General features: G+C 35.7%; 1 protein-coding gene across 1 annotated transcript; it reads left to right on the top strand.

Moving 5' to 3' along the window:
- Nucleotides 1-18237: 18237 nt before the first annotated feature.
- LOC130215008 (teneurin-2-like) lies at nt 18238-117082 on the top strand. Its single transcript, XM_056446893.1, has 4 exons — nt 18238-18470; nt 57810-58085; nt 103474-103676; nt 116888-117082. Exons 1-4 carry the CDS (start codon nt 18248-18250, stop codon nt 117080-117082), a joined length of 897 nt encoding a protein of 298 aa, XP_056302868.1. The 5' UTR covers nt 18238-18247.
- Nucleotides 117083-127470: the final 10388 nt, after the last annotated feature.

A 127470-nucleotide genomic window follows, 5' to 3' on the forward strand; every position in this document is an offset into this window, starting at 1 on the left:
TATATATGTACAAAGGCCTAAATACATTCAAATATTTTGCTGGTCTCCAACTATTGACAGCGGATCCCTCAATGAGAGAGAGGGAGATGTGCACTCGCGATATCTTTACTGCTCGATTCATTTAACTGAAGAAATGTAATGCTTAGAACATTGCTGTGCCTCTCGCGATCTGTTGTCTTGCTCATTTACTCTAGTAGCCATGATTTCAGAGTATTTTAACTCATTTTGGGGAATCACTGGGCCGCCAATAAACTAAACAGAGGTCGTATCGCATCTGTATATATTTTAGCTACTGTGACACGAGCGCATTACGCTCCCACACATCATTTACCTGTGTTTTGGCTGCTGTAGGCTATGCATAATATATGGAAGCGCATGTGCGTCTTCGGCGCACTCACTCTCATTTCCATACAGCTGAGCGTGGCTTTGTAGAACTCCACCATGTGCGATTCAGAGAGCAAAAATTTGTAATTGCTCGACCATGTAGAGCAGGGGTGTCCAAACATTTTGGGCCGAGTGCCCAAAAACGTTGTCCCGGGCCAAATTTTACACACACACACACACACGCACACGCACACACACACACACACACACACACACACACACACACACACACACACACACACACACACACACACACACACACAGACAGACAGACAGTGTGTAGGCCTATTATTATGGAATTATTTTAATTCGTCGTCCAACTGTGTTTCTAGAAAGACTTACATTTTTTAAATCTTGAATCTTATTTGGGCATATTACAGTTGCAACACTCATCAGACACTACTATATAAATTCTCCTTCAGTGAAGGGTTTCCTGTGCTGAGCGATTAGCTGAGCTAACTCATAACTAGCCAGCGTAGAATTTTCTTGTACTTTATTAGCATGAAAAAACTGCTGTTGTTGAGCTGATAGCGCAGCTGCTAATTGTTTTACTTTTTGATCTCGTTCGGCACCAGTGTAAGAGCTGAAGGCCTGATGTTTCGTTTCATAATGTCTTTTAATATTATATTCCTTTATTACTGCAAATGATTCCTGGCAAATTAAACAGACGCATCGCTGACCTCTGTGAAGAAATATTCTTTGCCGCAACGTGACTGAAATTTTCAGCACTCACTATTGATTTTCCTTTTTTTTTGGTTGTGCCATGGCTCACCAAAACGTAATTATCAATAGGGTATATTCATCCATACTGATAATCTTCTGGTGACCCGTTATTGTGAGTTTTTTCCATTTTATACGGTTCCTTTTACAACATCGATGTTGTAATGTAATTCAAATACAATCCATTAAACAGACTTTGGCATTTATTTAGTTGCTCAAGCGTAAAACGAGACAAAAAGCCGTTTGCTCGCACGCACCCGTCAGAATCTGCAGGCTAGCGCAGTAAATGTAACTTAATGCAGTGCTTCTTGTACAATCTGAGACCCACTTTATATCGGATATCACTCAGCCAGTGGAGATCGCTGATTTTTAAAGAAAACAGACCTTAAACGCGTCAAGTTTGCATTAGCATACACTTCACCGGAAACGATTAACCCATGTTACTGCCAAATTAAAAGTCCTATTAGCATGCTTCGGCATATACCCCATTATGTTTCCTTCAGTTTGTTTGTTCGTTTTACTTCATAACAAGAACTGCTGCCTTATTTAAGGCTTGTGATAGTAACACCCGGTGGTTATTTATTGAATTACGTTCATTTTTGTATAGCGGGCCAGATTCTATTGATATTTATAAAAAGCCTTGCAGGCCGCCACAAAACTGACCGTAGTTTGGACACCCCTGATGTAGAGGCAGAAATCACATGCCGCTGTGTAAATAAGATATTACATACGGCTATTTAGCTTGTTTATTAAAAGAAGTTGTGATCTGGTGCTATATATAAAATACAATTAACTTGACTTCAAGGGGGGGTGGGGAAAGCCATTGGGAAGGCGGGCCGCCCCCTTATGTAATGGTAGGGGAAACACTGCAAATATAAGAAATATATGAGCATTGTCACACGAGTAGCAGTGTGATATGGCTGTATATCAGCATTGGTGGGAGGAGTGCCTTAGTGTCCCTCCGGTGCTGATATACAGCCATATCGCATTGCTAAGAGTGTAATATTTCATTTAAACAACAGTTCAATGGCACAATCATGTATATAAAAAAGAAAACGAAAAACAAAGAGTCTAAGAACCCTTTTGTATTAGAAACTACTTTCTTCCGCTATTCATTCACATCTGCAGCTGACGTCAGAATGGCAGAAGCCATTACTAATTCACCAAGGTCCCTTTAGAGCTAGTGTTTGAATGATTCTCTCGCGTAATGTCTAAAGTGATGCCAAACAGGTGATTTTGCTGAAATTTTAAGATTATAAGGCTGAACGTGACATGAAATGCCATCTGTCTACAGAGATATCTCCTTACAGCATTACAGTCTATTACAGTGTACAGTATTTCTCTGTTGCAATCGGGATATCACAATAATTAACCCAGAAAAAGCAGTGCAATCACTACCATGTTGTGCTTGCAATAAGGAAAAACGCTAAACACATGCAGGCATTCCTTCTTTCTTTCTGCCAACACAACACACATTCCTGATATGCGAGTCCAATATCACACTCAATACACTACAATTATATGGTATAAATACAGCACTACAACATACAAGAGAGAGAGATCGACTTAGAATATCACTTACCAGTTTAATAATGATTTGATCAGCAGTAGTTAGAAATTATGCTGTTTTAACCTTCCAAGGGCTTATTATGCGGTCCTGTCGCCATCTTGTCGATAGACATGGTCAACCGTCTTTGGGCTGCTTTAAAATTATACATATTTTCAATTAGACACTATCCTTATAAAAAAATTGCATAGTTGCAATCTAAACAACTACATTCTAGACTAAAAAGCCTAAAAAGTACAGTATGTTGTCCAACAGCAGGAATATTTGTCAAAATGTAGAGTGTCCTCTGATTGTTGCTGTGTGTGGGCGGAGTAATACACAAGGGTGAAGGTGAAGAGGCTTTATGAGTGCTGTTACTGGCAGAATAGCGCAGGGCTATCAGCCAATCAGATTCAAGAACCAGACAGAACTGTTGTATAAAAAGAAAAATGAGAAAACCTATACAGAAATATATATTATATTTATTTATTCATTTATTTATTTATTTTTTATTTTTTTCCAATTTATTATCAAACTCAATTTGCAAAGATTAATTTGGCTTTTTACTGCATGTTCATCTTCTAGTTATTCGCCTCTAGGAACTAACAAATTATGAAAAGTAAGCTTACTTCCATGTTGAAAAATAGGTTGTAAAAAAAAAAAGTATCCACGATTTCAACTGTAAAAACGAATAATTCTACAGTAAAAATCCTTAACCTAGTTAACACCCGAAGGAAACCCATGCAAATTGACAGCGCTACATACTGAGCCACCCTGATCAATAATATTTATTGCATTATTTTAATTGTATGTGTGTTATGGTGTTTTGTAGTGTGTAATTGACACTGAGCAGCTTCTGTATTCTTCTCTTGTTGTGGAAAAAAATTGTTTGTGAGAACAGTTGGTTCATAATATGACTTTCATATTCACAAATGCTTTTGGTTGTGTTTTTGTCTGTGTTACATAGTTATGTTGTTTAGATGTTAGTAATTCATAACATTAGTTTATGACCAAAAAAATGTAAAATAAATATGGTAATTTACCGTAAAAATTTTAAAATATTTTACGTTCCTACCCTTTTTATGATTAAATTGTGGCAACCACAGCTGCCCTTTTTCTACCTTAAATTTCACACATTTTTATTTACAGTGTCTAGTTAATTATAAAAAAATGTAAATGTTTGACTGGCAAGGTGAACAGTCCCTTCAAATTGAACCATCAGGCACGTTTGTTCCTCATCACGCCAGCAACCTTCTCACACCATTATAAATCTCTCCACCAGCCTCTCCCCACTCATTTCCTGCTATAATTATCATTCCCCTCCCTGCTGCCTTGATCTAAGCATTTCTAATTGAACGGTCACAGTTAACAGTTGGTCACCCCGTGCCAAGAGAGAGCACCAGTCAGTCTCAGTGTGGCGTTTGCTGTGGCCTTTTGTTTCAAGACTGATTAAGAGGCTGCTCTGCCCAGGATGGATTTTGGCAGATTAACTTTAATAGAGTAGCCCGATTTGACCTGTCTTACCATGCCATAAAGATTCTCCAATAGATAGGGAGGTTGTATCAATTATTGACATTCAGCAGAGTTTTGCATGCGTCGCTTTTGAGCTGTGGACACATTTATTGAATGGATTTGTTTATGTGTAAAAGATAAAATGTGACTTTGCCTAAGCAGATGATGTGATTGGATAACTGGAAGCATGCCATCTCATATGTCATTGTGGGACATGTTTGCATGACAATGATGTTTTAATAATGGGGAAACAATCATTTGATTTTTGATCATCAACAACAAAGTGGTAAAAACAATTCCTCTTTTAGGAGGATCATACTAAAAATTCATGCCAGGCCAGTGGGTGGCAGTGTGACTTTAAATCATTTTAGTCATTTGGGAAATGCTAAAATCTATCATCAAAATGAACCTGCTATAACTGTTTTTGTCTTTTCAAGAATCAGATATTAACCTGTGAATAAAAGATAACATGACGTTTATTGTATCGTCTACATACTCAGAGGTAAAGGCTTTTTATTATGTAGCTACAGTGGTTTCCCTGGTTGCAGCCATTTCTATTCTTATGGTTGATAACCAATACTTTCCAGAAAGTGATGATTTTGTTTTCTTGAAAATGTGAAATGGAATCTGTGATTTACTCTCTAATTATTTATGTGATATTCTAATTTTCTGTTAAAGTTAGCTGAATTCCCAGCTCATTATTTGGCCTTTAGCCTTCAAGTCATAGTATGGCTAATGAGTGTTAATTGTGAATGTGTGTATATGTGGTCTCTTTCAGCTGCATGCATAAAACTGTGAAACAGTAAACTGCTTACTTCCAATAGATTTTTATATTTGGATTTTGTTTGCTTGTTTATGGTTGATCTTTAAAATCATGAATAATTAAAAGAGCTACTTTACCCAAAAATGAAATTTCTTTCAGGATTTATTCTCCTTCTACATTTTTCAAACCTATGAGGTTGTTTCCTCTGTTGATATTTCAGTAAAATAAACATGCATACAGGTTTAGAACAACTTGAAGATGCATAAATGTAAGCAAAAATATACATTTCCGCAACTTTTGAAATGACATTTTACAAACATTTAGGGCCCTATCATACAGCCGGCGCCATAAGATGCAAGATGTGTTTGCCGCGATTTTTTGCTATTTTTAGGCCAACACAACCCTAATTTCCATGTTTTGCACCACGTGGTTTAAATAGAAAATCCATTTGTGGCACTTTGTGGATTAATGGGTGTGCTGGTCTAAAAAGGAGGTGTGTTAAGGCGAATTGTTGGTGCGTTGCTATTTTGAGAAACTAAAATAGACTGTGCTACTGATCAACTAAAAGTTGGTCTAAAGTACAGCGCAGAGCATTTTAGTTATGCACCTATGCAGGTCCAAAAGGTGAACACGTTGCTTAATACACATAAAATGTAAAGCAATACACAAATATCTTTACATATGAAAAAAAATTAAAGGATTAAAATGTTACAAAATTATTATTTTCTCCATAAATATATAAAAAAAAAAAAAAACACTGCCTCCATGCCTTCTTCATCTTGGGGGACTTTTTTCAGTTTAGTCATGACAATTTGCATTGTATAATGTTAATATAATTAGCAGTATTCTTTATTATATGCATATTTATATTTGTTTCAATAAAAACAAGTTTAGATTTGTTTTGGAGACGTATCTCCATACAAGGCATAAGAATATGTGTGTTTAGATATAACTAACTTTGTGACCACACTTCGTTATTATTGTTCACTTATTCATTTGCTGGAAATTAGACCTGAATTTATAAATAGTTTTGAAACAAATCTTTGCGCTTAACAAATGGAATTAAATATGTAGGCTATGGATGTCTTCAGTGGAGTACGTACAACACCGTTTCCCTATCCACAAACGTAAAGGAGTAAAATAAAGAGTAAAAGTAAAGAGAAAGTAAAGAGGCCAAATGGAGAAGGCTCATTCTTTATCTTCACGCTGCAGATGGTCTGTTTAACTGTTTTCTTGCTAGTAAAGAATTCTGTTTTTCCACTTACAAAGTCCCCCATGTAAGGATCAAATGCGCCATGGCGTGACGCAACTGACCTTTAAAAGGAATGGGAGATGAGACTCTGATTGGTTTAATGTACGTTATGCTTTAAACACACCCATAACTCATTAAGAGAATAAGCACAGCCCTGTTACACCATGCACCAGGGAGCAGAGCGTGTTTTTCCATCCTGAAAATAGCTAAAGTGGATTCGGACACCCTTAATGCTTTTACGCCATGCGCTATAGACTTTGCTCCTAGATCGTTAAAATAGAGCCCTATGTACTCAATCGAATTCTTCAGACATATACAATGTTGTAGTGCTTAAAATCATTAGTAACATTACAAACAATTGTTTTTCCTAACAAAAACTACAGGCATGCTGCTTTAAAACTGCTCTACATGACCCAATTTGGCTACCCTTGTTCTAAACCAGTAAGTTGTTTTGGTGGTTTGTGGAGTTAATAATATTCATAGCTTATTTGAACACTTGAATTGGACAGCAAGGCCAGGCTATTTGTCAACTCACTGCTTCATGAGAACTTAGATTTATGTTTACTTTTAAAGCTTATTTCACTAAATTCCACTGACATTTCAGTTTCAAAGATTTTGGCAATGTCTAATTATAATCGTTCTTTTTAAAATGTCAGTTTTGACACTTCAATGTTTGAATATTACATTAAAGGCCACATCTCTGAATCAACAGATCACACGTCCCATTGATTTATCAAAAAATCAAAAGATCCCATAAAATAATTAGTGGGTAATTAATATTAACGATTTAAGCCTTTATCTTTCTGTGACATCACTACCAGTATGTTTGTAATGCAAATGATTGTGTCAAATGCTGTCGTTTGGCTAGCTCTCAGCTTTCCTGTTTGAACACACTTTATCAAAGGCCAGATCAATGGGAAGGGTGACCTCAAACATATATTTATCGAAAACTGTAAATTATGAACGTGTAATATATATTTGTCATTATTACTGCTGCACACAACAAACGATTTGCATTGCCGGCTTGTCCCGTCTGCCAATGAAACATTTATTAATGTAAATACCAGTTGGCAATCAATAAACCTAACTAGAGTGCCTCCCCGTATGTAAACACGCTCTTCATTGAACAAATTGACAGCGCAGTGCCGTGTCCAACCTGAACAATTACAGAGCTGCTTCCTGCTGCCTTTCTCTGAAATTGATTCCCCTTTGAAGTTTCCAGTTTGCGTTTTAGCACTGTTGATTTAATGTTCAACTCAACAACCTATTCATTAAAAGCTTTTTGTGCCTTTTTAGGAGAGATTGTTCAGTAATATGCACATGACGAGGGTAACAAAATGCATGTCTGGGTAAAACCTTTGATATAGCCCCTTTCATACAGTGAAATGAGTAAGTTGGCGCACTGTTTCTTAAAGACGCTTTTGATGGAAAGAAAAAAACCTTAGAGTAGCCAATGATGTGCTAAAAGCAAAAAAGAATGGAATGAATGAAAGCTGTTGGAATATGAGTTGTTGGAAAGTGTGGATAAGGTGTCATTTATAAGTTCTGTGTTAAATCTTATAATACTGCAACACCAATTAAATCATTTCAAACTAAAAAATGATTAATTATAAGGAAATATTTAAATTTAAAATTTCTAAGTTAGATCCACTGTTGGACGTTGTTGCCATATGGCAACATATCATAAAGTACCTTAAAAAATATTTTTTTTCAATATTTTTTTTACAGCACTTCAAGTTATGTCATTTTAAGAAAAAAAAACAGTCAAATATTTTTTTAATAGATTTATCATAATGCGTGCGGTAGAGAGTTAAACTCACAGCGGTTTATCATAAGCATTTTATCGATACATTTTTCCACAGCTGGCACTAAGGAACATACTGTAGAAGCTTTGTCTGATTAACAAGCAGCTGCTAAATGTGTATGGACGAAGGATTCAAAGGCTTTTATTTATGTAAACAGCAGGTAGTCAATGCGTCAGTGGCACCGGAATGTTCTGATTGTCCTGGAGTATACTTCTAATGTCAGTGTATTCTGAAATTGTTTGTGCTTATACAATACATGCAATTTAGCTGAATATTGGCAATTTACTTGTAATGTTACTCGTAAACCTCTCATTCTGGAAAATTTCTTTTAAAAAAAAGGACATTTTAATAATGGCACATTCAAACATGATCGCTTTACAGTAATTTGCTAGTAATTTTCCAGAAAGTTTGTATGTGTGAAAGCTAGTACACTGTTTGGATATAGTACACTGTAAAAAACGGCTGGATTCCACACAATCAATTTGGTTGGGACAACATTATAGAATTAACTTATCTGTTACAGTCACCAGCAATCTAGCTACTGCGGATCGCTGGAGAACTACACACACAAACACACACACACACACACACACACACACACACACACACACACACATACACACACACACACACACACCACATATACGAACTAAAACTCCCAGCATGCACCTCGCACACACCAGTTCCTGTTTGACACTGATTACACACACAGATGGTAACTCAGCAATGACTAATATCATGGACGGTTTATACACCACACTTGTGCACACACACAGTGCTGAGCCTTGTTAATCTGTACACACTATACCTTGTTTTTCCTTGCCGTGTTTCCAGACCCTCGCCTAGTTTATTGATTTTTGATGTTAGTTGCCTGAACTCATCTCTTACCTGCTTCTGACTACTCCTTTGGGCTGATGATACTGTTTACTCCTTTGTTTGACCATATCCTGCCTAACTATTCTTTGTTTAATAAAGGCGCTGCAATTGGATCCTCAACCCTGTTGTCCAGAACCGTATGTGACAGAATTAGTTTTTACAAATTTAAGTAGACTGAACATAAAACAATTGTGTTGTTCTACAAAAATCCTCAAGACTTGTGTTGTTTGAGCTCAATTTCAATAAAAAGTACAAACAGCAAATGTCATTTTTTGAGTGTATACTGTATGTGCTCATATAGTATCTGTCTGCAAATACACTAATAAACCAAAACATGTCACAAATAAAGTGAATAATGTTGATCATCTATTAACAAAGCCACTTATTTAGGTCTAGGTTGAACATTAGTAATCATTAGTAAACAGTTTTCCTCACCAGTGTTCAGGATCCAGGAGAAATGAACAAGTATAAAGAGCTGAGCAACTTTAACAAAGTCCAAATTGTTATTGCAAGGTGACAAGTTTAGAGTATCTCTGAAACATTAAGTATTGAAATATGTTCATATGGTGAAATCTATTTTTAACAGACAGAAAACAACTCTGTGACATTGTGTTTGTTGCCCATGGTTCATCAATTCACATGAACAAGGAAGGTCTGATCTTATAGAGCGTCTGGTTTGGCACAACGCTGTGGCACCAAAAAGTAATGGTGGTTATCGAAGGATTACAAAGAATCCCTCACACTCTTTTATTGATAATGGAGACCACATCAGGAACCATATCTTTATGACTATTAGTACTCCTTGATGGAGTGGCCTCTTTTAGTTGATTACATTTTGTACAATTTACCCTGCTATACTGCATACAGTGTTCAGGATTGTTTGAAGAACATTGATAGAGAGTTCAGATCCACCAGATCTTTAGTTGAGCATCTGAGCTAAACTGGACCAACAAATTCAATCCTTAGTGGATCCTCCTTATAGCCTATGGGACTTAAAGGATTGTGTGCTATAGTCTTGGTGCCAGATACCAGAGGATATTTTCAGGAGTCTCATACAGCCTATGCCTTGGAAGGTCGGTGCAATTTTGGTAGCATAAGGAGGACTAATTGCATTCGACAAGTGGTCGTAAGTAGGGATGTACCGATATGGAATTATGGCTGATACGATTACTCATTATATTCGAACATCAATAATTGATATATAGACAGAACATTTTTAAATTATCAGAAGTTTTATGCAAAATATATGCAAATAGATACACAATGGATTATATTTGAACCGTAATTTCAATAAACCGCAGAGAATCATCTAGACTTATTTAAAATGTAAAATTATTTACAAATCACTGCCCTTTTTCACTCTATTTTCCATTTCTGCTCCATTATTCGTCTTTAGTTCTGCATAAACGTGTCTAATTAGTTCCTGCTGCCTGTAACATGTCACCATCAAAACATTTAAATAATCTTTTTTTTGTAATAATCCAAAATGCATTAGTGGCGTCTCTTATTGGCGTCTCCACCGTCATCAAAGCAGATGACCTGCTTCATTCCGGATGTCTTTCAGGGATGTAATTGTAGACCTACCTAGGCTACTGTGTAAATAACATAATAATATTGTGTAGTATAATGTGACGAAGCCGCTGACAATATAAGATTATGAAATTGCTTTGAATACATGTGCGGCTGTGCACTTTTACCACGCTCATGACCATGTGCACTATGTTTACACTATAAATACAGCTGCAGGATGCACATTTGTTATTATCCTCTGCAAGTCATCTGTCTTTATATCTTCAATAATTCAGTTCTAGAGCCACCTCAAATTTAATACCTGAAAGTGTCACAAGTTTAGATGATATTACAAATTTATAAAAATATATTTTAGAATGAATTAAAACTATTAAAAACAGGGACTAAGCCGAAGGAAAGGGAAAGGGAAAGTGATTAACTCTTATTAACGATGTATGTTGTTTCATTTTAGGGTAGAATGTTAAAGTACTGTATATTAGGCTACTCAGTTCCACTGAACTTAATATTTTTACAATTCAAATTGTTGATTGACTAGTAGTTTATTTATCACATTCGAATAAAGAGTTGCCTAAATTACAGGGAAAGTTATATTCTGTGGACACAAGAGAACTAACCGAGTTAGTGGCGCCATCTAGCAGCAGTGTGTGAATCTGTCCTGTCTTCCTCCTGGCTATAGATCGTATATGGCTGCGGCCGGAGGTTAACAAGAATTAAATATATTATTTATTAAACTTCCCAATAATTGAATTTTATTAACTTCTACCCCTACCCCAACCCTAAACCCAACAGTCACAGTAATGTAAAAACAGATCTGGATCTGAAGTTTTCTCTATTAGTATAGCTGATTAATCATGTGGATAGGTGATAACAGCCTACTGAGCCTACCAGTAGGTGCAGAAGGGCCATACTGGCCCGTATCTAGCTGATAACCACTGATAATGCTCATTAAATTGAGTGATAACATTCGAAGCGGGTGACTGGGCTGAAAACAATAATCTGAAAAAAAAAAGAAAATCCACAACCAATGTTGGTGCCGCAATATATCATATAGCATCACTAGTCATAATAATTTGGGTGATCTGTTCAAATATTTAAAATCAGTGATAATATTTCAAACTATTTTTCCAATCGGGATCTATAAGGTTTTTCAACAAACCTGAAAATACTTAATGTGATTGCAGTCAGATATATTTAAATGAATTTAAATAGAATCTAAAAACACTCCAACCCATATTCCCCTACATTTACATTTAACGCTTCACTGTTTGTCAAACATAAACATTTCCCCCTCCAATAAAACAAATTCACCACTTCATTTACATACTCAGTATTTAAGTAATTGATTCAAACGGCAGTAGCTTCCTGCCAACTGCCACTTTAACATCGTAAATGAAACCAAGCGGTAATTTTCAGTAAGTGGATGGGATTGCACGGGACGATGCTTTATAAAACTGTTGGGGGAAATTGAGGTATAAAAGCAACATCTCCCTGAGCTGGCGCTTTATAGATTAAAGTGAAAATGTTGGCCTTGGCTGTGTGGTTTTTGTGTCCTAAAAGACCTGACGGTAATTTACGACAGATCTTTTTCATTACCTCTATTTTTCCTATATGCAACATTTAAACTGCTATCTTTCATGGCTAAATGATGTAAAAGTCCTAAACAACAGGGTTTCTGCCAAAGACTGAGTGTTTTGATTGGATCCTCCGGTGGTTCTCATGCATGGCTAACTCAGCACACCGCCGCAGATGTAGAGTAGGAGGGTGTGATCGAGCCACTCTGTCTCTACCTGATAATAAGACATCACAAGGATACGTCTGTCTCCAGCTCAAGATAGCACGTTCTGTTGGGGAGGCTTGATAAATTGTTGTGATGTTTAGGATATGTATTTCTCCTGCAATATGACATCCAGCGTTGCTCTGCTTGCAGAGTTTTCGCAGGTGGTTATCAGCTTGATCTGCCGCTGATTGTGAGCCATTGAGCTTGGGAATTTGCTAATAGAGAAGCAACTGTTGGTTTTAATAGGTACAAATAGACATGTTTTTCTGTTTATCGGGTCTGTGTTTGTGCATCGCTCATATGGAAGATTTTACAAAAGAGGTATTTGAGGAGATAGTACTAGAATTACTGTCTTAAAACGTTTTTTAACGGATAACTGCACTTGGGATGTGTAGTTTTAGTCAACTGTTTTATTTTATTTTTGGAAATGTAATGGTTTATGGAAAAATTCTCTCAATATTCTTTAAAGTGGCAATGTAGAGGATGAAGGGTGTCGCTAGCGGGTGGGGGGTGGTGGAAATTAATTCAATTCAATTCACCTTTATTTGTATAGCGCTTATACAATGTAGATTGTGTCAAAGCAGCTTCACATAAAAGGTAACAGTAAATAGGAACAGTGTAGTTCAGTCAGGGTTAGGGTTAGGGTTAGGTTAGGGTTAGGATGACTCTTAGGGCCCTGTTTGAGGGACTAGAGTTACTTTTAGGGGGCCGAACTCCTCCCCCCTGCTCTTAATTTTCGTCCATGATATCATCACTTTTGACACCTCCTTCACTTTTGTCCGTATCACCTTTTGTCATAGGGCTTGTACCGGCCAGTGGCGCCCCTGCAGAGGATATATAGTATTGCCATGTAATGCAATATGTACTATAAAGCAAAGTCTTGATGTATTGTAACAAATGTAAACATGTATTGTAAAAAATGTTTGAATTTATTCATCATGGTTGGTCAATGTCATTCAACTGCAGTCAATAACAATGTTAAATAACCGACAATCTCTGTGCTTCTCTGTTATATTCATCAGTTGTATTTCAAATTAAAATATTAGTACTGTTATTATAAAATTGTTCATTGTATTGATCTTTCGCAGGTGGTTATCAGCTTGATCTGTGGCTGATTGTGAGCCATTGAGCTTGGAAATTTGCTAATAAAGAAACAACTGTTGGTTTTAATAGGTACGAATAGTTTGCTTTTCTGTTTATCGGGCCTTTATTTGTGCATCGCTCCTTTGAAAGGTTTTACAAAAGATGTATTTGAAAAGGTAGTACAAGAATTACTGTGTTAGAACCATTTTTACTTGGGATGTGCAGTATGGGTCAACTGTTTGTAATAGTTTATGGGACAATTCTCTCAATATTCTTTAGTGGCAATGCAGAGGATGTATAGTATACTTGTGTAATGTCAAAGATATTTACATTAGATGTCGTCTACACTATTGTTGTCTATTGGAAGGATTGCATTAATAGAACTGCCATTTTAGTACAGGGTAGCATTCCTTTGAAATGAATGTGGGACCAAGGTGCAGTGGAGGACTGGCCATCCGGAGCCATAAATATGCAAACATTTATACATATATCTATGATTGGGAGTTTTCCTGGTGATCAGTATGCAAATTTTTTTTTTAGATTACAAAAAGTATAATTTTACATCACATTTCTACATCGATGGATAAGTGACCGCATGGGCATTGCCGAGAAAGAGCATGCGTTTGTGTGCATGGAAATGTATTACACATTATACCCTGTTAAATTTGATCTAATTCATGTCCTGAAACACACCCCCTCTCCTGCTTTTACTTCTCACTCTAGTGGAGGGAGCAATTCATTTGTGAATGAATCTCCGTTATGAACGACTCATTCACTTAGCCAAAAATAATACAAGTTTCTAGCACTGCAGCATCTTGTTGGCATATTTAATTTACACCGTTTGCTTATTTTATTCAACAAAACTAGCATAAGCCTATAGAATTGAGTGCGAGTTGGTGCTACTTTGCCTTATTGTATTATCATCAATACTTCGTAGTACTTCGCACAAAGGTTCGTAACATAAAAAGCATTTAAAAAAATCTTACTTATGAAATGTTCTGCCTTTGTGCTTTGTTTTCTTAGCTCATTACTACACAAATACACAGTACTAAAGTCCAGCATCTTCACATTGGCTTTGCGGTTGACTAGTGCATTTGAATGACATTTGTTCTGGGAGCACTGTACAAATATGGCGGCGCTATTGATGCATACTTAGGGTCCGTATGCGATATCTGGTGTATATATCTATGGTGTAATGTAATATGTACTGTAAAGCAAGTCTTGATGTATTGTAACAAAAAACTCTTTGGAATATTTCATCATGATTGGTCAATGCCATTCAAATGCGGTCAATAGCAATTTTAAATAACACACAGTCTCTTTGCTTCTTTTTTATATTCATCAGTTGCATTACAAATTAATTTAATAGCTAACTGTATGGATTATAAGACGATAAACAAGATTTAAAAAGGGTTTAATGTCTAATATGTCTTTCTTGCCTCATAATTAGTATGTTATGTAAAAATTGGTAGGTGAAATGTTCCTTCGTCTTGTCTGAAAGCTGCCTAGCAACTGTATGCTCTCTCAAACTTTGAATTCAGTGAGCTAATAAAATATTTACACTTTAGAATCAATATCCCGTGTCCAGTTATTTACTTATGTAGGGAGTAGACCTTTAAAAAGCAAGAAATTATACAGCCAATTGTTATCACAAAATAAAACCCTTAGAAGGTGATACAGTACAAGTGCCCTTCGTTTTTTGGAGTCCTGATCATCCTATCAGAGTTTGTACATGATGTATGTTTTATAACATTTACACACGGAATTATTCACATAGATTATATTGTGTTAATCTGTTTTATTTAGCTAAAAATGACTACACTGTAAAAAAATTATTTGATTACTTAGTCATGACAACTTATGTTTTTAGTTAATTGTAACTAATTAAACTTATTTAAGTTAACCATGTTCTAACTCAAGTTTATAAGCTACGCAAGCTGTCTTTCATATAGTGTAAGTTCATATGAAAATTTAAGGCAACCAGTATTGTGTTACAGTGTATGAAGATATTTAAGTAAACAAGGCATGACGATATCTGGATATTAAAAACCCTAACATCATGATATTCTCTAAGTCTGCTTTGAAAATGTAATAACAAGTTACTGTAGTTAACTAAAAACACTGATGGTGCAGTTAAACCTGATTGGTTTGGTTTTGACTATAATCAAAAATTTGATCTAAGTAAGTGTAAAGGCTGCCTCCTGAACCTGCTGTACAGCAAACAAGCAGACAAATACCACTGAAAACCTGTGAGCACCCGGTAACAAAATATATATCTTTTTTCATCTCTTAAATTAATTTATAGGCCGTTTGTATTACTAATGGGAGCATGGATGCTAAGTGAACCATGTATCTCTTTTTATTTATGTCGGGATAAACTGAACAAAGAGAATTGATCTCCAAGTGGGAACACACCCATAAATAAATTAAAGGAATAGCTTATCCAAAAAATGAAAAATTCCCCATAATATACTCACCCTCAAGCTATCCACGGTGTATACAACTTTCCAATTTCAGACGAACCCTGTTGGATTACTTTTAAACTTTATACTATATAATGGTGTTGGGTAGTGTCCCTTTTATGAAGCTTCCAAAAACATGTCTTATGAAGCATATCAATACTTTCGAAACAACATGATAAAATAAACATCTTCTTGACTGACCTTTTACTTGTCGAATGACACATAACGATGATAACAATGATGATGATAATGTATACCAATTGAAACAAATACTGCTGTGCATTCTCTGACATTTTAACTTCTTATTTACCACTTTCAATTAACTATTGGCATTTAGTTATCCTCGTTTGTCTACTCTTATCATGGTTTCCACTACGAATGGTCTTAAATTATGCGTCATATTGTATGTTGAGTCAGAGATCAGACAAGAAGTTGTTGAGAACACAAATTTAGCTGTCAGGAGTCATAAGTTTACGAACAGTAGAAACCAATTCTACGATTTTGATCCGGTTAAGACAATACTCTGAATAAGAGTCTACCATGTAAACAGCAATTTTTGATTACCTTAATCCGATTAAAGCCATAATCAAACTAAACATAAATCGAATTAAGACATGTGGATTATTCCTATTTTAGTCACATTATTGAAATGCGTTACAATATAAACACCTCAATCAAACTATCACCATTTTATAGTACTTTTCACTACATTTTGCGACAGAACACTAACACGGCACTATTGAGTGTTTGGTGTGAGCTGAAACCAATGACTCTGCAGAAAATTCATCCACCAGTCCTAACCTAGTACTCTCATCCAGTACCTCTGAGTTTGTCGTGATGGCATGAATGAAAAGTTAGTGAATAAAATGTCAGAGGTGGTTTGTTGCTTGAGAATTTGTATCTATCGTCATCTGTTTGCACACATAGTGTGAGAAAATAACTGCAGTTTAACTTAATAAACGAAACGCCCAAAAATTGCATATGGTGCCATGACGAACACAAACTGCTCTTGCATGAAACGCTGGAGGAAAATAGCATTGAACGGTGATGTAATTAACATCAATTTAACTAATGTACTATAACATGCAAAACAGGAACATGAAAGGGACATTCAAAGCGCAACCCATGTAAATACATATCATATAATTGTCTAATTCAGATTAAGGCAAATAATTGGATTACTGATGTCCATGTAAACGTAGTCCGTGATTTGAGCTTAAAATGTAAAAAAGTTATATTTTTGTTACAAAAACACCTTGATCTGCTTCATAACCATGTGTTAAATCCCTAATGATGTATGGGTTCATTTTAAGATGGATTTATGCACATTTGGAAGCTTCAAATACACTTCAACACCATTATTAAACATGGAAGAGCCAGGATAAATTGTAAAAGTACTCTGGCTGTCTGTGTCTGAAAGAAGAAAGTCATATATAAAAAGAATGGGTGGAGGGTGAGTAAATTACTTTTAGTTTTTTGGGGGTCACCTGACCTTTTTTAAAAAAAAAAAAAAAACTTTTTAAAGTTCAAATTAATACTATTAATTTAAGTTCAAATTAATGCTTCACAAAGCACATACAGTATGTTAGTAACTCATTGATTCTGCTTCAGATTGTTGGCAGAGTGTTTTTTTTTCCAAGTATAAGAAGTCGGGTCCTTAAAATTATAACAGAAAGAATATATAAAAATAAACCCTCAGATGCACATACAGTATATTGGGGTGTTCACAGTTCTAAAATCTGAAGATGATTTTAGGGGTTTATAACAGTGACTTTTTTTTTTATTACCTTTTTTTTATTTGTACATTGCGGTACCAAGTAGGTTTAAGATTCTGATATTTTTATCCATATTATAACAGAATCATGATATTGTGATTACTGCTCTAAATATGTCCTTTTAAAATGTCTGGGTAAAAAAACAACATATTTTTTTGCAGATTGAACACAATGGACTGTATTTTATCTTAAGAAACATTTAAATTGTTTTGGAATGGTAAACATGTCAGGCTAAATAATTAAAATAAAATCCTTGACTTCGGTTGTCTTCATTAGTTTCAAAAACACAGATTTCTTTACAACTTGAAAAACGCATCTTTGAATTTATTTATTTTCTTTGGATATAATGTAAACAACTGCACTGTTCAGGTCCAGCGTGCTGAGATGTTGGTTTATAAGCTGTTTTATTTGATTTATGACCAAATATAATACTTGTTATGAAAGAAGACTTGCATATAGAGTTGAAGTCAGAATTATTAGCCCCCTTTGATTTTTTTCTTTTTTAAATGATTTCCAAATGTTGTTTAACAGAGCAAGGAAATTTTCACAGTATGTCCGATAATATTTTTTTCTTCTGGAGAAAGTCTTATTTGTTTTATTTCAGCTAGAATAAAAGCAGTTTTTAGTTTGTTAAAAAAACATTTTTAGGTCAACATTATTAGCCCCTTTAAGCTATATTGCTTTTTTACCGATCTGCACACACATCTCCTCTATGTCTCCCTTTACAGGTAATTGGCATAACTGTCTGTTATCTCAGCAGCGATGGATCTGAAGGACAGACGGCGCTCTTTAACACGGGGTACAAGTGGAAAGGAGATGCACTACGCCACATCCTCTTTGGACAGCGAAAACTGCCACATTGTGTCTCAGAAGTCATATAGTTCCAGCAAGACTCTGAAGGCCTACCAGCAGGACGGACGCTTGCGTTATGGAGCATGTGTGGCAGAGCTAGTGCACCAGGAGACGGAGGAGTATGTCAGACAAGGTGAGATTCATACGAGAATGGAGGAAATTGTCATGTATTTGGCAGCTATACTGCAAATGCTCTTGGTCACAGGAGTAAGATTATGTTCATTCAAAAACACAGAAGTCACTTCCAGAGCTCCAGACTGATATATGAGAGCAACATCAGGATTTGGGGGAGGGTCACATTTGCATGATTTGGTTGTGCTAGGTTTTAATCATAATTTTATGGTAAAAAATATGTATGTTATTGATAATAGTATTATTACTAATATGTGTTTGTGTTTTGTTGTATTATTAAATTATCATCGTTTACGTTTAAATGCAGTTTTCAATTCACAATTTATTTATTTGTTTTTATATATTTTTAAATCTAAAAATTTTTTTTTTTTTACTTAGCACTTTTGACAGTAAAGCGCTGAACTTGTGTTGAGATACAGATCAAAATAGTTTTATATTAACACAGTATTGCATAAAAACATAGCCTTTGCTATGTGAAAACTATTTTAAAATATATTCCGAGTAGACTACTCTAACCATTGTTCTTTAATGGTGTTAGATGGAACTGACCAATCTAACAGTTTAATTGATTAGGAATTTAAAGTATTTTTGTAGCATGTTTTCAATACTTTACTATATTGTATAAACAAATGATATTAGTGGGTGGAAATGGCTTGAAGGTCACTAAGTGCTTTTCCATTATAACCCCTATATACAGGTTTAGCTGTAATTTAATGGCTTTTTCATTTTTAAATAAAAGTGCTTGTTTGCGGGGTATTTTTACTTCATCTTGAAACGTTTCCTGTTAAAAATCTTTAGGACAAATAGAGGTTTGGTCATGGGGGATTGCATCATGATGCCTCCCCCTTTAATTTTCTTCATTAATAAAATTTTGATTTGTCAGATGGTTTGTTTGTGGCATCTTTCGTTGGTAGGTGACCATCAACAGTTTTCTCAGAGGATGGCAGACGAACAAACCATTGCTGCAGCTCTGATATAAGTTTTATTTATGCAGTGTTTGGGTGCTCTGTGTTTGTCTGAGGTAATATTCAACCATTATTACTGAAACGTGTATGTATTACAAGCAAAGTATGAAGCTGGTTGGTTATTCTAGTCACATGACTCGTAGTGCGCTTGTGGCATTCTGAAAAGTAGAGATGTTTTTAACCTGAAGCACCTGGAAAACGCATCCATGTCACTCCTTGTTTGTGCGTGCAAGCTGCACACCATTGGAAATGATGAACTTGTGTGTGAATAGCACCTTAAATGTGTACGCACACAAAATAGACATATATTTATATAATATGTGATCTTTTTTAATGCATAATAGGGGCTCTTTTTCTGGGGGGGGTTCACCTTTAATATAGAAGATAGAACAGTAGAGAATATCGACATGAAAGCGTGGGGAGCAGAGTAAGGGGAAGGATCGGCAAAGGACCTCTAGGCAGGAGTCAGACTCAGGTCGCCGTGAGCACCAGAGTGCATGTGTTGACATATCAACCACTACGCCATACGCTTATTTCACGCAGCCACCATTTTTAAGAATGAAATTGAGGCTGCAGTGGGAAGAAACCCGGAAGTATAGCATCAGTCCTGTAAACATTGCAACAACATGCTGTGAACTTCAAACCTCCAGCTGTTGGCGCAATTTTAAAGTACAGATGTGGTGTAAACATCACTTTCGGTTAAGCTTAATTTAATCAATTAAAAGCATATTAGGCATCAAACAGAATCGTAAGAGTAATACGCTTAAGTGTCCTTCTAGGCTTCAGTTCATGGCACAAGGTAAACACTGTGGGGACACTTCTCTGCTTTAGCCTATGTAACCTGGTGAGCAATAAAACAATGCAGACCTTTGTAGCACACCCTCGTGTTGTCTGTAATAGTGTTGTCACGATACTGAAGTTTTAAAAACATCCATTTCCCGCTAACATTTAAGTGCTGCTGAGAGCGTTCTTAAACATCTCTGATTTGCCATAGTATTCACCAGTGCTGAAATGTGTTAACTGAAATGACTGTGATTGACCATGAAGGTCATCAGTTCACCACTCTTTACATGGACACTGGAGCAGTTTTAAATCTGTGAAGATCAGTTGATTCATCAAGCGGATCACTCCTCTGTGTTTGCACTCGGTAAACATCGTGAAGTGCGGTGGGTGACCTGATGACCTTTACGGCCGATCACAGTCATTTCTGTTGAGCACGTGAACACAATGGCAAATCAGCACTGTTTAAGAACGCCATCAACAGTGCCTTAAATGTTAATGGGAAATGGGTTTTCTTTCACCAATATAGTGAAAGAATCAGTTCATTAACTTGAGTTTGATAAATGGCATCTAAAATGTGTGTTTGGGAAAGAAAACGTTAGCTAACTAGTGCCATTTCCCTTAACTTAGCTGAAAATGAGGTCAAATATCCCTTTTATTTTCACCATTCATTCAGAACAGACCTTCGGGTAACTCGGAAGGCGTTGAAATGTTAAATTTGCGTCACTTTCCCTTCGCTGATAAGATATACAGCCAGGTACGCAACATTCCTATGTGACTCCAAGCGATAGTTCCAGGTTTCTTCCAACTGCAGCCTCAATTTTGCTGTTTAAAATGGTGGCCGTGTGAAATCAGTCTACTGACGTCGATATAATAGGGGCTCTTTAAACATATATAGATTTTTTACATTAGCTGCGTTAAATAAGCTGCTTTTACCAAGTCGCGTCACATTTAAAAGAATTCATTATTAATTAAAATAAATTATTACTTGCTATTCTAAACATTTAAATATAAATATTCTAGCTCTTCCCAGATATGAAATCGCAGTAAATGGCACCTGAGCTTTGAAGCTCCAAAAACACATCCAAATTACAATTTTAAAACGTAAATAAAAATAAATTCAGACTCAGTAAGTAATAGATATTATTTTGCTGTATGGATGACTTTTATTTTAATTGAATATACTAATTTTATTTTATTTTAATTATTAACTTCGTTTCACATTTGTATTTTCACTATTATCCAATATAACATATTTTTAAGCAAATAATCGACTGTCTCACGAATGTACAGTTTTTCAAGTGCATGTTGGATACATCAGTCTTTAGGTCAGAGTTTTCTCATTAGTTGGAGCTTTAAGACAAATGCCATCATGGATGAGTGTTAACCCACATAATCCTCATGTAATAAAAACAGAGGTGATGATGTATATTGTAAGTTTTCATTTGCAGCTGTTGTAACTTTTGATCTGCACTGAGACAAAGTTTTATTACAAATATTTGTTAAATGTTATTGTTCATCTCATCCAACACTGACACAGTAAACACAAACCAGATTTGTGCTAAAAAATTATGATTCCTATGATAGCTTAACACAATTTACTGATTAAATTGATTTTATATTAACTGAAAGAATCAGAATTTTGGTCCTCACGCAGAAGCATCTGCATTTGTGTATGATTTAATTGTTTTTAATAAGTTATAAGACAATCCATTTTGACTCTTTGCAAGGCTGTTTAAATAAGAATTTGATTACGGTTTATATCAGGAGTCATGTCAATATCATTAAACGCTTTAAGTCTGTTTTGTTGCCTTCATTTTGAAAACAAAAGGTTTTACTGACAATTACGTTTGACAGTAGCTGTATAAAGGCATTCCTTTATTTGCAGATTAATTTAAAAAATCTGATTAATTACTTTAGTTTATTAGTTTGATTATTTATTTCTGTTTATTTTTTTTGCTCAAGGATAAAGACACTCCCTTCACCAGTCAAGCACGCTTTGGTTTGCCAGAATATATCTTGCTATGAAGTGTTAACCAGTTCTAATTACTGTTCAACCTACTGACCTTCCTCAATCGCTGTGCAAAAAATCGATGGTAAAAATGAAAGGCTTTGAAAACTTTGTGCCATGTTGAAAGCTGTCCTTACAAACACACCTTAAGCCAGGTTTGTCAATATATCAGATAAAGAGATAATAGAGGTGAACTGCAGTATTGAAGAAAACCTTCAGCCTTTCAATATCTGCTCTCACTGTCCTATTTCTCACATTTTAAGTTTCATCTAGTTGAAATAGTGTGAATGGGTCATTGATTTTTCTTTTCTTTTCCTTTTTTTTTACATTTCAAGCAGCTGCAAAACCTTAGATGCATCCTTTTTGCAATCAACATTACAAGAGGCATCTCACAAAAGTTTCAGCAAGGACACATTAAATTGACCAGAAGGGACAGCAAAGGCATTTATAATGTCTCAATAATTGCCTCTTTTAAACTCTCTATTACAGAGAATTCTGAAAATGCATGAAAATGAATGAAACTGTGTAGATGTTTTCAACATTGACAGCAATTAGAAATGTTTCTAGAGCCTGAAAACAGCATATTAAGATGGTTTCTAAATATTGTGACGCTAAAGACTGGAGTAATGATGCTGAAAATTCAGATTTGGCAAAACAGTAATATATACAGATGAAGACAAAATTATTAACCCTCTTGTAAATTTCTTTTTCAAATTTTTCCCAAATGATGTTTAATAGAGTAAGGACTTTTTTCACAAAATTTCCTTTTACATTATTTAATCCGAAGAAAGTCTTAATAAAAGAAATTTTTAACTCTTTAAAAAACAAATTTAAGATCAATATTATTAGCCCTCTTAAGCATTTGTTTTTCAATTTTCTACAGAACAAACCATCATTATACAATGGCATAATTATCCTAATTAACCTAATTAACCTAGTTAAGCCTTTAAATTGCACTTTAAGCTAAATACTAGTATCTTTAAAAAAATATCTAGTAAAAAATATTTTGTGTAACTTTAGGATGCCGACAACGGAGTAGAGGATCCACATGCAGTACTTCATTTAACAGAGAATGATCAGGCAGGCAATGGTCAACACAGGAGAAAAGCAGGACCATGCAGGCTATTCAAAAGAGTTGTAAGGGTCACATGCAAAGAAATCAGTTTAGGTGGCAAACAACATAAAACAATTAACAAAGCGAGGGTCATGAAACAAGGCAAGGCAAGACAATGGAACGCTTCAAAATGTTACAGGGTGTAAACCAAACAAGACTCAGCAATGTCTGTGAGTGTGTGTGCCGTTTATATAGTCCATTTAATCAGTCTTGAGTAGCTTCCAGCTGTGTGTGTGTGTAATCAATGGAGAAACAGGACAGGTGTGTACATGTGGTGCCTGAAGGGAGTTGTAGTTCATATGGTGGCAGAATTGTTAGCTGAGTGGAAGTGAATGTTCTCCAGAGATCTATGAGTGTTAGATTGCTGGTGATCATCACAATTATGTACTGTCATCATGACAAAGATAAAAGAAAGCAGCTATTAGGATTTTGAAATGTGTTGAAAAAAAATATTATTTCCGTTAAAAAGAAATTGGTGAAAAAAATATACAGGAGCCTAATAACTTAAACTGTATATTCCTGTATATATATATAACTTAAATACAATTTAAAACATTTCTTTAAAAATTGCAAATTTCAACCTTTTGAATGGTCAAGAGCATAATATTTTTTTAAAGGTATAAATAAAAATTCTTAAAATAAATTGGTTGCAGTTGCAAGATTTACAGTCGCTGATTTGCAAAGCAGTTTCTTGCCATTTATTCTAAACATTTCTAACTTAAAATCATTGTTGATTAAAACAAACTCATGGGCATGTTATTCCTCAGCTACACTTCATTATTATAGAATCTGATTATACTGGGGATTTTCCACTCTCAGCTCTCAGACCGGATTGCATCCAGAATCAACATACGGATATTTTGTCTGAAATCCACCAGCACAATATTTCAGTGGAGACTCAGCCAAACTCACAATACAGCCTGAAGCGATTCTTGTCAGGTTTTGATTCGGGAATGTCCAGGAGAGGAATGCTGCCTGTCATTCTGCATTTTTTTTTCTACAGGCTTCTGTTCTTTTCAGTAGATGCTGGCTCAGGTGTACATCAAATGCGGCAAGAAAAACCAAGAATCTTTTAATAGCCGAAGATGAGATGTGCCCCACTAGCAGTGCCCACATCTCATTACAGCAAAGTTTCATCTACCTAAAGCAAGAAGTGACCTTGTTGTCACTTTTCTCCTTCGCCGCGTGCTATAAAAATAGCCACGGAGTCCAAGCTGCCTCGTCTTCAGAGCGGATCAGACAGACTGAGAGAAAATGATAGACACCAAACCTGGACTAGCGGTCTCTGGCTTTCAGTAATCTGAGCTTTCCAGCGATGCGTCCAATTCACATACTATCTGTCCTAAATAGTATTTGAAAAAAAAATGGAGTGTCCCAAATCATAGAATGTTTAAATGAGCATTCCAAAAATACACAGATGGTCTACTATTTACAGTGGAATCTTGTTGCACAGATCTGTGCTCACTTTACTAGATAATACTTTCTATAGCAAGTTGAGTGTTGGATGTGAAATTGATTGTAACCAAAAACAATGGATAAACGGTTTAAAAATCTACAAACATAAGGATAAGATAAGACTACATTCAATCACAATTTGCGAAGTTTATTTTGCTAGCGCACATTATTAATCTTAAGCTAAACCAGTAATCTTTGCAAGTTAACCTACTAAAAAAAAGAACTATTTGCTTCTGCTCTGGAATGGCAGTCCATCTCTGATAACGTCAATTGGGCGTCAGTTTGATCGTGCTTAGCCATGCCCCTCCAATCGTTCATTTACATAGAGTGAAGTCCAGCTCACACTGTACAATTTTTAATAATCCTACACGATTGAAGCATGTCAGACTGCACGGACATAACTCCCATGTTACCTCATGGCATACGTAAACAAACCGTAACGGTAATTTTGCTCAAAGTGTGCCTTTATGATAAAATCAGAAAAAAGCAGTTTTGCCATTTCCGTGCACTGATTCGAAGTTCTTTAGCTGATTGCATCATCAGATTCAACCATTCAACTATTGGCTCTTGGATTGATGCTTGTCGCAGCTAAAGTCACACTGCAGGAAAGGGTCTGAAATCTTGTACCTGCCAGAACTTCATCGGATGGAAAATTTAATCGTAATGAGCAATAACCAGCATCACGGTGGCGCAGTGAGTAACATGATCGCCTCACAGCAACACAGGCCTCGGTTGGGTCAGTTGGCCTTTCTGTGTGGAGTTTGCATGTTCGTTAAACATGTGCTGAATAAGTTGGCAGTTTATTCCGCTGTGGTGAACCCAGATTGATAAAGGGACTACGCTGAAAAGAAAATGAGTGAATGAATGACCAATAATCGGCTGTTGGTGAACATGTCAAACCAACGATCAAAACTTTAGACTAGATTTTAGACTAGGATTACAAGAATCTTTTTAGGATTACTACCAAGTGGTAGATAAAATCACACAGTGTGAGCAAGACTTAAAAGATGAGAGGAGGAGCACACAAAAAAAGCCACAATTCCATATTCAATATTTAATTTCAGTTGGAAATACATTATCATAAAGTCTACGGCAATCTCTGGTTCTTGACTGTAGGTGGAGATACCCAACTTGATGAAAAATATGTATTTTCTATATGTCTCTGTATATGCCACATATTTCCTGAAATATGATCAAAATAGTATTTACTGCATTTACTTGCCTCTACCGCAAAAAACAACCAACCAAACAAACAAACAAACAAACAAACAAACAAACAAACAAAAAACACACAATCCAGTGTGCTTTAAAATGTGGTTAAATGTGTACCTTGATCAGTTTTGGGAATTTGAAATAGGAAAAATTGTGTAAGGTAACTTCTATTAAATGCATAACTGCATTTAAATGATTCTGTGTTTTGATTGTTTAAACTGGTGATATGTAATTTCATGATGACACATGCTAAACGAAACTGTCATTATTTTTACATCTACTTAATTTCAGTTTATTCATGACAATTTGCATTTGTATAATGTTATTATTAGTAGCAGTATTATTTATTATGTGCATATTTATATTTGTTTTAATAAAAACAAGTTTAGATTTGTCCACCTGTCGGGTTTTGGAGACATCTGCGTCACTATATGGGGCATAAGAATAGGATGTGTGTTTGGATATAACTTTTTTTTTTTTTTTTTTTGACCACACTTCATTATTATTTTTTTATTTATTTGTTTGCTGGAAATTAGAACTGAATTTAGAAATAGTTTTAAAACAAATCTTTGCGCTTAACAAACGAAAATAAATATGTTGGCTAATGGATGTCTTCAGTGGAGTGCTTACAACACCGTTTCCTTACTCCTCGAAAGTAAATGCATAAAGAAAAGAGTCAAAGTAAAGAGAAAGTAAAAAGGCCAAATAGAGAAGGCTGGTTTATCCTCACACAGATGGACTGTTTTCTCACTAATAAAGCGAGAAGACTCTGATTAGTTTAATGCATGTTATGCTCAACACACATCCATAACTCATTAAGAGAATAAGCACAACCCTGTTAGACCATGCACCAGGGAGCAGAGTGTATTTTTCCATTCTTAAAATAGCAAAAGTGGATTCAGACATGCCCTTAATGTTGTTGCGCCATGCAATTTAGACTTTGCGCCTAGATCATTTAAATAGTGCCCTCTGTCTTTATTTCATATTATCCACATTATGTATTTCATTTGACGCAACATTGTGAATTTTTAAGACACTTTTTATGATGAACTTTTAAATAAAAACCCATTTTAAGCTTCTGCTTGGAAAACAAAACACATGAAAGACCCACAAATGGAATATTTACATACTACTTCATCTCCAATACGGTCAGATTTTAATCATAAACGAAAAGTGGAGGATGTGATGAGATGATTGACAGGGCATATAACTAAGCAATAGAATGGTCTGTTAGTGACAAAGTAGTACATCCCAAAGCTTGTTTACTCTTCTCTATCAAAAAGAGTATAAGAAGAGTTCAGATGCAAAAACCTCTAAACACCATCTACAATATATTTTTTTTATATACACATTTTTCTCAGGCTCTTGTGGTCAGCGGGGTCAGCAGTTTTGCCTATTTGTTGATGAATAGGTACTGTTCATTGCCTTTAAAGTGGAATAACTAAACATAAACATAGGAGGTTAAAAATAATGCTCCTTTTAAAAGAGAATTTCACATGGCATTTTGAGGCATTTGCATCTAAACTCCTCATATATGCTTTTAGACCATATTATAAGTAGGTGAACTTATATGCAGGGCTTTTCTTTTTACCTGCCTGCCAGAACATTACATCTGAACGCACCAGTCATGGATATGCTCATATGGTCGAGGGAGGAGTTTTTGGTTGTCGGACGCTCCAAGCTGGTGGTCCATGGCTGTAGTGGGTGTTCAGGGCTCCGCAGGCAGCTTTGCCTCAGTAAAGGCCATATGGCGAGGGAGCTCCGGAAATACGGGCGCACTCGTTATGGACATTTGCGAGAGGAGCGCTGTGCCTCTCAGGCAGCCCAGAAACCTCTTAGAGTCCCTCTAGTGCACTTTTTTCCAGCACAACATCTGGTAGCATGTGCTTATCGTCCTCCATCTGAGCCCTTACTAAGCAGTGCTGCTCCAAACATAGCAGAACATTGAGATTATAGTGTGGGTAATGTGGGATCATGATGGAGGAGAGTGATTTAGGAGGAAAGCAGCAACTATATCCGTCTTTGTGGACACCTGGGATTAACATTCAGCTCGGATGATCCAATCAGAAGTGATGGGATGAGAAGGATTGCTGTTTATATTTGGTAGTGACGTGCTGCGTGTCAGATGCATCACTGCTGACCACTTGCGATTGGATTTCATCATGTCGGAGTCTCTGATTTCAGAACTGTGCATATTAGATCAGCCCTGTGTGTGATGATATGGTCTTCGCAGTGGACACATTCATTGACGATGCATAAAAGCTATGACTTCTTTTGTTAGACAATAGATCATTTAAGGTTGTTAAAATGGGATGGGAAATGCACTAATTATAAAAAAAAAATTATAGGTGGGCATAGATTAATTTAGGATTAATTAATTAATCTCAGAATTAATCTAGACTAACCTAGATTAAAATGGCGAATTTAAGCCGAATCCAGCACGGAACTGAAAGAGATTCTGGAAGTTGTCCTTTGTCAAATGCTAGCTATATAGTTTTTATAATTCTCTGGAACATAATTAAAATTAAACTGTAAGCACTTCTCTCTTTGTGTCATGTCATTTGGAAACCCAAATACAGAAACAGAAGAAGCTCTGTGGAAATAGCAGCGTTTGGACGGCATTTTAACTTTCTCTGCTATAACATTACAGCACCTCTAGCCACACCCCTATGCCACACGGGTTGTCTGCGCGAGGTGTATGCGTGTAACCTGAAGTGTTTGGGATCTCACTAACCCGGATGTATTTTTTTGTAGTCCCCAAACTTGGTTTGCTGTAGGCTTTGCTAAGCTAACTCTGTAAAAGCCAATGTCTCCCTGTGCATTGAACTTTGAGTGTATTACATTTAGAGATGTTGTTTATGTTCACAGCTACATTACATATCAACTAATGTTTAAAATACAGTATCATAGTGGACCACCCCTTTAACATTGTGCGGGTTTTGAATTTCATGCAACTAATAAAGCTAACCCTAATAATACAGTGCAAAATAGTGTAGTTTCGAAAAAAATGCTTAAGAATTCCAAGTACATTTTACAGTTAAAAAGTAGTACAATTTTGTTACACAAAATTGTAAATGTAAAAAATATTCCAATAAATTTTTATTGGCAACAAAAATATAATTTGTATTACATTGTAACCAGGGGCGTCACTAGACCCAATTTACTTCATATGATGCAATCCATATGATTCACTTCATAATATGCAAGTATATTTATTAAGAGTGGTAATTCCGAAATAAAGACATTATTCTCTATGTGCAACCAAACACTGGTGCACAGAAATCCATACCTGCACGCCGAAAAGTAGATCTACTTGCCGCTCATGCGTTGTGAAACCTGTGCCTTTTTTGCGGAGGTGACGGCACGAAGTGAGTTTTGCAAGTCTGCGCCACCGCGTCGCCCCAAATATAATTAATATTTATGCAAAAAATTTCTTTCATGATTTGATCACTCCAGTTGTGTCAAAACATAGATTTCCAGTTACATTTAGGATTAATTTCTGTTATTTAAAATAATAGTTTAATAACAATAGTACTTATTTATAAATTTAATACTTATTTATAAGATTTTTTTGTATTTATTAAAAAATAATATATATAGGGGGTGTGTGCCCCAGTAGAGCTTTATGTCTAGCAACACCCCTGATCTGATTGTCATAACAGCACAATATAAAAATATAATTTTATTTACAGCTTTGTTTAAGCGTTTCAACAAATAAAAATAATAATTACATCAAACAAGCAAAAGAAAAAAAAAACATGTTCAATTGTCAAATTACAAACAATCGTCATATTATATAGTATAAGTAAATCAAAATTTGTGAAAAAATAAAATAAGAATAATAATCATGTGGTATATTATATATAATAAAAATGCTAAAAATAAATAAGTTTTGGAGCATTTTATTATTAATTTTTTGGAATTGTATCATTCTAAATTGGTAATAATGACTAGTACAAATACTGTAGCTTTATTATTTATTCATGGATTTGTTTCAATTGTTTTGTTTCCTTTTTTGACGCAATAATTATGCATTATGTGTGGACTGTAGGTGCTTTCCGAAGAAACAAATGCAGTGAGGCCAAACTTATTAACTTATTATTAACCTAAAAATAACCCTATAATCTTTTCCCCCGCATTGTTTTTCAATGAAACAAAAAATAACAGCATATAGACTAAAACAAGACTGAATAAACAGTAGCACTTTTCATTTTTTGATAATCTACTCCAGCTTTAATATCAGCTATAAACAGGACCTTCAGTGCATTATTTGCATTCCATAAAACTCACTATACTGAAAGCAATAACAACAGAAAATCTATTCTTTTCCTTTTTGAAGTTTGCTCTTCCACACGATGGCTAATTTTAGATCTGCATCGTATGGACTTGTCGCTCAAGATCAATACCAATGTGACTGCATCGCTTTCAGACTTCGATTTGTTTGGAGTAAGAGTAGGTAGTTTAACAAGCTCTTGATAAGATTTTCATCCACATTACAGCTCGCGGCGATGACCGTTAAAGCCAACAGAGGGAGCTTGCAATGGTATAGCAACACTCATGGCCTTAAACTCATGGGAAGATTACATTTTACAGAAAACAGATTACATTTTAATGCTGCTCAAATGTGGTCCTGCTACATGAATTTAGATTCCAAGTCAGTCTCCATCAAAATCAGAGGCCTTTTTCATCTAGAGAGACACTGAGTGATGTATAATAGATGGGTAGTTCCTTTTTTTGTTGTTGTTTGAGATTTGAAGGCAAAATTATTATAAAAATTATTAAAATTATTAGAATTCTGTTTGAAATATTTCATAAGTGTTTCTTTTTCAACACATTTTTTAAACATAGTAGTTTTAGTAACTCATTTCTAATAGCTGATTTATTTAATCTTTTCTAGTATTCAGCTTAAAGTGCAACATAAATATGGTTAATTCAGTTAACCACAACTGTCACGATTCGGGTGTTGTTATTGGCTGTTTCTTAGTATGCATTCTTCAGCATTCTTGCGTACTCGTGTTTTTGTGTAACGTCATCATCAGCTGCCAAAGTTCAGTTCCAAAACTCAAGATCGTAAGAACGGAGGAAGCGTGAAAGCTCCCAGATGTGTTCTTTTTTTTTTCATAATAATTTTTTCGGGGTTTTCACCTTTAATGTACAGGACAGTAGAGAGTAATGACAGGAAAGTGTGGGGAGCAGAGAGAGGGGAAAGATCAGCATAGGACCATGAGGTGGGAATCAAACTCGGGTCTCCATGAGCACCGGAGTGCATGTGTCATAGCACTAACCACTACATCACTGGGCCGACTCCCAGATGTGTTCTTGATATCGAGAATGCATCGATGCAGACTTGAGCACAAAACTCACTCGAAGTCCCAGAAATCATTGCAGCTGAATAAAGGAGGTGGGAAGCTCCACATTTTATGTAGTGTTCTTATTAAAGTTCAGAGATATAACTTATTTGTCTCAGGAGTTTCCCTAAAAGAAATGCTGAAAGACAGTAAACATTACCATGAATATCTTTATAAAGGTATAAACACATTAAGCAGACCTCCTAGGTGTTTGCGATTCCGCGATCGCTGAATCCAACTCAAAATCAACAATTTTTTTTTTGCACAAATTTTTACGATTCTGATAAATTCTTAATTAAATGCAAAATAATCGCAAAAAATTTAAATAATCTCATAAACCATCAAATACCAAACCATATAATCAAATTATGTTTATTTCAGTTTGCAATGAATTGTTTTACATGACTTTAGGACCAGACGGAATCTGCGGACGTTTTTGCCATTTCCGCTGAGAATTTTGGTAAAATTCTGCGGATATCTGCAGAATTATTTTGGGAGTATCATAACTAAAACCTTAATATGTGAAATAAAAAATAATATCTTTTTAACTTTTATTTAATGTTTAAAATGCAAATCCAATTCACTTATTTTCTTAAACAAAACAAGTCTCTCATATAAAATATCTACTAAAATATTACTGTACACACTGCGTTGTACATAAATCAGATGAAAATTTTCATATATTTTAATAATATTACTGTAATTAATTTAAAAAGTGAATAAATATAGATTTACTCACATTTACTCAAGTAAATAAACAGAATTAATGATGGGCTAAAAATCTGCGCAATTCTGCGGAAAATCTGTGGAATTCTGCGAGCGCAGATTCCGTGTGGGCCTACTAATAGATATAGTGTCTCTTAAAAAATCACGTCTCACCTGCACCCTCACAATCATTACATTACATGGAGGGGTTGGGGGTGGGGAGGGGTTCAGCTTGAGCACGACTGATTCCTATGTAGTCATATAAAAAAGTTCCTGGTGGCTTCTTGTATAAAACAACGCCATATTAGCGGAGAGTGAAAAAGTGTTCTACCCAGGTTGACTGAAACGGGAAAGTTGCGCATATACCCTATTATATAACGTATAAAACACTACTCACTACTGCCAATAACAAACCGATGGCGCATATGAACTGGCGATGAGCGGAAGAGTTCTACCCCGGGATCTGGTTTGGTCATGTGACGTTCGACATATACCCATAGACTGTAAAATATATGGACGTAGCATCCGTGACGTCACCCACACAGTAGGTTTCTGAAGAGCGCAAATGAAGCTAAAAGTAGGCGTGGCCAACCGTCGCCATTTTGTTCGCGCGTCATCGCACCCACGGCGGGATACCAAACAAGGGCAAAAAGGCGGAGAGTGAGCGGAGCTACAGACACGTGCTGGCATTTTGCTTGGACCTGGTTTAGACAGAATTTACTTTGGGAGAAACGCTTAATACTTTATTACCTGCGACTCGTTTGTGTTCTGACCACATGTGCTTGGTTGTACACTATATCAATAAAGTGTTTAGACTTTTAAAAACACTGCTGTAATACATTGAGCCACTAAGCAGTGTTCTTATGACATTTTTCAACAGGAGGAAAACCCGAAATACGTCCAAACACTTCAATTATAGTCTGTGTTAGTAAATCCAAGACTATTGATGAAATCCAGGCATAAAACTGTATGACAACGCTTCATATGACTGTTTTATAGCCTACAGCTAATCAATCTGTCAGATTCTGGGGTGCATTACAGCTCTAAAGAACATTATAAATGATAACTGATCTTAAATAAAACACACACATTTATAGAGATGGTATACAAGTATATAACTTTACTCACCAGGGAAACGGAGGCCACGTGAATGGTTTGTGAGCACAATTAAATGCACACAGCATACCATATCATCTGATAATTGTAGGAAATAATCCCAAAAGGCAATTGACTGTGTAAAGAAGCATTAACCAACACAAAAATGCGATGTATATGCTGAGTTTATCGGCTAATTAGCCGTAATCAGCTCAGGTGACGAGACAGCGAGTAGCGAGACCTAGCTGTCACTCAAGTGGCCACGCCCTTAATTATGCAGACTTAATATAACTTAATAAAACGAAACGGATGAGTTATAAAAAAAATTCACCCCCCTCACAGTTGTCATGAAGGTTAATCATGGCTATATGCACCAAAGCCATCATTTGTACCAGGCTGTAAGCATGTTTTTATCAGCTGTAAAAATGGCCAATTTCCCATTGCAGTCAGAAATGACCTGGACTTCCTGGAGCCAGCCCCCCAAGGCGAGTAAATGAATTGCAGTTTTAGTTGCTTCCGTATTGGCTTCCCGAGGGAGAGCGGTAGCTTGCCCCTTGCATATACCCTATTCATCTTCAGATGGCGCCTTTATATCAATGTGCATCAACGATCCTTATATAGCTGCTAGACATGTGGATGATCCCATCCCATACAGCTGGCATTGCACGGCTCAAAGATGCTTTTTAGTGTGCAATTTAACATAATTGCCTCTAGGAGTCGCCAATGGAAAAATAAAACAAACACACCAACGCACATTTTCACGTTAATTTCATCATTAGTAAATCTATACGTGAGCGTGAAATCTGACGTGCATATAGTTTTTGTGCATACGCAGCATTGATACATGAGGCCCCTGGTGTTTCAAAACCCTTTAGTCACGTGACCTGAGTGTTTCGGATCATGCTTCAGTGCAGTGTTTCAAAACACTCGCGCTTCGGGATCTCGACACTGTGTGGAAGCATCAGCCATTCCTAGTGGTTTGATGTTTTCAGTTCCTGTTGTAAGTCATTCATTCATTTTCCTTCAGCTTAGCCCCTTTCTTCATCAGGGGTCACTACAGCGGAATCAACACCTTATCCAGCATATGTTTTACACAGCGGATGCCCTTCCAGCTGCAACACAGTACTGGGAAACATCCATACAGTCATTAACACACATTCACTACGGCCAAATTCATTCATTCATTCATTCATTTTCTTTTCTGCTTAGTCCCTTTATTAATCAGGGGTCACCACAGCGGAATGACCCACCAACTTATCCAGCATATGTTTTACACAGCGGATGCTCTTCCAGCTGCAACTCAGTACTGGGAATCATCCATACACTCATTCACACACATTCACTACGGCCAATTTAGTTTATTCAATTCACCTATACCGCATGTCTTTGGACGAGCTTTACTGTATAGTACAACCTGGTACAACTATAGTACAAACTATATGACAACAACACTGGTTTGTTCTGTTGAAAAGTCATTTCTTAACAAGGGCTAAAAATATTGACCCTAAAATTAAAACCAAATAAAAAATATAGTTTATATTAATATTAGTAAAAATATATATTATTTTTAAATGCTGTGAAACTCTCTTTCCTCTGTTTGAAAAAGAATTCTAATTTCAAGAGAAGACTGATAATTTTGCCTTCAACTGTGTAATATTGTAAAGCTCTTACTGTACTGGAGACCTGGGAATGACACAGTGAAGATGAGTTACTGGTGAACAAACACGTGTCTCTGAGATACAGTAGCTTTTGATGTCTGCAGTGGGTTTGCCATTCATAGAGATGTTGACCCTGTGTATAAAGTGGCGGGTAATTTCAGAAGCCGTTGATGCAGTGGATTGCATTTTCTGTATGAGCATAATTCTTCCTCTAACTTCCATTCTGTGCTGGCCTTGACTGTCTCATGACTTTCTGTTTCTTTTTTGTATCACAATTTAATACAGTTTTATGGGCAATCCATTGCAATGTTCGGTCGAATTTCAACTGTGATTCAACATAATATTTGAAATAAATTGTTTTGGTGCTTTTTTGTTTCTTTAAAACTAATCTCCCAGGCTATTTGGAAATAGCCCGATTCCACCAACATTTTAGCAAAATATAAAACCACTACAAAACAACTTAAGAAAAACAATACACACAGTAAAGGCTGGGAAACTCGAAGGCTGTTTTGTATACCAATTATGAACAATGTTAGTGTCAAATAGCTCTTTCCCTGCCAGCTTTTATTGTGAATACATTGTTTATTTAATTTCTTTTTTTTAATCATCTGGTCTGAGTTGTGTTCCTTTTTGATTTGTGCTTCACTGACTTTTATCTCCTTTTTGTGATCTATTAATCTTTCATTTCTCTCTTTTAAGCACAGAATGATAGGATTTGACGCCTACTGACTGCTTTTAGGACATCCCATGCACTGAAAACAAATGATTCATTAGATTTACAAACGATTCATGAGATTTACAAAGTGATTCATTAGATTTACTCAATGATTCATTTACAAATGATTCATTAGATTTACAAAAAAAAAATGTAAGGTAAGTTATTGCTAACAGTTTAAATGGGCTGAATTTAATCAAACAAATAGCATTTAGTAATGTTCAACTTCATTTGTTTGTTTAAATTCAGCCCATATAAATAGTTTGCAACCATTTACCTAAAAAAAAATGTAAATCCAATAAATATTTTTTTTCAATGTACCGAAGTTGAATTAACTGCCCCATTATCATTTTCTTCAAGAAAAAATCTAATATCTTTCTTCAATTGAGTATTAAAAGGATGGTAGAATTCTGTTATTTACCATCTAAAGTATTCTTCCTGGGTTATCTCTAAGTACAAGAGAAGCTTGATCAGGCAAATCAATAGATCCAATATCACATCTTTCTTTAAAACACAACAAACAATCAATCAAACAAACAAACAAACAAACAAAAAATGTCTTTCCTTAAGTATATATAATGCGGGCTTGAGTACAAAGCATAGTCATCATCTGATAGATAAAAGTTTCTCCTGCGACCCCTAAAATAACAATGCCAGTGACTCACGTTCCCTAAAATTCTCAGGTGTGGTTATACTGTAAATACACAAACGTTGAGCATACAGCCATAGGCCTATACAAACAGGAGCATATTGACAACACAGGAAAGTGCAACAGTCTAAAAACCACATAATTTCCTTTAGTAATTTGCATAATTTAGTATTACTTCACCTAATGAGACTGGTGAACACAATGTTTTCAGCACAAGTCTATTCTTGGTTTAATTTTGGAGACCACCAGTCAGAGATCATTCTCAATGTTCAGTTGTGGCCTGTATTTATTTATAATGTATCTGATTGCCATTAAGGTGTCAGAAAGTTTAACCTGGTGCTATAAAATCAATCTGCTGCCGGTGACGCACCACATTTCTGTGATGTTAATCTAACATAAACATACCAATCTATCTATGAAAAAAAATAAGTTAAAGGCTGATGGCTTTTCACTTGCATGTTGTTGTTTTTTACTATTAGAAACTAATATGTTTATCTTCTGTGGGTTATGGTTAAAATATGGTAGTTCTAATAGTTTAATACAATTTTTGGACTTTTGAAAATCACCAAGCGACCCACTGTCATCGTCCCACCCCCCAGTGGGTCCCGACCCCCACTTTGCAAATCACTGATCTAGTATACCCAGCTCTGTCATTAAATGTTTCTATGCAATGATGTAGCTTCTACAGTTTCTACAGCAGTTGAATCTAGCCAGCTTTATTTCTCTTTCTTATTTTAAGTTGCCAGTTAGGGCTAACAGACTTGTCGTTTTCAAAAGTGTTTCATCCTACAGTATTAGTTATATGAATGCATTGTCTGAACATGTCACGTATCAAAAAGAATATGAGAGCCTCTGTTCCTTGTGTGCCTTGTTTGGTTTTGTTTCTGTATAAAAATATCCTGTACTTAACATTCTACTGCATGGTGTTGCCATATGGTGTTAATTCCGTATGTATGTTAATTTCCGTGCCACTGTTTCTTTAAGACCAACGTTCTTTTTTTTGTTGAAAAGAGAAGATCTCAGTTTAGCCAATGATGTACTTTGGTTAAGTCACATGACGTGCAGTGCTTTTCTGTCGCACAATTTCTGAAAGACTGAAAGACCAGCGTTTGTTGTGAGTATTTGCTAAACGCAAATGAAAACGTCAATAAAAAGACTCATGTCAGATATATAAAAATATCTGAAACATCTCCTCCAGTTAGTTATGATGACATATTCACAACTCAAAAAGTGTTTATCAAATTAGTATTTTGCAAATCGATCAAATGTTTGTGTTGTTAAATGGTAGTGGAGCGTGCAATATTGCAATTGGTTAGCTAGCTAGCAAGGTAAGCTGTGATCTTTTAAGGCTGTAACAATAACAACATGAACGCTAGTTATATAATGTTGATTAGTCGAATGTTAGTGGCATTTGAATTATGGATAAAATCTAATTTTAATGGCAATGCTACTTTTGACTAGATATAAATACAGGAAACAGGGTATTAGTGAGGACCACCATGTTCTATGGTAAGTGAAAGAAGAAAAGGACAGAACTAGCTCTTCCTGCAAATGAAAGTGCAGATGAGATTTTAGTGACCATGAGAATGATGCAGACTGGACATTTGAAAAGAGCAGTAATAGAGAAAGTTCTATAAGATAAGATAAAACAGATGTCTATAGTAAAATATATAAACATTGTTAGCTAGTAGCTACATTATTCTGATGCTTCTGCATCTGAATATATTAGACTTGTTTACTGGAGGAATTATTTATACCTACTGTATGTTTTATACATGATAATACAATATTATTTTTGTTTTCATTAATATTCAGCAAAAAGAATGGAATACATGAAAACTGTTGGAATGTCAGTTGTTGGAAATTATGTATAATATGTCATTTATAAGTTCTGTGTTAAAGCTTATAGTACTGAAGCCCCAATTGAATCATTTCAAACAACAAATCTGTTCATAAGGAAATATATAGAGGGTTAAATCCTCTCCATTCCCGCTTCCTTGCCTGCATTTCTATGACAATCTGGTTGTCTGTGGGCTAAAAAAAGATACATTATCTGCTGTCATATTTATAGTGATGTATGACGTGCCCTCACACAGAAGTCACATGTGAGCTAAGCGGCTTTGTGTTGGTCAAGATTGTGCAGCTAACTTGTTCCCATGCTATTCTTTTTGAAATGACTGGATTTTGTTCTCTTGTAAATACGACTGTACGTGCATTAAATCAAATCTTGCTCTACAGTATTCTGTATCACTTATAATACAGAAAAATACAGATGTAAAATTGTAAAAAGACGTTTAATTTAATTTTAAAACTGCATCAAATTAATGTACAAACACATTTACTATGAGTACGCATTGCAGGACAAGTGGTCTAGGTCTTATATACAGTACATCAAGGCTATTGGTTTGAACTGGGGTTGGGCGATGTCGACCAATTTAGCATCATACAATGTCTAATGTGAAACATCACGATGGACGATGGCATTGTCGTAGTAGGTGGCGGTGAATTAAATATTTATGAATAATGAATTAATTCACAACGAATTAATTATTTGTAGCCTACCGTTTCTACTACCTGACCCGCATGGTTTGTTTTCCCCATGATAAATAAATAAAGATAAGTTACACACAAATTACCACCTGTGAATCACTTTTTCTGCGGGACTCTGGCATGAATAGGCAGAGTGACCTGTGTTGTTATAATGGCGTCGACAAACTTGGTTGGTAAAAAAGGTGCACAACCAGTAGCAACCAACCAACAGTGTCTGAGGTTTTCACCAAAATTACTACACGCGTGAAAGGGAAAGATTGAAGCAGTGTACTGACGCTGTGACACGTTACCTGATAGATTCAAAAGACAGAAGAGTCATTAGATGAGACAAGATTAATTAAATATTTTGTTTAACAACTATAGTGAGATGCGATCCAGCAGTACATCCTTGATAAACCGTTCGATGTGCACTGCTCTCTTGGGATTTTGTGCTTAAAGCACCTGCTGGAGCTCAGACTTGTCACATGAGCAAATGCTAGAGTTCATGACAGAGAGTGTGTGTGTGGTCACGTGATGTGGTTTTCAGCGGTATAGTGTGTAAGGTGGACTTTTCAGAAATTCTGAAACAGCAGTGTGGATGTGGATTGTTTACGCTAGTTTCATTTTAAAACTAAGATGTATTAGTATAAACTGAGCCTAAGTGTGTATTTTTCACAAGCGGATTGCTGCTGCGACGGGGGCGAGGCAGAGAATCGAGAGGCTGGCTCAGAATAGTTATGTCTATCAGCCATCAGCGATGGACGATGGTATTGTCTATCGACCCAACCCTAGTTTGAACCACACAAAACTATTACGTCACTACTGGCTACTTCTGTGGATTGTCCTTGCAGACTTTACTGTACAGTAGTTAGTGCTGTTGTGTATGCATGTGCACAGCATATTCGAGAAAAATACCTATTTTTGTATGTTTATTTATACGTTGGTAACACTTAAATATAGTGTCAACAAAGTGCTGCATTAATTACTCATCTGTTCTCCTTTTCTGCACTTTTAAATAAACTACAAAGCAACATAATTGGTCGTTTTCATGCCACTGAACGTGTCTGTTGGGTTATTCTTGAGAAACGAGACATGCTTGGAACTTAATGTGCAAACATTTTAGCTCTTTAATTTTTAAATACATTATGACTTTAACTGAAGAACTAATGTCACCCTGTGAAATGGTAAATATGATTTAGTCAGCCATATGCTCTCTAAATCTGAGAACAGAGGGATATTGTTAGCAGCTGTGAACTGAAGGTGCTAAATTCACAGAGAGGCAAACAATTAGCCACAGATGAATCAGTGAACTGCAAACTGAACCTCAGGAAAAGCATAATTATGAAAATAATTGACTAATTCATGCAACCTTGCCCCAACATGGAAATAAAGCTCTCAGTATATATGGTGTTTATGTGAAGCTTAACAGGAAGGTCGGGCTCCAGGAACTGAATTACACAATAAATATTTTAATTGCATTGGTTATATATTATTGGTAATATATTAACCTGAATTGATTAATTTACAGTACGTTAAGTAACTTCTAGACAAGTGTGTTATAACTGCTTGCAATTCAAATCTACAGAACACTGGTCCAATCCACACTGTAAAAAAAAAATTAAGCCAGTACAACAACAACAAAACATAATTCTTAATTCCTTTCGCTTTTTCTTGTTCACTTAACTTTTGAAAACATCAGCTGCACTAACCTAAAATTATTTGTCAGTTATACAAAAAAAATAAATGAGTTGGGTTACCATAAGATTATTGGTTTGTTTATTTTATTATTAGTTCTGGAGAGGTGAACTACTCTGTATCAAAACTTTTTAAGTTGTGCCAACTGAACATTTATTTGTCTGCAGAACTGGAATGCTTAAATTTGAGCGAACAAAAAAACATAATACTTATTTCCTTTCACTTTTTCTTGTGTACTCAACGTTTAAAAACATCAGTTGCACTGACCTAAAATGTCTGAAGTTGAGTAAATAAAAACAATAAAAAAACAACAACTCATAATCCTTATTTCCTTTCGTTTTTTTCTTGTGTACTCAATTTTTGAAAATATCAGTTGCTCTGATCTAAAATGTCTGAAGTTTGGTGAGTGAGCAAAAAACTCTTTTGGAAATTGCTACTAAGAAATAATAAACTATCAGAACAAGCAAACATAGTCCAATTGAAAAAAAAGAGACAAATGTTGACAAAACATTTATTAGACACAGAATTAGAAACAGGACAGGAGGCTAAACAACAATAATGGTAAACAAGACAAGGATTAAAACATGACAGGACAAACAGGGAAAATGCTTTGTAATGCTTTACAGGAAAAAAAACAAGACTCAGCAAAGAGTCTGTGTAAATGAGGGGTCTTTATAGCCCTAGTCCATCATGATCTTCCAGCTGTGTGTGTAATTAGGAAAAGAAAACTGGTTCCTACATTTGAATTATAGTTTGAGCATTTGATTTGTCATTTAATTATTACACAATTTTACTAAGTTGTTCATTAAAATTAAAAATCAAATACATTTGATTTATTATTTGATAGTTTGAGCTTTTGAATTATCATTTGAGTAGTTGTTTAGAAAGTTTGATTTATTATTTGATCTTTTTAGGAATTTGAATTTGAATGTTGTTAGGAAAAAACAGTTAAATTTAACAGTTAAATACAAATTACAGTCCACGTGCCCTAAGCGTTTCTTTTTGTAGAGCGAACAAGGTAAATGTGAGATGAAAATTCACATTAAAAGCCTTTCTACAGCTCTGCTCGATGAGATTAACTTAACATAAAGTAACAAGTTGGCAGAAGCTCACAAAACTAATATTTTTTATCTAAATTTGATTTAGGCTAAGTAAATTTGTTAAATGTAGTTGTACAGACGTGTTACTGATTTTTGTCAAACCAACAAAAGTAATTTCAATATTTTTCAAGTTGGATTTTTCCCAGTGCACCTGGAGAAGGATTAGACTATATTGTGGTATTGGGGTTCTTCAGGGTTCCACAGTTTTTGCCCTGGAGGGAAAATGCGCTGCCGATTTTAGCTCTAGCCTCATTATCTGTGTTTTTTAATGATCCTGTTTGATTAGTGTTAGAGCTAAACTCTGCTGGAAAGTGAATTTTATAGGTCAGGATTCTTGGTGTAGTAAATATAAAAATATAAAATATATATTTTCTAGACACATGTCAACCCTGAATGGTGGTCTTATGAAAATCTGTCAGGGTGTATTATTTATTTTGTATTTTTTACTTTTAGAAAAGGACACAGCACTGCTCCCCGAGGAACACCTTACTGTCTTCTATAGGGATAAAAAAATACCTTTTTTTCCCTGTTTCAGAGTCTTGCTGTTTATCTATCCCCTGTCAGTGTGTGGCTTTGATATGGTTATCTAGTGAAGCCTGGGCTCAAGGGCAGGTTTGCTACAAACTATGCCAGAGAGCATCTTACCTCATCTCAGCCTATCTTAGAGATTTAGTATTTGGTTTTTTGAGCACCACCAAGGACAGAGGTGCCCTTGATTTAGACTTTTTTTTCAAAGCCAAAAAACCATTGCTTTTATTGTTCATTATGGCTAATTATGTTAAGTTATTTTAGCAAGAGTTTTTAGCCATTATGGCTTTTCTAACCGAATGTATTTGTTCACTCAAAAAGGAAAATCTAGAATAGGAAGTCCAGGCTTGAAGTAAAATTTCAACTTTTCAAAATTTGTATATTTTGAGCATTAAAAGTTTAGACTTTTGCTGTTTGGTGAAAGAAAATGGGTTTTTCTTCAGGGAAAACCACTTTGGCATTTTACTGTTCTCCCTGCACTTAAGGCAGCCTATTAGTCTCTTAGTCACATCCAGCACCTATACTCTCAGAGTTTTTAAGTTGGCTCATTTGCAAAAGGCAAATGGTAAGCCAGTGGAGTAAACCCTAATTTCTTGCCCCCTCCAGACCCTAATGGGCTCTAATGCAAGTATCCAGGGGTTCATAAGCCTTGCGAATTAGCCTGGCAATGAAAATTGGTTCTATTATCAGGGGCAAATTGTGCCTTGTAACTTGTCTAAAATAAGCCTCCTGAAAGCCTGATTATCTACATGCATGTGCAAGAAAGGCCATTGTTTTTTGTTCCTTAAAAAAGAATGGTGTAGTAAATTTGATACCATTAACTTAATGAATGATTTAATGTATCCAAGATGCCATGTTTGATCTGAGAACAAGAGAAAACCTTGGATTATAATGCACCAGTTTTAAAAGTAAAGATAAAAATAATGCCAAAATAATAAATTAGCTCATTTCCTAAACCTGTCACAATTTGAGCTTACCATTGACTTTGATACAGAAATGACATTCCACTCCAAAGGACATCATGTCAGCTCATCCTTTCTTTTTCTTCTAGAGAATTTCACCTCTTTTAAAACCTGCAGTCCTTTAGATTGGACATTAGTTATACAATTGAATGGCTGTAATGTTTTGCATAAAAACATCCACTGCACAAAAGAAAAGAATGGCAGCTATTTGTTCCAAACACAGAAGCAAGCCACATCTTCAATGCTTTTGTTTTCTAAATGTATGAATACGTTTGTAAGTATTTCATAGTTAGAAAGGAACAAAGAATGATTGAAGTAGAATTCATTAGAATGGACAGTGGTCTGTTACTGAAATCACAGTGGTAATGGTGATTGAACTCTTGTATAAATCTATACCTATAATCTATAGCAATGTGCTGACACTTTTTAAAACCTGTATGCATTCACAGAAGATACAGTACTGTTCTTGAACATCTCAGTAATATCTCAGAGGTTTAGTTTGATATGTACTGTATATCAAAGGTTTATTTAGCTATAAATAATCAAATATGTAATCTAGAAAAAAATCCTGGAATGAAAGGATGAATAATATTGTTCAAACGTGTGTCAGAAAAATGCACACAGCAAATGTCAAGAAGACATTGTATCGACTGTATTGATCGATTGATTATACTGTAGAGTATATGTTTACTAAATCAGTGGTTTACTTAGCCAGTGAATGTCAAGTCTAGCTCTTAAGACTCAGAGCTCAGTATGTTTTGAATGTTTACCTTAGTACACAACTGATTCAGAGAATCAGATCATTAGCAAGAACTCCATGAACTGAACTGTCAGATTAGAGGGACATTCAAAATGAGCAGAGCAGCTGAGAGACCCTCAGGAAGGCTCTCTGTGGACGCCCTGTTTATCTCCCCTTTTACTCCACATCTACTTATGGCCAACTCCTCTGGGCTTACAGGGACCCTGGCAGTGAACCCCCTGTTCCCTCGTGCGCACAGTTGCTTAGCCTCTGGCAAACAGTGGTGACTCCACCATTCTGTGGACACCAGCCACACCTCCATGTTCTGGCAGTTGGCAAAGAATCTGTCTGTCCCTCCGGCAGGATACTCCAGTATCATCACCATCACCACCAGTCCATGGTGGCAGACACTGATTATTCTCATATGATTGTTGGCACTGCAAATTTCCTCCAGTAGTAAGGGCTCTCCAACAGCATGTTCCAGGCTTCAGAATTGATGTGGAGGGAAGAAGGCGGTAGAAACAGTAGAATGAAAAACAAAAACTTTACAATTCGTAGTACAAATAGTAATGTAACTTAACTTTATAGTCGAATAATAAAGCATAATTAAGTGGCAGCCCCTTATGTAAACTGCTGCCTAACCAAATCAAAACCCCAGCACAAATGCCACACTTCCACTATTGGGCCAGATGGTGTTCTTTACTTATTTGATCAATTCCGAGCCGATCTGTTTCATTTTTTCAACTGCAGTGCTGATAATTGAGCTCTATGGAATGTAATACAAATGCGCCAGTTGTTGCCTTGGTTACCCAACTTAAGTGTACTGTAAGCAGGGATATGGACAAGGATCAAATAATTTTGTTTTGGGGTCTGTTTTTTTCTGATATTTATTCTGTTATAAAAATGTATGCTCTTCCTCTTAGCCAGCTATGGAGAAACTGGCAACCAGGCAACAAAGTGGTGATGTATCATGCACACACACTCTACTTGTTCAGAACTCTGGGCTGAGAAAGGTTTATTATCATTCACGCCACACCAGGCTCACGTGAAAACATAGCTGGAACTGTACCTGACTGTTCTTAGAACCATTTGGCACAATGGTGAAAATGAGGATAAAACAGGGGTCACTAAACTTGATCCTGGAGGGCTGGTGACCTGCAAGGTTTAGCTCCAACTTACCTCTACTCACCTGCCTGGAAGTTTCATGTATACCCAAGACCTCGATTAGCTTCAAGTATTTAATTCTGCAGGACACTAGTCCTGGGCTAAAGTGTCTCACACCTACTTTTTCTGGTTTTCCATTGTGGTTCCTTTTTCCTTTTCGGAGCTCTTCTGTGTGACTCAAGACTAGTTTAATACACATATCATTCAATAAAGTACAAGGCAACTAAATGCAGTTTAGGTCTTACCAGGAGTGCAATAGCAGCAAGTGCAGGATATAGCTATATGTTTTAAAGTGCAGTTATAGAAAAACTATGGGTACTATTTACAGATGTATGTACTATGAACATTATATACAGGTTGTATTAGCTATGAACAGAGATTAACAATAGATGAAAATATGTACAGGTTGCTGTTAATAATCAAAAGTGTGCAGATAGATATGGACATAATTACAAATGTATATGTACAGTGGGTATGTACTATTCAAAATGAATTGAATGAATCAGTGCAATGTAGTGCGATAAATATGTGTAATTTTTAAATGTGCAAATATTAAATAGTGCAGTGATTATAGGGAGTATAGGTTATGAGGAGAGTGTGGGGGTGTATGAGGGGGTCAAAAGAGTCAGTAGGGGCAAAGTTCAAAAGGGAGAAAACGTTCTGGGGAAAAAGCTGTTCCTCAGTCTGAAAATAGATAGAAAAATAGATAGAAAACAGTCTGTATGTCCTCAATGGCTGAAATGTCCAGGATTTCCTCAATGGCTGGAAGTGGGGTCCATGTGATGCATTGGGCAGTTTTTACCACCTGCTGCACTGCCTTACGCTCATCAACAGAGCAGCTTTCATACCAGACTGTGACGCAGTTGGTCAGAATGCTTTCTATGGCACAGTGATAGAAGTTCACCGAGACGGCTGATGACAGCTGCTTCTTCTTAAGTTCCCTTAAGAAAAAGAGGTGCTGGTGAGCCTTCTTGACCTGGCTGGAGGTGTTGGTGGTCCAGGACAGGTTCTTTGAGATGTGGGTCGCCAGGAACTTGAAGGACGAGACAGGCTCAACGGCAATCCCATTGATGTGGATGGGATCATGTGAGCCTGTTTGTTCTTTCCTGAAGTCCAAAATGAGCTCTTTGGTCTTAGTGGTGTTATGGAGCAAATTATTGTCTGTGCACCAAGTGGCCAGATGCTGTATCTCCTCCCTGTAGACAGTCTCATCATTGTTGCTGATTAGACCAATCACTGTAGTGAGATAGACATACTGATACACAGAAAGAGATACTGTAAAGTTCCTACCCAGCTGAGAGACCCTAACCTAATGTTCATTGTGGCAGCAATAGATACCCACCAATGGATGGAAAGATTCCTCATTCCTAGCTTTCCTTTCTCCTCCCTATCAAGGTGGATGGCAGCAGACCTTGGCCTCTGAGAAATCATCATGACTGCTGCTCTCCCCACAGATAGCAGTCTCCCCTCTAAATTCTGGTTGATGTTAAATAGTATACCCATTACCCCAGCAAACACCTCTAGCCCCAGCTTCAAGCGTTTATTACTCCAGACTCTACTCATTCCTGATACCCACTGGTACAACACATTTCAACCAGCAGCAAGGGCTCTCCAACAGCATAACCCCTATTCCTCCCAGGTTTTGCCATCAATGTTCCCATCTCATATCTGGTTCTTTCTCTTTTTTTGCTGTCATCTCTCTTCTTTTTATCCTCCTGGAGCGGTTCTGTGAGACTCGAGTGCAGTGTGGTACTTCTCCATGTAATGGGGAGTTGTGGCCTAATGGTTAGAGAGTCAGACTTGTAACCCAGAATATGAGGTTTGATCCCTAGTACTAGGTAGAGTAAGTGAGGTGAGGTGTCCCCATTTCCTAATTGTTCCCAGGGCACCATAGTGGATGGTTCCCAACAGCTCCATGTGCATTTTAACAGCGTGTGTGTGTTCACTGCTCAATGCTGTTTTTGTGCATTCGGATGGGAGAGTGAAAATCCCCTCACTTAAGCTCAGTCCTGCCTCACTCATCTCAAATATTAGCTTAAAGCTAACAAAAACTAGCTTATCGGTGAGATTACAAAACAAATTTATTTTCAGATTAAGCATTAAACTACTGTTGAGCACATACCTGTACAAAAGGTTCTTGGTTCCAGCAAGAACACGCTGCATTACACACAGCAGCTGCTGTCTTAATGGCTGCTGTGCATATGAAAGTCAAGCAAAATAAAGCAAAGGGATAAACAATAAAGGTGGTGTAACAAAGTCATCACAGGCATTTAAAGAGGAGAGCCAGCCAGAGAATCTCTCATGAATAAGAGACCCAGACGACAAAACAGCCGTTACACAGTCGGCTCAAGCACTGAGCAATATACAACAAAATGACCCAACCGGCCCACGCTGAGTCCAGAGGAATCCCAGGAAGCTCTCCTTTCCACAGCAGCTATTTTCTTCTCAACGGTTCAGTCAAGCGGGCCGACATTATTCAGGGTATGCTGACTGCATCCTCTGTACCCTGATGGTATTGATCTCTGGAGATGGAAAACACGACTGCTTGGCTACACAAAAAAGAAAGAAGTGCAACATAGACAATAATGCTTGTCTACCAAAACGTCTAGGACGGAATTCAGAAAGGTTGGACGATATATTGAAATAGGCTGACATTTATAAAGTAATATAGGCTTCATTGTGAAGGGCTAGCCTTCTAGAAAGCATCATTTACACAACGATTCTTTGACTTGTCTGTGAAAGATTTGTTGCTCCAACAGGAAATGGGGAAATCTGTCTATCTACAGTATCTATCTATCTATCTATCTATCTATCTATCTATCTATCTATCTATCTATCTATCTATCTATCTATCTATCTATCTATCTGTCTGTCTATCTGTCTGTCTGTCTGTCTGTCTGTCTGTCTGTCTGTCTGTCTGTGTAAAATATAAATAGATTGCTTCACCAATTCTACTTGATTAATTATATATCCAAATTAAATGTAAGACCATTGTTTTTTGATAGTTCTAGGAAATTATATATATATTTAAATCGTGAATAATTTCTATAAAATAATTGTGATTTATTACATTCTTAAATGCAAAAGACAAAAATAAATTAAAATGTAGTCATTGTGTTCTTTTATTTTAAAGTTTCTGGTATACAGTATTAAAAAAATGCTATAATACTTTAAACAACTGGGGTGTTTTTTTAAAGCACTATTCTTTTTACTTATCATAACCAACCCAGGCTCATTCTGAAAATGTAGTTCCGTGGATCTTTCTGGAGACCGCAAAATACATCCCAGGAGGTACGTATTTTTGCAGTTTTTGTTTTCGCGAATCCACGAGAGGCCGCTGCTGGCGCTTTTTTTGCATCACAAATTTCTCTCGCGAGTGCCGTTCGTGCCTGATGTTCTCGCGTAAACCCACCAGAGGCCGCTGTCGACCGAACATCTGTCTGACTGGCTGAATGACTGGATGACTGACCACCAGCCGGCCACTCGACTGACCCACCCTCCTCCTTCCCTAAACCCAACCAATTTTATCAATTGACCCGCCCACCCACTTCCCTAAAACCCAACCAACGATTTACAAAAGTCGTCCAGAAAAAGAAAAGCCCTCATTGGATTTTTACCATGTTTTCAGGTTTTGCCACATTCTCACCCTGTTATTCACTCGTTCATTTTATTTTCTGGATTCTGTTTTTGTCTTACCTGATTTCTGGAACCGCTCTTCCCCAGACTCGAACCCCGTCGTCATGGTCATCTCCTCTTTGCGTCTCAAGTCCGCCGACATACACGACGAGCTAACTGGATAAACTGGCTGTGGCGGGAAAGTCCTCCACACGGAGTAAGCGGTCAGCTGGTAAGCGCGAAAAGGAACAGCATCACACCACCCAGTAGCGTTCGTTTAAAAAAAAAATTAAATGCAGCCATACGTACCTCTGGCTAAATTGTTAGTGGTCTCCAGAAATGTCCGCGGGACTACGTTTTCAGAATATCTTAAATCTTTAATTTAGCATTCATTTAATGACATTAAACCTTAAACCAAAGTTATTTGTTACTGCCAGGGTATTTAGTGATAATTAGGTGAACATTCCATCAGTGCTTCCTGTTCTTGTACCACACTGCTCTCAGATAAGCTTGATAGATGTGAGTTTCATGCCTGAACTTTCTTTAGAATTACAGGATCGCTACAATGTCCACTACTCCCTACTAACATGCGCATGGGAATTTTAAAAAATTTACTTCAGAACATTCATTCATAAAATACAAAGTCAATGCAAATGCACAAATATAGGCAAATTTCCACCAGACGGTACAAATGCAAGACATATCCCCCGTAAACGTGCGGAATCGTATAACATGCAGACAATGCCTGAATCGCATGTTCAAGTAATTCAACTTGAATGGAAAATTAATTAACGCTCTAACATGATATTAATGTATTAACATACCTTCTTGTTGGACACGGTGGCACAGTAGATATAGTGTTGTCACCTTACAGCAAGATGGTTGCTGGATCAAATTGGTCAGTTGGCAAACTGTGGGTTTCCCCCACAGTCCAAAGACATGTAATGTAGGTGAATTGGGTAAGCTAAATTGTCCGCAGTGTATGTGTGTATGTCCTGGTTCTACAGGTGGGGGGTTGAGTGTTGGGCTAACAACTCACCTCATAAAAACTGGATGTTAGGAAACAACAATATGGTGAGGCTAAATATCAACCTTGATATAAATGGCCCTGGGAGTAAGTAACATACCCTATTACACATACACACACTTTTACAGCTATTTTTATGGGGACTTCACATAGACATAATGTTTCTACAAATTATATATTCTGTACAACTGTAAATTATGAGTTTTTATCCCTACAATGTTCCCATAAGGTCAAAATGTACTAATATTGCTATACTTTTGGAGACATTTGCTTCCCAACAATGTGAGAAATATATAATTCAATCCATATTTAATTATATAGTGCTTTTCACAATGTAGATTGTGTCAAAGCAGCCCAACATAGTTCTAGTAAAGTCCAAATTTCAAAATTAAAGTTCAGTTTAGTTCAGTTTAGTGTGAAGAGCAAATTCACTGAAGCGCTGCCTCACAATTCCCAATCCAATAAAGGTAGTGGCGACAGTGGCATGGAAAAAAAACTTCACCAATTGACAAAGTGAAGGAAAAAAACCTTGAGAGAGACTAGGCTCTGTTGGGCACGACCATTATTCTTCTGGTCAAACTTCCTGTGTGGAACTGCAGTCTAGGTCTCGGAGACTGGAGATGCTAAACTTCTTTCGTGGAGAAGCTGCAGGTGTGAGTAGGTCACCGGTAGAGGATCAGGCTGGCCCAAATCATCAAAGCGGAGACTTGTCTGTCATGGTGGTCTTTCAGGTCTCATGCACCCCATTCCTCTATAATGACCACAGCATCAGCTCAGAATACTGCCTGGTCCAGGATTATGTATATCTCGGGATCATCTCTTCACAAGTCTTGGATCGCATCAATGGCACTGCATAGTCTCTAGGGACTTCGGAATGAATATACCTTGGTGGATATATAGAATAAAGAAATAATTAGCGTCGCTGCTGTGTATAGTGTATATAAATGAGATATAAAAATGGAGTGTTATAAATGATAATAGCAGTTATTTAAACAAACATAAAAACAAACATGTAAAGCAAACATGTAAAATGAGAGTTTTTAACACAATGTTTGGTGTATTAAGGAGAAGTGTGTCCCGCAGGTGGATGTCAAGCCAGCTCACTGGCGTGGAGCACATTCATGCATCATACTGTTATGTGATGCATTATCTGTATGCTTTAAAAAAGTATGTTGTAAAATCTGTATGCTGTAAAAAAGATAAATCAGGAAGGCTATTCCAGAGTTTAGGTGCCATAAATGAGAAGGCTCGACCTCCCTTACTCGACTTTACTATTCTAGGTACTACCAGAAGCCTTGAGTTTTAAGATCTTAAAGAATGGGTTGGATTGTAGCGAGACAGAAGGTTGGTTAGATAAACAGGAGCTAGATTATTTACAGTTTATAGGTAAGAAGCAATATTTTATGATAAATACGGAACTTAACAGGCAGTCAGTGTAAAGAGGATAAAAAAAGGGTAATATGATCATATTTTCTAGACCTGGGAAGAACTCTGGCAGCCAGTGCCGTGCACAGACTCTTAAATGGGCAGGTGCTCAAAGGGCCGGAGCAAGCTGATCTGCCACTGTAGGCAAAGGATTATGGTGACGATCGCAAAAATCACGCAATGTGAATCACGCTTAGGGCGGGATGGGGGGTTGTGACGTTCACGAGAATCATAGTAACTGGGTGGTGGGGTGATCGTCACGGGAATCATGCTAAGTGGGGGGAGGGGTCACGGAAAACGAAGTGAAGATCGACATGAGGTGGGGGGCCAGAGGGGCAGTGACTCTAGCCACCGGGCCACCACCCTGTGCACGGCCCTGCTGGCAGCTGCATTTTGTACTAGCTGAAGTTTATTAATAGAGAATGCTGGGCAACCATCGAAATACAAGGTAGACACACACTGGTAATTAAAAAAAGTTTCTTGATGTGACATACACACACACAAACACACACACACATTTTAGTTTACCTTTACATTTTCACTCGATACAGTATTCTTTCTTTCTTTCTTTCTTTCTTTCTTTCTTTCTTTCTTTCTTTCTTTCTTTCTTTCTTTCTTTCTTTCTTTCTTTCTTTCTTCATGTCATCTGAAAGCATTCTAACAGTAGTTCATGTTCTACTAAATCAGCCTGTATATTCTGCATATCTGAATATTAACCTTAAAAATTGCTTCACCCTGCTAGTGCTGTTGATATGTGCTGATAGTTCTCACCGTACACTTAGGACTTGAGAAACAACCCTTTAGCTGTGGGAGCATGAAGATGTGAACATTTCAAATCACCAGGGATTTGAAACAGCATGTCTTGTTTTTGCGAATCCTGGAATGTTTTGATGGGTCCTCACAGTTTTAGCGGGCTGTGTTAACATTTGCATCTGCATCACAGCAGGGCTCTTTGTCCATCAGAGAGAGTCGGAGGCCTGAAAACAGATGATTGAAGAGAAGGGAGATTTTCATGCATTTCGCTGAAACGCTTCACTGTACCTGACGCATGCTAGAAATGCAATGTTGCCATGGTAACCCCTCCCTCAACAAATGACCTTGCCACTCTGTCTGATTTTAGCACCTGCTGAAAAGGGATATTCACTTTAAGGCGAGACACTGCAGGCAAAAGCAGGGTTTTTTTTTTTTTGCATCTGCCAGTTTACAGATTTTGCCCTTTTTAGCTTTTCATAAATGGATTTTCCGGGCTAATATAAAGAAAACACCCAAAATAAACGTAAGCGTTTGATTTGTTGCACTTTGTCAATTTATCTAACACATATAGGCTCATTCTGAAAACATACTCCTATATACATTTCTGGCGATCATGAATTATGTAGCCAGAAATACGTATGGCTGCATTTCATCTTTAAAACGAACGCTATGGGGCGGGCATGATGCTGTTCCTTTTCGCACTTACCAGGAGACCGCTTATCTCAGTATGGACAGCTTTCCTGGTGTTACCAGTTTGTCTAGTGGCTCGCAACGTACGTTGATGGACTTGAGACCAATGTTAATTTTGTTGACGAAAATTTTCGTCACAATTTTCAGGACAAACAGGTTTCTGCTGACAATAACTAGACAAAAACTAAATTAAGTGATGATGATGACTACTACAATAAAAATATACTGACATTTTCGTTGACTAATAAAAAGTTTTTGGGAAATTATCCAATCAGAATTAATCTTTGTGTGTGATGCATGATGCACACATGCACATTTGAAAAGTAACTGGTCCACAGTAGACGCGGAATGCGATTACATCATCTTCCATAGGTGCGTTTGTCAGATTAAACTGTAACAGCAACAGCTGAGAGAAAAGGAAGATTCACTGTTGATGTCAAGACAAAAAAATGTAAACCGTGTGGGGAGGAAATAGCTGATAAAAACAACAAAACTAAAGCGACATCAGCAGGGAATCATCCCAAAATTCACATCAATGTAAACTCTTATCTTTATTATTTACCCAAGAATGTGCTTTTGCTTAAATGAAATGGAAAAACTTCTTGCTAGAGTAGATTTAGTCTATTAAAATCTTATAAAATGTAGTCGACTAAAACTAGACTATAACTAAAATGATTAAGAAGACTAAAATATGACTAAACTAAAATGGAGACGCTTGAGACGCAGGGAGGATTTGTTTTAGTATGCCCAAATGAGTATCTGAAATGTTTCAGCGTACCAAAAATGTTTTAGTATGGTTTACATTTTTACTCAAGTGAGACAAGTGTGGTGCTAATCGACAAGAGAAGGTACCAATAAAAGATCCGTACACCATACCAATCAAGCAATACAACTGTTAATTGCTGGTACATACAGCTGATATCTATAATAATACTAATAATTACCATTATATTTATTAACCATATTCGATGATGAGTACTAAAAAAGGACTAAGAGCCAAAAAATGAAAACAAGCAAATAATTAGCAGGGTAAGAATGTGGTAAAATATAAAAACGTTGTAAAAATCAGTGCTTTTTTTTTCTGGATTGCTTTTCAAAACACTGCGGGAAGTGGGTATGGGTCGCTCGGTCAGTCAGTCAGTCGACAGCAGTCTCTGGTGGATTTACGTGAGAAGAGCAGAGGCGAATGGTACTCGCAAGAGAATCTGTGCTTTTTAAGACATTATTGGTGGGGTTTATGGAAGGGGGTATGGGTCGCTTGGTCAGTCAGTCGACAACTGCCTCTGGTGGATTTACATGAGAAGAGCAGGAGCGAATGGCACTCGCAAGAGAAATTTGAGATTTTAAAAAGTGTACACAGCGGCCTCTCATGGATTCATGAAAATAAAAACTGCAAAAAAGCAGCTCCTAGGACGTATTTGGTGCTCTCCAGAAATGTATACAGGGCTACGTTTTCAGAATGAGCTTGCAATGAATTTGTCTCTGTAGATTTCAATTGCAATACATATTTTTAAATGTTATTTTCTCAAGGTGAGTTTTCATCTCCTGCTTTGAGCCATAAATCTCAATTTCAGCAGCACTTAACATAAATCAAGCTTTACCATTGTATCTGCATTTTGAATATATGTACTGTATCAAGGGATATGCTCACAAATAACTTGCTTGATTATATACAACATTTATTTTAAAAAAGGTTTTCTGTAATTATGGAGCAATACAAGTAAATTCCCCAAATCCCTTCTATCAAAACGTTTGAATTTAATATGTCCAAAAAGTGAAACAAATTTTTATACCTGACTTTATCTAGAACATCTATAGTGAATACTTCACCAGCATGGACTTTTGGCAAGACTTTATTTTAGAGATGAATGGATGAAAAGGGATGGTAACAGTGGGATGAAGGGGAACGCCAGTAAGAGGAAAAATAATGGAGTAGATAGGTTGATCAGGCGTCCTATGATGATTCACAGAGACTTCGAGTGGGGGTACCGTATCTGTAATGTTTTGGTAGGGTGATTAGGACCCCCCCACCCCCCGTCCCCCGATTCAAGAAGGGAAGAGAGGGTTATAAGGATTGTTAATGGGAAGCAAGAAAATACAGTGAGGGAGGGTGGGTTCGAGAATGAGTTGGTCTGAGTTGGGCTGGTCTGCCTTAAATAAGTTTTAGGGAGTAGGTGATTGGTGAAAGAGCTTACCTGCCAACATTTGTCTCTGAATTTCCCGGAGACTGGGGGCGGGTGAGGGATGGGGTGTTTGTCTGAATAACACAGTTGAAAACTGGGTTAGTAGCTGTACTGTGTTGTTAGTAACTACACTATGGACCAGGTTGCGGATGGCCACTGCGATCGGATACTTTACCAAAGTTGGCGCACCGGGGGTGTTACAGACTGTACCAAAAAGCTGAGGACTGGGGGTGTGGTGTAATTACAGGAGTTTTCTGGGAGTAATAACAAAATTGGTGGGTGGCGGGACATGGGTCTCAACTTTGGGAGACTCCTTGGAAAAGCAGGAGTGTTGACTGGTAATGTTAAAGAGGCTAAGTGAGGCGTGGTGAACTTTTGTTAACAAGTAACTCCATTTAATGAAATAATGTTACCTTTAAAATTGCATATTTAAATGTACAATTTTTTCAACAACTTATAATACAAACAAATTGCAATTATTCATGCAATCTATCAACCAGGAATGTATGGTGAAAACTTTTAGTTCATTTTTTATTACCTTATTCACCTGCAGTGTCCTGCCCATCCAGGGTGTCTGAGGAAAGTGGGGAAATTGCATCTAAACATACAACACGCTGGAGGAAGCAGAATTTTTGGCCCTTTTTTCTATAAAGTGGGCCCTTCTGGGAGATTTTCTTTTTCTTTAGAATGCCTTCTGGCTGTTCAGTTAGACACTATCTCAAATTTACACCTTGGAAGTTTTTTCCCTTTGGAGTAGACAGACAACAGCAGGGAAGCCGAGTGCTCCCCATGACTTTTCCACACATGAAAACAGCCAAGAGTTTCTGTTATTTGGAGCAGGTTTGTTGTGTGCGGTGCAACTTTTGCATTGTGTTGCGAGTTTTTGTTATTAAATGATGGCGGGACGTGTTGTTCTCACTCACAGCTTACGTGGAGCTGGCCCCGGTTGCAGTTGGTTATTACCTGTCAGGTACGCACTGCATACTGTAGGTATGTGTTTGGTGCAGGACCAGAATCCACCCTCAAAACCTCCTATTTAAATCCCTGTGTGACTCTATTGTGTTTCCTCAACCCTTTTTAAAGGGATAGTTCACCCAAAATAAAAATAGCTCAGTCTCGGGGTATTTAAGAAGACTTTTTTCTTTAGTACATCATTAAAGAGTATTTTTTAGCTGAAACTATTCCTTGATGATTCATAAAAGTCAAGTCAATGTTACTTTAAAAGTGAACAAGGCACAAATGTGCAAAACTAAATTAAAATTTTAATTAATTCGGCTTAGTTCCTTATTTATCAGGGTTTTCCACCGCAAATGAACCACCAACTTATCCAGCATATGTGTTATGCAGTGGATGCCCTTTCAGCCACAACCCAGTACTGGCAAACACCCTTACTCTCTCACACCCACACAAACACGGGAAGAACATGCAAACTCCACTCGAACCAGTGCTAATCACTGAGCCACCGTGCCACACATTGAGCTCCTATAAAGCAAAAAATATTGGTCTGTGTAAGAAGCTAAATATTATTTACAACTTTATTGCCTTTAGTCCACAGCCTCAGAAAATTGACTTGATCCACTAATATTAATTTAGTTTTGTCTGTATTTTTTTACTCTCGAAGTGCTGGTAACCATTGACTTCCATTTTATGAATCACCACAGATTAGGGTTTCAGCTAAAAACCTTCTTTATTGTTTCACTAAAGAAAAGGTCACCTTCTTGATGGCCTGAAAGTGAAAAAATTAACAGTGCAATTTACATTTTTGAGTGAACTGCCCTTTAATTCTGATGTTGTGCAGTCATATCGGTGCTTTCCTCCTGTATTTGTGCAAAATGCAAATGTTCAATTGGTTGCTCTTGCTAAATTTTTCCCAAGCCTGGTGAGCAGCTGGATGCAAAGCACATCAGCATAATGTTTTTAGCTGCTTATGAAATCATTAAATATCGGTCGTTTCATAACATCACTCTAAAGTAAGAGTTTTAAAATATCTGACTCTCACTTTATTTCTTTATACACACAAATACTCTGTATATACACTGTACATATACAATACTACAATATTGTATGCATTATAATTTCATTATGTTTTTTTTTTCAAAATTACTTCTTTTTAATATTTAACTATTGCGCATAATTACGTAATTATTGTATAAATGTATGTATGTATTTTTATTATTGTTAATTATTTATTTACTTTAAATCAGAAGTTTATTTTATTTTATTTTTTATTGTATGCCCACATTCACAAAATATTAACATTGAAATGTATAAATGTGTTACAGAGTGTACAGTCATAAAAATGAAAAAAAAGAAATTAATATTAAAAAACATAAATAAATAGATAAAAATAAAGTACAATCACACCATTTTAGAGCTTTTAAGTAGAGACTAAACAAAAATTGTAAATAAATAACAAGTATCCTGTGTTAATTTAAAAAAGCTCTTTTATGTATTCCCAAAGGAGAGACCAAATTGACCAAAACTATAATAATAATAATAATAATAATAATAATAATAATAATAATAATAATAATAATAATAATAATAATAATAATAATAATAATAATAATGGTTATTATTATTATTATTATTATTATTATTATTATTATTATTATTATTATTATTACTGCTATTATCATTATCATCATCATCATCATCATCATCATCATCATTATTATTATTACTGCTATTATCATCATCATCATTATTATTATTATCATTATTATTATTATTATTATTATTATCATCATCATCATCATCATCATCATTGGTATTATTATTATCATTATTACTGCTAGTATCATTGTAGTTTTATTATTAAATAGAAAAACATTACATAAAATCTCCAATTTGATTCACTGTAGATTCTACAATATGTAGAAAGCTTTTCCCGCAATAATTTTACTTCAAAATCAAAAAGGTTTGCAATCTTTCTATGTTCTTCTAGCTTTAAAAACAGCCTGTAGTCTTTATTCTTCATTACCACAGTTTCAACTCATTCCTTTCACTGCCTCACTGAATGAAAATGACTGGCACAATACAGAGCTTCAATTAACTTACACATAAAATGAAGATTGCTAGAATGAAGATCGTGTTGTCATTATGTAATATAGCAAAGCCAGTTCTCAGTTTGTCAGACAGATCCAGCTATTTTAGTAGTCTGGAATGCATTGTGGCTCCAGACACTTGTTTTCATGCATTAATACTTCTATTCTTATTTCAGGGAGCTTTGCATTGGCTGATCTGGGCATGTGTGAGCCTCCTCCGCCATCCAGTGTTTACTGTTCAGATATAAGCCTGCTGCAGGACAGATACTCTCTGAATGCCGTGTCTGACGCTGATTCAGACCCCGAGGGTGTGATGACCCCAGAGCGAGCCGTCCAGCTGTGGAGCAGGCAACCACTAAAGTCACGCCGCAGCTCCTGCCTGTCCAGCCCAGACCACTCAGTCCTCACCCTCACCGACTCTGAAAATGAACACAAGACTGATGAAGAATCAGGTAAGAGAGAGAGAAAATGCTGAAACAAATGAAGATACACGGGTAATTGCAGATTTATCAGAAGGGTATTTAAATGGGAAAATCTGTCATTTAGAGAGACATTACCCTGTTTGACATTGTATTTTTGCGGTAACTTACCGGAAGCACGGTTGCTAGAAACTTACCACAGATACCCCTTAACAGTACCTGTGAATGTGTTTTACAGTAGCAGAGCCTTACCACAACTTTTATGGTATAATGCCCTTTTTCACATAAAAAAATTTCAGTGTGACAATTTTTACAGTACTTTTACTGTAATTATGTTTTACACTAGCAGAGTTTACATTTATTTTTAGTATTTAGTATTGAATTTAATAAATTCCTAACAAGTGACTAATTTTTCATTAACTCTCATTTTTGTCTTCAACTACAGTACTTGATTACTCTGATTACAGTAGAATACCGTAACTTCATAATATGCTGTAAGTTACTGTAAATGTTTTCAAATGACCCACAATGCAGTGCATATTACAGTAGGGAGCTGTAAAGAATGTATGTGGTATTTTGCTTATTGTTTTTGCAGTAAATAACTGTAAAATTGCGGCAAAGTCTAACAATTCTAAGTCTAACAAAACATTTCTAGGGCAAAAGTGGACATAATTTAAGAGGGTGGGTGGAGAGGGAATGGGTTAGTGGGGTTAAGGTTGTCACGGACAAGGGGGATCTTGTGCCGGAGGGAGAGGGGTCTTTGGTTTGGGGGGGATTGGCGTAATGGGGTTGGGGTCTGGTGGGCCTCTAATATTATCTCTGAGGGCCCCAAAATGGCGTGGGCCCTTATAATTGTCCTAACTTCCAGCCCTGGCGCCTCCCCTGACCGACAGTGTGCAATAGTTTAATGAGATTTTGCAGGGTGAAATTAAGCTCATTGAATCATTGCAAGAGGACTATTTAAATGACTCTCAAACACTGAGGCATTTTTATTTTCATCATGTCATGCAAGTAAAGGATATTGTATATCTAAGCATTCTATTGTTCTGAAGCAGTTTCTAGTTCCAAAATATCACTTTAGATGCAGTATTTAAATTATTTTCTTGCATCGAGTACTGTAAAAAAACAGAGGATCTTGCTCACAGATCAAGATTATAAGGCTGAACAACATAAAACAATATCAGTGTACAGAACTCTCATGTATTTCTTGGCCAATCTGGGTATTCATTAACATTAACCCAATAAAAGACAAAGCAGAGTAAGCACTACTAGATTACTACAGTATAACTTAGTAATATAAAATACAAGAGAGAAAGAGAGAGAAACTTAAAGTGTGATTTACCTTTTCTGTAATGCTTTGTTCAGCAGTAGTTTGAATGTCTTCTTCAAAGACTGTCTATCAATCTATCTATCTATCTATCTATCTATCTATCTATCTATCTATCTATCTATCTATCTATCTATCTATCTATCTATCTATCTATCTATCTATCTATCTATCTATCTATCTACAGTGGGGAAAATAAGTATTTAACATGTCACCATTTTTCTCAGAAAGCATATTTTTAAAGGTGTCGTTGACTTGAAATTTTCACCGGATGTTGATAACAACCAAAGGAATCCATATGAAAATAAAGCAAAACTAATTAGTTCACAAATGAAGTTATGTGTAATAAAATGAAAGGACACAGGAAAAAAGTATTGAACACATGAAGAAAGGGAGATGTAAAAAGGCAGTAAAAGCCCAGACAGCAGCTGAAATCTCTGTTATTCAGCAACCCTCTGCCCTTCGTTGTTTGTAAATGAATACTATCTGCTTCAGTCCAACATCTACATTACCAGCATGATGAAAATGAAACCAGAGTGGACATTTCATCAAGACAATGATCCAAAACACAGCCAAGGAAACTCTCAAATGGTTTCAGAAAATGAAAATTAAGCTGTAGAATGGCCCAGCCAATCACCTGACTCGAATCTAATAAAAAATACAAAATAAAGATCAGTTTGGATAGACAAGACCCACAGAACCATCAAGATTTTTACACTCAAAAAAATCACACCTAAGCAATGCATGTGACTTGATATGAGAGTCATCTTTATATATGTATAAATGCATATATATATATATATATATATATATATATATATATATATATATATATATATATATATATATACACACACACACACATCCAGACACTATTGTTTGACTATTCTTAATCAAAGAAATGCAGCCTTGTTAAGCATGATGAAACATTAAAAACTCATTGATAGCGAACCTCTTCTCTCCCTCATCGACTCTGAAAACGAACACAAGACTAATGAAGAATCAGGTAAGAGAGAGAGAGAAAAACACTGAAACAAATGAAGAGGTAAATGAAAAGACACCGGTGATTGGAGATTTATCAGAAGGGTAGTGCATCTAAATTAAGTGGAAAATTTGTAATTTAGTAAGACATTAGTTCCAACAACGAACACCGGTGTAATGAGACATCTAAATGAAATGTTCTCATTTCCCCCCAAAGGCCTTCAGTCTTTTTTTTCTTTTGGGGTGAAATTGAGCATATTGAATCATTGATTAAGACCTATTTAAATGATTCCCAAACACTGAGGCGTCAATATTTGTAAAGCCGTGGCATTTTCTGAGAACTGCATTCACTGCATAGGCGAGATCAAAGTGATTTACAGACCAAAGAGGAATCATCTCAATGCCTGCGATCTCAAGTGGCGTTTTCTCTTTGATTGAACAAGACTTCATTGCCACAAACCAGCCCATCTAACTTTCCAATGTCAAGTGGTGCATTACGCATTTATCTGGTTATCAGGTCATATTTATAAGATGCTCTTCAGCGAGTGTTGAACTGACACAGTTGTGTATTATTCTTTTCATATAACAAGCTCTAAATGCTAGTGTGTGAATGCAGAGACTGCTGAATCTGAATGAATGACTGCAGTTGTACGGTTGTACGGTACGTCAGTTATCAGATTTATCCGAATAAAACATGCCCAATTGACAATCAACTCATTAAAAAGCTTATTTTAAGAGTATTCTTTTCATTACATCCATTTTAAGGTCTAGATTTTCTCTTTTTACATATTATTAAAAGGGTTCAGAAGTTGACCTTCAATTTTAATTAATTATATATATATATATATATATATATATATATATATATATATATATATATATATATATATATATATATATATATATATATATATATTCTCCAACACATGCTCATTCTGAAAATATAGCTCTAAATGTGTTTCTGGAGAATGCGAATTGTGTAGCCAGAAGTACCCAGTGCTGCATTTCATTTTCAAAATGAATGCTACAGTGCAGTATGATGCCGTTCCTTTTCTTTCATACCAGCTGACCACTTACTCCCATACGGACGGCTTTCCCGTTTTAACTAGTTTGTCCAGTTAGCTCGCCATTTACGTTGGCAGACTTGAGACGCAGAGAGGAGTTCACCACAACGACGGCCTTTGAGTCCGGTGAAGAACAGTTTCAGAAAGCGGGTAAGACAAACACAAAGCAAAAAAATACATATAAACAAGTAAATAACAGGGTGAGAATGGGGTAAAATCTAAAAACGTGGTAAAAAGCAGTCGAGGGCTTTTCTTTTTCTGGATCGCTTTTGAAAATCGTTGCTTGGGTTTAGAGAAGTGGGTGGGTGGGTCAATCAATACAATTGGTTGGGTTTAGGGTAGGAGGAGGGTGGGTCAGTCAATCGGTCAGTCGATCTGTCAGTCATTCAGTCAGTAATTCAGTTAGTCAAACAGTCAGTCGACAGCGGCCTCTATTGGGTTTATGCGAGAACAGCAGGAATGAATGGCATTCGGGAGAGAAATTTGAGATCTCAAAAAGCGTACATAGTGGCCTCTGGTGGATTCGCGAAAACAAAAACTGCAAAAAAGAAACATAGCTCCTAGTTACGTTTTCAGAATGACCCTGGGTTGGTAATCTCCACAACCTCTCCATTACACTCTGCATCATTTACAAAAAAATTAAATGCTCCAAAAAAGTATAATTGTTCGGTGCAATCTAGGTTTTGTGATCATCAGAGTTTTCTCCGCTGGAGGCTGCTTCAGGTGTTTCTGTTGGGCTGTGTCTCCCGGAGCCCTTTGTACTCGTAAACCCCTGCAGTGGCTGACTGTGGTCTGGACACTCAGACACTTCTTAACACTTGGATGGCATCAACTGATGGCATCAACTGATCTTGTGATGCACGGGGGTGGCTCGGTGGCTAGAGCCACTGCCCCTTTGCCCTCATTGGCTGAGGTGTCCCTCTTGCTCAATCGACTACCCCCCCCCCCCCACCCCCCGCTCTTCACTTTGCGATTGCGTTGAGCACCTGCCCCTGTAAGGGTCTGTGCATGGGCCTGATTTTATGTAACAACAACAAGAAAAGTTTCTTGAGCAAAAAGTTATCATACTATAATGAATGATCATGACAATCAGGGCCATCAAGACAAATAATGATTCTGAAAAATCCACTTTGCCATCAAAGAAATACATTTGACTAATAGAATTACAATAACAAGCAGTTGTAATTGCAGTATTATTTCATAATCGCTTAAATAATCAATTAAATAAATGCAACATTAGTAAGCAACTTGTGAGACTTTTCATATGAAGACATGGAATGAAATAAAAGCATACATTCACTAAATAATGAACATTTGTTATTACCATATGTTTATAATACACTACATGACAAAAATCTTGTCGCCTATCCAAGTTTTAGGATCAACAAATAATAACTTGACTTCTAGTTGATCAGTTGGTATCAGAAGTGGCTTATATGAACAGCAAAGGCCTCTAGATTACCTCTAGATGCTCAATAATGTTCATGACTGGTGACTGAGCTGGCTAATACAGCAGCACCTTGACCTTCTTTGCTTTCAGGAACATTGACGTAGAGGCTGAAGTTTAAGAGGGAGCGCTATCCTGCTGAAGAATGTACCCTCTCCTGTGGTTTGTAATGTAATGGGCTGCACAAATGTCTTGATACCTCAGGCTGTTGATGTTGCCATCCACTCTGCAGATCTCTTGCCCCCATACTGAATGTAACCCCAAATCATGTTTTTTTTCCTTCACCAAACTTGACTGATTTCTGTGGGAATCTTGGGTCCATGCTGGTTCCAATAGGTCTTCTGCAATGTTTGTGATGATTGGGATGCCGTTCAACAGATGATTCATTAGAAAAACAACTTCTGACACTTTTCCAAATGATCAACTAGAAGTCAAGTTATTATTATTTGTTGCTTTTACAACTGGGATCTACTTTTGTCAGGTAGTAAAAGCACATTTAATATTTACCTTTTGTTTATAGAATAAGTGCCAGATTGTCATTTCTTCACACATTAGAGGCTGTTTTCTAATTGAAGAGCCTTTTTTATTTCAGTTATTTACATGTAAGATGTAGATGTAGAACATTGCACATCTTGCAGTTATTCATTCATAATCATAATTATGAATATTCTTGCACAGTACTAATTTTCATCACTACATATTTTCTTTAAATGTAAAATGTCCTATATTTAGATGACAGTTGTTCAGAACTTGCAGCTGAAATGCGGCATCAGTTTTTAATTGAAACATTTCTTCCTGTAATTGAACTCAGTTATCATCAGAATGAGTGATATCAAAGTGAAATTCACGTTCATGTTTGGAAGCAAAACCACAACACTCAACTTTGAAACGTACAAAATGTTGAATTTAGTGCTACCAAATAACACTAAAAATATCTCACTCCACACAGAAAAGAAAAGAATGGAGTAAAGATAAGAAAAGAAAAGGAAAAAAAGGCCAACCAGAGGAAGAGAATGGAGAAAAGTGTTTAGAGAGGAGATGTGAAACTGCAGGGGGTTTTGCTTGTAGAAGTGAGCGTGCCTGCAGAAAGATGAAGCGGATCTATAGGCTTGAATTGAGGCAGTCATCGTTCAAATGCTCCATTCCTGGACATCAAGGCCAGCGCATGCATTAATGAAAGCAGGCTGTTGCGAAAGGAAAAGCACAATGCTGGATTTATGAAACCAGCGGTGAGATGCACTGAGCACCAGGTGCGTCTCATCACACACTGCCTGCGCTGCTCCAGTTTTAGGCCCTTTCTAGAAACGCGCTTTTATTGTGAGTCTTGTTCACGTGTGCTGACCGTCTGAGGGACTGAAGGATTATGATGATGATGATGAAAAGGGAAATGCAAGGGTAAGCAGAAATTCCACAGAAACCTTCGTAGATTTCAACAGATTTTTGAGCCTGTCATTTCATACTTATTAAAATGCATGTAAACTTATTTTTAATATATATATTTTTTTATATTTATATTAGTTATATTATTGAATAATGTGGTCATTTTTCAGTGATTTGTGTGTGATATGATTTGTAAATTAATATTTTCTCTTTTTGTGGATGTATGGATTTGCTTTGTAAACCTTTAAAAGTGACAAAAATGCATTTTTAAAATCGTATTTGTTACATTTTTAGCTCCTATACTGCTATACTTCAAAAAGTCTGCATAAATCTGGCCCTTGGTATTGATTATCACTCACAACAGCAGAGCATTTAGAGTCCTGTAATGTGAAGTAATGAATGAATTAGAGGTGCAGCTAGAGATGATTGCATTATTCCACTTTGAAAACCTTCTTTTAGTCAAGCTTGTTTTACTTTCAGAGCATCGCATCACTGAAATTTCATACCACAATCTGTAAGAGAATGTGTATATTTCATTCAAGAATAATTTTAGGAAATGGCTTCTTTACAATCAACATCGTAAACATTATTATTTATTTATTTTTTTGCTGTTGTTGTTGTGGTTGTATTTTGTTGTTCATTTAAAGGCCCCATGAAATTAAAATAAAAAGAAATTAGATGTTAGTTTTTAATCTGTTAGTTTTAAGGACGTCTATATGTTGATGTGCAATAAGACAGTGACAAAATTCACCCTATAGCAGGTCGCACACCGGAAACGCCGCTTGGCGCAGCGTCACGGCACGCACATGACAGTTAAAAGTATCATACACCAGACGCGGACATTCGCATGATATTTAACATGAAACTAATCAGATGGCGCTCTGTGGCACGGAAGAGAAATGAACAGTGTCCTGAGACTTGAGGCGCCGGTGTGTGTACCCTGATAGAAACCTATGTTTCGAATTCTGAAATGTATGGCGCTGTGTGGCGCTATATATTATACTTATTATTATACTTATATAAACATGTAAAGCTTGCAGTTGTCGCTTGTTGTGAATAAATTAATGAATAAAATAAATACAAATAAAATATATCCATTCATCCATCCCTCCATCCACCTTATTTATTATTATTATTATTATTATTATTATTATTATTATTATTATTATTATTATTATTATTATTAATAGGTGGCGGAGTAGGTAGTGCTGTCGCCTCACATCAAGAGCAAGAAGGGTTCGAGCCTCGGCTGGGTCAGTTGGCGTTTCTGTGTGGAGTTTGCATGTTCTCCCTGCATTCGTGTGGGTTTCCTCTGGGTGCTCCGGTTTCCCCCACAGTCAACAGGCATGCAGTACCGGTGAATTGGGTAGACTAAATTGTTCATAGTGTATAAGTATGAATGAGCGAGTATGGATGTTTCCCAGAGATGGGTTGCTGCTGGAAGGGCATCCACTGCGTAAAACATGTGCTGGATAAGTTGGCGGTTCATTCCGCTGTGGTGACACCAGATTAATAAAGGGACTAAGCCGAAAAGAAAATGAATGAATGAATATTATAATTATTAATAATTTCCATCCATGCCATCTTTCCATCCAAGTCATGTGTCTGTCTATCCATCAGTCAATCTATCCATCCATCCATACATCCATTTAAGTCATCTGTCCATTCTAGTCATCTGTCTGTCTGTCTATCCATCCATCCACCCATCCATCCATCCATCAATCCATTCTAGTCATCTGTCCATTCTAGTCATCTGTCTGTCCATCCATCCATCCATCCATCCATCCATCCATCCATCCATCCATCCGTCCATCTGTCCGTCCTTCCGTCCATCCATCCGTCCGTCCATGCATCCGTCCGTCCGTCCGTCCGTCCGTCTGTCCGTCCTTCCATCCATCCATCCATCCATCCATCCATCCATCCATCCATCCATCCATTCATTCATTCATTCATTCATTCATTCATCCAACCCTATTATTATTATTATTATTACTATTTTTATTATTATTATTACTATTATTATTACTATTATTGTTATTATTTATAATATAAGTATTATTATAATTAGATATTGCCCCCCTGTGATCGATTTTCAGCTAGTTAATAACAGCCTCAGTTGAAAAAGAAATATTTGACTTAGGTTTTAAGCCCTGTACCATTTTTTCAGTGGAAAGTGCCAATGGCTGCTGCACCTCTAGAGACTTTTCATAGGATCTTTGGTGCGTCTTTGAAGGAAGGGACTTTGAGCTTTTTTTGTTTGCAATAGTGGTTGATGACAGAGCCACCGAAAACCTCTTGAGACCCCAGTGAAAGACTCTAAAGGCCCTCAAGACATTAAAAACAGTAAAAGGCAATATTTTCAGCAGCAGCTCTTCATTTGACAAGTTCAACTCCTCTGTTGTTTTTGCCCTTTCTTTAAAGTATATGTAAACATATGATCAATGCCGGCAGTTTCCAAAACAGACACAGAGACTATGACAGTTATTTATGGAATAGAAATGAGGAGTGAAAGTAATGTGGATGCATTTCTGGTTGTCTAACTGTGATTATCGCATGTGCTTTTGAGATGTTTGCCCGATGAACTCTTTCTTTTAGTATCATTTTCACATTCTTAAAACATTTAACCACCATATAAATGATATCTAGGTCTGTCAAATTTCCTTTACTCCCATAATTCAAATATTCACATTTATATGACTGCTTCTGTGAATAATTTTTTATGAATATCTTCTTCAAGGACGATTAAAATGATGTCAGTGAAGGCATTTAGCAATTTAGTTTATCGTACAAACATTTTTTTTAACAAAATCACCTGAAAGTCACAAATATATAAATAAATATCTACACTCACCGGCGATTTTATTAGGTACACCTGTCCAACTACTAACTATCACATGGGAGCTGCATTTAGATCAACTTAATGCATTTAGATCTGCTGCAGTTCAAAATGAGCATCAGAATGGGGATGAAAGGTGATTTAAGTGACTTTAAACATGGCATAGTTGTTGGTGCCAGACAGGCTGGTCTGAGTATTTCAGAAACAGCTGATCTAATGGAATTTTCATGCAGAACTATCTCTAGGCTTTACAGATATAGGTCCGAAAAAGAGAAAATATCAGTTCTTTGGGCGCAAATGCCTTGTTGATGCCAGAGACCAGAGGAGAATGACCAGACACACTTTGGGCCCATTAGTACCCATTGAGCATTATGTCAACACCACAGCCTACCTGAGTATTGTTGCTGACCATGTCCTCCCTTAATGATCATAGTGTATCCTTCCTCTACTTCCATCAGGAGAACGAACCATGTCATAAAGCCGGAATCATCCCAGACTGGTTTATTGAACATGAGTTCACTGTACTCAAATGGCCTCCATAGGGCTAAATCCAATAGAGCTTGTTTGGGATGTGGTGGAACAAGAAATCAAATATAAACAAGAAAATAAAATATTTTTATTTTTGGTGGAGTCAACTGTTTGTGGTCACTAAGAATGCTTTAGACAAAAAAAAAATCTGAATATTCATCAGCAAATCCTAGGAATGGTTGTGTGACAAATCTGCAGCAACTGCATGATTCTAGCATGTCAATAAAGACCAAAATCTATATTTCCAGTACCTTGTTGAATCTATGCCATGAAGGATTAATGCAGTTCTGAAGGCAAAAGCAGGACCAACTCGGTAATAAGTAAGGTGTACCTAATAAAGTGGCCGGCGAGTGGGTATACAGTTGAAGTCAGAATTATTAGCCCCGTTTATTTTTTCTAAATTTCTGTGTAATGGAGGGAAGATTTTTTTTTCATCACATTTCTAAACATAATAGTTTTAATAACTCATTTCTAATAACTGATTTATTTTATCTTTGCCATGATGACAGCACATAATATTTGAAATTCGTGTTGTTTAATATTTGCATCTTTATGGCATAAATTATCTGTTTTAGAGCCACCTGCAGGAATTTTAGAAAAAAATTGATAGATTTTTTCTGGAATAAATTACATTGGGTATCTAGGGATGTGCTATACCTTCCAAGAACAAGGTGGACAAGGTATAATAGATTTGATGAGTAGGAAAGCAGCTTTTAGGTTACCATTTGTTCAAAAACTTCTATATAAATCAGATGTGTGTTGGACAAGCTTAACGAGTTGTCTTTTAGGTAAAGTTGGTGGACGGGGTTTTGGAAAGAACCTTTTTTTTGTTGGACTGTTCTAAATTTGACTTAAAGTGTATATCTTCTTTCTATGAGAGTGTTAGAATAGCCTGGTGTTTAGTGAAGATTAAAAGAATGTTGTCTCACAAGTCTTTATATTAGGTTTTAGAAGAACCACTAATAAATGGCACACGCTTGGACCTTTGTGATGATAAAACACCTGGTTTACAACAGTTGCTTTTTTAATTCAAAAATGACAAAAATGAAGAACCTCAAAGTGGCGGGGGATAATCTAAAGATTGACTATGCAGTCGCTCAAAGACTGAGTATAAGATCAACAAGAAAAGTTCATCTTTTGTTCAAAAAACTAAGAGAGACACTGAGTCAAGAAGACTGGAACAGTGCCAAATATAATGAATTCTTTTTTAAGTTTGGTCATACAACAAAACCTTTCAGGAATGGAGAATTTTTCAGAGTTTTAGATAAATTACAATGTGTGGATACACCATGGAGAAAACATTTAAGTGTTGATTGTGATATTATGCCTTTCTGGAGTTCAGTTTACAGGCCACCATTGACTAAAAATGTTGGAGATCTTCAGTGGTGGGTGTTAAAGGGTATTATTGCAGTCAATGCTTTCATTTCAATACTGAATCCAGCTGTGCGTGATAAATATTCTTTTTGTGATGAAAGGGAGACAATTTTTCATTGTTTTATGCATTGTGAAAGACTGGGGTCTTTATTCAATATACAGTATTGGAGGTTATTTTTCTTTCCGTCGATGAGATGTTTACAAAGACTGTGTTTGTATTTGGCTTTAAATATGGAAAAAAGGAATAGGGCGTCAAGCAAAAATGGCGATATACATTAGTAGGAGGCACAAGATTTTGTATGAGACCAATGATAAAGTTGAACTGACTTTTAAAGGGCTTATAAGAGCAAGAATAAGGCATGATTTTAATTTTTATTTGTCAATGAAAGAGTTGGACAAGTTTGAAGGCATGTGGAGTGTAAAAATATGTTGTGTTGGGTTGAGTTAAAAATAACGCACTGTTTTTTTGATGAAAATATTGTGTGATTTGGAAATATATTTTGTTTAAATCAATGAAACATGTTGTAGTTTAAAATTTTGTGTTAAATAAAGGTGTATTAAATTTCTCAAAATTTACTTCTCTTTCTTTCTTTCTTACTTTCTTTAATTAATTATTAATTTAAACTAATAGACTCTGCTAGCAGAGTGACATTTTTTCTATTCTATTCTATTCTATTCTATTCTATTCTATTCTATTCTATTCTATTCTATTCTATTCTGTTCTGTTCTGTTCAGTTGTATTCTATTCTATTCTATTCCATTCTGTTCTATTCTATTCTGTTCTGTTCTATTCTATTCTATTCTATTCTATTCTATTCTATTCTATTCTGTTCATTTGTATTCTATTCTGTTCTGTTCTGTTCTGTTCTGTTCTGTTGTATTCTATTCTATTCTATTCTATTCTATTCTATTCTATTCTATTCTATTCTATTCTGTTCTGTTCTGTTCAGTTGTATTCTATTCTATTCCATTCTGTTCTATTCTATTCTGTTCTATTCTATTCTATTCTATTCTATTCTGTTCTGTTCTGTTCAGTTGTATTCTATTCTATTCCATTCTGTTCTATTCTATTCTGTTCTATTCTATTCTATTCTATTCTATTCTATTCTATTCTGTTCATTTGTATTCTATTCTGTTCTGTTCTGTTCTGTTGTATTCTATTCTATTCTATTCTATTCTATTCTATTCTGTTCTGTTCATTTGTATTCTATTCTGTTCTGTTCTGTTCTGTTCTGTTCTGTTCTGTTGTATTCTATTCTATTCTATTCTATTCAGTTGTATTCTATTCTATTCTATTCTATTCTATTATGTTCAGTTGTATTCTGTTCTGTTCTGTTGTATTCTATTCTATTCTATTCTATTCAGTTGTATTCTATTCTATTCTATTCTATTCTATTATGTTCAGTTGTATTCTGTTCTGTTCTGTTGTATTCTATTCTATTCTATTCTATTCTATTCTATTCTATTCTATTCTGTTCATTTGTATTCTATTCTGTTCTGTTCTGTTCTGTTGTATTCTATTCTATTCTATTCTATTCTATTCTATTCTATTCTATTCTATTCTATTCTGTTCTGTTCATTTGTATTCTATTCTATTCTGTTCTGTTCTGTTCTGTTCTGTTCTGTTCTGTTCTGTTGTATTCTATTCTATTCTATTCTATTCTATTCAGTTGTATTCTATTCTATTCTATTCTATTCTATTATGTTCAGTTGTATTCTGTTCTGTTCTGTTGTATTCTATTCTATTCTATTCTATTCTATTCTATTCTATTCTATTCTATTCTAAATTGTTGAAATAAATAGGTACATTAAAAAGAATAAATAAACAGCATATAAACATTTCCCTGCTATCCTGATTTTTTTGTCTTAAGCATTCTTAGTGACCACAAACTTTTCCCTTCACCAAAAAGAAATAAATAAAGAATAAAGAACCAGCATAAAAACATTTCCCACGCATTAAACTTTTTTTTACACCAATAATTAAATCTTCTCTATACAGTCCGCACCCACTCAGATGGCTGCATCCATAGATGAGCATCTGCTTTCTATCCAGCTGTGTTTGTAATTAGCACACAAAACCCCCTGAAATGACGTCTTTTCTACAAACACCTGTCGTCCACCTCCAGCGCCTCTCCTTCTCGGGCTTTTCTTCTCAGTAATGGACACCCGATCCACAGTGCAGAAGTTGAGTGTGATGTGCATTAGGCCTGTGGTTGGTGTCGGTGGTGGTGTTGCCGCTGTGACAGACATTCACCACAGCGTCGGCGTTTCTCACGCTGGGATCAGCGTGACGCTCTCTGAAGAATGGCTTGTATTGTTTCCACCGCTGCTCTGAGCTGCAGTCTTCAAACATCCTCGTGGCGGCCCACTGATCTTTGTTTTTCTCTTTCTTCTCGCTTCTGAACTTCCCTTTTAGTGCCACAGGCAGAAATTGAATCCCTTTCGCCTAAACTTCCCAGAACGAAGACCACGTCAAGTCTGTGTGGGTTACTTAAACGCAAAAACGCCCCTGTTATGCTATTTTAATGGTCCTTTTTATGTTTTGGAAGTTTCCTACAATAGGTTTACATAGTTTCAAGGTGAAAAAAATAGCTTTTCTTTCATAATATGCACTCATTTATCCAAAAGTCTCTCATGTTAAACCTTTTTGACCTCTGTTTTTTGTGTTAGGTAGTTAGGGTAGTGAACTGTACTTTCTTTTCTTTTCCTTTTGATCAGGTAAGTTAGAGATTTAACATAAAGGAATTTTTATTTGTTATTTTGGCCTTGTCAGCTCCCGAATTCAAACCCCAACAAATCTTTGACTTCATTTTCGTTGTCTTGTCTTTCATGTTGTGCACCATCCCTAGACAGTGCGTAACAATTTGTTTAAAGATTAATTCTCTTTAAACCCCCAAACCTCTGAGAGCCTGCTCTACTCTGACTGGCCAGATGTCACAGCCTTTTGTGGATGGTCTGTTCACAATGCATGTCAGAAATAAGACATCAAATATCATATCAGAATTTAGGTTTCCTTCTCTCACTGTTTATATTAAGGATTGTGTATTATTGCAATTAGAGCATGTTTGGATATATGAACAATCATTTCATTGATGCAAGAGTTGCTATGTAGATGTAAGCAAAAAGTATTTCTGTGCGACCATGTTATTATTGTAAGCAAAGAGTTTGTACAGTATGTACTGTACACACAATCATTTTATACATACAGTTGAAGTCAGAATTATTAGCCCCCTGTTTATTTTTTGCCCAATTTCTGTTTAACGGAGAGCAGATTTTTTTCAACACATTACTCACCATAATAGTTTTAATAACTCATCTCTAATAACTGATTTATTTTATCTTTGCCATGATGACAGTAAATAATATTTGACTAGATATTTTTCAAGACACTTCTATACAGCTTAAAGTGACATTTAAAAGCTTAAGTAGGTTAATACGGTTAACTAGGCAGGTTAGGGTAATTAGGCAAGTTGTTGTATAATGATGGTTTGTTCTGTAGACTTTCGAAAAACCATTTAGCTTAAAGGTGCTAATAATTTTGCCTTTAAAATGGGCTTTAAAAAATATAAAGAAAAACTACTTTTATTTTTGCCAAAATAAAACACATAAGACTTTCTCCACAAGAAAAATTATTCTCAGACATCCTGTGAAAATTTCCTCAGTCTGTTAAACATCATTTGGGAAATATTTAAAAAAGAAAAAAACTATGTTAAAAAAAACTATATTTAAAATGTGTGTAAATATATATATATAAATGTATATTTCTCTCTCGTTTAAACACTTGCGTAACTTCTACCTTCCTTTAGCATGTGCAGAAGTTTAAGTTTTTGTGCAATGGTTAGCATCTTCCTCTGCCTTTTTGGTGCGATTGTGGTTGCCTTTGACAGGGTGAGTGCAGAATGTTTCGTTGACATTATGGGGTTTATTGGGAAGAAAACTTGAAAACATTGTACAGCACTTCGAAATCACACTGCTTTTGATTTTTTGTAAATTTGGCTACCGGAGACACGGCACGGAGGAGATTGATTGACAGTGGTCTACAGCCAGTCAGGATGCAGAATACAATTCGCTAATTAGGACGCAGAACACTGTGCTGTAGGAAAAAAAAGCATGTCAAATTGCACAAAACATAATCCACGAAACTGCCAGTGAAAGGTGAACCGCGTATTGAGTTTTATATTGATTTCAGTATTATTGACTAATTTAAAAGGTTTATATGATTTATTTACAATTTGTAATTTAATATTCTGTCGTTTAGTAGATTATTAGCCCCTACAAGCTATATATTTTTTTCGATATTCTACAGAACAAACCATTGTTATACAATAACTTATAATTACCCTAATTACCCTAACCTGCCTAGTTACCTAATTAACCTAGTTAAGCCTTTAAATGTCACTTTAAGCTGTATAGAAGTGTCTTGGAAAATATCTAGTCAAATATTATTTACTGTCATCATGGCAAAGATAAAATAAATCAGTTATTAGAAATGAGTTATTAAAACTATTATGTTTAGAAATGTGTTGAAAAAATCTTCTCTCCTTTAAACAGAAATTGTGGAAAAAATTAAACAGGGGGCTAATATTTCAGGGGGGCTAATAATTCTGTAGATTATCAGAAAATAATATAGCTTAAAGGGGATAATAATTTTGATCATGAAATGTTTTATTTAAAAATGAAAAACTACTTTTATTCTAGCCGAAATAAAACAAATAAGACTTTCTACAGCAGAAAAAATATTATCAGACATACTGTGAAAATTTCCTTGCTCTGTTAAACATCATTTGGCAAATATTTAAAAAAGAAAAAAATATTAAGGGGTTTGATAATTCTGCTTTCAACTGTATATACTGTCATTTTATAGATATGTATGTGTTAATAGCATTAGATGTATCAGTCTGCAATACTTTTTATCTTGTGTAAGCTTTTCATACAGTATGTGCTAGCAAGAGCACACATCAGTTTACACAAAACATGTTTAATTAACATTTATATACAGATGCATTATGTACAGTGCTCAACATATATGAGTACATCCCTCACAAATCTCTCATTTAGATTAATACTTTCTCTAGGAAAATAACTTCTGATAACGGTCCAAAACTAGAACACCCAAATGTATATGTTAGGGAAATATAAAATATGAAATAAAAAAAATTAAAAGGAGCAAAATTCAAGAGAAACAAAAACATTTTGTTGAAATTTTGTAGTTTGTAATTATTTTCACGTGAATTTAAACGTGAAAATATTTCACATGAATTTAAATGTATTATCTTTCTATTTCTAAAGATGTTCGGTGACTAAAATATTATTTGAATAAATATATCCATTTAATTGGCGGCACAGTGGCTCAGTGGTCCTCACAGAAAGAAGACATTTCTGTGTAGAGTTCACGAGGGTTTTCTCCAGGTGTTCCGGTTTCCCCCAAAATCCAAAGATATGCTCTATAGGTGAATTGAATAAACTAAATTGTCCATAGTGTATGAGTGTGTGTATAGATGAGAGTGTATGGTGTTTCCCAATACGGGGTTGCTGTTGGATAGGCATTCGCTGTGTAAAACATATGCTGGATGAGTTGGCGGTTCATTCCGCTGTGGCAACCTCTGAAATAGAGACTAAGCTGAAGGAAAATGAATGATATCCATTTAATAAATCTGTTATGTTTAAATACACAATAATATATGACCTATATTCACTCAGAAATTAATAAAAATATTCATTTTCAAAATGGGGTATACTCATTTCTGTTGAGCACTGTATGTATATGTGAGGAAAGTTTCATTTAAGCTTTCATAACACTTCATATTCATAAACTCTTATCATAAACAACAAATTATGCAAGTAGGAGATCCAAACAGCAGCTTCGGTGATTAAAACAGGAGGACAGAAAATGCTTCGTCTAAGCATGATGTTGAAAACACAAGCCAGCTGCAGCTTTTGAGGGTCAGTGTAGATGTCATAACCGGCATCTAATGACTTGGACAAGCTGGCATTATGCAAATGTAGTACAGATCTACACAAATCGACTCATTTCATCAGTTCAGTCTTCTTTTTTTACCATTAAGTTTATTTATCATGCATTATGATCCTTAAAACTTTGCAGACCTTTTCCATTTACAAACAGCTCCATTACACACTGCATGGAAGGTAGTATTTGAAACAGCATAATAGGAGCACTTTAAGAGAAAAGATGCATCTCCATTTGTCTGTGATTGTGTACATTGAAATAAACGTAAACGCAGCAAGACGCCGACCACTAATGGTTTTCCACCATGGGATCTAATTAATAGGGACGGCGAGAGCTGGATTTGATCAAGAGAAAGCTGGCTGACTAGTCCTGAGGCGCCGCGTTCAGCCACCGTGTGCATGAAGAGCGTAGCGTGATGATATGATAAAGACGGCGCCTTCAGGCAACACTTACACTCATTACCACTCGCTTTTGTTGGCATTCACGGGTCAACGCGTTCGCTCGCCAGCGTCGAAGAAACGCCTGAGCTCCCTTTGCCCAAGTCTCTTTGCTCAGATCTGCCCGTCTTGTGTTGTTCGCTGAGCCTTGGTTACTTTTACAGACGTCGGGTTCACGTCCCCGACAGATTACAGCTAAATGATTAGAGAAGGAACGCTCATTAAAATGCCACAGTTTGCTCATGGCGCTGTTCGCACTCTTTTAAGTTCTCGTGGCGCACTGTCACATAGCTCGTTCTGAGGCCATTAACTAGTCTGAGGACACAAACTTCAGATCTCAGGAGTCATCGCGCACGTTCGGAGAAGTTGTTGCAAAATCAACTGCGAAATGTGAAAACAAAGTTTGGCTAAAGATGATTGCGTAATGTGCGAATGTGGATTAAAGCAGTGAAGCATGTATTATTGAATCACAAAGTGGAAGGGGAAATGGTGTTTTTGTTACCTTTATATTGTGATATTTCTACAAAGTCTTGTGTGTTTTGATATGATGAAGATGTTGAATGCTTGATTCTGATTGGCTGATGAAAAATATTTTTGAGATATGTCACATCATTCTAAACCTATGAGACTTTTGAATGCTGCAGAGCCACCGGCGTAACTTCCCTACAGGTTTAGTAACAAAGTGACTGCACCAGATACTGGCCTGGCAAAGTTATACAGTGTTTTTGGCCAATTTTGGGGGATATATTTAAATGTAACCTGCCGGTTCTACACCATTCACTTGCTCAGATCTGGTATTGAACTGGCAATTCTTTGCATGGGAGGCAGTTGCTTTAAAAAGGAGACTAAAGATTGCAGTACATAGCAAAAAAACAATGCTTTTCTTACCTAGAGGTTTTGTTTTGTTTCTAGTCCAAATATTTACAAATTCTTAAATCAAGACGCATTTTCTAGACCAGTGTTTCCCAACCCTGTTCCTGAATGCACACCAACAGTCCACATTTTCAACCCCTCCCTAATCAAACACACCTGAATAATCTTATCATAACATCAGAAGAGACTCCAAAACCTAAAGTTAATGGGTCAGATAACGGAGACATCCAAAATATGTACTGTTGGTGTGCCTCCAGGAACAGGGTTGGGAAACACTGTTCTAGACAAGTAAAAAATTATGTTTTTTTGATGTTTTTAAAAAAGTTTCTTTTTGTGTTAATGCACCTTTTACATTTACATTAAAGAATAAAAAAATACTTTAACATAAATCAAAAGATCTCTTTTTTGCTAAACATTTCACAACACTATTCACAAAAATGTTACAGCAGTACATTCTCCCATCTACAATTTAAAAAAAAAAATTCTCCACTGTTCACACAATACCTTTGTAATCACTTAAAAGTTCATTTAATTTACTTAATTTTAAAATAGAAATAGAATTATTGTAAATGTATTGTAACGAGATATGCACAATGTTTCATTTGTTTTGCAATAGTAAAATGTCTGCATGAACACTTTGCACATGCAAGACTTATGCCAGCTCTTGTGCGTAGTGGAAAGCAAACATCAAAAGGAGTGTATATTCATTCCTTCATTTTCTTGTCAGCTTAGTCCCTTTATTAATCCGGGGTCGCCACAGCGGAATAAACCGGCAATTTATCCAGCACATGTTTTACGCAGTGGATATCATTAATGAAAATGTATCTATCAGAAATGCTTACCAAATGTTTATAAAAATGCCTTAAATGTTTAGTTTACAACCTATAGTTTTGTTTTACCAGTTGTTCTGTATTACAGAACTTAATAATTAATGTTTATGAGTTTCTTTAAACATATGCTTTTAAATGATGATTCATATTTTAATATGGAAATGATTCATAAATCACTTTGCCTTTCCAGTAAGTTGTCCAACGCGTTTGTACCTTTTATAAGAGAACAATTGTATACCTTAATTTCAATTGTACCATAAAAGGTACAAATCAGTATCATAAGAGATGTTTTCTGTACTATATAATGTACAACTTTTGCAAAGGAACATTATTTGTACCACCGTGTAACTTTTTTGAGGCTTGTAAACACCGGGACAGTTTTTTTTTTGAGTGCCTCCAAAGTGTTGCTTATTGTAAATTCACAAGCTTCAGGCATGCGAACAAAAGTGCCAATATCATTGGTCGATCATTTTTTGTTGTGGCGAAAAAAAACGAGCATGAGGCATTTTTTTTTTTAAATGGCGCTTTTACACCTGGCATTTTATTCATTGGTGTGCACGACCAAAGTGTTTCATCATGAGCCGTTAAATGTTGACGAAAAGTGTGAGCAAAAACAAAAAGAGTGTGGACGAGCCTTTAGGTTTACCTGCACAGTACGTCACTAGCTGGCCTTTATAACTTAAAAATAACATGTACACATGAAAAGTTTCAAAATGCAAGAGAATTACAGTATGTAGCTACATCTTTGTTGTGTAAATGTAACCTTAGATCAAAAAACTTTCACGGAAATATCTTAGGTTTAATAAAAAATAAAGAAAATAATGTATCTTAATCTATGTTCGGAAATTCTAATGATTATTTTACAACATGAGAGTGAGGAAATCATGTTCATAAAGAGCGAGGAAATCATAAATGTTTCACTTTCACATGTAAACCTCATGCTTGTTTAGATGTACACATCACAATCTGAGCAGCGGAAACTGCTTTTAAAGATCTCTCCACTGTTGCAAAGACATCCAAAAAAAAAGTGCTGCATTCATTAGGCAAAGAGGAACATCTGCTAATTTCCAGAAGACACGCTAATTCAAGTGTCTGAATAGAGAGCACGAAGATTATCTACAATTATGAAAACTAGGTAATCTGCAAGTTTTTCTGCTCTGAATTTTCATGCTGGTGACAGAAATAACAGCATTTTGATGTTGACGTCCAACCTCATTTCTTAAATTAAAAGAAGCGAGTACTGAAGACAGCTAGTGCCTTAATGAACACCCCACTCCAAATATGTCAAGTAACAGGTACTGAATGCGGACAACTACAGGGTTTAAAGACTTATCGAAGAGCTTTGGTTTCCATGACAACAGGTGCAACCCAACGGAAAGAGTGTTTCGTTGGGGAGGTCAGTGCTGAGTGTGTGTGGGTCCATGTGTGTATGTGCTTGTTTTTTTTATGAATTTGTTTCATGAATGATTCTAAATGTTTTTTACTCTAATTATTATTCTTATTCTAAAATTCTGACCTTGGGTTTCAGTATTTTGTTAGTGTTGTTGTGTTAAGTTCATAGGATCAGAGCACAGTTTAAATAAGTTAAATGAATGAACAAGAGCACTGTTGTATATCTCAGGTGACTTGATTCTTTCGGACGTCATGATTGGAAGTCTTTCAGTGTGAGGTGGACAGGTTTGCTGAGTTTGGGCTGTCCAGACCTTGGCTGATCTTTGAAATTGATCTGCCATCTGTCACATTGGTTTTGATTAGCATATGCTTTCTCTTCAATTTCGCTGATTAGCATACACTATCCTTCAAAAGTTTGGAGTGTTCGGAGTTTTGTTGTTGTTTTATGAAGAGTAAGAAAAGTAAAGACAGCTAGATTGTGTTCATACATTGAAAAAAAATCCTGGTTGCCTTAAATTTTTAAGCTGAATCAAATTAACCTTGTAAGTCCATTGAACTGGTGGCGCAGTGGGTAGCGGTGTCGCCTCACAGCAAGAAGGTTGCTGGTTCGAGCCTCGGCATTTCTGACGATTTGGCATTTCAGTTGGTATTTCTGTGTGGAGTTTGCATGTTCTTCCCATGTTGGTGTGGGTTTCCTCCGGGTGCTCCGGATTTCCCCACAGTCCAAAGACATGCAGAATACGTGGGTAAACTAAATTTTCTATAGTGTATATGCGTGAATTAGTGTGTATGGATGTTTTCCAGTGATGAGTTGCAGCTGAAAGGGCTTCCATTGCGTAAAAACATATGCTGGATAAGTTGGTGGTTCATTCTGCTGTGGCGACCCCTGATTAATAAAGGGACTAAGCCAAAAAAGAAAATGAAGGAATGAATAAGTCCATTGAACTAATATTATGTTAAACTGACTTAAAAAAGTTTTTGTAACTTATAAAATTAAGTTGGAGCATGATTAGCGGATTTGAATAAGTTACTATCAACTAAAATATATGTTGTCATGACTTACTGATCATATATTTTTTTTACAGTGTATGAATGTTAGGACATATAATTTGCAAAGTTGTAAATGGTCATTTCTTTAAATAAAAAACACAGTAGATGTTGTATTAAGTTGTATGCTTAAATCTCTCAAAACAGCACATGAGCACAATGTCTGTCTAATGTACATGTAGTTAAAGAATGTGGTCAAATTTGTTTAGCAATTTAAGTACAGCAGGGAAAATAAGTATTGAACATGTCACCATTTTTCTTAGAAAACATATTTCTAAAGGTGCTGTTGACTTGAAAACTTTCCCACAGGTTGGTAACAACCAAAAAATCCATATATGGAAAGAAAACAAATCTAATTAGTCCACACATTAAGTTATGTGTAATAAACTGAAATAATGCAGGGAAAAAAGTGTTGAACACATGAAGAAAGGGAGGTGTAAAAAGGCAGTGAAAACCTAGACAGCAGCTGAAATCTCTAAGAAGTTATTCAGCAACCCACTGCCCTTCGTCAGTGTAAATGAATATTACCTGCTTCAGGCTAACATCTACATTACCATGGTGATGAAGATGAAATCAGGTTGGACATTTCAGCAAGACGATCCAAAACACAGTCAAGGAAACTCTCAAATGCTTTCAGATAAAGAAAGTCAAGCTGGAGAATGGCCCAGCCAATCATCTGACTTGAATCCAATAGAAAATACAAATTAAAGATCAGATTTGATAGACAAAACCCACCATCAAGATTTTTACACTCTGTTGAAGTATTACATACGTTTCAGCAGTTCAGTACTTTCTCCTTGTGTCATTTCATTGTTATTACTGTACACATACAGTTGAAGCCAGAATTATGAGCCCCCGTTTGAATTTTTTTCTTTTTTAATATTTTTAAATAATGTTTAACAGAGCAAGGGAATTTTCACTGTATATCTGATAACATTTTTTCTTTTGGAGAAAGTCTTATTTATTATATTTCGGGCTAGAATAAAAGCATTTTCAATTTTTTTATTTTTTTTATTTTATGCTTTTTCAAAATTATTAGCCCCCATAAGCTATATATATTTTTTTGATAGTCTACAGAACAAACCATTGTTATACAATGACTTGCCTAATTACCGTAACCTGTCTAGTTAACCTAATTAACCTAGTTAAGCCTTTAAATGTCACTTTAAGCTGTATAGAAGTTTCTTGAAAAATATCTAGTAAAATATTATTTGCTATCATCATGGCAAAGATAAAATAAATCAGTTATTAGAAATGAGTTATTAAAACTATTATGTTTAGAAATGTGTTGAAAAAATCTTCTCTCCGTTAAAAAAAAATAAACAGGAGGGCTAATAATTCAGACTTCAACTGTAACTCGTTTTTTAGATTTTTGTTGTTTTGTTATATTTTTATGTTTGTATTGTTTGGGTTTTTATCAAAATCTGCTTCAATTCCATGTCAATAGCCCCTACACATATAATTCCCAGGAAAAAAAAAAAAAATCAATACTTCAATAAAGTTCAATACTTATTTTCCCCTGCTGTATACTTTATTTAGTAAGTTACTAGTATCAAAGTTGCTCTTTATTTTACAGAAAGTGTAAATAAGGTTTACTTAGTTATCTTGTTATATAAAGGTGCGTAATGTTTACTACTGTGCATGCCATGTACACTCAAAATACTAATTTCAAGCATATCATAATTAAAAGTAGCTATACTTAATTCATTCTCAAATATGTCAAAGTACAGACAGTACTTACTGAAAGTGTACTTTCTTATGTTTTATCTACATTTAATTAGTCTTTAAATAGTTTATTCTTATCTTCATTCATTTATTTGCGCTTCTTGAATGCCCTACTTTTGCTAACACTTCTGGTGGCTAAAAGACAACGTATGTGTCCGTATGTTAGTGTCTCCATGTCATTATCTGTGTTTCTGCATTCTACACACCATGACAAACGCCCGGCGAGCTGTTATTGTGGTCGGAGTGTGACCGTTTCTAATGAATCTCCTAATGCTGCTTGTTCCTTCCGATGCTTATCTGTCCCACTTTCACATCACGCTGTTAGTTCATGATTGTTTACAATCCATTAGCATTCGCATGGCTCTCAAATAACGTGCGCACAGCTATTCCGTCGTCGCCTCACAAGGAGAAATAGCTGTGACAGCGCTGAACGTTTATTTAACGTGTCGATGGCAGCGGCAAAGAGGTAATTGAGAATTGATTTGACCATAATGGCTTTTCATATGTTCCCTACAGAATGCTGATGCCGCCTGATTAAGCCGTGAGACGGCAATTTGCCACTTAATGGGGTCTGCCCTTGTCCTTTGCACAAGACGAACCGACGGTGTGAGAAGTGGTAATAAAGGGACAGCGTTTGGAGGTGTCGTTCCTATCTGAGTCATTGTACGGAGCATGTTAGTGTGGTTTAATCTGCTCCCGCTTTTGTCACCCCACAGCGTTCGCTTTGTAGAGGGAAGTTTCTTAGTTCCAGCTCTCTGAACAGCCCCAACAACCAGAGCAAAAGCTGATGATACTAATGCCTGTGTGCTTTTATTCTGAGCCTGAAATGCTACAGGAACAATGTTGGTTTATTTTTTTCCTTATATAAAGTATGGAAATGAAGGAATGATACTTAGCTTTAGCAATGCTATTATTTTACTTAGCACAGCTGTTATTTTACCTGGACAAAATAAGAGACTATATGGCTTGAGAAGGGGTAGGTTACTCCAAAATTATTATTTGCTGTTCATTTACTCATTCTTCTGGCTATCTAAGATGTAGATATGTTTACAACATAAAACATGACATAAAATAAATAAGGTTTTAGCAGATAAGGTCCTTTATAACTCATACAATGCAAGTCAAGGCTTTGAGAAAAGGTCCCTAAGTCTGAACTCGAACTCAGGGTCCTGTTGCGCTATATTTATGCACACTGCCAATAGGCTATTGGTCCTGACAATCGGTCTGTCTCTTTAAGCAAAAGTTGGTTGATATTTTAATAATTACATGAATTACATGATTTGCAGATTAACAATGCAAGTAAAAATAGTAATAACAGTAGTATTTCATTGTAAAAATGAATCTGAATATAGCTATGTGGGGAAAAAAAGCTAAGTCAAGTGTATTATTGGTGCATATCAATATTCTGGATGTAAAAGATGCTTGTTCTAAAATGTTACAGGAACAACGTCTGTTTCATTTTCAGTTTAAAATATGGAAATGAAGCAATAATACTTCGCTTGAGCATTGCTATTTATTTACCTAGCACAGCTGGTATTTTACCTGTGCAAAATAAGAGAATATATGGCTTGAGAAGGGGTAGGTTACTCCAAAATGATTATTTGCTGTTCATTTACTCATCCTCTGGCCATCTAAGATGTAGATATGTTTAAAACATAAAACATGACACAAAATAAATATGTTTTTGAAATTGTGGTCCTTGATAAGTCATACAATGCAAGTCAATTAATTTGGGGGAAGTTGGTGTTCATTTTTGCCTTATTATGGCAGAACATTATGATGACAGAGAGAAAATCTTGAGAGAGAAGGGGAGGCTTTGAGAAAGGTCCGTATATCTGGACTCGAACTCAGGGTCCTGTAGAGCTATATTTATGCGTACTGCCATTAGGTTATTGGTGCTGACAATCGCTCTGATTCTTTAAGAAAAAGTTGGTAAGTATTTTAATATTTACATTATTTACAAAATTAGCATATTGTTTGTTTTTGCCTGTATTATGGCAAGACATTATGATGACAGGAAGAAAAACTGGAGAGAGAAGGGAAGGTGTTGAAAAACGTCCATAAGTCTGGACTCGAAATCAGGGTGCCGTTGTGCTATATTTATGCACACTACCATTAGGCCAGGGGTTCTCAATGTCTACATTAAAAGGTCCAAATCTGAATTTTTGTTAAGGTCAAAGATCTGTAACAATTTATATTACATAACTTGCTTTTAATAAACATCCACTGACATGCATCACAAGTCAGAAAATTTTTCTTGAAATAAGGTGTATTTGTATTCAAAACACATTAAATACAATGCAATTGTGGCAAGAACACTAATATAAGGGCATTTTTGTACAAAACACAACAAAAGGTATTCCAATAGTATCTGGATGCAGCCATGATGATGCAAGCTGAGATTGCATATCTCAGAGATGCAATGTCAGACACAATGCAGTCAATGGAGCTAGTGACGTCACTGTGCGGGGTAGGGTAGGGGTGGGGTTAGGTGTGGCCATTCAAAAGCATTGCATGCAGGTCAGATTGCAACTGCACTAGGTCTGCATCCAGACCCCTCTCCAAAAAAAAGCTAAAAAATACAAATGGTGTCTAATGAAAATAACCGAAAAAATATATATATTTTTTTTATGAATTTGTATTTATACCCTGTATTTTCTAACTTGAGCTGGCGTATTCAACCTCTCTAGAAGTTAGAAATGCACATTTTGCTTAAAGAAACAGACTGATTATCAGCACCAATAGCCATAATCGTCTGTCTCTTTAAGGAAAAGTTGGTTGGTATTTAAATAATTACATTAATTACATAATTTACATATTGACAATGTAAGCAAAAATAGTAATATTTTAGTATTTCTATAGTATTTCAAAGTAAAAATGAATCTGAATATAGATTTGATAAAAATAAAAAAAAGCTTAGTCAAGTGTATGCTTGTTGCATAGCAATATTCTGGGTGTAAAAAATAAAGATATTTATTTACTTTCTTTTGGTCACCTGCAGTCGTTAACCAAAAAAATGTGTTTCATTTTTTAAGGATATGCTTTAATTTTTTACTTCTAGTGAAGTTGAATATGCTAGCTCAAGTCTAAAAATACAGGATATAAGAATACAAATTCATAAAAAATATTAGTTGTTTTTCAGTTTGTTATTTTCCAATAAACAACATTACAATTTTTTTTTTTATTTCAAACTATATTTTGACAGATTCTCTCTTTTGACACACAGATTACACATCAAATACATTTGTTATGTTTTTTTTTCTTAATTTTTCTACATTACATTCTTAAAAAACATATATATATAACAAAATTATTTTAAGTATAATAATTGAATTATTAATGCTGTATTTTCAGTTGTTTGTGTTTACAAATATGTTAATGTGTTGTAATAAGAAAACTCATTACAATTTACAAATATAAATAAAAAACTCATGATTGAGGCTATTATCAGCCACTTATGTTTATGGAACAAAATTATGCCCGGTGTAAGATATTACAGTGTAATATTACAGTCATATTGGCTTGTGTATAATATTCCAGTACAAGAGCCTACACCATTGCTTATTTAATGAACCATTATGATTTGCCATTTGATGTTCTTGCATGTGATCTACTGACCATTTACTGCTGATTCTACAACCAAACCATGCCATTTAAAAAGCTTGGTTCAAATGTCACTGTAGGCTGATTTTCCAAAACCCTCCACCTCCCCCAGCTCCACCTGTCTTCATCTGCTAATGGGTTCATGCATGCTTATTCATGCAGCAGCAGCAGCAAATATGATGTGTTCAATGCAGCATTTGTTTGCATTAGCATTTTCAACAGCCTAAGCATGCGTAGCACATCTAGTCATCCATTAACATATCCATTACCATGCATAACCTGTTCCGAGAGTTATCATGATTGAAATACCATTTACTAATTTATGCTGATGATTCAGGGTTAACATTTGATGTTTATTAAAGTGGAATTACCTAAACATTAAATTAGCTCCATCAAAAGCCTCTACAGACAAAATAAATAAATGAGCAGCAGGTCACGCAATAACAGGTTGAGTAAATAATAATATGCGGCGGTGATGCAATGCACTGTTGATCTGTTCTGTTTGCATGTTGCATTCGTCAGGTTACCTCATGCATAGGCACACTGTAATTACAATTTCTGCGGTTACATGCTTTAGTCTACACATAAATTACCTTTTTTGTTGTTGTCGCATAAATTATGTCTCTGGCGCAGTCAACAGATGCTTTGTTTGCACAGAAGCACTCTGAACTGAATTAAATCCAAAGCTCGGCTCTTCAAATGTTACCTCGACGTGTATACTCTTAAGATTCCTCAGAAATCACACACACACCAAACTCGAGGAGGGTTTTTAGGAGCCTTGATCTCAAGGCATCAGATTGTTCAGAGGTAAAAGCAAAACAACTGGGATTTCTGTATCTTGGTGTTTCTTTGATTTGTTTTCAAGGTCTTGTAGTTTATGTTATGTATGTGTTTTTGTGTTCGCCACATTTGATGTTTTTTTATAATTTGCTATCCTTTTACTTTGATTTCATTTTCCATTACAAGCATACTTTGATGACGAGGATGAAGATCTGTTTGGTGATTACTATTTCAGTAAGTTGCCATATGCTCATTGTGTCCATGTGTGTTTGCTGTGCTGTTTTGTTTTGTTTTGTGTGTGTGTATATATACAGTTAAAGTCAAATTTATCAGCCCTCCTGTGAATTGATGCCCTCCTCCTCAAGTGATGTTTAACAGAGCAAGAAAATCTTCACGTTATTTCCTATAATGTTTTTTTTTTATTTTTTATTTCTTTTAGTTTGGATGGTCAATATTATTAGGAAATTTATTTTTTTTCCAATTATCTACAGAACGAACTATTTTTCTATTACTAAGCATTATTAGGTGCAATGATTTGCCTAATTATTTTAACTTGCCTAGTTAGCTTAATTAACATTGTTAAGCCTTTAAACTGTACTTTAAATGACACCTATGATGTAAATCAGCTTTTGTAAGCTGTTTACACAGTACTGTGTGTAGGTATAGTGTGTCCACTGTCATATTGAAGTGATAGAAACACAATAAGTCTCTTTTTTTTTTTTCCTGACGTTAAAATAGGATCCAAATCCCTCCCATTTTGAGGCCCATCGTAACAAGACGATTGCAGTTTCCCAGCCCACCAAATTGACTAACACGGATTAACATGTCTCCATAGTAATGCATATAATCAAATCAACAAGAAACACGACATTCGCAAAGCAACTGGGATTAAAAGATCTGTTTAGCTCGCTATGATCCTCAATCATCATCCAATGTGATCAAGAATGAGTTGTACAAGTTTAAAACGTTTTTAAGACTCCATGTTTATAATAAAGACAGTAAAATCGCTACGTAATTCATCACCACAGCCGCATAGTGTCAGTACAATTATAATAGAAGACGCTTCAATCCTGGTTTGTGGACGTTGAATCAGGTTTATTAGTACATTACATAACAGATGTCCATACAGCAGTGGAGGTAAACATGTATCCTGTCACGTTCGGCGTGCAAAAACAGTGCAAAGCTAAACGTGTGTGTGTGTGTGTGAACTTTATAGCGACATTGTGTGTGACTCATCGCTGCAGAAAGGCTTGAATTAACTCCACAACAAATATAACAAATAATCGATGATAAAGTTCTTACAGTAGTAAGGGAGATCTGCTTCATTCTTGTCTGTCACTGTGCTGTTGATCTATGTGAAGCCTACACATGCTAGTGGGAACAGTGGGTGGGGAGAATCAGCTTTAAAGGCAAAGGCAACAAAAACAGCTACAATGCCATAACAGCTCAAATTTCCCAGATTCAAAAAAGTATAATAAATAATCTGATGGGTTTTTTGAGATGAAACTTTACAGACACATTCTGGAGATACAACAGATTTATATTAATTCTTGAAAAATGGGTAAAATAGGTGCTCTTTAAGCTGATTACTGCATCTCGCAAAATAAGTAGAACATTTCATGAATTCTCACTTAGGCAAAGACAAAGGAAATTAGTTATTAGAAATTAATTAGTAAAGCTATTATGTTAAAAAGATCTTCTCTTCATTAAGCAACACTTGACAAATATTTTTAAAGTATTGAATTTTCACGACAGTGGCATGGTGGCTCAGTGGTTATCACTGTCGCCTCACAGCAAGAAGGTCGCTGTTTTGAGTCCCGGCTGGATCAATTGCCATTTCTGTGTAGAGTTTGCATGTTCTCCCCGTGTTTACATGGGTTAGGGTTAGTGCTCTGGTTTCCCCCACAGTCCAAAGACATGCATTATAGGTGAATTAAATAAGCTAAATTGGCCGTAGTGTATGTGTGTGAATGCCAAAGGACTAAGCCAAAGGAAAATGAATGAAATTTCACAGGAGGGTGCTAATAGTTTTGACTTATACTATATATATATATATATATATATATATATATATATATATATATATATATAACAATAATAATTCCTTACATTTATATAATGCTTTTCTGGGCACTCAAAGTGCTTTACACATAGGGGGGAATCTCCTCATCCACCACCAGTGTGCAGCATCCATATAGCATCCAGTGTGCAGCATATATATATATATATATATATATATATATATATATATATATATATATATATATATATATATATATATATACAGTATATATATATGTGCGTGTGTGTGTGTGTGTGTGTGTGCGTGCGTGTGTGTGTGTGTGTGTGTGTGTGTGTGTGTGTGTGTGTGTGTGTGTGTGTGTGTGTGTGTGTTTTATCCAGACCCCATATCTGATAATAAGCAATTTTAAAAGAGCAGTCACGGACTTCTTTTAATGAAGTCAGACTTTTAAGCTATTAATGGGCATACTGAAAATTGGATGGCGGCAGGTTTGCAAGAAAGCTTTTGTTTAAAAAAATGGTGTTTTTGTGTCAAGAGAATTCCCTTTTCAAATCACCTCTTAACTGTTCATTTCTATCCCTGTTGAGAGCTGCAGTCACCGGCTGACAGATTGCTGCCTTCATCATAAAGCTCTCATTAGAAACTTCATTAATCACAATGCCTTAAACAAACCCAAGGCCAATTAGCCTCACATGGCATAGAGCCAGTCTCTCCAGTCCATTTCTCTCAATAACATGAGTAACCGTCTTTGAAAAGTCATTTTTATTGTGAGTTTTTTTCAGATGCCATTCAAAAAAATCCCTGAAAGGCCAATTTTACAAATAGAATAACCCAGTTAAACCCTTGTGTGTGTGTGTGTGTGTGTGTGTGTGCATTTCTCTGTGTGTGCATTGTTTGAATGAGAGAAAAAATACATAATTGCATTTGTGCACCCTTATTTAAATCTCTCTTACTTACACAACTCATAATTCCCATGATCATGGAAAACGTAATCTTCTACAATCGTGACCTCCAGGACTGAATGTAAAAATACAGGGGCTGTTTAAACCTCATCACTTCCTGCATTTTCTCTGATTGGATAGCTATCTGATTTGTGAAAACGGTTCTGTTTACATTTAGCCACATAAATGTGTCTTCGCTAAACGGATATGATTCTAATCTTCAAATCCCATGCTACAGTATATGCAAATTTAACTAAGCTACATTAACTTAAAATGTGGTGTATCTGACGCTTGTTAAATTGATGCGTTTTACAGAAATGGCATACACATGATTTTTTTTTTTAATTTAGGCTATAGACTTGTGCGTAGCTTGTGTTCTAGTAAAACATGGTTGCACAAGGCGAGCTCCACGATTACTGTCATCACAATTACCGGCTAAATGAAACATCTATTTTTGTAATACAAGTAGGTGCGCAAGATGTCATTCTAAACAGTTTACATTCATTTGTGTATAGGCATGGGCTGACATAAGATTCTGATGGAATGATAACCTTGGATAAAAATACCACGGTTTCATGGTATTATGCTCACTGCTCTAAAATATATTCTTTTTAAATGTCTGGGTAAAAAACAACCACTTTTCTCCGCATGGAACACAATTTATTTTATTTTAGGAAACAATATTTTGGAACAGTAAACATGTGAGGCTAAATAATTCAAATAAATCATTGACTTCTGCATGATCTTCATTAGTTTCAAACACAAATGTCTTTGCAACTTAAAAAGGCATATTTACATATCTTTCTTTTCTTTGCATATAAAGTAATAAAACAAAATAAGTGCACTGTTCAGGTCTACAGCAGGCTGGAATGTTGGTTTGTAAGCGATTTGTTTTTTTAAATGTTCCCTGAATCATGGGCTGATCAGCAGTTTTGATCTGGAGGGTCCTGTTCTGCAGATAGTGTTGTCCTAAACCAAAAACAAAACTGAATTATATAGTTGTAAAAAAAACATGTAAAATATAAACAAACAAACAAAACAAAACAAAACAAAAAAAACATATACACAGTTGAAATCAGAATTATTAGCCCCCCTGATTTATTAGCCCCCTGTTTATTTTTCCCCTTTTTCTGTTTAATAAAGAGAAGATTTGATTTGTTTCAACACATTTCTAAACATAATAGTTTTAATAACTCATTTCTAATAACTGATTTATTTTATCTTTGCCATGATGACAGTAAATAATATTTGACTAGATATTTTTCAAGACACTTCTATACAGCTTAAAGTGACATTTAAAGGCTTAACTAGGTTAATTAGGTTCTCTAGGCAGGTTATGGTAATTAGGCAAGTTATTGTATAATGGTGGTTTGTTCTGTAGACTATCGTAAAAAAATATATTGCTTAAAGGGGCTACTAATTTTGACCCTACAATGATTTAAAAAAAATTATACAAATTATACAAAGACTTTCTCCAGAAGAAAAAATATTATCAGACATACTGTGAAAATTTCTTTGCTCTGTTAAACATAATTTGGGATAAATTTAAAAAAGAAAAAAAAAAAAAAAAATCAAAGGGGGGCTAATAATTCTGACTTCAACTGTATGTGAATGGTATAACAGAAAATTGTTATTGTTATAAAAGCTTGACTTTCCCAAAAGGCAGTAAACTGGAAACTGGTTATCATCCCATGCCTATTTGTGTATACTGTAATACTCTCCCCAAAACAAAACACAGTGCCTTTGTAAAAAAAACAGAAAGATATATTGTTCTATTATTTTTCCCTTTCCGTGCATGCACAGCTACAAGTGCCTGGGACGTATCTGTTGTTAATGCTGTTATTTGATATTAATTTAATTTTCATTAATTTAACTTACTTTAATTTGGTAATTTAACAGTTAATGAACGGTAAAAAAAAAAAAACATACAAATGTTTCATCGGTGGCATCTGTGCATTGCATTTTCATTTGCGTTAGAATAACTGGCTATGTCACAAACTATAACACTCTCACATTTTTATTTTTTTACATTTTTGGAGGAGTCATTTCAACAACCAGATACATTTAGACCTGTCCGTATTTGTATAAAATATAAGTAATATTTTATTTTGGTGGTCCCCATTGCACATTTTGTTGACTAAAAGTTGCATTGCAACTACATGCCAACTTCTTCTCTTTTGAGTATTAGTAAACTGTCTGCTTAATATTTGTTGATACTGCTCCTTCAACAGATATTTAACTGACTATAAGATACTTTGCAAGTACATGTTAACTTACACTAACCCTAACCCTAACAGTGTACTTATAATCTAATGAGAATTAGTTGGCATGTAAATGCAATGTAAATTAAATTCAACAAAATGCTTTAAAGGGACCATCAAAATAAAGTGATATCAGAATATGACTTGGACTACCTCCTGAAGTGGTTTGAGTGATCAGATATTTTCTATTTGAAATGTGTTTTTTACATAATCAGACAACTATTCGATCAGAAAAAGTCTCTAGAAAACTAAGGATTAAATTTGCAGCAACTGCATGCTACTTTGAAGAGTTAAAGCTGTTCTGAAGGCAAAAGTCCTACCTGCTACTTCCAAAACATATACAGTTGAAGGCAGAATTATTAGCCCCCCCCCTGTTTAATTTTTCCCCAATTTCTGTTTAACGGAGAGAAGATTTTTTTAAACACATTTCTAAACATAATAGTTTTAATAACTCATTTCTAATAACTGATTTATTTTATCTTTGCCATGATGACAGTAAATAATATTTGACTAGATATTTTTCAAGAATATTTTTCGCTTCTATACAGCTTAAAGTGACATTTGAAGGCTTAACTAGGTTAATTAGGTTAACTAGGCGGGTTAGGGTAATTAGGCAAGTCATTGTATAAGGGGCTAATATTTTGACCTTAAATGGTTTTTATAAAATTAAAAACTGTTTTTATTCTAGCCGAAATAAAACAAATAAGAAAAAAATATGATCAGACATACTGTGAAAATTTGCGATGTGATCTGTGATCATTTGGGAAATATTTAAAAAAGAATGGAAAATTCAAAGGGGGGTTAATAATTCTGACTTCAACTGTATCTAATAAAATGACCAGTAAGTGTATTATAATGCCCACACTATCTGCAGCTCATTTAGTTTGTGTGGCTGTTAGTGTTGTTATTACTCATTTTTAAATGGAGGCTGACATACACTTTTAAAACAAACCTTGAACATGTTTTCAAAGCACTTACGCACGCCCGTGACTTTCCTGTTAATAAATTTCTCCTTCCCCATTTGGAATTTGTCCTTGGTTTTCTCACATTTGAACAAACTTCCCATTTGTTCTCAATATCAGCATAATGAGCTTCAAAATGAGTGTGAATGAGGTCAGGAATAATATCCGTTCATAACCGCGTCTGTGGTTAGCACTCAATTATGAAGCGATAGTCTCATTTTCACCCCTTCTACGGTGAGATAGTATAGACACACAAGCAAAGAGTCTTCTTAAGATCTGAAAAAACACATTCGTCTCAGATGGACCATAAAAGGGGCAGTGTGGACAGTATTAACATAGTAAACCCATCTACCTGCTGCTCGCATTGTGAAAGCAGCAATTTCCCTGAAACTATATTAAGTTAACTTACAGAATGCCCTTGTCTGCTACCGACAGCCATCATTTACTGAAAGGAAAGATGCTGTCTGGAATGATGACACCTGCAGCATCCGAAGACATGATAAATGTTTGTGCTGAGAAATATAGGAAATGATGGGAAAGCTGCAAGCCTGTACAATCTGTGAGCTAGTCCTCAAACCATTTTTTTTACCTTAGTAAACTGTTATTACATCAAAACTTACATGTGTACTGTATATAATTATGATATATATATATATATATATATATATATATATATATATATATATATATATATATATATATATATATATATATATATATATTTAAATGTATTTTAAATGTATATGTAGGTGTTTTCAATAATCAAATTATGTGTTTAATGATTTATTTATACTTTATTTATATTTATACTTTATTTATATTTTAACATTTATTTCACTATTTAATTTTTAGTAATTTTTAATTGTAAAGTAATTTAAGTAGTAAAAAGTAAATTATTTAAAAAATGAACGTTTGTATTTACATAACATACCTTATATGTGAATGTGCGTAGTCGGCATATCTAATATGTATAAATAAATAACCAAAACTAAATAAAAATATGCAATACAAAAATGTATATTAATATATAATTTGTATTATATGTACACTGTAAAAAAAATCTGTAATTTTCCAATTTTTTTTTTCCGGCAGCTGGCTTAAAATAAAAAAAGTAAAATAACAGACGTTAAATTACAAAAATTTATCAGAAATTAAAATTCAAGGAAATTTCTGTCATTTAACAGGGGTTATTTTATAGTAAATTTCTGTAATTTAATGTCCATTATTCTACGGTAAATTTCTGTAATTTAATGGCCGTTAGTTTACTTTTTTTACGGTCGTTAAATTACAGAAATTTACCATAGAATAACGGAAAATTACAGATTTTTTTACAGTGTATGTTTTGTTTACATTATATGTATATGTTTTATATTATATTTGAATTATATATATATATATATATATATATATATATATATATATATATATATATATATATATATATATATATATACATGTTTTTGTTTACATTATATGAACATGTTTTATATTGTAAAACATGTACATATAATATTTAAATATACATTTTTGTTTTGTGTATTTGTATTGTTTATCTTTGGTTGTTTATTTATACATAATAGATATGCAGACTACACACACACATATACAGTATATTATGTAAATACAAACATTTATTTTTTTTTTATTTACTTTTTACTACTTAAATTACTTTAAAATTAAAATTACTTAAAATAAATAGTGAAGTAAATGTTCACTCATTCATTAATTTTCTTTTCGGCTTATGGCTGATTTATACATCTGCGTCAAGCGTACACGTATGCTCAGGTGCAGCCTGCGTGTGGACGCATAAACCTCGCCGTGGCCGTCACCGACGCTGATGCGCACCTCTCAAAAAATGCAACTACACATCGCAACGACGGGTTGTGCAAGCACTGTGATTGGTCGGCTTGGTACTGCTGACGAGTGTGGGCGGGACCGAGAGCTGCGTGAATCCATTGGAGCGAGTGTTTACAAGTATCGAGGCCCATGAAGGAGGTCCAGATGGAAAGTTTTGTTTTGTGTCCAAGTTGTTGCAAGTCCCCAAGTTCCCGCCTCAAAATGAGCGAGTTTGAGCTACTTTTACATTAAGGTAGTGTTTAGAAAAACAAAACACCAGTGAAGGAACTTGACACAGAGGAACATAAAAACCTCACAGCCAGCTAGTGTTTCGGAAGTGTTACTGCAGAGCAACACAAACAGCACGCAGAAGTATAAATGCACGACAACGTGCAAGGCATGCGCTGTGGGTCACACCGATCACTTGATGCAGAAGTATAAACCAGACGTTAGTCCCTTTATTAATCAGGAGTTGCCACAGCGGAATGAACCGCCAATTTATCCAGCATATGTTTTACGCAGTATAGGTGAATTATTCAATTCACCTATATTTGGACTGTGTCTTTGGACTGTGGAGGAAACCGGAGCACCCAGAGGAAACTGGGTAATTTTACTATATATAATATATATGTATTTTTTACAATGTTTTATAATCTGTAATAATTCAACAATTAAATATTAATCACAGCCTTAGTTAAAACATTCCAAGAAATCCAGCTTGTGTAGATTATGAAATGTTGCAGCGATTAATGAAAGATACAATAGAACATATACTTATATAGTAATGGTGTGATTGGGTTTATTTTACTGGACACAGACTAATGCAACAAATGATTCTCTTTGAATCTTTGTATCTTCTCAATATTGTTTCCTATATGAAATATTTTATTTGTCGCTCACTGCCCCTCCTTGTATCTTGCTCTTGAGCTCAGTGTATTAAAGCCTGAAGGTCATATGGAACGATAAGAAACAGGCCTGTAGGACCTGTTCAGAGTTCATTTTGCCCCAGTGTTATATCCCTGGCAGTACATTAAAGGGCCTTTTGGGTCCTTCTGTTGCTCTGTGAGTCTGATTGGACATCAGAGCAGGTATTAATTTGTAAATTTTAAATCTGCAGTCAGTTACATAACATCTAAATACTCTATTTTGATATTTGCGCATTCGCCATCATCACTTTCACGCGTAAAGAGAGAGGGGAAAAAACACTGCAACATCATGCGTGAATGATGACACCTCAGTGTGTCAAATTAAATGCAAAACACGTCTAGGCATTTCTTTTAGCCCACTCGCACTATACCACATATGAAGTCAGCTGTCAGTAGCGCTGCTTGTAGAGAGAGGCTTATTGAGTTTATTCTGAGAACTTGAGTCACTGACTTTTTATTTGCTTGGAGTGCAGCCGGTGGAGGGAAGAACTACAGTGGCTCAAGAGATGGCTGTTATTGGAAAACACAGTTTATAGAACTTCACATCTAAAGTCTGTGTGCACCAAGGGTTGTGGCCAGCATCAGGGTTGTGGTGTATTTCTGAGTATTAAATAGAGAGTGGGTTTGCAACTTGATAATACTACTACTACTACTACAACTACTACTACTACTACTACTTTTTCTGCTACTTCTACTACTGCTACTACTGCTGCTACTACTACTACTACTGCTACTACAACTACTGCTGCTGCTTCTACTACTACTACTGCTACTACTGCTGCTGCTGCTGCTGCTGCTTCTACTAATACTACTGCTACTGCTGCTGCTGCTTCTACTACTACTACTACTGCTACTACTGCTGCTTCTACTACTACAACTACTACCACTGCTGCTGCTTCTACTGCTGCTTCTATTACTACTACTACTACTACTACTACTGCTGCTTCTACTACTACTACTGCTGCTTCTACTACTATTGCTACTGTTTCTACCACTGCTTCTACTACTACTGCTGCTTCTACTACTACCACCACTACTACTACTACTACTACTACTACTACTATTATTACTACTACTGCTGCTGCTGCTACTACTACTGCTACTACTAATACTACTACTACTACTACTACTACTACTACTACTATTACTACTGCTGCTTTTGCTACTACTACTGCTACTACAACTACTACCACAACTACTACTTCTGCTACTATTGCTACTACTACTACTACTACTACTGCTGCTGCTGCTGTTACTACTGCTACTGCTGCTGCTTCTACTACTACCACTGCTGCTTCTACTACTACTACTACTACTACTACTACTGTTTCTATTACTGCTTCTACTACTACTGCTGCTGCTTCTACTACTACTACTACTACTGCTGCTTCTTCTACTACTACTGCTGCTTCTGCTACTTCTACTACCACTACTACTGCTTCTTCTATTGCTGCTTCTTCTTCTACTACTACTACTACTACTACTGTTTCTACTACTGCTTCTACTACTACTACTCCTACTATTTCTTCTTCTACTACTACTACTACTACTACTACTACTACTACTACTATTACTTCTACTGCTGATTCTACTACTACTACTACTACTACTGATTCTACTACTACTGCTACTACTACTGCTGCTGCTGCTTCTACAACAACAACAACAACTACTACTACTACAACAGCTTACTATAAAAGGATAGTTCACCCAAAATTTTAATTTACTCACTATTTACTTCACCCCCAGTGGTTCCAAATTTTTATCTACTTTTTGTTGAACACAAAAGAAGATAATTTGAAGAATGTTGGAAATCTGTAGCCACTGAATTTCCGAGTGCAGAAAAAGTCACTGACTATATGTTTTGTCTTTTGTGTCAAACAGAAGAACCAGAATTGGAACAAGTGGAGTGTCAGTAAATGTTGACAGAATGTTTATTTTTTCAGTGAACTATCCCTTAAATTCATATATTTTGATTCAAATATCCACATGATAATGATTATATATATAATATTTTTTGTTTTTTACTCTGTATGTTTTTGTGCTGGTACTGTCATGTGAGGACCTTGGACAATGTAGTAGAGGTTCTAAATGTTTTATTAAGAGAATCGTCTAGCAAGCAAGGGTCAAAACAGGAACAAACAGATGCATGCAGTGAAATACAAAGCATTGTCAGTAAACAGACTAATGGTCTGTACAGGTGGCAAACAATGTAAACAAAGAAACATAGCAAAGGTCAGACATGGCAAAACAAGGGAAACATGTCGTAATGCTCACTAAACAGTATCACAAGACTCAGCAATGTGTGCATGTGCAAGTGTGGTGTATAAATAGTCTGTGTAATGAGTCCTTGATTAGTTTCCAGCTGTGTGTAATCATCTGACAACCGGAACAGGTGTGTGTGTGTGAGCTGCATGATGGAAAATGTAGTTCATAAAGTGACAGAAATGTAGTCCGGGTGAGGGTGCGTGTTTGCCATTGATCTGCAAGCCTTAGTTTTTTATTTTTGGGGTGGATTTAAAAAAAAATGAACCTAAAGTCAGAGCCATTTAAATGTTCTTACTATTTGACATAAACCCAAATGTCATGACACACCTTAGACCCCAGAAGGTTAAACATGGTGTGAATCTGAAGGTGGAATGATGAAATATCTAGATGAAAAGAATCATCGGTCAATGAAGGACCACCTTTCATGTTCACAACCTGTCTAGGTTTAATAGAAAATGGACTAAATGGGTCAATTTGAGGAAACTCGATAGGCCGATTGCAAAATTGCTGTCACACGATTTAAAATGATCACTTTGTCACATCTGAATTGAAATGAACTCATTGTGTAATTGTTACATTGAAAATTATTAAATGAAATTATTTTAAATGCTGGACTGTGAGTGAACTGGCTTTTAGTGACTCAATTAAAGCTCATCTTTTCACCTTCACAAAATCTGTTGTGCTTACTGCAGATCTGACAGCTAAAGGTCAGAATTGAAGGTAATTAATAAATATTCGTTGCTATGCAAAATTTGCTTCTTATGTTCAGTGACAGTTTGCATCTTTCATGCTATTCCTCTCAATATGACACTGTTTAACATTGAATCTAATTCTGTTGGGTGTCATGGTGGCGCAGTGGGTAGCGTGATCGCCTCACAGCAAGAAAGTCGTTTGTTCAAGTCTCAGTTGGGTCAGTTGCCATTTCTGTGTGGAGTTTGCATGTTCTCCCCGTGTTCGTTTGGGTTTCCTCCAGGTGCTCCTGTCCAAAGTCCAAAGACATGTGGTATAGGTGAATTGGGTATACTAAATTGGCCGTAGTGTATGAGTGTGAATGATTGTTTATGGATGTTTCCCAGTGATGGGTTGCAGCTGGAAGGGCATGCGCTGCATAAAACATTTGCTGGCTAAGTTGGCGGTTCATTCCGCTGTGGGGACCTCAGATTAATAAAAGGACTAAGCCCAAAAGAAAATGAATGATGAATGAATTCTGTTTTTCTGGTACAAGTTCTCACTTTTAGCTATTATTTGTGTGTGTATATATATATATATATATATATATATATATATATATATATATATATATATATATATATATTTTTTTTTTTTTTTTTTTTTATTTACTTTTTTTTTTTGCCATTGAGACCTGTCAAGTACAGTATGTATTTAAATTGTGACTTTTTTGATTCTAGAATTTGTTTATTAGGTATTATTGTTTAGGTACTGATACTATTATTTCTTTAATATATGGTGGTACTGCTTAATCATTGCTAGTACTAAATGCTAGTACCTATTTATTAAATTCTACTTATACTAGATGCAGTGGTGTGAAAAAGTGTTTGCCCCTTGATGGTTTCTTTTTTTCTTTTTTTTTTTCTTTTTTTTGCATGTTTGTCACACTTTATTGTTTCAGGTCATCAAACAAATTTAATTATTAGTCAAAGATAGCACAAGCAAAAACATTATACAGTTTTTAAATGCCCCCTACCCCCCCCCCCCCCCTTTTTTTTTTTTTTTACAAAGCCCTGTGTGAAAAAATAGTTTTCCCCCAGATCATCAATTTGGTCATCTGTTAGACCTCAAACTGAAGCAATTGTTTGTTCTGCAGCAGGACAATGATCCGAAGCGAATCAGCAATTCTACTTCTGAATGACTGATGAAAATCAAAATGAAGACTTTGGAGTGGCCTAGTCAAAGTCCTGACCTGATTCCAATTATGTTGCTGTGGCATGACCTTAAATAGGCGGTTCACACTTGAAAACCCTCCAATGTGGCTAAATCACAACAATTCTTGTGTTGTCTTTGAATAATATATTGAATAATATATATATATATATATATATATATATATATATATATATATATATATATATATATATTTATATAATATAATATATATATATATATATATATATATATATATATATATATATATATATATATATATATATATATATATATATATATATATATATATATATATATTTTTTTTTTTTAATCTAAAATATGAAAGTGTGACAAACACGAAAAAAAAAACAAAACAAGAGTCCATTAAGGTGACAAATACTTGTTCATGCCATTGTATTAGACACTTGTGAGTTTTACAGTAATCTAATTGTAATCTAGTAATCTTACATATGGAATATACAGTTAGGTCCATAAATATTTGGCCATTGACATAATTGTAACATTTTTGGCTCTATACACCAACACAATCTATATGAAATGAAACGAACATGTGCATTAACTGCAGACTGTCAGCTTTAATTTCATCCAAAATCAGGTGAACGGTGTTGGAATTACAACAGTTTGTAACAATGTGCCTCCCACTTGTTAAGGGTCCAAAAGTAATTGGACAGAATAATAATCATAATTCAAACTTTCACTTTTTAATACTTGCATGCAAATCCTTTGCAGACAATTACAGCCTGAAGGCTGAAACACATAGATATTGCCAGACGCTGGGTTTCATTCCTGGTGATGCCCTGCCAGGCCTCTACTGCAACGGTCTTTAGTTCCTGCTTGTTCTTGGGGCAACAAATGTGTTTTAGTATCTATAGAATACTTAATAACTTACTTAATAACTAATCAATTAGTAGCTTTAGATGCTACACGTGACAAAAGGCTGGATTGTTTTAACCAAAAATTGGGCAAAAATATGGTCCAACAACGATTGGGATAAAAATTTAATTAAAAAATCCAGTCTTTAAGTTGGTCCATTTTTACCCAAATAAAGTATTTATTTTGGAAAGTTTTTTTTTAGATTAAATGTTAAAGCGGCTTGCCAAAATTGACCCGATTTGTGATCATATACAGTAGGTCCTTGTGTAGAACCATATCAATTTAGACATTCTCCTGATCGATCCACAGCTCTACAGGTGTGTTTGGTCATTTATCAGCGTCAGCCAGCAAACAGAGAACAATCCTGCCTTTCCTTTCTAAAGAGTCTGCTTTCTGAGGGGAAATGTATCCACTAATTCAATTCCCTGAGCTCAGCGCCACAGAGAGCATAGAGTTTCACTCTTCACACCTACATCCCTGGCACGCATTTCATTTGTTCTGTTCAATCAAAGAAGCAGTTAGAAAGTTAAAGTAATACAAAGGAAATATGTGGATGGTTGTAGTGGAAAATAAATAGAAGACAACAGAATTGATGGAAAATAATGCCAATAACTGACATTCAAGACTGTCATTCAGAGATGTGTGCTCAAAGATCAATTGCACTTTGTTTCCAGCAATAGTCCAACATATTGACAGGATAACCAGCCAGTCAGAGACTGTAGATGCTGCTGCGTTTGCATTTTTCTTTTTACTTGTTTTATGCTCTTTGACACAATTGATACCTCGATGTCAAGCTACTTTTAAAATGAATATACATTTTTTCATATTATAAATCACTTTCTGCAAAATCATATTGTAGTCACATTTACCAAAATTTTACACACAATCACGTCATTCCAATTGGCTTTAATGCAACTGAGTTTTCTTTTATTTTGACTTACAGCATTCTGGACATTTGTGAACATGTCACAAACATCTACACATCATACCTTTGTTACTCAGACAAAACACAACCATAAACATGAAGGAATGAGAAAGTCATATGATGAACTAATGCTCATCACAAACAACAAGCAGAGCCACATGCTAATATATAGAAGGTGTTCAATGTCATTCACACAACTACTAAACACCATCATGGTAACACATTGCATTACAATGAAATCAGAAAGTTAAGTAGTTGTGTGTGGTAAACAAAAAAGCATAAAAAGTGACGTGTCATACAGGAAATTCTGGAAAAATCAATTTATGGTTATTCACCATTTATATCAAGCAAACTTAGGCCCAATCCCAATTCTACCCCTTAGCCCTTCCACTTACCCCTACCCCTCAGTTTGCATGTGCACGCCAAGGGGTAAAGATGTCCCAATTCTCTTTAGCTTGAAAGCATAGGGCTAAGGGCAAGGGGTTAATAGCCCTTCGAACAAAGATTTTTCAGGACCACACTCGAAATCAAGGGGTAAGAAAATTTCCCAGAATATACCAGCCACAGCGCAGCATTGCTGAACCCGGAAGTAAAGAGATGTACGAATTATGAATTAATTTTATGCCATTATTACGAATTTTTATGACAAACAAACACATGTTTAAATATATTCATAACCGCGTTCATGTTTTACTGTTATGCTTTAAAAAAAACGACAAAATTTTGCGATCTATAATCCCTAATAATAACTCCTGTACAGCAGTCTCACAACATTCTGAAGCTTGATGACACTCAAATACCCTGTCAGTTATGTCTAGTGGCTGAGAATGTTAATGTTGTTTTAGTGTGTTTAGATGAATATGGCCACTGTGTAAATACACAGTACATTTACGATCTTATTTCCACATTAGATCGTTATGATAACATAATATATGCCTTCAGTGATTTCCTGAAGATGAATACCAAAAAATAACACAACTGGAATAACTACAGCAGTCGCCATCGTCTGATCTCATATGAAGCAAGAGATCGCGATGACATATGATGACGTGTGCAGGTGCTGTAGTGCTGTCCCAATTCTTAGGGGTAAATTTTGAACCCCGTCCCCTTAACCCTTGTTTGTAAGGGCCAAGGGAAAGGGGTAGGGGTACAAAAAAAGAATTGGGCCTTTGTGTTAACTGGTTAATGTAGCAGTAAAAGGAAGCCCAAGTCACTCGAAAAATGTGGAAAAACAAATATTAAAAAGCCTGCCTATTCCTTACAACTGTGCCTACTCGTTTCGGCAAACACTTGCCTTCATCAGGGTAACCAGTGCCTATTCGACTGCCTTGGTCTTACTTTTGCTGTTTATTCTGATGAATCCCTTACCCAAAGAGCACTGACACATTAATTAAGCTACCCCTGAGCACTTTTTGTTTGATTTTGGTTACTGTAGCATTTTTGGTTCATGGCATTTTTTTTAGATTATGGCAATATTTTATTTATTTATTTATTTATTTATTTATTTACAGTGGTCCTGAACCAATGTGAAGAGCTGGTCTTTTTTCCTGTTTTGATCTCCACTCCAACACTCTTTAATGTTTTTTAATATTTGCATTGTTTACTCTGTACACTTCCTGCGGTCTTGCTTCCTGTAGCTGTCTGAAATCAGCCTTCCATAACGTTCTCCGCTCTGCTGTTTGTGTGGAGTTCAAGGCGGACCAACACATTTACATTTAATCATTTAGCAGATGCTTTATCTGAAGCGTTTCACAAACGAGGGATATTAATACCTACCGCTTGCATTCAGAAGTGTTTTGAAGTCATGTAAAAGAACCTTTATATTACCCAATTGCAACTATTTTTGTCTTTATTGTGATGCAATGTCTGCCGGTTAATGTGATCTCAGATTATGACTTCATTTCACATTTGAAACTGGTTTGGATACGTCGTTTTAGATTTGTATATTATGTTTCTTAAGTTTTGTAAAGTGTTTTTTTTTTTTTTCAAAACAATCACTAATTTTAAAATGAGAAACATCTAGTTACTAGTTATATTCTATTATGTATATATATATATATATATATATATATATATATATATATATATATATATATATATATATATATATATATATATATATATATATATATATATATATATATAACTACCGTAAACTACCATATTTCATTAATTTATAGATGTAATATGTCTCTATTTTGAATTACCAACATCTACACACCTTTTGTTACACAGATAAACATGTTAACACAGCCATATGCAGGTGGTGATGAGAAAGTTACAGTAATGAGCTAATGCTCATCACAAACAACTTTTCCCACAAGCAGATCTATCTATCTATCTATCTATCTATCTATCTATCTATCTATCTATCTATCTATCTATCTATCTATCTATCTATCTATCTATCTATCTATCTATCTATCTATCTATCTATCTATCTATCTATCTATCTATCTATCTATCTATCAGAACATTTCATTTAGTGTCAATCAGAACATGTCACTCAGAAGCTGACAATTTTATTTTATGACCAATATTATACTTATATTAATATTATATTAATTAATACACACTAAACATTATAATAATATCTTACATTCTAATAACAGAATGACCTATCAGTTCTGATGAAAATCACTATGTGGCCTGCTGAATCCAACTCACTTAGCTTGAGTAAACAGATAATGAGTTTGACTGCGAGCGGAGCAGCAGAGGAAGTCTCTACACAGCGATGTCCTGTGGTCAGACGAGTCCAAACGCATGATGAAGCTCCTGTGAGCTCTTTGCTGACAGCTTCTGATAATGCGCCCTCTTTATGGAGGAGGCACAAACTAATGAGAAGTTGAAGGCACTGAATAAATTGGAAAATTGTATCATAATGATTCTGTCCGCTGGCCTGTTTATAGGGCTGAGAGAGGGCAGGATGGAGAAACAGAGACTAAACGGACTTTTCTCCAGGGAAGAGATATGCACACACAGACAAACAGAAGCCTGTGGAGAGGCCATCCTGAGCGGGTCAGCTTCGCCCCCTGCGAGGCCCTGGCATTGTGTGAGGCCAAATGAAGCCTGCTGCAATTTGACTGCAATTATTATGGAAATGGAGAAGCTTGTGAGAGATTAACTGCTGAAATATAGAAATAGAAGTTCATACCATCCACCTTTTTCCTGCAGCATGTCCTGGTTTTGCTGAAATAAACGCATTTCTTGGTCAACATATTTTGTTGATCCTGGAACATCATTCCTGTCTGAAAATTAAATCCAACCCTAATCCGTACCCTTAATCCTAACCCTAACTGTGAGCTATTCCTTAAAGCAGAGGGAAATTAAAAGTGAATCATAATCAGGTAGACGTTCCTTACCCTTTTCCTCTGGGTGCTCCCGTTTCCCCCACAGTCCAAAGACATGTGCTATAGGTCAATTGGGTAGGCTAAATTGTCCATAGTGTATGTGTGAGTGAGTGTGCATGGATGTTTCCCAGAGATGGGTTGCAGCTGGAAGGGCATCCGCTGTGTAAAACATATGCTGGATAATTTGGTGGTACATTCCGCTGTGGCGACCCCAGATTAATGAAGGGAAAAGAGAGCCGAAAAGAAAATGAATGAATGAATGAATAAAGTCCCTTACCCTTATTGTAAGCTTAAAGGGTCATGAAACACCAACTTTTTTTGAGATGTTGATAGTCATATATACACAAATGGCATATATTTATTTACAAAACACTTACATCTAGGAACATGAATATGGAAACTCAGGAATGACACGGGTTTAGACAATATAATACCAGACAATGAACTAACACACCCTAGGGGTATAAATACAAGACATGGTTGAACTGATAACAAACAGTTTTGAGACACAAGTGGAACTAATAAATATTAACAAACAGCAGGAAAACAGAACAAAGAAATCACATGACAAAGACAAACACATGGGATACAAGACTTAGGAAACACCTAATTGTGACAGTCATGAGGCATGTTCTTTAAGATGAATATTGATATTAAAGGGCACCTATGGTAAAAAATCTACTTTTCAAGCTGTTTAGACAGACATATGTGCATGTATGGTGTATAGACCGTCATATTGGCGTGATATAAACACACCTAGTGCTTTTTTTTCAATTTAACAACATAAAAAACGGTGGACCAATTGGAGCTGTTTTCAAATCGACCGCAACTTTACGTAGAAGAGCGGTCCCCCCGCCCACCAATATTGATTGACAGGCGCGTCATCATATCTTCAGTTTGTTGATTCACGTCCGCCATTTTCAGCGTGAGTCGAAGCAATATCACTAAAGGAACACCCTTGCTCTATTTTTAGATGCAAGGCTCATTTGGCTCAACACAAGAGCAATATTCTCCACATAATCGCTCTAATCTGAATTATTGGTTGTATCTTTAGGTAGGTTTGCAAACATGTGTACTTCTCATTGAGTCTACCTTATACTTCAGTCGTTTGCATTTCTCACGATTCCAGAAGCTCCCTGTGATCTTAACTAGCATGCGTTTTAGAATTCTAAACATCGGTTTCTATCAGCGTACACTCAAGTCGACGGCTGGGTGCTGCGAACCGCTGCAGAAACCTATGTTGAGAATTTAAAAATGCATGGCGCTACATGTTTCTGCCGCGCCACAGAGAGTGTCTGGTAAGCCGTGTCGCGGCTTCGAGCGGCACATCCGGTGCCTCAGTCAAAGTTAATTCAGTGTGCGTGGTTATTTGTTTCTGTGTACAAGCTCGGCACTTGAAACTAGCACACAGTTGGCTGTAAAACTGTACAAAGACACAAATGATTTTGTACTCTCTGCTTGGTCTGTGTCCGAGTCGTACATGTACGACTGAATGGTAATCCTCTCACTCCTTCTCCTCTGAGTCTGCCTGTCAGACTCTGTTGCAAACGCAGAGCGGGTGAGCTCATGGCCCCACCCCTTGTTACGTTGGCGGGAAGCTGAAACTAATTTTCATGCGAAGCAAATCAGCGAACTGTGGACACGCCCCCAACATGACACTTTTTAACACATGATAATAAAAAAATCTGAATTGTGTTTTAAACTGAACCTAAACTGGCACACTCAGAAGAACCATAATATTAATATTAAATCATAAAAAAGAGGTAAACTATGTGCCCTTTAATAACAAAATAAATAGGGTTTCAATGAAGTAGAAGTGAAGTTTGGGGTTAATGAAGTTTGGCGTTAGCAATTCCAAATCCTACTTGCAATTTGCTTGGATGACTTTTTTTTTGTAGATATATATGTGTGTGTGTGTGTGTGTGTGTGTGTGTGTGTGTGTGTGTGTGTGTGTGTGTGTGCAGCAGGTATACCTGTCAAATTAAGCTAACCTTGACTTAAATTTACCTGCCAAAAATACTAATTTTCGAAATATTATGTACTGCCATCATGGAAAAGACCAAATAAGTTGGTTATAATAAATTAGTTATTAAAGCTAATATGCTTAAAAATGTGTTGGAAAAATCTTCTCTCTGTTCAACATTGCTTGGGAAATAATAATTTAATTGGGAAATATAATATATCGGCAAATATAATTTTAATTTCACAGGGCTAATAAGTTTGTCCTCAACTGTATTTGTAGCACAGGGTTACTATTTGGCGTGATCTGCTTCATTTTTGTTGCATGGGGGTTCAGCAAACTGGAAGTGCAACCCATAAATTGAAATGCAGAAATTCCCGTGCGGGAAAAAAATGTGGATAGAATGAAGCTCTCATTGCTGCAGCATTAATGCTAATCTGCACAAAAACGTGCGTGTGTCTGCTGTATCAGCATGTGTGAGGTTTTATCACCTCTTTCTCCACCTGAGAGATGGCTTCATGGGCTCCCGACTCTTCCTTACACAAGCGACCACCCAATTGCAGTGTCCTGATAAGAGCCAGTGGGGCAGTGCTCTTCCAGCCCCGGCGTCTGCGGAGAGATAAGTGTTTGCTGGAGAGATGAAGGCCACATCGGACACATTGCTTCAGCAGCATTAGGGGAAGAGTGATAAGCGCAGGGTATTTTGTCCACCACTTGGTTCTATTTCTGTGAAGGTATGTGGGGTTACCCCATCCACGAGGAAACCTCATTGAGCAAAAAAGATGCCTCCATATAGATTTATATAAGAATGTCATAGCCTTCCATTTCAAGGTGGTTATTCTCTACATAGTGGTGGTAGTGCTTTGGGTTTTAGAAAAGCGCATTATAATTGAAATATATTATTATAATTATTATTTTTATTATTAAAATAGCACTATTTGGTACAGCATGTAGGTGCAGCAAATAGGTTGCTGGTTCGAGTCCCAGCTGGGCCAGTTAGCATTTCTGTGTGGCATTTGCATGTTCTCCCTGTGTTCATGTGGGTTTCCTCAGGGTGCTTCGGTTTCACCCACAATCCAAAGACATGCATTATAGGTGAATTGAATAAGATAAATTGTCCATAGTGTATGAGTGAGTGAATGATGGAGTGTATGGGTGTTTCCCTGTACTGTGTTGCAGCTGGAAGGGTATCCGCTGCATAAAACAAATGCAGGAATAGTTGACGGTTCATTCCGCTCTAGCGACACCTGCTTTCGGTACTTTCACTGTGCTGTTTAGCTTCAACCTGCAATTTCTCGTCTACAGGGATTGGCGAAGTAGAATAATTACTTCTGTTTTTCCTGCCCAATCAAATCACGCATGGTAAAAACACATCAGACAGACCAACTTCAAAGATGCTTTATGAATGCAGCAAACATGTACAGTGTTGAAGCATTAAATGTGTCCAAGAAGAAGCAAAAGCATATCTCGCAATGACCAAATGCATGTTCAACAGCATCTCACTGATGGGAAGATAAAGGAGACCTGTTGTAGGATGACTGAAATTGTGAAGGGTCCTTAAACAATAACTAAATGCACTACAGAATATTACGTTCTCAAATATGTGAATACATTTTACTGTAGTAAGATTTATATATATATATATATATATATATATATATATATATATATATATATATATATATATATATATATATATATATATATATATATATATATATATATATATATATTTAACTTAATTTATTCTAATTTAATTTGTTTATTTTTTATAATTTCTCCTTTTATTAATTATATATAATATATTTAACTTAATTTATTTTAATTTAATTTGTTTATTTTTTATAATTTCTCCTTTAATAATTTTTTCTGATATTCATATTGAAAATTTTGGTTTGTATTATTATTTTTTTAATGTACACCAGGTAGAAGTAGCGTTTCACAGCTAGACATGCTGTATGTTTTGTGTTCTTATAAACAGCAGTTTGATTAGTGCTGATGTTATGTATTCTCATTTTCTATTTGTCATTTTTCCAGTGATAATAAATCATGAAGTATAGGTAGTGTTATATTGTTACTGTGACTATACACAAATAAAAGTAAACCCTTTTTTGAATGTTATCTTAATCTTAATAGCATTACCTTAATGACATTTCATGTATAGTCATTTTCATATATTCTCAAGAGTATTTTATGCTAATTTTGTTGTTACAAGTGACATGCTGGCATGTTCATCAACCCCATTTAACACACTGCTCTTAACCAACAAAACTTTAATTGCCTTGTTAGCATCTGAAGAATCACCTGTTGTTCTCCTCCGTCTCATTCACTTGACCAGCTGAACTTCTGAAGTTTGTTTCATTTAAAAACAGTAATTTGTAGAACACTGTTTGCAGCGTCTTCAGATGAAACTTATTAAAGAAATGTGAAGGGTTTTTTAACCATAATCAAGAGATTTGCATAGAAATTACATGTCCTGCACTTTAATAACCTTTGAATTGAACATTCCTTTTGAGCTGGAATCATTGCAGAATATCTTGTGATGTCCACTTCTGAGGGCGCTTACAGTTGAATATGTACTGTAGTAGTTCAGTTTTACCCTGTCTTATTCTTTATATCGTTTACCTCCTTTCACTTTTGCATCCTGTAAATATTTGAAAACACGCTTCAATGCGCGTTGCAAATTTATCTGAAATCAACATGTCATACTTCAAAATCTTGTCAGACAAAACAAAGGGAACAGATCTTGCGAAGTGTCAGTTATGTTGTTTAGCTCCGCTCACTGTTGAAATTCAGTTCTACCATAGAAATTCAAAAGGCAGTAGATTTTTTTAACAGTATTTATTAGAACCAAAGACACATACACAAAATAATAATATAAATAAAGCGAAGGACTTAGCATAGAGTCCTTGGCATGGGCTCCGTCCTTCATTCAGGATTTTAGGTGGATCAGCTGTCTGGCTGTGATTGGTCAGTCGTGATTATGAAAGAACGACTTAATATTAGAGTTTTCCTTTCATTTTAATGTACGGTAACTGCATTCAGAAAATTAAATTGGCTAAAATTTAATGCTCCGAGCACATTCAAATTGATTGTCTCTGAAAACTTTACACAGTGAGGTCACGGTATAAGAAGATGGCAGGGTTTGTGGAGTGTAATGTTCAAATTTGCCCCCTGCCACTGTGATTGAGTTGATGGAGTGTTCCAGCAGCGTTTAGCTTGGCAGCAGGGCCGAGACAGAAAAAAAATATACTCAGGATTACTCATGATGCAGAAGAGCTGCAGTTACATAATCAACCTTCTTTCCCCGCGAGCACATTTTGAGCGGATGATCATATGAGGATCATTTAGACAGTGTATACTGTTTCCTTCTCTTAACATCTGTCATCAAGTCCTCACATCCACAAACACTGAAAGACGAAGGATTCCAAACAAGCTTGTTTAACTCGCATGTTTGCCTTTGGGTCCCGATCCACAGGCCCATATGGACTTTGCAGGCTTGGTTAGCATTTCATCTGCTGATTTTTTTTTTTGTGAAAAAAAGTGGAATTTTGAGGAGTATTCGAATGTGTTAAAGATAAAGGTTAGCCCATATTAAACTATAATTAGCCAATATTAGACTGGTTTGTAATTGGCCAATATTACACTTGTTACATTTGCATATACTGTACATTACCATATATTTTTATATACTGTATATACACTACCAGCCAAAAGTTTGGGGTCAGTAGGATTTTTAAATGTTTTAAAATAAGCTTCTCCTGCTCACCAAGACTGAATTTATTTAATCAAAAATACAGTACAAATTGTAAAGTTGTGAAATGTTATTGCAATATAAAATATCTGTTCAAAAATAGCTAATGGAATTATTTATTCCGATGCTTTTAATAATGAATTTTCAGCTTCATTACTCCAGTCTTCAGAGTCACATGATGCTTCAGAAATCACTTTAATATTAATATTAATTGTATTATTATTATTATTATATTATATTTATTATTATTATTATTATTATTATTATTATTATTATTATTATTATTATCATTATTATTATTATTATTATTATTATTATTATTATTATTATTATTATTATTATTATTATTATTATTATTGTTATTATTATTATTATTATTAATGGTAAAAGTAATAAAAGCAATAATGACTTTAGTAATAATTTCATTTGAAATTGCATACAATAAGAAAACATTTATTTAAATTTTTAATAAATATTTAACAATTTAACATTTGTTTTTACATTTAATAACAGATATCTATTTATTATATTTTCGGTGTGAAGACCCCTTACATCAGTGACTAAACCAAAGGATATTAAGTGAGTGAGTGAGTGTGTAATATTATTTTGTATAATGTTATGGTTACACATTTGAAGGCAAAACTATTAAAGGTGAAATATTGAAGATGAAATTGTATTTTTTTTTACATTTTTTCTAAGGAGAAAAAAAAATCCAACACTTTTTTGAACAATTGTTTTAATTACTTATTTAAATAAAATATGAAATATATATTTGTAAATAAATATAATAAATAATTAATTTCTGACCAAAAGAAATGTGTCTTTGTATATAATATTTTACTAGTTAATTTGCAAAACACTACATGGAAAAAAAAATTGTTAATTAACAATTCTCTGCATTTTGTGATTCATGTTTATTATTATTATTATTATTATTATTATTATTATTATTATTATTAATTTATTTATTTGTGCTTTTTAACTGCATTGTGTGACCTTAAAATGTCATCCAACAACTTTTGTTGTTGAAAAGTTTGAAAAAGTGACTTTAATTTGACATATTTCATTGTTTGTTTTAAACCACTACTTTAGTAGTAGTCCCTATAGATACAATGCACAGTTAAATTTTCATCATCAAAAGTTAATAGAGCAGACCTCTACATCCCATAATACAATTCACAACTGGAAATTAACAGAAAAAAATGTAAACATGGAACCTGTTACACAACAGTTTTTTTTACAGTAAAGTATTTAGCTTGAAGTGCAAATTAAAAGCTTAAATACTTTAGGTTAATTAGGTTGTTTATTTTTTTAAGGGGGCAATAATATTGACCTTAATATATATATATAACTTCAGCCAAACTGAAGAAAAAACTTATATAAACATTCTAGGATATTCCAACAGGATCTCACACTACGTGTAACTTTTTGATTTAGTGGCTAATTCATGATCTCATTCATACAATTTAATATAATTTGCTTTTCCCCCAATGATGGTTGGGTATAGGGATGGGGTTGTGTTTTTAAAATCGAACATTTTCGTACAACTGAACTCTCACGAAATACCGTGAAAATATTCTTGCTCCGTATATAACAAATATTTGAAAAGTATAAAAATATAATTTAACAAAAGGGTTAATAATGTTGCCTTTAACTGTGTGTCCTCACTGAATATTGATTCTGAGTTTATTTATAAACTAATTTAGAGAGGATCACGTGCTTATTTAATAGCTTGCGGCTGGTCCGGCATTATCCAATTTATGATTTACCAATCAGACGATTTCTAAGCCACTATTGATACCCTAAGTTCCATATAACAACCATCTTCGTTTAAAGAATCCCCTCATCCACCCCTACTCCTCCTCTTTTCCTAGATGGACAGCACGGTGGCTCAGTGGTTTTCCCCGTGTTCCCCGGTTTCCTCCCACCGTCCAAAAACATGTTACTTAAGTTAACTGACCGATACAAAACGGCACCATAGACATGCACCTAGTAAGTATTTATCTCTTAAGAGCAATCACTATCTGTTCATTAGCTACTACAGCAGGGGAGTTCTCAAGATCTACCTGAGCTCGAACTCCCCTCTCGCCTTGCAAAGGGGTGGGAGCCTCGGGCTGGAGGATCTTATGAGCTCAGGGCTCTCTCCCGGGACAGCATGTCAAACAAGCTTTATAATCAGTCATTAGCTAAGTGAGAACTATTGAAATAATATAAATATATAAAAGAACTTTGGACATTTTGATCATCTTCTGTTTCTATATAATGAAAGTTATCGGACACTCGACATTCAAATATGAAACAATAAATGAAAAAGTTCATATTAAAGATTATATTCCATGCATTCCACATATTCTGATGCCCTACAATAGCTTTATATGAGGACAGACATGAATTAAACTTTTCTTCAGAATCCGTGTGATGATCCATAAGTGACCCACTTTCACCCTCTCAGTGTGGGGTAGAGCATACAGTGACCCTGCAGTGGCCCAAATCTGCTGTTCAATCAGCCTAGAGAGCAAACACAGAGATCCACAGTCAAAAGCATCTCAACAAGTGCACTGAGGAACATCTCACCAAACACACCCCATTGCCAATGTGTACCATTGAAGATAGTGCTGGCACAGCTTCAATATCGAGTGCAGTTTTATCAAACCAGCTTAAATCCTTATCTTTGCCTCTTTTCACTCTTGTTTATTTCTCTTTGTACTTGTTATGACTGTTGAATGCTGTTTCATATGACTGGCAAAATGCTCTCAGAAATCACAGGGATCACAGGTAAAAGGCAGCAGGAGACAGAAACAACTGCTTCGGCAGGCGTAATTAAGCCTCGACATTCGTCTCAAAGTCTCGCTACGCCCTTCAGAAGTTTTTTTTCCCCTTTCTATCTATTTTAGTTGGTCTTTGAGCAAAATGTTGTTTTTATTCCTCATCGCTCGTGCTGTTTTGCATTCACATTTAAACTTAACAGCTGCGAGATGCCGCATGCAGTAAATCTGCCTTTTAGAGTCTTGTGAAAATGTATTTGCGTGTTAAAATGGTACAGTTCAGGCCGTGAGTCATTATTAGGTTTGTGCTTTTTAGTGAGGTGCTTAGAAAACGGGATTTAGAAGCGTTCATTGCAAAGAATGGGCTTGTTGATTCTTTTATTATTTCATTATATAACAAACAAAAACTGCATTGGAATTCACACAGTTATTTTTCTTTTTCTTTGTCTCGGTAATTTACTGCCATTCATGCTTTGTTTTGTAGTTTGTGTGAGTGTGTGTGCGCGCGCGTGTGTGTGTGTGTGTGTGTGTGTGTGTGTGTGTGTGTTTTCAGGCTTGAAGCATGTTTAGCAAGATATGATAACAGTTACAAAAAATCTCATTGGACAAAAGCCCATTTATTAACAGCCCATGCCTCATGAATGCTTTTAATATATTATTTATGTATATTTTAGGTTTAAACTTGAGTTGAAGCTGTCAAAAATATTTCATTGCTTTAATAAAATGTTTAATTCTTGGTCCGACTTTTAACTTTACAGAATTTCAGATTGATTTTAGACGATTGACAGATAAACTGCAAGCTCTTATTTCAGAGTTGTTGTTTTAGCTTTTAAAGGGCACACTGCACAATATTCTTGCTCTCTTTATGTAATAAGTAGTACATTTTCAGTGTTTCCCCTAGATTTAGTATTTTTTGGGGGGGTGGGGGGGTGCATGGCTGTTCAGACTGAAACTGACACAAGAAGTCGTGGTGTAACTTTGTTTCTTTTAATGACAGCAGTAAAAAACTGAGCAATTGTTTGAACTGTACAACCGTACAAGCTAAAAATGTACATTTATTTTAAAAACTTTTTTAATCAACAAAGTGTGCAGCTTTTGTCACTGCAGTGTATCTTAATGGGCTTATTTACTTACTAAATAAAGTATTCTTTTATACTTGACCTTTATAAAAGGTAGGGGAAACACGGATTTTTAATAAAAGATTGTATTTACTTCATCTGCTACCGTAATGTCATTGGTGTATTGTAATCTCAGGTGTGTGCAAAATTACAGTTTAACTGAATAAATAGTGCTCTAGAAATATATCTTCATATTTAAAACCTTCATAATGTGAGTACTGTAGGTGACTGCTAAAAGCTCCCTACATTTGATTGATTGATGAATTGATGGCTTGATGGATTGGTTGATTGATCTTTTCTTTCAATTTGCGCCCTGAAATAATATATTTTTCATTGGAACCTTTATTTATTTCGTTCATACAAAATATGAAAATAAAATAAATAGGCTATAGAGAGAGGGCTGTTGCTTCCACCACTTATATACAGTAGACAGTCCTGCAGATATTGATGTGTAAGGCGGACCTAAGAGTTATTGCACAAATGTGTCATTTCTACTTTTAATAAATCTATCAGTTTGCACGTACATACTTTATACGTTTCATATTCACTACATAAGCTAGTTAACAAGGTACTATATCTGAATCTTTCCCTGAACCTGAACTTAAAATGATAGTTCACCCAAAAATGAAAATACTCACTATTTGCTCTACAATACTCACTATTTTCTCACAAAACAGATGCTTTATACACATAAATACTTGTGTATAAATGTTCATTACTAACCTTTCTATGAACATGCTTTGAATATAACTGCAGATCAAGGATAGTGCGAAATAGCCAACAGTAACATCTGCAATTATATTAAATAAATAAATGCAACATATATGAACACATACAGCCCCTTACAGTCTCTGATATGTTACCAATTACAGAAAAGCTCCACACAACATGTTATTTAGTCCTTATTTGGGTACAAAACAACATGCAACATATAGCCCACAGTCAGTGCAAACCTCTCATCTGTATCTTTAATCTTCACCAGCACATGTAACCTCTTGTTAGAAAGTAATTCCATCATTCCGAGTTCATAATAGTCTAAAAGGTGATGAAAATAGTTAAACATGACAATTTGTTCATGTTTTAGGTTTCTGAAACAATCATTTGCTCCTTTGTTTTGTCGGGATTCTCCTTTGTTTTTTTGCTCTTCATTCTCACGTTTGTCCGTTTCTGAAAGGATCGGATGTCAGAAGCTTCAATAATCGCACGCACGTTATTATTATCAGCTCAAGAAGTTTGTTATTTCAAATATAGACATGCGGCGAACGCACGCAAGAAAGCAAAACCACTCACGCTTTAGGCGGCCTTGTAAAAACTACGAGGCACAGGGTAGATTCTGCTATCTTCTTGGTTTTGTGGCTGTTCATCAAGACGAAGACAAGGTTTGTTTAAACTCGGGTCGACTATGGCTTGTTATTATATGTATATATTATTACAGTGTAATCTCTTGGCTGTGTATTTAAAAATGGTGGTTCCTTGTTTTCATATCCTGGCTTGTTGCACGAGCGAGTGATGTATCTCTGTAAACCAAAAGCATTTAGTTGTGCGTCTTGCTCCGCCGTTTGGTACTCTTTTGTTGTGCTAGGGACCCTTTGCAAAGGGTAGATCCAAATGTAATTAGATTATTGCTAATTTCAGACGTGAGGCCAGCCGCGATCAATCATATCACATGCTCCCCTCGAAATTTGTTTGTAAAACTTCACAAAGTTATAAACTGATAATCATTGAGCTCTATAGCAGGTGTGTCCATAGCAATGCTTGACTTCACCTTATATAGGCAAAATTTGTCACTTGGCAATCATTTTCCAGTCCTCCATTGGTCGCACCCCAGACATAAGTCCTCTTTCTCTATTAATGTTCTGCACAACAATAAAAGCATAAAGCCGCCTTTCCACTGCACACGACATTTGGACACAACTGTCGGAATACACCCCCTTGTGGCAGTCGAACAGAATTTTCAATTCTGACATGCACCATTGGAGAGAAGCTGTTCTCGCAGTGTCCGAGTACAAAAGCAAGAGCCATTATTCTCTGTGCGTTCACCATGGTTGAATGAATGAATGAATACTAGAAACTCATAGACCGCAAAAAATATTGGAGGGAATGTGGAGACAACATAAAAAAATTATATTTTTATTACTTTATTACTTACATTTATGAATGTTTATATATATATATTTTTTTTTTCTGATTCAAAAAATAGCAAAAAAAATATATAGGATTTCTCATATCGCGCATACGGACCTGCTTGGACAACACTGGAATACATCACATCCGGTCGGCCAGTAGCATACGGTCTAGTCGCCAAGTTCAAATATTTCAATGGATCCGCAGCTCAATTCCGATCCGAATTTTCCGCATGTAGATGATCGAAACTCCACTCAGCTCCCAGACTACTCTCTATTGGAAATGAATGACTTCTGGTAGGTCGCTTGTCGTTTGTCATGTGTAGTGGAAAGGAGGCTTCAGACTTTTCTCATTCACATATTTTGTTCAGTTTTAACACCTTCCTACTGACAGGAAGTTTCTGCTGAGCTGGAGTTACTTTTGGACCAGTATTTATCTACTTCTGCAAAAATCCTTCATTAATATGCTAAACATTTCAGACTCGAGAAAAACTTCAGTTAATACATGACTTTTAAATGACCAAAATAAGTAATTGCTAAATGAAAAGAAACAGAGACAATATATATATATATATATATATATATATATATATATATATATATATATATATATATATATATATATATATATATATATATATATATATATATATTCTTTCTTCCCAACACTGTGTACATTATGCAAGCAAAAATTTGAATGCATTTTTAAGTCTGTCTGGGAGTTGTCGAAAGTGGCCAAGCTAAATGTTATAAACCGCATTTATACCCTTGTTCGCCATCATCCACTTGCGATGGCCAAAAATGCATCTTAATTCCAGGTGTATAGCGGCTCTGATTGGCTGAGATTGTCACAGCATGCAGCAGTTTTGCATTCAGTGTTGGCAGCCAAATTACATACAGCAGAACCTCTTGAAAAGCACTGAAGTTTCCGTTCCAGCATGCAAATGCAGTCTTATTTTGCTCTCTCCGACTTTCTCCGAAACACTCTTTATCAGAAGTTTGATTGTTGTCGGCGTCTGGGAGAGGGGGAGATGCATTAATGCTTTAGCAGAGGGCTTGGGCGTTAAGCACTAAATGAAGAGCGATGTGTAGTTGACTGCAAGTAGGTTTGCTGGTTGAACAGGGCCATGGAGGAGCATGTCATTATGATTGATTGAAAGCCCGTCTCTTTGTTGTTGTGTGTTTAAAGTTCAGCGCAGTGCGGAGGAGTAGCAGCAGCCTCTGCTTTGAAGTGATTGATGACTGCTTTCCAGATCTTATACCTGAGCTCCCTGTCACTCGCCAGCCATAGGCCAAGAGAGCCAGCAGTTCTGTTCGTTACACCCGGTTGGTCGTGGCCTGCTCTGGGTGGATTGTCCTTGCCGCTCTGCCATCCGGCTGTGGTCCGTTGCTCGCGTTTGAAGACCCGTGGATGCAAGATTGAGTCCAGTTCTCCTCAGGGTCTCTGAGGGGCTTCGTGCTGGCTGTCACATCGCATCAAAGATCTGGGCTCGTATTTGCGAAACAACTTAGGGCTAAAAGTAGCACATGACTTGCTGATTTAGGAGAGAGTCCTGAAAATTACAATAATTTAAATTAATAGAGTATTTCACCATGTGTTTTAGCACAAAAACAAGCTCCTGAATCTGTGAAGTGGTAGGAATATTAGCTAAAGACCAAATCATAAACCACACTCAAAACAAAAAATCTAACTTATTTAAACAGCCCCTATTATGCATTAAAAAAGGTCATATTTTGGTTTTAGGGATCTCCAACAACAGTCTGATGTGCATGCAAGGTCATAAAACACTTTCATTGTCCTATAATATGCATTTATTTTTACCTAATTATCCCAACAACTCCCATATGATTTATTCAGCAATTAATTTGTTCCCAAACTCCTCCTTATCACTATGCTAATCTGCGCTGACTGGTCCGATGACTCAGGCTGTTGTGATTGGTCGACTGCTTTCAGACAGAGAGAAATGCCTACCATGACTTATTCACAATTTTGAAGTAGTCAGAGTGCAGAGCGTACGTGTGAGCCCAATTTCCCTGTGATGCTATTTTAATGTTTAAAATGCAGACCTTTTTGTGGACTTATACGGTTGTTCATTGTACGCAGTCAAATTTTTTATTGTTCAATCCACTTAAAACAATAAAATTAACTTAATGGATTTGTGTTGCGACAACATGAAGGAATTGTGTGGAACCCTGGATTTTTTTAATAGTGTATCCTAAAGTGAAGTTTCACATATTAATTTCCAGAGGAGCATGTGATATGATTGATCGCAGCTGGTCTCTCATCTATAATCATTAGTAAGCCAATCAAATTAATCCAAACTCACTATAAGTAAAATGTCTAAATCTACTCCCTTATCTTTGTTTTCCGAAGAAATCCCCCATCCACCCCATCTCTACCTTTTTCCTTCTTTACCAGGGGGAGCTCTCGAGGACTACTTGATCTCGTACCCCCTTACATGCTTATTCACCAGGCGGGAGCCATGGGCTCAATTTTGTCCAAGTTCAGGATTCTCTCCCGGGCCAGCATGCCAAACCTGCTATTATTATCAAGCAATATCTAACTCTTGAAATGTCTATTGGCGGCAATCTGTCGAGCATGGACGATTCTACGATTTTCAGTTTTTCACATTTTCAGTTAAAGTGAAAATGTTAAAAGATAATAAAAGTTTAAGGATAATAACAATAAAAGAATCAATTTTAAATTGTTAAATTGTTATTGTCAGTTGGCAATTCTGTTTGGAGTTTGCATGTTCTCCCTGTGTTCGCATGGGTTTCCTCTGGGTGCTTCGGTTTCCCCCACAAGTCCAAAAACATGTGGTACAGGTGAATTGGGAAAGCTAAAATGTCCGTAGTGTATGTGTATGAATGAGTGTGTGTGGATGTTTCCCAGTGATGGGTTGTAGCTGGAAGGGCATCCGCTGTGTAAAACATATGCTGGATAACAATCACACAAAAACTTTCACACACAAAATCCCTGTAGGCTTGCAGGTATTATAACAATCTATCAATAAAAACACACACCTTGTTCTCTTTTTCTCATTCTTCACTGCTGCAGACTGTAGATTAAATGAAAAATGTGCTGAAATACAGGGAAGAGCCGAAGTCTGTCACTGTTTTCATATCAATTTTTAAATAGGACTGAGGCGATCACAGATTAGTGCACAGTTCACAGAGCTAATTGCTAATTTTTAAGCATTAAAGGCCCTCTAAAATTGGCCTAGCAATGGCCATGATCTTGAGACAGAACCATTTTGGTTTTCTTTTATGTTTGCATGTCTTACTATCATCCTTGATTACTCTGCTAATTAAAAAGCTGTTTATATGCATATCTGCTAATGGTTTACAAGGCGCACATGCAGAGACTAACAGTTAGTCGAACATATACTTGCTTTATTAGTGCCACTTGTAGCCTATATATTTAAAAATCTTTCCTTTATTTATTTTTAAACCTTAATTTGAATATGACAACATAATATTGGGGCGTCACGGTAGCACAGTTGTAGCACAATCGCCTCATAGCAAGAAGGTCGCTAGTTCAAGCCCCGGCTTGGTCAGTTGGCATTATTGTGTGGAGTTTGCATGTTTTCCCCTTGTTCGCGTGGGTTTCCTCCGGGTGCTCCGGTTTCCAAATGACAGTCCAAAGACATGCACTATAGGTGAATTGGGTAAGCTAAATTGTCCGTAGTGTACGTGTGTGAATGATAATGTATGGGTGTTTCCCTGTGATGGGTTGCAGCTGGAAGGGCATCCGCCGTGTAAAACATATGCTGGATAAGTTGGTGGTTCATTCCGCTGTGGTGACCCCTGATTAATAAAGGGACTAAGCCGAAAAGAAAATGAATGAATGAATGAATGAACATAATATTGGGCTCTGCAATATTTTGTAATACAGTATATCTATGAAAGATCCCGTTTCTTCATGCATATTTAAGTAAACTTTTTCTGCAACTTTTAGAGGTAAGATAAATGCTTTTTGATTATCTGATTCTCTAAACAAAAAATATATATATTATATCCTTGAAATATTAAACTTGTTGAACATCAGTGGCCATATTCAAAACATCTTAAGTCTAAAGGTACTCTAGAATCCATGTCCATTTGGGATAGAATTGCAAAGAAATAAAGGGCAGTCAGTTAGGATTATATATATTTTATTTCTCAAAACATAGGTGCTACATCAGTGAAACATTCTAGGGAATTCTAAGGTATGAACCAAAAATATCCAGCAGTCTGCCTTAGAAAGAAAACATTCCAGAAACATTTGAAAACAATGAGCCTTTAACAACTTAAGTGCATTGTTTCTATGTAGTGAGAAGTATGTTTTACTTTTTCAATTACATAAAAAAGGCCCAGAAATAATTTCTCAAAAATATATTTACACAAATATTTGCTCTATAAATACAAATTTGGCCATGCAAATATGCATGTTTTACTAAAAATAATTTAAAAGCATTAAAAAATTGCTTAATTAGTTTCCAAAAAAATACATTAACTTGTATCATTGGAATAACATCTTTATAATGTCAACATTTAAATCAAAGAACATACTTTTTACAATGAAATTAATAATTTAGCAGGCATTTTAAAATCTTTAAAAGAAATGATCAAAAATATTTTACATGTGCATAGGTCAATCCTGCCCTCATTATCAGCTTAAAAGTTTGCTCTATATCAGGTCTCAAACTTGATTTCTGGGGTGGTGCAGCACCCCACAGTTTTGCTTCAACCCTAGTCAAACACAGCTGATCCAACTAATCAAGGTGTTCGAGACTACTAAAGACTATTAAGCAGGTTTGAGTTGGTGCTAACCTAAACTATGCAGAGCTGCGGCCCTCCAGGAATTGAGTTTGAGACCATCCATCACCTTAGAATGATAAGGTTCTATCTGACATTTTTGTCAAAATTGAGTTATTGACATATTCTTATTAAATGACAACTTATTTAAATTATAGGATGTGTTTTTTGTAAGTTGTTTACATTTTAAGACCATTAAAAATAAATAAAAATGTTACACATATACTGTTTGCCATGGAATGCAAAAATTTTGAAGCTCAATATCTCAAAATCATTCAGAATGCAGCTAGAACCTTATAGTTCCAAGGTGACGCTTTGCTCTAGAATAATTACTAAAAGCTTGTCTCAGCAGCTTTGTGATTTTGTTTTAAGAGAAAACTTAGTTAAAAAACATTTAAAATGGGGCGTCACGGTGGCGCAGTGGGTAGCATGATCGCCTCACAGCAAGAAGGTCGCTGGTTCGAGCTCCGGCTGGGTCAGTTGGCATTTCTGTGTGGAGTTTGCATGTTCTCCCCATGTTTGCATGGGTTTCCTCCAGGTGCTCCAATTTCCCCCACAGTCCAAAGATATGCGGTATAGGTGAATTGAATTTGCTGTAGTGTATGTGTGTGAAAGAGTGTGTGTATGGGTGTTTCCCAGTGTTGGATTGCAGCTTGAAAGGAATCCGCTTCATAAAACATATGCTGGATAAGTTGGCGGTTCATTCCGCTGTGACAACCCCTTATTAATAAAAATGAATGAATGAACGAACATTTAAAATGTTCTGTGGATTAGTTAGTAATTAGCGTGAATTTATTTTCAGTTATCAATAAAATCCAGTTAGAAAGTCAGAAGACAGAAGACAATTAATAAGGATTGAGGGGTATATTCATTTGATCTTTGTACACATCCTAACTACAGAAGAGTCTTTAAATAGGAAAATTATGTCAATTTTTTTTTGTTTTATGTTTTTGAGTGAGATGCTAATGGTCTAATCCGATTCAATGATTTATGCTAAGTTAAGCTAAAAGTGATTTTCCTTTTAAAACTCTTTTCCTTTAAAGGGACAGTTAAATCACAGTTTACCCTCCTTCGAGTGATTATACATCTTCACTAGTTTCTTTCTTCTGTTAAACACAAAAGAAGTTAGAAGAATGCTGAAAACCTGTAACCATTGATTTCCATAGTAGGACAGCAAAATACAAAAAAAAAAAAAAAACAAACAAACAAACAAATACAATGTGAGTCAATAGTTACAGGTTTTCAGCATTCTTCAAAATATCTTCTATAGTGTTCAACAGAAGAAACAAGCACATAAAGGTTTGGAACAGGTAAAGGGCAAGTAAATGATTTACTATCCCTTTATATTAGGTGGATACCTTTACTCCCAGATCCTGATGGTGAGAAAGTCCACTCTCAGAGATGCAAAGTCAAACGGAAACACTTTGACAGACAGAGGCTGAGGTCCCAGTAATGGCCTGCTGGTCTGAATCCTCCTGAAATATTTGTGACTGGATCTCGGTGAGGTTCTGGTCTGGAACTTCAGCCAGTGAAGCTCTTAGTGTCACAGCGAGAGAGGTATCCTGTCAGTCAGCAATACCGAGCGGTACGCACAGGCACGTTTGCACGAGCACATCATTACGCAGGCAGGCGTCGATAGCAGGCATTTCTCCCTGACAAGCCCACTGTCGTTTTCCAGGCCGCTGCAGAAAGCTGGCACAGAACGAAGCTCAGCATTGCTCTCTCACCTTGACGACGGGCAGAGCAGAAATCTGATCGTCACCTATGAATTATTGATTTTCTGCAAGGCTTCTTCTCCGCTTTATCTGAGATGTTTGCTATAGCGTCCACTACCAAAAGCCCAAAAGAAGACGCTTGCTCTCTGCAAGTGTCGTTTGAATTCATTGACTTTCTTTCCTTTGCTTTTGCTCCTCCACACACACTCACACAGACACACACATTCTCCGTGTGCATGCCTGTCTGCCTGCTTCACACACTAATTGGCCGCTTGGATATGCAGAGTTAGTTTTGAGATTGACACCAATAGCACACAACTGAACAGCAGAATATTGTAGCCGACAATTTCAAAGAGGACTAACCATAGACAAGGTAATTTACTGCAAATTACACATAATTTAATCTGCACTGTTTAGATTGCTTCTTTGTTTTGGTGGGCATCTGTAGGCAGATGTGACCCCCTTTTTAATGCAGATATTGCTCAGTTAAAGTGGATTGTTTCCTTTCTTTATGAAAAGAAATGTGGTGCTGAAGACTCAATTTTTTTCCCTCTCCTTTATAATATATGGGATACTGTATAAATGGCTAATTGGTAATTATTAGAGTTGCCCCCAACTAAAGATTTATTGTAGTTGATTAATAGTTGCTCATTTAAGCCATTAGTTGACTAATTGCACATTTATGATATTAATTTAATTACCCAAGTATCAATGGCAGAAATTTGCTTGTGTTTCAGGGAGGAGAAATTAGATTATTATATCTACCCCACAAAAAAGATGAATAAGCTGGCAAAAATCCACATTAACGTTTAATAACATTTTAAATATTATTATACATTTTAATATGTACAAAGTACAACTTTATTTACATAAATCACAACGTATGTGATCAGTGGCGGACTTAACCAATAAGCGAGGTAAGCAGGGGAATTAGAGGGCCCCAACCAATGCCAAGAAGCCTATATAGCCTATATAATTATATAGCTCTTTTATACATTTTCTATTATATGCTGTAAAATCTGTCTATAGCTGTTAAGATTTTAACGTTATTACTTCTTTTCAAAAGCGAGGACCCCCATGAACAATAAAACATTCCTTCTGTACTGCACATGCGCGAGGTGTGAATGCTTCGATCTAAAACACTGCCAGCCAGTGTTGCCAACTTAGAGATGTTTCAGACTCCATATCACCAAATAAAAAAAAAGCGACTAGCGAATGTTTTTAGAAGTTACTGGAGATTTTTAGAGACTCTCATGTGTTCGTGCTGTACCATTCCTAATGTTACTCTTCACAATGAGCTGCGGGTGATATGAAAAATGGTGACAAGATTAGTCTGATGGATTGTGAATTAAATTAGTTAAATTTTTTTTTTTAACTATTATTACATCGGGGGGCCCAAACTCAGTCCTGGAGGGCCGGTGTCTTGCAAAGTTTAGTTCCCCAATCCCAATCAGACACACCTGGACTATCTTATCAAGCTCTTACTGGGCTTTTTAGAAACATCTGTGAAGGTGTGTTAAGACAAGTTGGACCTAAAATCTGCAGAACACTGGACCTCCAGGACTGAGTTTGGACACCCCAACTGTACATAGTTTGTGAAATAGTTTTTTTTTAATTTGTGTTTTTAATACTTTTAATTTTAATATTTTAATTTCAATTATAGGAAGATAAAGGTTCCTTTAAATATTGAATATATATATATTGAAGTCAGAATTATTAGCCCCCCTGATTATTTTTCCCCCCAATTTCTGTTTAATGGAGAGAAGATTTTTTTCAACACATTTCTAAACATAATAGTTTTAATAACTCATCTCTAATAACTGATTTATTTTATCTTTGCCATGATGACAGTAAATAATATTTGACTAGATCATTTTCAAGACCCTTCTATACAGCTTAAAGGGACATTTAAAGGCTTAACTAGATTAATAAGGTTAACTAGGCAGGTTAGGGTAATTAGGCAAGTTGTTGTATAAAGATGGTTTGTTCTGTAGACTATCGAATAAATAAATAGCTTAAAGGGGCTAATAATTTTGACCTTAAAATGGTTCATAAATGGTTCATAAAAAATTAAAAACTGCTTTTATTCTAGTCAAAATAAAACAAATAAGACTTTATCCAGAAGAAAAAATTTTATCAGACATACTGTGAAAATTCCCTTGCTCTATTAACATCATTTGGATAATATTTAAAAAGAAGAAAATGCCATATGATTAATGATAAAAATAAAGGCTCTTATTATTTTCTTTATTTAGCCAGGAGATCATATTAAGACTGTACTGTCTCTTCTTCCAGTGAGACCTAGTCAAGATGGCAGCACATAAAGTTTCACACAAAAAAAATCACAGAAAACAACACCACAAAACCCATACCACAATATTCATTAAAGGGATTGTTCACCCAAAACTTAAAATTACCTAACTCAGGTCATTTACTTTTTCCAAACCTGTTTGACTGTTTTTCTTCTGTTGAACACAAAAGAAGATATTGTGAAGAAAGCTGAAAATCTGTAACCATTGACTTCCTCAGCAGTTTTTAGCATAGTTTTTCTTGCTATGGAAATCAACAGGTTTTCATCTTTCTTTGAAATGTATTCTTTGGTGTTTAACAAAAAAAAAGAAACTCATAAAAGGTTTGAAACCCCTTGAGGTTGATTATTGCCAGGATTTTGCCACTTCGGTCTTGTTAATTCTTGTTTGGGTGGCGGAGCCCGGCTACTAGTCCTTTCTTGTCTAGTATGTTGTGATTGGCTAGAGTTGTCTTGGGTCGAGCACTCATATTTCTCGTCGTTGTCTGTCTTTTTCATTGTATGGTATGAGTGCTGTCTTGGCTGCACTCGGGGCATTGTGCACACTCTGTTCCTGGTGTGTTTGTTGTTCTGTTTGCGGCATGGTGTTTTTGTTCTCAGCGCTCCAGTCTATTGTCTAGTCCCACCCTCTTTGTTAACTCATTATTAGTTTATTCAGTTCACCTGTTTATTTGTTAATTCTTTCTCTTTATAGTCTCCTCTTGTCTCCTGTTCTGTGCCAGTTCCCCATATGTCGTATCCTGTAAAGTCGTGTCCAGTTTGTCCAGCCCTGATCCTTGCCTGCTCTGCTCAGTCAAGTTTGTTTGTTTCTTTGTTTTTTGTTAATGTTTCCCCCCTCTTGGTGGTTTTTGTTCTCCTTTTGTTTTATTTCATAATTAATAAAAATGTTCTGCTGCCCTCGTGTTCATCCCACCTGAAAACAGTGACAGAAGAGTTAGTAAATACATTTATTTTGGATGTACTATTGCTTCATTGTCCCATCAATGGAACTTTTACATTCCACAAAAGGGTTTTTGCTGTTTTTTGTTGTTGTTGTTGTTGTTATTATTGTTATTATTATTATTATTATTATTATTATTATTATTATTATTATTATTATTATGTAAAATAGTTTTTAGTTGTAGTGAATTAGCTCAAAGGGAATTGAAGATTCATTTGAACAGGGCTTCAAATAAATCGACTCTTTAAATCTGAACAAATGAATCATCCAGCAATCGTTCAAATAGTCAGTTGACCTTAATTACGGATAGTGCTATCAAAAATAAAAACCCCTTTATGTTTAAGCAGGGTAGCAAGATCGAATTTTAAGACATTAGATTCATAAACATGCACAGGCACCTTTCTTTATAAAAACTAAAACTTTATTGAATAATCTAGCAGAAACTAACACCTAACAAAAGCACACATTCATATAAGTGTAGAGAAGAGTAAAAGAAGAAAAACAAGAGTTTGAGAAAGTGTAATGATTGAAAACCTCAGATTTTGTAAGCGAACCAAAACAAGCGAACCGCAAATAATCAATTTAACCCTTCTATGGTCTTTTTAGGGTTGCATGTAGTTTACACCAGTTCAGTGGTAGTCTGGAAGTGTTACTTGCGTTCCTTTTGTGATGTGAAGAACTCCCTCTGTTGAGCACGTGGCTAGCTGGTCTTCATGTCTTGTGAGGCTTGGAGCTCTGGAGCAGCTAAATGGCTAGTTGTGTTTGACTACTGGTTTTGCGGTGCACTAAACTTAACTAGTCTCTGGACAGGGAAAAAAAGGAAGAAAGGTATTGGAGATGGGGATGTCTCAGCTGTGGGATTAACATTGACAATGTGTTTTCTGATGCATTTGTTGAATAATAGCAAAATAATTTTGTGTCTGATCGGCCATTTTCATTACATAGTTAACGGTTTAACATTTATTTGCATCATAAAGGTTTCTTCATTGTAAAAAATGATTGATAAAATGTTTCATTTAAATGTTAAGATAAAAATAGTTCCTTTAAGAACTCTTTTGGGAAATTTAAAATGTTCTTCAATGTCATTGCTGCAAAAACTCCTTATTTGGAACCTTATAAGTGTAATATGGGATTTTATCATCTGCCAGTTTTAAAGAGCCATTATTTTGCATTAAAAAAGGTCATATTTTGGTTTTAGGGGTCTCCAACAACATGCTGATATGCGTGCAAGGTCAAAAAACACTTTCATTGTCAACGTTTCATTTGTTCCCAAACCCTTCCTTAGCTCGAAGCTAGCTATGGTCCGATGACCCAATCTGTTGCGATTGGCGGACTGCATTCAGCACGAGACAGAGAGAAAAGCCCACCATGGCTATGAAATAGCAGCCAGAGAGTATATGAAAGCCCAATGCAGGAATGCAATAAATAAATTCAGTTAAAGACCAGCATATTGCTCTACTCTTAAACCTAACCCTAAGTAATAACAACAACACACATTCAGTATTAATCCATACAGTGGCAAAAGTTGAACTATTTTGAAAATTGACCGCACCATGTGTGTGTGTAGGAATAGCTGATGGTGGCCATCCCAAAGGCAAACAGCAGAGGATCGGCAGTTCAGAAACGCATTTAAATCGGTACAGGAAGCAGCACGCGTCACGTTTTTAACATGGTTTTGGATGCAATATGTGAACAGCCCCATATAGATTTAACCTGAGAGATACAGTACAAGCACTGATCTATAATAGGTACGTGATTACAATTTATCATATTATGCAAACTACACAAAACGAGGCAACAATTTTAATGAGACTTACATGTTATGATCCGGAGGAAGAAGAAACTGGTATATTTGAACTCCATTTGAAGTTACTGACAAAGTCCCTGTCAATGTCTGACAAAGTCCCATAGTCTCTGCTGCTCCTTCAATAGCAAACGGCAAACGAATACCGCGTTGACGCGTAGGTTATTGTATCAATAATCTGAAAAATGACAGGAACAAACACAGTGATAGGTTAGCTATACTGTGGTATTGTGAAAATGAACTTTAACCCTTTATTCCTCAATCTCCATCTG

Source organism: Danio aesculapii, chromosome 21 (assembly GCF_903798145.1).
Source record: "Danio aesculapii chromosome 21, fDanAes4.1, whole genome shotgun sequence".
NCBI classification, from domain to species: Eukaryota; Metazoa; Chordata; class Actinopteri; order Cypriniformes; family Danionidae; genus Danio; species Danio aesculapii.

What these genes read in the sequence shown, in the direction of transcription:
- LOC130215008 (XM_056446893.1), top strand. Translation starts at nt 18,248, where the DNA reads ATGGATCTGAAGGACAGACGGCGCTCTTTAACACGGGGTACAAGTGGA. An exon ending in GGAGGAGTATGTCAGACAAG is followed by an intron (nt 18,471 to 57,809) that starts GTGAGATTCATA and finishes TTCTTATTTCAG; the next exon opens with GGAGCTTTGCATTGGCTGAT. An exon ending in CAAGACTGATGAAGAATCAG is followed by an intron (nt 58,086 to 103,473) that starts GTAAGAGAGAGA and finishes GCCTGTTTATAG; the next exon opens with GGCTGAGAGAGGGCAGGATG.